This window comes from Leucopleurus acutus (genome assembly GCF_964270905.1).
Source record: "Leucopleurus acutus genome assembly, chromosome: 13".
In the NCBI taxonomy this organism is placed as follows: Eukaryota; Metazoa; Chordata; class Mammalia; order Artiodactyla; family Delphinidae; genus Leucopleurus; species Leucopleurus acutus.
In genome coordinates, this window is record NC_139155.1 from 26,049,117 (window position 1) to 26,192,476 (window position 143,360).

General features: G+C 50.4%; 1 protein-coding gene across 3 annotated transcripts; it reads left to right on the plus strand.

The window, feature by feature from the left end:
* Positions 1–1,280: 1,280 nt before the first annotated feature.
* ZBTB7C (zinc finger and BTB domain containing 7C) lies at positions 1,281–96,082 on the plus strand (the record flags this gene model as incomplete). Of its 3 annotated transcripts, none has more annotated exons than XM_082852627.1 (3): positions 1,281–1,405; positions 83,850–85,070; positions 95,431–96,082. In XM_082852627.1, the coding sequence occupies 3 exons, from the start codon at positions 1,281–1,283 to the stop codon at positions 96,080–96,082; spliced, it is 1,998 nt and encodes a 665-aa protein (XP_082708753.1). The 3 variants fall into 3 exon arrangements, with proteins under 3 accessions (XP_082708753.1, XP_082708754.1, XP_082708752.1); XM_082852628.1 differs by lacking the exon at positions 1,281–1,405 and adding an exon at positions 34,347–34,398; XM_082852626.1 differs by lacking the exon at positions 1,281–1,405 and adding an exon at positions 83,437–83,652.
* Between the last annotated feature and the right edge of the window lie 47,278 nt (positions 96,083–143,360).

The following is a 143,360-nucleotide window of genomic DNA, read 5'->3' on the forward strand; positions in this document are numbered from 1 at the left end:
GGAGACCCTTCCTGCCTTCCTGAAGCAAATCTGCCTGGCTGGCGCAGGCTCTGTGCAGGGCGTGCCCCACAAAGGAATGAATCACTAACACTGGGATTTCAGGCAGGGGGCACCTGTTGGAAGAGGTAAATTGAAGTCTGAGCCATCTTCCTGGGGTTCTGCCAACCTCAGCCCCATCCTGGGCCTTCATAGACTGATGGGCCTTTGGGATTTACCTCTGGCCCTGGGATGCTTTAATGTTTGTGGCCTGCCGGTGAAGAGTGGCGGAGGCCATGGAGGGCCAGGTCTCTCATTGGTCTCATTTGTTTTGAGCTGAGTCTCCGGGGAAGAAGGACCCTCCCTCCCTGGCTCCTCCCCCCTTTCTGAGAAGCACCAGCCCAGGTACCCAGGAGTTAGTGAAGGTTCCCGCCAGGTGAAGGGCAGTTCTGGGTAAAAGGTCTGACAGCAGCAGGAGCCTCCGAGCTCCTGTGGGCGTGGTGTGTGGTCTCAGGGAACAGCTTGGGCAAGGGCGCTCCGCCACACCTCTCTGGGATGGGTGGCTGGCCCACCCCAAATGTGGACTGTTGGGTCTCCGGTTGGCATTTCTGAGTCAGTCTTAGAATGGCGACAAAGCCAGGGACAGCCTGGTGATACTGTGTTTGTCGCTGGGGAGAACAGGGCAGTAGGTGCTCCCACTTCAGGCTTCAGGACTCCCTCTGGGCCAAGTTCCCTGGGCAACCCCGTGGAGGGAGCCACGGTTCTGTGCTTACTTCCTGCACTTCCCTCCTTTTCGTTTGCCACTTGAATGCTTGCTGTGCAGTGTTTTATTTGATAAGTTACACTCACGACCCTTTAAAGAGAAAACATATAATTCTAGTAATTTTATTGGGCTCAGGTTTCAGGCAAATGGAAATAAAATTGCCTCTAAAAATAAAAGACATGCAGAATTGGAGGAAAAAACAATAACAGTGAAAAGCCATCCCTGATTTGACATAAATGGTAAGGCATTTTGTGAAATGTTAGAGAAAAAATAAACAAACGAGAGATCCAGGAGAAAAGTGGGGGGAAAGCTCCTCCACTACCCTTGCTTTCATTTCTGCTTTACCTTTACGAAGGGGCTTACTTTTCGTATTAGAAAGTGAGGCGTAAAGCGCGGCTAGTGAAATTGGTCCTTGTCCCGCGCTGAACAGTACAGGTGGACAAAAAGGGGCTGCCTGCCAAATACTTCTGGTTGGAGGGAGGGGTGGGAGTGCTCTCTCAAAACCACTCCTGGAATGGCTTAACTCGCCCAGCACGAATCAATGACAACCTCCCGCCGGCTGCGGCAGGCTCCCCTGAGCTGCGCTGCCGCGTGGATTCCCAGCCCGGGACCCTGGCGGCGCTCAGGACACGACCCGGGCACGAGCGGCGTCCCCGGGGCGGCCAGGTGGGTCTGCGGCGGCCTCGGCCGGAGCGGGCTGGGATGGGCTCGGGGCTCCGGGCAGGCGGCCGTGGAGGCGGGGGTGGGGAGGAGGCGCCCAGCGGTTGCATCCCCTCTCCGGGCACTGCGGGGACGCCTGGCCCCGGGTGGCGGCTCGGACTGGCCCTCGCCGGGCGTGAGTGGCGGCGTCCGCGAGGAATTTCAAAGCCGCGCCTGGGCTGGAAACGAGCGTGCTGGGGAAAGCGGGGCTAGGGCCCCCGCGGTAATGCAGGGGCGCGCGGCCGCCTACCTCCCAGCGCAGCGCAGGAAAGAATCGGGGATTCGGAATACAGCAACATTGCTCGCGTTCTCAGCGCCCGCGGCCCTCGCGTCAGGTTTTGGAGTGGCAGAAAGGGGACAGCGGAGAGTGCGAGGGGCACTCTGGAAGGTAGTGGTCGATAGACATTGTTAGTTTCAAGACCCCCCCCAAAAAGCTTGCCCCCCCCCATGTCAGATGCAAAACTTGGGGGCGGGGGCAGGGAGAAAGCCAAGGTAACTTCTGGCAGAAGTCAGGACAGGGGCAGGAATGAAAGGGGGATTGGCACAAGTCGCTGGGCGAGCCGGAGGGAATCCCGTCGCCGTCCCGGGCAGAATCGCCAGCAGAACCGGGTGGGTGGGGACCCTTCCCTGTGCCCTGACCTGGGCGTGGGTGGGCGGTGGAGCCAAGCCCGGGTCCCGGAGCTCCAGAGGCGGCCGGGTTCGGGTGGGACGGGCCAGCTCCGCGCGCCCCAACCCGCGTCGCCCTCGCGACCGCCGGGTTCCCTGCAGCAGGGTACCCGCAGCGGCCGCGGGCTGGCCTGGGAGGGACTCAGGAAAGAGCCTGCACACACCCCACCCCCCCCCCCCCACACACACACACCCGGCGCTGAGGGTCGAGCGGGTGCAGTTTTCTTCCTGTCTGTGGTCAGGGCTCCGTGGGTCGTCGGGTTTGGTCGTGCTGGTTTCTGGCTTCTGTTGTCCCGGCTGTGGACGGTGGGCCGGGGACGGCTGCCCTTTTTCTTTTAACCCCTGGTACTGGGCTCTGCACAGGAGGCAGCCGCATTCCCGCGATTCATTGGGCGACGGGTGGCGTACCCCTTACAATCCCTCCAAATGCAGGAATATGAACAAGTAAAGGAAGTGGTTGAAACAATCAGGCAGTTTTCTCCAGTCATAGAAGTTTTTGTGGAAGGGGAGGGATAGGAAGGGCAAAGGTCCTGCCAGGTTCAAGTTTCAGCTCCACTCCATCACCCAGTAAAATCCTAGGAATTAGAAGGGTTCAGGGACCTCCTCTGGATAGATCTCCAGATCTCTTCTAGCAAGTCAAAAGAGTCACAAGCTACACGCTGGGCCCTTCCCTGAATCAACTTTTCCTTGAGAGACAACTGGGAGAGCCATTTTGGGATCTGAGAAGAGGCACTTTAGCAGCCAAAGGTCTACAAAGGCTTAAAATAAGAGGAGGCTTTGGGGCAGGACCCTGAGGGAGGAAGACCAAAAGAGCAAAGGCCTGAAGGTCATAGAACTCGAGGCTTATCCGGCCGTGTCAGCTGTGGGAGATAAGCCAAATAGGGTACGGGCAGGGAAGAGAGGGGTGGGACATTCAGAGACCATCTACCATGTGCCAGGTACTGTGCTTGGCATACTTTATCTCCTCTAACCCACACAACCCATCGGATATGAATCATTAGCTCCACTTTGCAGATGAGGAAACTGAAGCTCAAAGGGGTTAAGTAAGCTGCCCAGCTACTTAGCGACAGAACCAGGAATCCAAGCTACCCATTATACCACCCATCTTTTAGAATGTTTCATTTTAGTTGAGGAGACAGGACTCCATCACTCTGGTATAATTATTGTACAAAATAGTATGTGTTACATCCAGTGTTAACCTTCTTGAACCTGAGTTTCTTTCCATTCAATCAGTCAATCATTTATTCGACAACTGTCATATTGTCTAATGTGTGATTCCAAGCACCGTGCTAAGTGTTGGCATACATTAGTAAGTGAACTCTGACCTGGTCCCTGGCCTCTGTCAATGGGAATAGTAATTGTAACAGTACATCCTTCAGTGACTATTGAGTGAATGAAATGAGCCAGTGTGTGGGAAGGTGCTACAGAAGCATGGCCGTGAAGGAGGAGAGGCAGCAGGGGGGCTGGGAGAAGACGAGGGGTGGGCAGTTGGAATGGTGAGTGTCCCCATGCTGCAGTCATGAGGACTGGTCCCTGGAGTGCACACAGTGCCTAGGAAGCTGTTGGAGCCCCTGCTGTTCAGATTACTGGCTTACAGCCGTGGGTTCTAAGATGAGCCTTTAGTTTTGGGCATCGAAACTGGAGAGGACAAGACCCCATGCAGCCTCTAGGAGGACTGGTGCCTCTCTGCAGCAGTGCCAGCCAGGCTGAGAGCTGCCCCAAGAGCATCACTCCCGGCCCCCACCCTCGTTCCTCAGCGGCTGCAATGGCACCTTCCGTACTCTCAGGGCTGGAGCTGCAGCTCCAAGCCCCTCATCCTACCGTTGGGGAAGCTGGTCCGTGTTCACAGGACTTGGTAGTGAAGCCAGCACTAGAACCCAGGTCTCTTGACTGTCCATAGCTCTCAGAGCAGCTCACCCCCGCCTGCCAGGGTGTTTCAGGACTCAACTGAAAAGATGGTGTTCCATCCGCTATATCTCCACTCACAGTGCCATTCCCTGATGCTCCTGTCCATCTCTGCTTTAGCTGAACAGACATATCTGTCCTAATAAAACGGTGTCAGATGAATCTTTGACACAGAGCGGCCATAAATATTTCAGGACATTTGGCCTGTTAACTCTCCTTCCATCTTGAATGGTATAATAGGTGTAAGATAACTGCCTCTAAAATTAACTCTCACTTTTGTGAGGAAGGTGAACCGATAAATCTTGCCTTGAAGCTAAGCCCATCTGAGGGATGTTCTGCGGGCTTACTTCTTCAGAACTGACACCAACCCTTCTGGGGAGGACGATTTTCCTCTTCATTTCTTCTTTGTTTCTTTTTTTTTCTTTTCTTTCTTTTCTTTTTTTTTTAAATCTCTTGGCTTTGAGGTCACAAGATCATGTTGTATTCCATTTTGATGTCGTGGTGACAGAATAAAGGCATTTTTCTCCTAATATTGCGGTGATCGGCCTGATCAGAGTGGTGAGCCCCCGCCTGGCTGCCCCGTGTATACAGCGATTGCACAGGTGGATAATTGCATGGGGATGTCTGTTTGCTCAGCGTTTGCTCAGCCGTGCAGCCCTATAGGTTGGGCCAGGGAGAGAGCTGTTCAGTTTATTTTCCTTTGGCTGGGAACTGTGGAGATGAATAGAGGGAGGGGAATCTGGGGTTGAGAGATTGTTGCCAAGAGCAATTTGGAGTCTCCTTCATATTAGTCAGAGATTGTGTTTTTTCCTTTCTGAAGCTGCCTGCCTCCTAGTAACTTCCACCGAGGACTTTTTTCCATCTTTGTGCACGCTTGTTAGTTTTTGTTTTTGTTTTTAAGTTGCTGGACTTCTCATGACTTAGCCAAAAACAGATAACTTGAGGAATGGGGTGATGAAATGGGCCCTTTGTACTATATATTCTGCATGTCGTTGCTTCATAAATTTGAATACTGATAGACCCCGAGGTACCACGATGGAGTAAGATGAGTAATTCCTTTGAAGGGAGAGTTTATCTTCAGTGGATGACTTTCAAAATTGCAGCATAATTTAACTTTCCCTTTGTCCATCTCGAGCCTGTGTTTAGAAAGAGAAGAACGTGTGCTCTCCTGTCTCACTCCCTTTTGTTCCCTTTGGGAGGCCCCTCCATCGGGGCCTTGCTTGGAAGGGGACCAGCCAGAGTGGGCCTCCTTCCCTTTCCTCGTCACCCCCGCATCTCCTCCACCTGCAGGAGGCCAGCAGTCGAGAAGGAAGCTTCCCCCCAGGGTAAGAACTCTTCCCCAGTAGTGGCCTGGCTCGGGTCACATGAGGTGCAGAAGGGGAAAAGCTGGCACGACCGAAGCCTGCCCCTCCTGGGCCAGAACCCCGGGGCGGGATGTTCTTCATCTGTCAAGAAGTGAGTTCATCCTCTGAACAAATTGAGTAGAGCAGCACCGAGACACAGAACTGAAAAAACTGCCTAATAATAGAGTACACAGTCAGTGTCGGCTTTTTCAAATTAGATACAAACCAGAAGCAGATGTACACGTGACCTCCCCAAATAATATCACAGAGCTGAACTTGGCCTTCAGAAGGATTCTGCCTTGCCTACACACACGTGTGCACACGTACACTCAGGGCTGTTGCTTTTTTGGCTGTGGCTTCTGGCTGATAATTTTGCTCTTTCTGGAGCTACCGGGTTGATCCATTGTTTTTTGTGAGGCTACTGGTAAAAGTAAGAGGTGACAGTGACCCTAATTCCTGTTGATACGTGCCTTCTTTTAAGCCCTGGGGAAGTCTACCAGAGAACGCCTCTATTTAGCAGAACCTAAATAACAGGAACTTTTCTAAGGTTTGTTGTTGTTTTTTTTAATACCAGCTTTATTGAGATATAAGTCACATACCGTGCGAGTCACCCACTTAAAGTGTACAAGTCAGTGGTTTTTAGTATATTTACAAAGTTGTGCTACCCTCACCACCATCAATTTTAGAATATTTTCATCCCACCAAAAAGAGCCCCGTAACCATTAGCACTCACTCCCCATTTCACCCCAACTCCCCAGTTCTAGGTCACCAAAAATCTACTTTCTATCTCTAAATATATTTGCCTGTTCTGGACATTTCATATCAATGGAATCAGAGAATATGCGGCCTTTTGCGACTGCTTTCACTCCACATGTTTTTAAGGTTCATCCACACTGTAGCATGTATCGGTATTTCATTTCTTTTATTGCTGGATAATGTTCCTTTATTTTATTTATCCAATCGTCCCCTGATGGATAGCTGGGTTGTTTCCATGTTTGGCTCTTGTCAATAATACTATGAACATTCACGCACAAGATGTTGTTTGGCCATAGGTTAGTCTTTCTCTTGGCTATATCCCTAGGAGTGGAATCGCTGGGTCAGATGGTAACTCTATGTGTTACCTTTCGGGAAACTGCCGACTGCTTTTCACAGTGGCTGCACCATTTTACGTTCCCGTCAGCAGTGTGTAAGGATTCCAGTTTCTCAACATCTTTGACAACATTTATTGATGATATCTGCCTTTTTAATTGTAGCCATCCTATTTTCTAAGGGTTTATATGCTCAAGGAAGCAGCACCCAGGAAATATTCTGGAATCAGCTAAGTCACATTTGCTTGCCATACCTACAGTGAGATCCATGCGTTTCAACTTCTTGATCATCCTACCTAGCCTGGTGTTTCCTCTGCATGTCCCAGACCTCTCACCAGGTTTTCCCTATAAGTTTCTATGGGACAATGCAGGGGTCGGTGCTCTCATTCTGTTTTCCCAAGGAATGCTCCAGAGAGCCAGCAGTGGGGCCCGCTCCCTCAGCCCCACTTCATCCAGATGCAGCTGCTGATGGAAAATCAGGCCCTGGGAAAGGAAGAAATTGACCTGAAGGGAAATAAATGTGACATTCATTGGACAAGCTGTTCAATGTTTGGGACTTCGATGGAGACGACTAAGATCCTGACCTTTTTATTGTGTTAAATGACACTTTTGGGACCACGAATAAAACTGTTGGAGAGCTAACATCATAACCAGGTGGCAGCCGGGCAACACAAGGCCACCTCGTCCCGTTCCTGTTCGGGCCTTGAGCTGGTGGCAAGATCCATTGATTCAGGCAAAACTGCTAGGTGTGGCTGGGTGCTCTACTTCACACTGGTATTTCAGCTCCATGATGAAATCATTTCATCCCCTTGTCATACCTATGGGACTGACTGGAGTCACACTCTTAACAGAGGTAGATAGGAGCCGAGTGGGTCAGGGGGGACTCACCTAGTTTGAAAGACTGCCAAAGATTATGAAAAATTATCCTTTCACCCAGAACATGCTAAAATCTCAGTCAGTGGCATCAAGTTCAGTATAAGCAGACCTCAGTACCGGAAATGAATTCCAATAGCTTCTTGGATATCATTGTCAAGCAGCTGGGATCAGGCCCAGCTACCAATTTACTCTTCACTTTCAAGCAGTGCTTAATCCAGCAGTTCCTAAACCTGACTCCAGGTCGTCATCACCTATGAAACATTTTAAAGATTACATGTGCCGGGCCCCACCCACGAGGTACTGAAGCAGATGCTCAGCGGAGGGGACCAGGCGCCTGAAGGCGGTTGTGATGGAGAGTGAGAACACAGGCTGACCTCTCTGGGCTTCAGTTTCCTTTCTCAAAACGAGGCGTTGGATTAGACTGGCGTCTCCAAAGGGATTCATGGAGCTGATTCAAGCAGAACAGTTCAGGGTGAGTCTGTTTTTGCATGAAGTTTTATTTCTACAAGGGAGCTTCTGCTGCTGAAATAAAATTCAGAGAGCCCTTGAGTGGATGGTTTCTGAAGTTCAGCTATGACAGTTCTGAGTGTCACATTCTAAGAGGACAATTGTCCCAACTTCTTGGAGGAGGATTTAGCAGGAGTCATGCAAATGGAAGTTACTCGATAAGGGAGTCACGCTCTGTGAGGGTCCGAGCTGCCTGGCTGGCTGTGTGCACCACGGTGGCGGGGTAGAATATGATTCGGTAGCCCTTTCTTCTCCCACTCCCCTCAGTAGCATCCCTACCCACCTCCCTTGAAGTCCCCATAGCTTTCCTCCCCTTCCTCTACTGCTGTTTCTAAGAGTAGCCCAGAATGTCAGACATTCATTCGTTCGTTCCTCCATTTAGCCACTTCCCACACACCTCCTATAGGTGACGAATTGACTAACACTCCATTTCTGTCCTCCGATAACGTGCCACACATTGTAACCAGAGAGGCAGCCTGAGGGCCCCAGAAGTGCCGTCTCAAGGCCCCTTGGTTTGGATGGAGGGTTGTGGAGAGGCTTGAGTTCATGGCATGTCTGGAGGGCGGCCTCACCTCTAACCCTGTCTGCAAGCTCTGCTCCTCCCCCCTCCCCCACTGGGGCTGTGGCCTCAGCAGGCGGCTCAGAAAACGCTTCTGTCATCCCTGGTCTCAGCCAGAGACCATGCCCTCCTCCTCAACACGCACCTGCTGGGGAGAGGCGGGCAGAGGCGGGAAAGGGAGGGCTGGTTTATTTGGAGATCCAGCCCTTGGCTGCCACCCCATACCCCTGACTGGACAACTCGCAGGACAGCTGTGCTTGAAGGACTGAAATCATCAGTGTTTATTAAAGCTGTTGGAGGGAGGGGAAGCGGGGCGGGGTGGGGGGCAGTCACGTATCTGCCTCCCAACAAGCACGAGGCCAGGTGAGGCCCAGAGCCACTCCCTCCCTCCCTTCCTGGTGAACATGACATTAGAGCCGCTGCTTGGGGGTGTTTTGAGAGGTGTTTTTTCTAATGAAGGAAGAACCTTGAAGGTTCATTTGAATGGGGATTAATGTCTCTGTGGCCTGGACCTGCAGAGAAGGAGAAATTCTAGAAGGGGAGAAGTTTCAATAAAAGGAAACGGGCTTGATCTGCCTCCTACTGATCTGTGGGGTCTCCTCCGCTGGCAGCTTGGAAGGAAATATGTTTGAGGCAGTTTTCCGGGCATCGCTGTATCTTCTTTTGGATTCTGTGTTGGAGAGGGTGTGTGGGGGGTGTGTGTGTGTGTTTTTGGTGAACATTCCACTCTGAGTATGGACTGCCTAAACTCTGGGGTTCTAACCAGGTTATGAAGACCCCCTGCGTGTATGTTCAACCCTTAGGTTTTTTTCGGGTTTCTTTTGCGGTACGCGAGCCTCTCACTGCTGTGGCCTCTCCCGTTGCGGAGCACAGGCTCCGGACGCGCAGGCTCAGCGGCCATGGCTCACGGGCCCAGCCGCTCCGCGGCATGTGGGATCTTCCCGGAGCGGGGCACGAACCCGTGTCCCCTGCATCGGCAGGCGGACTCTCAACCACTGCGCCACCAGGGAAGCCCCAACCCTTAGTTTTGCATCACTCCCTTTTAGCAATACTTGTGCAGGGCAGCAAAACTTTTTTCCTGGTCCTTTCATGTTATTCTTTCACTGTTCAAATTCCTCCACCCGCATGGAGCCTGCCAATCCAGGAATCATTCTGTGTTCCAGAATCACCGCACCCACCCAGCCTCTTAGCACCCCTTCAGGACTCCCGCTCCATCCTCTGTTTCTGATGATCTGACCCAGTTATTAGGAGAAAGCGAATCCATTACACTAACCCACACGAAGCTACCAAAGCCTCTGGCAACCGCGTTACCCCCTTCAGGGGTGTCTGTCTTTGAGAGAGGAGACTTAAGTTTCTAACGGGGGGACTTCAGGTGTGAGGATTAAAGCACAGTAACTCGGGGCGGAGTGCGGAGGCGGTTTCTGTGGGAATGGGGACCTCCTAGAACCACTTTCATCAAGTGACATCTGTACCTGCTTGTGCGGCCTGGGCACAGACTTGGCCCCGGGGTGGTGGGGGCAGTGAGGTGAGAGGAGGGTGAGTGACCAGAATGAGGGCACGTTGGGGAGGACTGTCAGTTGGGGTGCATGGCAGGGAGAACCAGGGGCTTCTGAAAGGACAAGCTGCACTAAACAGACCGCAGGTTAATGTTTGGGCAGGTGGGGATGAGTTCCTTCTGGCCGGTGGGTTTCTTCAAGGTGACACTGGACCCCAGGAAGGTTGGGGAACAAACGGAGTGAACACAAAGATGGAGAGGAAGGCGTGCTCCGGAGGACGGGATGCTGCGCGGTGGGCCCCTGGCTGGCCTGGTGCACACCCAGCCGTGGGGTCTCTACTCCACTGCCCGCTCCTCCCTGCCTTCTCTTGTTGGGCTCCCCACTGTGGGACGCTTCCCTACACCCTCCCTCCCTCCCCTCCTCCCTTCCTCCCATGGTGCACCCTCTGAGTGAACCTGGCTTCCAGCTCTTGGAAGCCTTTCCAAAAACATGGCGGTGAGCTCTTTGCAGACCCAGGCAGAGGAGAGGGGCTGAGCGTCAGCCAATGCCGGGCCCATGCTGGGATGAACTGGCCAGACCAAGTGAGCCTCCACTGGGGGCAGCCAGGACAGGATGGGTGGGGCCTTCCCCGCAGCCAGTGGGGCCATTGCGAGTGACGCCTAGTCAGCAAGGACAGAAGCAGCGCCTACTGTGTGCCAGGCCCTGTGCTGGCCCCAGAAAGCAGGCAGATGCAGCTCCCCGGCCCCTGCCCTCCCAAGATTGTCATCCGTTTACCCAGTTAAGACAGAACTTGAAAATGCAGCAAGAGTCTGTAAAAGTGACAGACTCTGCTAACTGGTCCAGAAAGATGGTGCTATTCAGAGTCAGAGCAGGGGATGAGGGGCAGAGGGCTCAGGGGAGGCTTCGTGGAGAGGCTCTGAGCTGGGACCAGAGGCGAAGCGGCGTGCCACAGCCTCTTAGCTCACAGGCTGTGCAATCGGGGCCTGTTTCAAGACCTGGTTCTCATTTACAGGCTCTGTGGCATTGGACTAGTTACGTAATGTCTCTGTGCTGTGGTTTCCCCATTTGTAAAATGGGGATGAAACCTCATAGTGTTGCTGTGAGGACGGAATGAGAGCACCCCTCAGTGCCCGGCCTGTAAGTGCTGGCTTTCACCAGCTGGACAGGACAAACTCTGATGCAGCACAATGGCCTCTTCCAAGCAGGCATCCCCGGGTGACCTGGAGCTGGATGGGGGCATCCCTTTGGCCAGGATCTCCCTTGGGGGCTGGAACTGTCTGAAATTTTAGAAAAAAACTGAGCAGCATCCTGTGGAAAGTAGTGGAGGTGCGAGTCCACAGTCGGTTTTAGGTGACTTGATTAAAAATCCAAGGGTCTCTCTGGGCAGGACCGGGCTCTGAGGCCTGCTCTGATGGGGAGAGAGGGGGCAGCACACTAGGGCTGTCTTCAAGTCCCAGGGTGTCAAGGGGTGGGTAGATTAAAGATACAGTTATTCTGGTGTATTTAATAAGACCCAGCTGTGACAAAATTTTGGCCTGCTCTTAGACTAAGTCAGTTGACTAAGGAAAGTGAAGAATTGCCATAGAATGGGTTATTCAAAATCATTATTATCAGGTATCAATTCAGAGCAGGTAATAGTGGAGGTGGGGAGGAATCAGCATGAGAGGTAATAAAGGAAACAGAAAACATCAGTGTGTAAACTTTTTAAACACCATCCTTTGAAGAGATCAAATGTTATAAAACAATGGCCCAGCCACGTTTGTAAAGTTTCCCAGAGTACACATTGCTCCTGCAGTGGCCCTGTGCCGGCACACCCACGGCCCTGCTCTTTGCAGGACCCTGGTGGGGTTGCTTGCCCGAAACACACCAGGGAAAGGGTTCTCCACGTCACATATTCTTAGAATGCACCACTGGCTACAGCAGCACGACCGCACCATGACAGACGGACATCTGCTGGACGGTGTCTCCCGGGGCTGCCTGGCCAGGGTCAATGCCCTGGATGGCCCAGTCCACTGGGGCCACCTAATGAAGGGCCAAGCAGACAACGTCAGGGCCTCAAAAGGGCCTCCTGCTCCTGCAGATGGAGGAGGCAAAGTATGCATCTTCTTACCCCCACGACCACACTCTTGCCACAGTGCTTGACTGCGTCTCCCAACCCTTAGGCCATTATGGCCAGCACCCTCCATCTCGCTTCCCCAGCCTGCTGTGATCTGAGTACCAGGATGGAAAAGTCGGGAAACAAGTTGCTTTGAGTGGTGGTGTCCCAGGCACAGAGGGCTGTCCGTACTCATATGACCAAGAGGGCTCCCCAGTAAGGTGGCTGGCGGTCAGTGGCCCAGGGGTGCAAGAACAGATGTCTGGAAGGCAGCCAAGAAAAGACACGCCATTCAGGGCTGGGGAACCTTGCTCCTTGGGACACTACCTTGTCCAGAGTCCCATTCAGGAGGGAGGTCCCTTCCACGGCTTCCACAGTGGGAGGCACCTGCTGGGGAAGACTCACTGAGACCTGAGTTCCAGTCTCAGCTCATCCACTTTCCAGTCAGGTCACCGTGGACTTCTTGGAATCTCTGAGCCTCAGGTATTCATCTGTACAATGGGAAAGTTATAGCTGCCTCCTGACCTGGTGAAGGAATTAAAAAGATAAATTATGCACCATGTCTAACACACAGTAGCCGTAATTTTGAAAATAGCTTTCAACTCGGCACTTGTGTACAGCAAATTTCTGGGTCCCGACACACCCACCCAACCCCACCAAGAACCTCTCCTTTGTCCAGTGGCTCCTGTGTTCTGCCCGTGATCATGGTATTTTTCTGCCCGTGATCATGGTATTTTTTCACCACCACTGAGGAAATCTGAGGGCTTCCATCAGTAGCCACCACGCCTGCCTTGGCCTGGCCCTAGATTTCCTCCTGGTTGTCCCTAGATTGGCCACTGCTGTTCCTACTGGAGCAGAGGGGCTGGGAAACAGGGTGATAGCAAGGAGCTTTCTCCCCAACTAATGTTAAAACCCTTCCTGTCCATTTCCCCGAAAGGCGTGTTTGCTTTCCCATCTTCTCACTCACACTTGCTCCTTGAAGAAGTCAAGCTCCTCCAGGGCTGGCTCAGAGAGCACTTCACAGACACCAAACTAAAACTATCCCGTATCCCGTCAGGATTCCCACTGTCTCAGCCAGTGAGGGTGGGTGCCCCGGCCTCCATCCCAAGGTCCCGAGACCCACCAAACCCCTGCATCACTGTGCCCCAAAGACCCTTGTGGTCCTCACACAGTCAGGACTCCTGGTAGCTGGTCCTGTTGGCCAGGACTGCACGGGTGGGCATGCAGACTCCCTCCCACCCCCTCCCCCAGCAGCCTGTCTGTAGTAATGATTAATGTGATCAATAAGAAGATAAACAATAAGTTGGTAGCAAAAGCATCTGAAAAAGGTAATTAGCAGCAAAACACCATGGTTCTTCAAGACGGTTGGTTGCATTTTGTTTGGCTTTGGGGACTGTGGTGCAGATTCTATTCCAGCAGGTGCTATTGGCTTCTGATGAGTTAGATGCCACCCGGAGTCTCCTACATGTTCACATGAAGGGAAGCGCTCCCACCTCCTTCCCATTCCAGTGTCGCCCGAGGGTCTCAGACAGGCAGACAGACTCCAGGCTTTGCGTGGCTCTTCACTGGCTTTTCATCAAGCCTGCAAAGTTCAGCGTTACTAGGGAGAGGTCACCACGCCCCGAAGGAACAGATGCCAATTAAAGGGGCCCAGTTTGCCTGAAGAGTTGGGGAGCCGGTATCCAGCCTGTGATCCCCAGGTCGTAGGGTTAACGTGACAACTAAAATGACTCCTCACAGACGGCTTTGCCTTAATTGGCATTTTTCCTGGCTGGCTGAGCCCTGCAGGAAAGACGTCCTCCCTGTCCCCAGGCTACACCACCTCCTGTCCATCATGGACCCCAGAGCTGAGCATCATACATAAAATACAACAGAAACAGCTCTTCCTAGTAATAAACAAGACTATAATATATATGTGTTTGTGTTTTACAAGTTAATTAATAAAAACTTACATAATAATTCCTAAGAAGAACTGCATGTTAAGGATGCGTCTTGCAGCATTTATTACCATCAACACATCCACTGTTCTTACAGCACTTGGAGGCTGAACTACAGAATTAAGCCTGGATTTAGTCTGTGAGTTACTTTCGGTGTTATAGTCCCTGTTTCTCCAAGGCTGGGGGCTCTGGGCAGCTGACTAGGAAGCAGAGTTTAGTGTGAGGATGTTAGTCAGAGGTGCCCTGGGGATCCACCCCTGCAGGACGCTGAGGCAGGAAGCAGGCAGGGCAGAGACGAAGCTGGTGATGCCGCCCCTCCGCTTCAGCCGTCCCCACGGGGTCATCTGGAGCACACATGACCACCTCTGGTTTGTCCCATGCCTTTATAGAGCCCCTGGGACCTCAGGCAGTCATGGAATGTGTCCCTGGACTGGCATGCCTTTGGGTGGCTCTGCAGCCCAGGCCATCCTGACAGGGCGGTCCTAGGCTGAGGGCTGACTGCAGACCACACTCCCACCAGCTGGGCCACCAGTCCTTTTTGAGGGGGAACCTGGGTGGCTCACATCTGTGCCTTCTGCAGCCTGTATATGGCTCATCCTTCTCAATTTGTAAACTTCCTGGAGACAGGATATCCATATATCCTGTATGGCTCTCTGACCCTCACAGCCCCTAGCGTGGAGCTGAGCACAAGACAGGTGATCACAAGGCAGTCAGTGATCCGTGTCGAGGTGCAGATAGGTTTGCCAGAGGCCTCTGTGCCTGGGGACCGATCACCCACGCCACAGCTGCCAGGCGGGAGATGTTACAGCTCAGGGTGGCAGCCCCTCTGGCCCGAGCCCCAGGGAAAGGCTCCCCCGGGCCACACCCCTTCCTTCTGCAAGGACTCAGGGTCTGGGAGGGAATATTCTAACTTTCCTGGGGGTGGGACTAAGATTGTATGAGTTACATGCGTTACCATCTCATCTGTTCACTCATTCATTCATTCACTGAGCATCTCCAATGAAGCCAGCACGGTGCTGCAGAGCAACAGGATGTGGGCAGTTTTCTCCCTTGTGGGGTGGAATGTATGTACAGCTGGACAGGAATCCTGGGCTGTGAGACCTCCCCACGCTGGGACCCCCCCACCCAGGAGAATCTTGCTTGTGTTAATTTGGCCTCTGGTCCCCACAAGCCTGAAGTGGCTGGTTCTCTGCCCTCACCTGGAATGCCCTGCCCCGACCCACTCCTTGCACGGTGCTGCGCGTTTCAGATACTTCACCAGAGCAAGTTGTAACGTATGAAGTCAGCCTTCACCACCCCCGGCTGCTCTGAGCCCTCTTGGTAGAATCGGCTGGAACCACATGGCTCCGTGGATGTAACAGTACCAGCTGCTCAGAGGCCTCTCGTACAGAGGAACTTGCGCTCAGGCAGGACAGCATATGTGGTCCCTGCCCTGTACCCACCACACGCCCTGCTCCAGCAGCTATGCACCTATAAACAAAGATACAGCAACCACTACATCTTCACAAGAGAGAAAAAAAAAAAAAACACCTACTAACAATCAATGTAGTCCAAATGAGGAGAATGGTAATATCAATTGTCAGACGTCCACTCATGGAATATTGTAAACCATGAAAAGGACAAAGGCAGGCAGTGCATAGCAACATGGAAGTGGGTTTATGGAGCACCATTAAAAGAAGAAGAAACAGAACAAAAATTGTGTCCACCAGCTGTGCCTCCACTGAGCTGTGCTGGCATCACTATTGGTCCTGTAGATTCCGGTTCCCAAGCCAGATTTTTTTTTTTTATGTTTTAACTTTTTATTTTATATTGGAGTAGAACCAGTTAACAATGCTGTGATAGCTTCAGGTGCACAGCAAAGCAACTCAGCCATACATATACACGTATCCGTTCTCCCCCAGACTCCCCTCCCATCCAGGCTGCCACATAACATTGAGCAGAGTTCCCTTTGCTACACAGTAGGTCTTTGTTAGTTATCCTTTTTAAATATAGCAGTGTGTACATGTCGATCCCAAACTCCCTGACTATCCCTTCCCTCCACCCTTCCCCCCCGGTAACCATAATTTCATTGTCTAAGTCTGTGAGTCTGTTTCTGATTTGTAAATACGTTCATTTGTCTCATTTCTTTTTAGTTTCCGCATATAAGCGATATCATACGCTATTTCTCTGTCTGTCTGACTTACTTCACTCAGTACGACAATCTCTAAGTCCATCCATGTTGCTGCACATGGCATTATTTCATTCTTTTTATGGCTGAGTAATATTCCGTTGTATACATGTACCACATCTTCTTTACCCATTCCTCTGTCGCCGTCGATGTTTAGGTTGGTCTAAGCCAGATTTGATGGCTCCGAACTCAGCTTGCCTCACTGCAGGACCCTGCCACCCCCCTGGCAGGACGTTCAGGGAACGTCCCGTCAGTGCTGAGGGTCACCTAGGACCACGGTGTGCACCGGCCCAGGCACAGGGCAGCTCAGCCTCTCTGCCTCTGCATGGTGAGAACACCACCTCCCTGGGGCGACCAGGGGCCTCCGGACACCAGAGCCACCATGTGCTGGCACAGCTCTCCGCTCCTCTCTGCGTCCCTTTGGCACCAGGGCCCCATGTCCTCGGCCTCTCCTCTAAGCCCTAATTTCACGGACTGGACTTGCCTCCCAGGCCAGGTTGGGGCTCACAGCATCAGTCTTGCTGTCTCTCCTGCCTGTCCCCAGACCTGTAGGCCAAGCTCTTTCACTCAACCCAAAGCTTCCATGCGAATTACTGCCCATCAGTTCCACACACACCTAAGTCCAGAATCCCATTTGTGTAAACGGGAATGTGTAGAATGCGGCTCAGAGGGAACTAGGAAACGGAATCAGGTGTATTGAAGCGTGAGCATGGGGGTGGGGGTGGGGTCTAGTGTGTGCATTTTTTCAAATTGCCCTTTAATATACACTATATACAGTATATACACATGTTTTTAAGCTAACCTTAAAAGGAAAAAGGAAGGGATAGAGCAGTTGTAGAAGGCTATAGAAAGTTCAGGATACACAGCCAGAGCCCTGGCGTGTGCTGAGACCGGAAGGCTCTGGCGACAGTGGCAGGGTACTGGCTGTGAAAATACAAACCCGTGGGTACCTGAGAGTTGCTTATGTAATGATTTTGCCACCAGACGGGTGGTCCACCTTCTCTTTCTCCCCTAGCCATCATTCCTGGATCATGGCCCCGCCTGATGGCCTGGATCTCTGTCTCCAAGGGTTGCTCTCTCTTACCTGGAGTGGCAGATGGTAAAGCACAGTGCTCCTGGGCCTGACTCTGTAGGAGATACAGCAGCAGGAGTGGGAAGTGGCTGCCCTCCCCAGGAAGAACCTCAGGACCAGGGGCAGTTCTGCCGGCCGAGATTCCTGGCAGAGACTCCTGAGACACCCACTTATTCTCTCAGAACCTTCCAAAGCCCATCCAACATTGCAGCCGTGCTCCTTCCTTTCTGAGCTGGTGCTCCAGGACTCAAGTGTGAAAACTTACCATGTGCCTTCCCAGCAGCCTCTGCAGGCAAGCCAGGGAGGGCCTGGAACTCAAGCTGCGTGTAGCTGGTGCCAAAAGTCCCCAAGTGAATCCCTGATGGGTTGATGGGAGGGTGGGGCTCAGCACAGATTAAATCTCCTTTGCTTCCGCCTCCCCCTCCTCCCCCGGCGTCCAGTCCCACAGCCTGTCCTGCCAGACCTGGTTGCAGCACGCACACCTCCACACCTCCACTGCCACCTTCAGTGGTCCAGTGTCCTCGGTGCCCATCTGAACTCCTGCCTCTCGAGCTCTCCCACACATTCTGTCCCTCAGAATCATCTTCTGAAAACATAAATACGATCTGTTACTCTCTAGTTTCAAACTCTCAGCGGCCCCTCATTGTCATTAGGTTGAATTCCAAACCCCTTACTATGGCCTAAGGCCTTGCTACTCAGAGGGTGATCCCTGGACCAGCAGCTTGGACCCCACCCGGGAATGTGATGGAAATGCAGCATCTCCGCCCAAACCTACTGAGTCAAAATCTCTGGGCCATGAGCACGTTACCACTTGAGAAACAGCCTGAGAGCCCAGGGAGATCTGTCCTGCCCGGCCCCTTTGACCCCGCATAGGACCATCACACTGCAGACTTAGGAGGCCCTCTCTGAGTCCCCAACTAAAGGAGTGCCCCCCACCCCCGCACTTACAGTTCTATTCCCCTGTTTCATTTTCCTCAGCGTGCTCATGCCCACCAATGAGACCATTATTCATGTTTTTGTGATATTATATATATTCCCACTTGAGCGTAAGCTTCATGCGGGTAGGACCCAGCCAATCCTGCTCTCCACCGTGTCCTCCCGGCCTGTAACAGTCCTTGGAGTGAAGGAAGGACCCAGTCAGATCAACACACATTTGACGGGCCTGTGCAAGGTACCCTGAGCTCACCAGGAGTTTACAGACAAGTTGGGAGGATCCCGCCCACCACCTCCCCTACCCCCGTCACACGTGAAAGTTAATTCAAAATGTGGGAGCTAATACTAATGAGAAATGCCTTCATTCCCCAAGTTTATTTGGTTGGAAAATGAGAAGGAAAGGGAGGTGCCTGGTAGTTTCAGGGAAGGAATGCATGGAATGTAGGTCTTCCAAGAATGTGGGGCTGGCGGTGGGAATGCAGATGCTTGCCCGCCGGGCTTGTGGTGTCTGGCCCCTTTCTCTCCTGGTAGAAGCAATCAGTCTTCGAAGATTAAGAAGATCAGGTGCCAGTGTTCTTTATCTTCTCAACATAGATGAAAATTAGGCAACAGGAGGAAAAAATACCCTTTAGTACAAAGCCATGGTTCTCAAAGTGTGTTCCCTGGATTAGCAGCTCAGCGTAACCCGGGAACTTGTTAGAAATGCAGGATCTCAGGCCCCCGCTTCGGACCTCCTGAATCAGGCACTCTGCGGGTGGGACCCAGTGATTTGGGTTTTAACAAGCCTGTGAGTGAGGCATCTGGATTTTGAAAAACTGGCAGGATAAACGTAAATCTTTATTTTAAAAATACATAAAATAACACATTTATTATAGAAACTTTTGAAACTCAGCAAAGTAGGAAGATGATTAAGGCATCATTAATTCTGTCACTCAGAAATAACTCCAATGAATGCTATCCATAGTTTGGTGTCTCTTCTTGCAACCTTTGTTAAAGCATATGTATTTTTAAAAATTTACCCAAATTGGGTTATTCTGGACATTATGTTGCCCTTATTATTTAGCATTTTAGCTGTGAGCACTTCCTAATCATTCATAGAAAATCTCATTTTAGCGGCTTCATAATATTTGTTCACATTAGTGTACCCTAAGGGCTATATATCTAGGTAATTTCCAATTTTTCTTCTTATAAATAGCACTAGAATGAACATCCTGGTTCCAAAAAGTCTGATTCTTTTTTAGGATAAAATGCTAGAATAGAAATGATTAGGCAAAGACTAAATATTTTAGGTCTCTTGGTGAACATTTTACTATTTTAAAAGTTTAAAAACATATGTATGCATTTGTAAAACATATGTCAAAAAAGTTAATATATTACCCCTATAAAAAGAGCTTCTGTAAACCTTAAGAGAAATACATAACTCTCAGCAGTATAAAAGGGGAAAAAGGAACTGACAGTTCACAAATGTAGGACCACATGTGGCAAATGGCCAATTCACAAGTGAGGTAATGTTGAACCTCAATTCTAGTGAAAAAAGTCAAGGTAGGGATTCCCTGGTGGCGCAGTGGTTGGGAGTCCGCCTGCCGATGCAGGGGACGCGGGTTGGTGCCCCGGTCTGGGAAGATCCCACATGCCGCGGAGAGGCTGGACCCGTGAGCCATGGCCACTGAGCCTGCGCGTTCGGAGCCTGTGCTCCGCAACGGGAGAGGCACAACAATGAGAGGCCCACATACCGCAAAAAAAAAAAAAAAAAAAAAGTCAAGGTAAATCTCCAAGGTACCACCTTTTTTTTTTTTTTAACTCATCAATTTCACAAAGCTTTGTTAAAAAAAAAAAAAAAAAAATTAGAATAGCCGGAGCTGGCAAGCAAAGGTACAGTGAAACAGATATTTTCACCCATTCCTCCCATGTCTTCTGGAAGGAAATATGAATTGGTAGTGCCTTCCTGAGGAGCAGTTTGGTCTGTTTTACTAAGATTCATTCTACTTGGACAGCTCATTAGATGTCATAAAGGCTCCATTCACAGATAATGTTTCGTGGGGTGAAACGAGTGAGATATTTTGTTATATAGTAAGAGCCGCCTCTGACTCAGGGCAGATGATCAGAGGTCCAGGCGCTGTTCTAAGTGCTTCGTTTCTGTTAACTTGTTGAACCTTCACAACCTTCCAGTGAGGGACTATTTATTATTTCCATTCTATAGATGAAAAAAATGAGACCAGAGAGGTCAAGTAACTTGCCTACTTTCACAGCAGGAAAGTGGCTGAGCTAGGACTGGAACCCATGAACCTCCATCTGACACCTATGCCCTTACCCATCATGGCAGACTGCCTCTCGATACGGCAGAAGCTGAGGGACAGGACAGCCCTCTCTCATCTGTAGCTTGGCACTCATTACTCCCTCTCTCTTACCTTTCATCTCCTGACCTCAGCTATGGCTTCTGCTCAGTCCTGCCTCTAAGACACTCTTTTCACTTTTGAAGCATCTGCATTTCAGATAATGATGAGGAAAGACTTGGGATTTATAAAGAGCTGGAAACTTGCTTTGTCCGTGAAGAGACTGGTGTGTTCTGATATAGCCTATTCTTCTTAAAAATATTGCAGTTTCTATGGCTATTGGGACCTTGGAGTGAGGGGAGGCCGCTGGCTAGATCCATAGCTCTAACCCTCTCCAGGCCAGTTACATCACTGGGCCCTTCAGAAAGGTAAAGATGAAGTCCTTTCCTAGGTCACAGCTTTTTGCTCAGGTGCCCAGAGGTATGCTAAGTGCCGTGGGAAACGCAAAAGAATTAGAAAGTAGAGCTGCTGCCCTTGAAGAATATAAGGCCCTTTGGGGCAATTCAGACCTCCTCTCCCAACGTGACTGGGGAAGAACTGGATAGACCAAGTGATGCAGACCCTGTGCTTTCTTTGTTCAGACGTGAGCTTCTGGTAGGGTTAACCAGGAAGGCTTACTGGAGGAGGTGTCACTTGAACAGGGCCTTGAAGGATTTCAACAGCAACAGATGAGGGATGACAGAAGGAAGCGCACAGTGGTGGCAGGTTCAGGTGTCCTCAGAAAGTGAGCATTCCCATTTGGCTGGATTAGGGGAGAGGCAGGATCCACCCAGATATGTAGGAAGGGCCCCTACGGCGGAGGGCTTCGAGGGACAGGCTGAGGAGTGTGGGCCATGTTTTCCTGGTCTTCGTGTCCCTGCTCTCAGCACAGCCTGTGATTGTGCCTAGGACCAGCTCGTTGTTGTTTGTAAGTGAACCAATAGCCAAATCCAGGAGGTGATGGGGACACTGAAGGCGTTTGAGCCGGGAGTGTCATGGTTAAAGTAAAGTTTTGATGAGACAGGTGTTGCTTAGTTCTGTGGACATGAAGAGAAGTCCCAGGCAGGGTGGTAACAGACAGATAAGGTGATGCCCCGTGGGAGAGAACTTTGAGGCACTGAGACTAGAAGAAGGTGACCTGCCAGTGATGGTAGAGGCTGTGGCCCATGGGAAGCCACTGGCAGGTGCGTGTCCATCCTGTTGCATCTGCAAGGATCTCTGGGAGAATGGCCACACCCCTTTGGGACCCTGCCGTCCAGCACTCATCCAGGGACTATGGAGCTCTGATGGGTATGGTTTTATACTGAAGGCTTGGCCCTGGCTCCCGCCTGGATCTCCGAGTGCTTGCTGGGCCATCTCTGTGAGGCAGTCTCTGTATGTCCAGGGCCTGGGACCTCTGGGTGGGAAGCACAGGGACGCGGGCTGGGAGGAGAAGCGGAAGGGCTATGCGTGAGAGGATCCTTGGCCAAGAGTGGTTGGTTATGTTAGAAGAATTGGTTCCGTGTGACAGGCAGGGTGAGTGCCCTGCCTGGGGTGGACAGCAGCAGAGGGAGGGGCGGGGTAAAAGCAGACCTAGAGGCACAGAGGCCCACTGGCTCTCTGCCACCCATCCCCCAGCACTGTCAGCTTCTCACTGCGTCACAGCAATGCGGGGGCCATGCTTGTCCAGTGTCCCCCCAGCACTGCGCAGTGAGAGGTCCGTGGGCACATACGGGGCTCCCTCTTAAATATGGGCTAGGACCGAAGGTGGTACACACAGAGGACAGCTGGCAGAGGTGAGGGGGCAGAACAGGGACCCTCCGAGGCTCTGGCAAGAGGCAGGAAATTGGAGAGACTCTGGCACCGAGGAAGTAGACCATGAGCTGGGGAGGCTCAGTACGTGGCCAGCTCCAGTGAGCTGCCTTAGAGACTGGAGGGGACAGTGAGAGAGGCAGCAGACGCAGCAGAGACTGGGGCAGAGATGACTTTGGGCCTGACAACCCCTCTTTTCATGTGCCCTCAGGACTGAAGAGAGAAGGTGGCCTCAAGATCGTGTCTGGAAACATTTGGTGTGGATAGAAGGGAGGCTTTCTGAAAGCCACAGCTGTTACCTTCTGGGAAAAGGCTACTGAGAAATCTTGAAATTTTCATTTATTCATTGATCAAACGTGTAGAGCAAGCACTACTTGCCAGAGTCCAAAGATAACCTAGCCTCCATCGCTGCCCTCAGGGAGCTTGCTGTCCAGTGGGGAGGCAGCAAGAGTTGTGCTGATGCCGGACTTCTGAGCTTGACTACACCTTGAGCACAGTGGGGGACTCCCTCCCGCCAGGAGCTAGGACACCAGGGTCTATGCCGCTGTCCTATTAGGGTGCAGGATAGTGGACTCTTTTCTTTACATTTTTCTTTTGATTTAATGTTGCATTTGATACATGCAGAAAAATATCTATCATATGTATGTAGGTTGTGAAGAGGAATAAAATAAACTCCTGTGAACCCATCTCTCAGTTTCAGAAATAGAATGTGACCCAAAATATTAAAGCTCCTTGGTGTCCCTCCTCCACGGCATCCCCTTCTTTTCTCCCAGAAGTAATCATTATCCTGAATTGTGGGTTCAGCATTCTCTTGCTTTTCTGATGGTCTTACTACATATATAGGACTCCACAAATTTTTGCAGTTCCTCAGAAAGTTAAAGGTAGAATTACCATATGACCCAGCAAGTCTGCTCCTTGGTATATACTCAAAAGAATTGAAAACAGGGACTCAAACAGATACTTGTGCATAAATGGTGATAGCATTATTTCCAATAGCCAAAAGGGGGAAACAACCCAAGTGTCCATTAACAGGTGAACTGGTAATGTATACATTTCATATATATATTTCAGCCATAGAAAGAATGAAGTTCTAATACATGCTTACATGGATGAACCTTGAAGATGTTACACTAAGTGAAATAAACCAGTCATAGAACGACAAATATTGTATGAATCCGCTTATATGAAATATCTAGAACAGGCAAATTCATAAATTCAGAGAGTAGATTAGGGGTTCCCAGGGTCTGAGTGGAGGGGGGAATAGGGAGCTATTGCTTAACGGGTACAGAGTTTCCTCTTGGGCTGATGAAATAGTTGTAGAGATTGTGGTGGTGGTTGCACAACATTGTGAAATGTACCTAATGCCACTGAAGTGTATACTTAAAAATGGTTAAAGGGGCAAATTTTATGTTAATATATTTGTCCACAATTTAGAAAAAAACTTATTGGTAGTTTTGCCAGTATTTGAACTTTACATAAATGAAATCAAACTGTATGTCTTCTCCTGCGATTGCTTCTCTCACTCAATATTCTGTTTCTACGATTCATCCATGTGGAGGCAGCTGGCCATGGTTTATGCATATTCACCACCGAATAGTATTCTGTGGTGTGGATATACCACAACCTATCTATCCAGTTTGGGGTCGATGACACTAAAGATGTCTGCAGGTTTTTCTGCTATTAATAACAATGTTTCTGAGAACATGCCGTCATGTGTCTCCTGGAGCACGTGTCCAGGAGTGTCTCTGTGCTCTGCCTCTAGGGGTGGGATTGCTGGGTCAGAGGGAGTGTTCATGTTCAACTTCATAAAATGATGCCGAATTGTGTTCCAGAGAGGTTGTACCCATTATCACTCTGCCAGTCGTCCATCAGTTCCTAGTGGCCCCACGTCCTCCCCAATAGAATTGCACATTTTCTTGAGCTCCTTTCCTGCCCAATAGTCCTGCCACCTGTAAGTTTACCTCCAGACCCACCTGTATGAGATCAATCCCAGGACTGTGATGACTTCTGTCAAGGACAGAACTACTGCCTCTAGATCACCAGGTGATGGATCTCAGGATCTCAAAAGTAGAAACAGCCTTTCATGGGACAACACAACCCTCACTTTACAGACAAGTAAACAGAGACCCAGAGCCAAGCCACCCCATGCACTGGTGAGCAGCCTGCTTCCTGGTGCAGCCCCTGATGATGGGACGGGAGCACACCTTGCACAGGGAGCAGAGGAGGTGGTTCTGATATCACTGGGGCTGTGTTTACACCACCAGCAGCCAAAATGCAACTTGAGATGGAGCCTGTGTTGAGGGCTCTGTCTGAGGATAAGATGAGTTCATCATTTGCACATGCTCTGTTTCTGAGATTCTGAGAGAAATACTAGACCTGTGGATTTGCATGGCTTTCGCCTTGTATTTGACCCAAGTGAACATAGCCACACCCTAGGTCAGGAGGTAGCCCCCAATGAAGGTGAGCTGGGGCACTTCCTGCCCCTTGCCTCCTGCCAGCCCTGTGGGATAGAGTGAGTTCCAGGGAGGCACTCCAGTCCAAGCTGGTTCTGAAGCCAATTTAACCTTAATTATCCCCTGTCGACCTCATCTTCTTGCCTTGTCTCTGGCTTTCCCAATAACTACCCGTGATGGGTTTTCCTTGCATCTGGGGAGTTTTGCTTTTCCATGTCCATCACAGCCCTGGGAAGAGAGGCAGATCAGAGAGGATTACCTCCATTTAGCAGATGAGAAAATTGAGGCTTGGAGGGGATCACTGCAGTTAGTTGGTGTCACAGATGGGTCCACTGGCCAGCAGGTCCAGGACCTTTCCCGTTATGTCACACACTTCCATCCACAACAAAATGCCCGGTCCCAGGACTACAGGAAGCACACCTTCAAGGTAATCCTAAAGAAATACCACCCTGTCAGCTTCCTGGTTTTGTGGGAGCAGATTTTCCCTTGAGGGACACTCAAAGTCGGGTTCTCCACATGTATGGGCCAGGTATCATGTGCATGGACACTTCCCTAAAGCCTAAAGCTCTAAACCCACTTAGCGTTTAAGAGACCACACAGTGATTACATTCAAAACTTTTTACATTTTATGTAAAATTTTACGTTTATATTTTACATAAACAACGAAAAGATGGGGAAAGCCTTCTAAGTCCCACTACTTAGAAACCGATAAGAAACAGGATACTTAACCCTCTGTTTGGTATTCTGAATCTTTTTCTGTTTCTCTCATTGTATACAGACACACACACACAATAGATTTGCACATACATTTTGCAAACTTTTTTTCTCAACCATCTATAATGATGCTCTTTTCCTGGAAAAAGCATACATAATCTTAAACTTTTTAATTATAATAGTAACACATGTCCATTGTTGAAAGAGAGAGGGAGAAAGGAAGGAAGGAAGGAAGGAAGGAAGGAAGGAAGGAAGGAAGGGGAAAGGGAGAAAGAAAAGGAAAAAAAGAAAGAATATTAAACTATTGTAATCCTCCCACTGCATGTTATTACTATAAATTTATATCACTCCAGATATTTTTCTGTGATTATATATTTTATTAAACAAATTGGGATCTTTCTGTGCAACACTGTTTATATATGTCACCACGTAGAATATTTCCATGTCAGTAGAATACTTATCTGTACTATTTTAATGACTACAAGTCATTTCATTGTATAAATGTACAATCAGATATTTTATTTAACCTTTTTTCTTGGACATTTAAAATTTCTTCCATGGCATAACAATACTAAGATTAATATTAGGTAATAAAAACCATTGCGCATACTTAACTATTAGGATAAACACTGAGAAGTAGAATTGCTAGCTCGAAGAGAATGTATCTAATAATTTTAAGGCCCCAAATTGCTAACTTGCCTGCCAAGAAAAATTGTGTATTTGTGTTTACTCTCTTTTTTTTTTGACTGGCTATGCCTGAGTTTCTTCTGTTTTTTTTTTTATATATATATATATATACACGCGCACACACACACATATATTGTTTTCTATTTTGACAAAGTTAGTCTAAAAATGAATGAGCATTGGAAGTCCATCCACAAAAAGGCCACGTCATCATCTGTCACATCTGAGGTTAAACAGAGCACACCTCCTGTACCCGCTTCCTGCCAAGCCCCACACAGGGCTTCCCGCCTCTGCCCCCCTCCCCTGGACAATCACGACAGGATCAGAACAGTCCTGGGTAGTAGCTCGCCTTGGGTTACCAAATATTTAGAAAAGGGAAAAAATGCCATCCGAGGACTCTTTTGAAATTTCATATTGACTTTTTAATCCTTAAAATAACTGTTAATTTCACAAATATTATATAAATTTATTCCACTCCTTGGAGAAAAGTAAAGCTAAGTCCCCACTGACATTTTCTCCAATCCAAATATTCTATTTCATATCCGTGTTGGACTTTTATGATTTGATGAAGCTGGCTCGTTTTCTGTTTCACCTCAAATTTACTTATGTTCGTTGAGCACCAGGGGCTGTGAGGGGGGCTGGGGGCGGGGCGTGGACACAGGCCTGAGTCAGGCACTGTCTTGGCCTTGGGGTGGGAGTGGGGGGAGGGAGACAGTCCCAGACACCTACAATCAGTTTAGGATGGAAGGGGACACACAAGAGGGGGGCATCCTTGTGTCTCGCAGGTGGGGGTCCATGAGCTGCCAGGATGCGTCCGGCCAGCGGAGACTGGTTTCCCCCTGGACAGTTTGCGCCGACCTTAGCATAGCTCTAATTGTCAGAAAGTTGTTCTGTGAGACTCCAGTCGAACCTCACACAGCATGCTCATTGATCCTAGTTCTGTCCACGGAGCAATGGAATAGGCCTAATTTCTCTTCCGCCTGACAGCCCCATCAGATTGCTAACAATAGCTGCACTGTGCTGCTCCCCCTGCCCAGCCAACATCCCTGCCCCATCCTGGACCCCCTCCTTGGGCTTCCTGTCCAAGCACATCCTCCCCAGGACAGGACCCGCTGGCATGGGTAGACCCTGGCCTTGGCGGCCAGGCGGGTGTCTACAGGTGTTCTCAGGCTGCATGGCTAGATGTCGCCATCCCCCCCATCACCCTGGAGAAGAGAGGCATTCAGAATCGTGTATTCTAGGAGGGCCAAACGATGAAGCAAATTAAATCTCAGGGGTTCTGACAGGAAAAGGAGTGATTAAGAATTATAATTAATAATTTGACGCAGACAACGAGGCTGACAGCAAGGAGTCGCTGGCACCATTGTTTCATGGGCTTTGCCTTATTAGCAGCCTCATAACTTTAGCCTTCCTCTAGATGCACTAATTAGGCAATTAGCTCCCTAAAGAGCATGCTCTTCAAAGTGCGCTGCAGGCTGGGTAAGAGGTGCCAGCAACAGAGAGGCTTTGAGAGCTCTGCCCTTCCAACCAGGTGAAGGCGACAGGCCAGCCAGGGTGTGGGCAGCAGCGGTCAAGGAAGTTGCGGGACGTCCACCCGCTGGTCAGTGTGGTATAGGACTGGTTGGGCCCAAGGTCTGTGTGTAAAACACACACACAAGAAGGTTGCTCTCGCCCTTGTGAGCCAGTAATACTATGCCCGTGGATGATATTGATGCTGATGGTGATGATAATTATAGATTCAATAAAGCAGTATATAGAATGGAAATTAAGGATCTATGGTCGCTTCCACCAACTACTTTCCGTGGGCCTGTAGCTAAGTCACTTCATCTCTCTGTGCCTCGGTCTCCCACCCTGTGAAATGGGGCCATCCCTCCAGCCTGCGCTTTGGGGCTGAGTGATCTGTGCCCCTTCAGCACCACAGGTTTCTCTGAGGACCATCCCTGCTGCTTGTCAGGCCCATGGAACATGTGGGAAATGGGAGGAAATCGGGTTTCTGAGTCTGGGGGGAAGAGAGAGAAGTGCGTGTGGAGAGGCGGCTGCTGGTGGTTGAGTCATTCTCCGAACAAGATGGCATTCTTTTTTAAAAAATAGTATTTTTTCTTTTCTCAATAAGTGAACATTTGCATCCATGATAATAGTAACGCATGCTTGGTATAGAACGTCTAGAAAAAATACATCCACGGTCCCGGTCCTGGCTCGTCGCAGGCCCTGCCTCAGGCATCCTCATTTATCCATCTTTGGCTGTGCTGCCCCACTCTCTTCCCGTGCACGCTCTGTTTATGTGTGTATTTGTTGCAACACAGTGATGATTACACTGTTTACAATTTCATATCTGCTTTTTCACTCATTTTGATGGGCAGTTTCAAGTCACCTCTGGATCTTTCCAATTCTAGAAAGGGAAGGGGCCCTCCCTAAAGGGGCACAAGGTCCAGGTGTCCAAAACTGGGAAACTAAGGGTAGGGCTGGGCTGGCTGGCTGGGGTCCCTCTGCTCAGGGGCTGAGGCTGGTGTCCCCTCATCCCCTTGCTTTCTCCCCTGGGCCTCCGTTCAGCCTGTGACAGCCACCTCTGGCCTGGGTTCCCAGCAGTGCCCCAAGGCCATTTCCGGGACGCTACCCCTCATCGCACCCCACACTCGGAACTGTGTGGCCTTCCCTCTCCAAGCTCTTCTCCTCCAGGAAGTCTCTCTACTCCAGAACCTTTTAGGGCTTTTAGGGCTTTGTCTAGCTACAGCTCACTGTCCTCCCCCTCAGTGCTTCCCTCTCCCTACTTTTTTACACACAATTTCAGGGACATTTAACAACTCCAGTAGTTTGCTGATCCCATGGCAAGGAGCAAATGCATAGTCACTAAGAACAGAAAAAGCAGAACAGGACAAAGAGCAGGACAAAAGGGGTGGAAGGCCCTGCCCACAGAGCTCGGCCTGAACCAGGCCCCCACCGTCTGGAGCACACCATCAGGCCTCAATAAACACAGCATACAAATCCCAGAGCCTTGGTCTCCCAGCGTGCCAGGCTGGGGGCTCATTCTGGAAACTCTCCAGGAGCACCTCCTCATTTGCTGCTGCCGGCTTGCCTTCCTGCTCTTACTTCCTTTACCTTGCCAGTGCTTGTGAGCAGCTGGCCCTGGTACTGAGAAGAAAATGCACAGGGCAGTGAGCCAGGGAACCCACGGTCTGGCCCATCGGTTCCAGACTCACGGTGGACAGGTCCTCCCCTCTCTGTGCCTCAGTTTCCTCAACTATAAAATGGGTTTGTTAGGGTGGGTGAACCTTGAGGTCTGTGCAGCTCTGCCTTTCCCCAAATCTCCCCTCTCCTGGGTTCTCAGGCTGGGAAAACATCCTTCCTTATGTATGTCCTGCTCCCTTTGACCTAACGTTCCTGCGAAGCCAGGCCACCTCCTTGCACTTAAACTTCTGAAATCTGCACTGCAAGTTTCTGAAATATCAACCATTTCTTATTTCCTGCTTTCCTACTGCAGGTTTCCCCTGCATGAGATAATTCCAAACCCTAGAGTCTTGCAGTCCCTCCATATTAGCCTGCCTCTACTGTTCCGGGGTGCTTCACCCTGTAGGGCACCCCACTGCTCCCCTCAGGTGGGAAGGGCATAGACTCCAGAGTCAGACACCTGTGACCATGTGCAAGTAACTTCACTCTCCTAGCCTCAGATGTACTCAAAGCATTTGACTTTCTAATGGTGGAATTTCTTGTGGTCTAACAAATATTTGAGGCAAAGTTTTTGTCTTTATGAGGGGAGAAAGAAGAGGTGACATTGGGGCATAAAATCAAACCCTAGGAACCTCTGAACTCCTTTCAAGAGCAAACGAGGACGAAGAAATCAGCTCAACCAGTCCTATAGCTACTCTCTAGGTAATTTGCTCTTTACTGGGGGCACCTGTAGAGTTTCCTGAGGCTCCATCTCAGCACCTGAGCCAAGCTCATTCTTAAGCTCCAGGGATGAACCTAGACTCCATCCCAATTTGAAAACAACCCCCCAGGGGGAAAGGGGATGCTGTCCAGGAGGGCTCCCTTGTCAGTGTAGTGTGTGACTTGCTTCCTGGGAGCACCCGAATGGCCAGAGCCCTGCAGGCCCTGCCCAGCACCCTGGGTTCTGCCCAGCCCAGCCTCTGGGCCTGCCTCTGGCCTCAGCCCAAGCTGCACTTGTCTCCAGAAACATCTCCAGGCTCCTCTTTCCCTCCCAGCTGCCTGAAAGGTGTTGGCGACCTCCAGGAATCTTTTCAGGGAGCCTACTGTGCAAACCTCTCCTGGCCTTGCTGTGTCAGCGCCTTTTCTCCCCAGATTCCCAGCCCTCCGCCTCCCCCTTCCTTCTTTCCCCCTCCCCCACCCTTTTCCCACCTCTCCTCTCCTCCCCCTCCTCCTTGGCCTTCCCCCCCTCCTCCTCTCAACCCTTCCCCTCCCTCCTTCCCTCCTCCTTGGCCTTTCTCCCTACCTCCCCTCCTCTGTTTCCTGACCCTTCCTCCACCTTTCTCTCCAAAGCTCACTCCCCACATTCTCCACCTCTCCTCCCTCCTCCCTCCCTCTCTCCTATCCCTTTGGTAAACTTTGCATCCTGGTATTTAAATCTCCACTCATTTCCTGGTTCAGCTGAGGCTCTGATTCCAATTATATCACCTTCATCCTTGCAAACAGACAATTCCGGGCAGTCTGACTGTTTGCTGAGCCCACTTATATAACCACTTCCCCCTTCCTCTCTTGCCCCTCCCTGGACCCCTGCAATCTGCGCAGTCTGGAGGTGGGGCGACCAGAGAGGTCCTGTCGCCCCACCCCATCCCCCGACCCTGCTCCAGATCCCCTTTCCCTGGTTCTTCCTAATGCCAGGATGGTTTGTTCCAAGATGGTCGGTCTCTGGGTCGAGTCAAATACCCATCTCCACAGCTTGCCTGGGGGATGTTTAAAGTGTACAGTGTGATAGGTTTTGCTGGGGAAAGCATCCCCACAATCAGGAGAGCGAACAAAGCCATTAGCTCCCAGGAACCTCCAGCCCCTTGGTAATCCTCCCTCCTGCTCTCCTCGGGTGCCCCACCCCCAATCTGGGGACTGGTTCTCAATACATGCCTCCTTTAGGGGTTTCAGCTTCTTGCTGGTACTGTCTTCTTCCCATCCTGTTCCCATAACCCGCCCCCCCGCCCCACCATGATAACAGGGTTTCCACCCCTTGTTTCTTATTACAGCTGCTCTCTCTGCCATGCTGGCCTCGCAGGGCTGCCTTGCCCGCCTGTGTCCACATCTGGGATTCTTCGGTTTAAGTATTGCCCTCTTCCTTTTGTTGCCACTTTTGGAAACCAAGGCCCCCTGGGAGAAGGCGCACATTAAGTCTGTACCACCTGGGGACAGAGGAGCTTGTCAAGTGCTTTCTGAAGGTGAGATGCTGGGCAGAGGAGAGGATTCTGCTGGGAAAGGCTAAGGGCAGGAGTCCAGCCAGAGTCATTCAGCCCCTCAAGCTGTGGGGCTATGGGGCAGGGACTGTCACCAAAGCTGGCGATGGGCAGAGAAGCAAGCAGCGTCCTGCCACCCCGTGCCTGGCCCTGTGCTCACCTGACGTACGCGCAGCAGCCTTGCCATTCGGTAAAACATTTCTCATTTTTCCATAGCCTGGTTCAGGTCACAAGATGCTCTCAGGATTTTTATTAGTATTATTATTTGGTTCTAAAATAAGACCCTAGAAAGAGTATTCCAACTGAGTGCTTAATTCAGGGCACCTTCTAAATTAGCTGTACAGGAAGACGCACAAGGTCAGGTATGCTGGAGCCAGTGGTTAAATTTTAGGAGTTTTGTAACCAGTGGTTCAGCACAATCACTGAAATCGGCCGTGGTGGGAGTATTTACACGATGGAAATCAGCACAGTCTACACACCAGGGCCCCCCCACCCCCACATGCCTCCTTGGTTCTGGAGAGCTAGTTGTCAAAGCTTTCCTAGCACACCACTGATGGGGCTGGAAGAAACCTTGGAGATCCCAGGGACGATACCTCCTCCCCCCACGCCCTGGAGCAATACATCCTCAGGGGGCATTTGGAAAGTGTGTGCAGGGGGCTTCTTTGGGGTTGACTTGCTGGGGGGCAGTATGGTATTAAGTGGGCCAGGGCCACGGACCCTATGCGTCCTGCAAGGCCCGGCGCAATCCCACATGCCCCAATGTTGTATCGGGATGCAATAGTGCCTCTGCAGAGGCACTAAGATTCCTTGCCAGCTCCTGGCTTTGTAAAGGAGGTTCCATCAGAGTGTATCAGGCACCATGTGTGGGGTGATGAAGATGAACAGCTCTCAGCTCTGCCTTCCCGTAGGCCTGAGATCACTCGGCTATGTGAAGGTCCGCGGTGGCCACGGGAACCAAGGTTGTGCATATCCTAAATCCTATTCCAGACTCTTCCCACATCAGCAGAATTGGGAGCCAGAAGGGAGGACTTGTCTTCTGAGGAAAGACCAGAAGTGAAGAGGAAGGGGGCATACAGCCTTTGCAAACACTCTCGACACTGTTTAGGCCCGTGGGAGTGAGCCACCCAGTTGGAACACATCTCCTGCAGAGCCACAGAGACATTTATCCATGTGTTGCCAGCCACGGCAGGCACTGCGGGAGGGTGGTGTTAGCAGAAATCAAGGCTGAATTATCCCAAGACAGCTGGGTGTGGGCTCTTCTTATATAACCTCCACACCCTGCTGCCCTGAGCTGCAGGGCTTTGCCTGCCCAGGGCCTGGGAGGCACTGCGGTATGCCCCGGCATTGCACAGCACGCCCACATGCTGCCGGGCCAGCCCCTTCACTTCTGCCTGGGGAATGGGCCACACAGTGAAACCTGAAGCTTGCCTCCGATTGGAAGACAGACCCCCGAGGGCACTTAGATCCCTGTGTTGCTTGCCTCTCTTGCATCCTTATAGCAAATAACAAAGAAGAAGAAAGGATCTCCTTTACCAGGGGCCTTCTATATGACTTTTATATGCCAGGCACTGGCTGGATTTTATACATCTATATTTCACATACCATGCAATTTACCCATTAAAAGTGTACAATTCAAAATTTTTACTATATTTGCAGAATTGTACAACCATCATCACAATCATTTTTAGTACCTATTCATCGCCTTAAAAAGAAACCTTGTACCTGTTAGCGGCCACTCCCCATTTTTCCCTAGAGCCCCTGGCAACCATGGATCTACTTTCCGTCTCTGTAGATTTGCCAAGTCTGGATGTTCCGCAAATATGGAATCGTACAATATGTGGTCCATTGTGACTGGCTTCTTTCACTTAGCGTGATGTTTTCACGGTACCTCCATGTTGTAGCGTGAGCCAGTGCTTCAACCCTTTTTTACTGCCAAATAATATTCCCTTGTATGGATCTACCACGTTTTGTTATTCAGTCATCAGTTGATGGACATTTGGTTTGTTTCTTATGAACAATGCTCTTATGAACATTCACATACAGGTTTTTACCTGTGGACAAGTGTTTTCATTTCTCTTGTGTATGTACCTAGGAGTGGAGTCGCTTCATCATATGTTAACTTTACATATATTTTTATCAATTTACCCAACTTGCCAAGGCAGCTATTATTATCCGTGTTTTATAGATAAAGGAGTCAAGGCTCTGAAAGGTGAAGAAATTGCCCAAGACCACAGAGCAAGGGAGTTGTTTGGGCTGGATTCACCCCAGGTTGCGTGACTCTCTCCTGTGCCGAGATCTGCATGCTGCTGGGTCAGAATCTCCTGCATCCCACCAGCTTTCTCTTCTCTCAGCTCAGTAAACCGTGATCCTTTCCTGTTTGCCAGAGGCCTTGGTTGTTGATGGCGTCTTTGTTGTTTTTCTACGGATCTTTGCCTCCCTGGAGGGGCCAGACTAGACCTCTCATTTCTCTTTGTGGGAATGTGCTTTTGTGACCTTTGGAAGTCTTGGGCTGGTCTGTGACCCACTAGCACCCCGGCATTTTCTTCTCCTGTATATACATACAGAACTGGGTCTTCCATGTCTTACATGTGCCTTTCCTGCCTCTCTTCTTTATAAATTTAATCAGTTGACTTGGGTTCTAATATAAAACCAAACAATCATGCTGTGAATTATGTCCCCCTTTTGAAAAGCTGTCGTCCCTTCTTCACATGCCCACTTTTATGTGTTTTGCGCTGGCCTAGTGAGGAAGGCTGACTGTGTGGGATCATTGCAGTGCAGCCCTGGGCCCTGCCTGTCTTCGTCCTCCACCAGGACATCACACTCCTTGCATGCAAACCTCTGTCTGCTTAGGTCATCCTATTCTATTTTCCTGGTTTGGATAACCATTCTCAGTTGTGTCTGGAGTGAAATAGTTACCATGGATGATAACTCTTTCTATCAAGCTCTATCTACTTTTCCAAGAAGACTAGGTTAGCTAACCTTTCCAGCCAGTATTTACTGAGCATCTACTAGGCCGGAGTATGTTGTGCCTTCACTGTTCCTACATATCTTTTTGATGAGGAGGTGATAATAACCATGGAAATGTTTTCCTGTTGTCATCTTTTGCTCTCCTATGGTTTGATGGTGGATTTTAGGATGTTCTCCGGTGCTCCAACGTCAGAAGTTGTCAGTGTCAAAAGCTTTCTTTTTTTTAAAAGGCTGTCTTTTTAGCTCACCTCTTGATTTTTTTTTTTTTTCCAAAATAGAAGCTACCTGTTGGCAAGTTTCCTATTTGAGGAGGATCTCCTGGTATTAGACACGAACCCCCAGACAAGCAGCTGGTGGTTACCTGGGGCTTCCATGGCCAGGGGTGTCAGTCACACAGAGGGAGGGAACCAGCAGCTTCCAGATGGCTTGGGGTGGTGGGGAATTTGTCAGCACATTTACTGGGTCATCTAGGGCTCAGTTGCATTTAGAAAGAGCAAGGGGCCCGACAGTCAGGCTTCAAATATATGCTGAGCACATACCTACAATGTGCCCCATTTGGGCGTTAGCACTCACAAGCTCTGACTTGGAGCAAGTTGCTTCACCTCTCTCTGCCTCAATTTCCTCATCTGTAAAATGGGCATAATAGTAGCATCTACTCAATGGGGTTGTTGTGAGTGTTAAACGAATTATTACGTGTAAACTGCTTACAACAGTGCCTGGCACAGAGTAAGTGCTCAGTAACAGTTAGCTACTTGGAAAACCAAAGCTTAAACCTGTTCTGTCCAATACGGTCATCTCTACCACAGGTGGCTCTGGAGCGCTTGAGATGTGGTCCAAACTGAGATGAGCTGGAAGTGTAAGACTTAGTGTGAAAAGAAGAATGTAAAAGAGATCCTTAACCATTTGAAAAATATTGACCACATGTTGAAATGATAATATTTTGGATGTGTTGGTATTTAAATATGTCCTTAAAATGACCTGTTTATTTTTATCGTTTAAATGTGGTTACTAGGAAATTTTAAATTACCTACATCGCCTGCATCTGTGGCTCACATAGGACTGTGCTGGTCCAGATCAGTAAAAAGTAGCCAACAATGACTGTCCAAACCTTGAGCCTTCAGTCTGAGAATGCCCAGCGTGGAATTGAATTGGGTGCCGCCAGGCAGCTCTGAGAATGCCTGTTGTGAGGCCCGAGGAGGGGTGGCTCGGGGAGGCCAGGGACTGGGCGGGCCTGAAGGCTTCCTCCCTCCCCATGCAGCAAGGAGGAGGCCAAGAGCAGAGGAGCGTCCAGGCCAAGGACACTGTGCGCCAAGGTGTGGCGACAGATTAGAAAGCTCTGAAATGATGTGCATGGAGGCCAGGACGCCCCGTGACCTGCTTTCTCCCATCCTGGGCCGAAGTGGTGGCCCCAGCCCCCCGCCCCCACTGCCCTGACAGCAGGGCCCTCCTCCCGGTCAGGTTCCCAGACTTTCTCATCTGCATCCCCCTTCTCCCCCTTCCAGGGCTCAGACTTGATTTTCGACCTTGTTTTCCGAAGGCAAGCCTGCCTCCCCCTCCCCCTCCCCCAGTCCCCAGGGGGTTGCTTCAGCCTCCATTACCAAACCCTGTGACAAGAAATGCGGCCCCCTTATTAAAATAATGTAATGTCTAACTAAAATAGAAACCCCAGATAACAGTTTTTGATGTTTTAATGACTGGGCTCATTAGACAGACTTCCCACTTAAAGTGTCTGTCTAGCAATTAAGGCTAAAAAAATCATAAATGATGACCACACCTTCTGTGGCTTAATGGTTACTCTGAAGGCTGGTCTTATTATCTTGGTGATACAGTCTGTGATAAAAAAGAATTTAAGATACTCTCCCAAGATTTATTTCCCCATTAGCAAGCTGGAGGAGGAAGGTTAAGAGTACTCTTAAGGTCAGAACTGGAAAGGGAGAGGGTGAATAATAAGATGCCTTGAATTTCCCTCCTGCAGAACTAGCCTCCCCCTCACCCCGTGCGTGGGGAGGTCGTGCACACAGAGGGGTTTAACTTTTGCCTGTCACAGGCAAATCTGTGAATTGTTACTCCAAGTGACCCCAAGCAGTTTATTTAGTTAATTGTCAAAAGCATGCAGGCTGAACTGTAGGATCACCTACTTCCATGTAAATTATTTTCAATCCTAATCTGCTGACAACGAGGAAACGTAAAAAAGGGAACGCTTGATGAGAAAAACCTGGGAGAAGGCGTCCAACTCCTTCAAACCAAATGTCCCTGACGTGGGGGGCTGCTGATGGGAGAAGAGAGAAGGAAAGCACCACTGAAAAGTGTACTGTTGCCAAAGAGATGGCAGTGTGGGTGCCCCCTCCTGGGAGTGCCTGGGGGCTCAGACTTGGAAGGAGGAACCTGAGAAGGGCTGCAGCCCAGCAGCTTAAAGGAGACACAAATAGTTTTAAAGTGAGTTGCGTTAGAAGTTGGTATCGGAGTGGATGCCTTTAGCCTTTTATTAGGCTTGTCTTAGGTGATGACTGGTATTTGGGGAAAGAGGCCATTAATGGAGCCACTGTACCTGTGCTGGCGGGATGGGAAAGGCTGCCCACTGCCTGAGATTGGACACCAGAGATAACCAGGCTCCTTATCAGAGGGGCTGCCTCGATTCCCACCCTCCACCCCAGCCAGCAGGAGGGGTTGGTAGGGCTGCACTCTGCCAGTTCATTTTTAGGAATCACATTTAATCACCAAACTTGCCCAGTCCCTCTGCTGGATCTGTTGCCCTGCAACTCTCCCACCCCCCTGGTAGAACAAGTAGGCTTGGGGGTTTTCGAAGGTGTGTGTAGGGGAAGAGGGGCTGCTGGGCAGTCACAAAGTTTAAGCCAAAGCCAGAGTGAGAGTGGAGTCCATTTAAATGCTCCACAAGATGGGACTGGGGAAAGCCCGGAGGGTAGTGGTAAGACATGGGAGGGGTGTTCTTTCAAAGGCTTTGAACACGTGACCGATATTTATGAAGCATATATTCTGGGCCAGGCATCGTGCTAGGATAAGTTGTATGAAAGATGAGACAGCATTCTTCACATTTATTTTTCTTTGGAGAACACTCAACGCCCCTTCCCCAAACCATTTGTTGGAGTGGAGTGGTATTTTCATTTACCTCTAGGACCTGGCTGGTAATTACTAAAGCATTTTATAGGCACTCAGTTATTCCTGGCAGCAATCCTATACAAAGGATAGCTGTTGTTATTCCCATTTTATTGATGAGGTAACCGAGGCAGAGTGTGATAAGACGTTTTGGGTGCAAATGAGAGAAAACCCAACTCAAACTGGCTGAAGCGAAACAGGATATGCATTGGCAACAATCCCTGGGTAGGGTCAGATTCAGATACCCCCTGCACCTAGGCTCAAGAAACTCAGGACATGGGTTTCATTGTCTCCTGGCCCTGCTTCCCTCACGGTTTGGCTTCATTCTCAGGTCAGCAAGGTTGCGAGATGGCAGCAGTAGGGACAGCCTCACGGTCTCTCCAGCTCAAGTCCAGTAGAAAAAAGAAAAGACCTCTTGCCGGTTGTTAAAGACAAAGCCTTAGGATTCACTCTGATTGAGCCTGATTGGCTGTCTTAAGTCACATGCCCGTCCCTGAACCAATCGCTGTAGCCAGAGCATAGAACTCATTGATTGGCTTATGCCTGGTCACATGCTCCTCCCAGGAACCAGATATGGAATCTGTCCTCCACCACATGGACCAGAGTGGGAGCCAGTGATCCACAAAAGAAAATCAGAAGCTGTGGCTCGAAAATGGGGATGGATTCTGGGAAGCCAAAGCACAGGATTTCACTAGAGAGGGTGCGCTGGTAACAAAGTCAGGCCTGAAAACCAAGACCATCTGAGTCTTTTGGTCCTTCTCCAAGTCCCACAGGGAACTGGGAAGCAGTAGAAGAACAAGCATCCTGTCTGTGGATGAGGCCAACTTTTGGCTTTGCTTAGTATCACTTTTCTAAGCAGATCTTTCCAGAGCATCCTGAACAACAATAGTAACCAAAAAGGTATTCTGAGACCCAGAGACAGCCTGGTAAGGTGTGAATAGGAAGACACCATACAGTGACTGAGCCATAAAGGCTGCCCTTGTCATCTCTCACACTTGAAGTGTACCCAGACCATCTCTGACGCTGTACAATCACACCAAACATTCAAGTCCTTGCTCAGAAGTCCCTGTCAAAGTATTTCACTCCCTCCCATGTTCTCGTCTTGTACTCTTTTTGGTACTCTAGCCCATCGTAGAGTTTGGGTTAGCTAATAGCTTGTGGGGTTTGTTTGTGCCAGTAGATTTTTATCTCATCTACTAGCTTGGCTCAATTGGTAATGATTGTCAGATGAAGGATTCAGAGGAGGCTTACCAGGAAGATCACTGTGATCTATTAGTGATGCCTGCTGAGAGGGGCAGGGTGGTAACTGAAAGTTAGGATGCTTTCGGTTGCAAGTAAAGAAAACCGATTCAAACTAGTTTAAGCCGAAAATACCATTTATTACAAAGATAAAGGGATATGTCATGGGTCTTAAAAGCAGGGAAAACACTACAGCCAGACCTCATGAGAGACTGGAACCAGGAAAGCCATCGGCAACCAATTTCTTCCTCAATATTGTCCATCTTTCTGGGGTAATATTCTCTCTCATCTTGGCTTCTCTCTATACAACTCATTGATCCTTTCCTCTCTACAGATCAGCTCTCTTTGATTTTCCATGCACATGATAGATGGGCATACAAGATCCATATCTGTATGGCCATCAGGTCTGGCCACAGGGAGGGAAAGTCTGGGCTACTCGAGATTAAGTCAGTTATCTACCTTTGGTCCAATCAACTCTGGTCAGTGAGTAGCATTCCTTAATAACCAGGGAACCCTATGAGGTGAGAGAAGAGCCAGTTTTTAGGAAAAGAGGGTCATCAGGGACCAGACAGACACTCCCAGAGGAGGCTCCTTCCTATTTATGCTCTGTATCTGCTGACCACGCCTTGGTAGGAATGGTAGAGGCCACAATGGGAATGGTGATGGCAGTGATGGTGGTGGTGGCAGCAGGGACACAGAAATCAACAAAACTTAGGCTTCCCTGAGGGACTTGCAATCCAGCAGGGAAAAATGACGTGGATCCCACAAAGACTCTGGTAACTGCCAGAAAGCAGACCCTGGGTGGCTGGGTCACACTGAGGTGAACTGGTTCACCATATTTCCTCACTCTCTGCTCACGCATTCCTTTCAAATGCCACATAAGAGGGAGCAACATTAATTCACAAGCTTCGTGACCATGTTGAGATTTAGCCTTTCCACCTCAGGCAAAAGCCTCTCGTCAGCTTTCCCTTCTCCATTCACCCCCGTCCCTGACAACTGGAGCAGTGCCCTTGCCCCTAAACAGCCTGATATCCAGCCAGCCCCCTGCCCTCCCTCTTTGCCAGCTCCCTGTCAAACACCGTCACATCCTGATAATTATCTTAGAAGAAAAATATAAGGACAAAGTCATGCCAGAGCCCAGGAAGCAATCTGTGGCCGCCCTGATGCCATCAGGAGCCCCATTTCCTTTCCGTCTAAGTGCCCTGCCCAGAAATTGCATTTTCAGTCAGAGAACTTGGCGTTTCAGAGCTTTCATAGAAAGTCGCAGCTCAGCTTGTGAGTGTCTTTAAGAGATCAGGCCTGTGGTTCAGTCTCCTCGCTCTCTCTCTCTCTCTCTCTCTCTCTCTCTCTCTCTCTCTCTCTCTCTCTCTCGCTCCCTCCCTTCCTTGCTCTCACACGCTCTCTTAAGAATCCAAAATGCCTACTATTTTTTGATTTTCTAATCAGATATTCACAATGGGCACTTTCTCCTTTTTCTCTTTCCTACAAAAAGAATGTAAGCACCTTTACCTGCTAAATTACAAGGAACTTCTGTAAAGGGGTAGGAGGTCATTCGTGGAACCAGGGACCTGAGTCCCCAGTAAAGGCAGAGCTGCAGGTGCTATCGGACAGTGACAGAAGTTTCCAGGAGAAAGGGAAGCTTTGAGGGGAGATTGGGTGATTGCCTTCACTGCAGCCCACCCGCCCGATTGAAATACGGCTTCTGCGGTTGCTGGGTTCTGCATAATAGGTTCCCAGCTGTTTGTCAGCTGCGAGCCATGGGCTTTTCCCTGTCTGGTAGAAGACAGCCATCTGTCCCTCAGCTGTGGGCTGCAGGAGGACACCTCGGCGAGACACAGTCATTCATTCATTCCTTCACCCAGTAGTCAGTTACTGGGATCCCCAGTGGTTAACCCTACCCCAGGACTCTCCTCCCAGCTCACTTTGCTGTCTCTTGCTTTGACCACCAGACCTCCGGTTGGGATGAGGATGCAGGCTATAAATGGCTTTGCTTTCACAGACCTCTGCTCCACCTCTAGAGGACATGGCAACAAGACTACTTGCCACGAAACTGCCTCAGAGTGGCCATGGGAATTCAAGGACTCCTTATTTTTGTCCAGACCCAAGAATGCCTGAGTTCTGACGCACAGCATTTAGGGAGTATTGAGATAATCTGTTACATCGCTTAGCGCCGGAGTTCAGTTACAGTCTCTACTAAGAGGAAGTTGGGAGAGACTTTTGCACCAAAGCTACCTGCCCCAGAGTGAGAAGAATAGCCTAGACATGCCTCACCAGGTTGAAAAGTGCTGTGAAGTGTGGTTGAAAATACAATTACTGCCTCTCAGGCAGGGCAGCTAATGTCTGGGCATGGCTGGGTGATGGTTTTTCATCACCTTGACTGCTGTTTCCCCAGAGCTGTATCCAGGTGGAACCATCCTGCTCCATGCCCCCTTGTTCGTTTCAAAGTGTTCAATTTTAATGAAACAGATCTGAGGTCACGGAACAGAAGTCGCTCAGGAAGTTAACTGCGTATGCAAACCACTGTGTAACTCACTGCAATTGCAAATGCAGTAAAACTTCGATTAAGTGCACCCCAAGTAACCAGAACTCTCAATTCCTTAGAATTCTACTGTTAGGGGGAAAAAAGCATATAATAAGAGGGGAGGAGGGGAATCTCGTCTCAGGAATTTTTTTTTTTTTAACTTCTTCCAAGGTCTGCCTAGACTCAGACTACCTTCTTCCTAAAATCCCTTTCCTTCTTCACCTCCCTTTAAAAGCCCTCATGATGGAAAGAGATGTCAGAGGGATGACCCTGAAATGCATAACGTCGGTTCAACTCCCTTATTTTACAGACAAGGACCCTGAGACCCAGGGAGATGAAGGGACCTGCCCCCAAGCCACATAGCTGGTGGCTACCAGCAGCCAGTTCTCTTAAATGTGAGTCAAATGCTGCAACTAGGACCCACCACAGCCCTCACCGTCAGCTGCCTAATCTTTATAGTCACCACAATGGCTGCACGTAAACTGAAAACAAGAGGGGAAAGAATGATAGGGGCCCGGCCAGACGATAGCATGGGGTCCAGAGCATCTGACTTCAAGACAGCAGTTGGACAATGGCCAAAACAGAGTGCAATGGCCATTTAAATTAGCCGTCTTTTAGATTTGGTTAGAATCAACAAGAAGCCTATTAAACTTTAAAAGCCTTTACAAATGCTTTAAAAGTCCTAAAAATGAAAAGGCTGGGGTGCAGCCCGGCATTGCCTCTTACTGGACTTCAGCCTTCCCAGGGCACTTCGTTACCTCCTCTTCTGTGAACTCCTGTGTCTGCATCTGAAGGAATCCCTGTCCCTGTTTTTTCCCCAGAGCTGCCCTTCAGGCCAGCCTCGGAATAAGCAGTCACTTATGTAGCACAATTGTGGGGCAGCAGGAGGACAGCCCTCTCCCTGTTCCAGCCTCAAATATGCACTTTTCCATGATCAGCCTTAAAAGTGTCTTAAATTCCACTCTGAGTCATCGAGTGGGGCCTTTTTGGATTTCAGGAGATCTGGGCCAGTCCTAGGCCTGTATATCCTCAGATGCATTTCTTCCCTGCTCTGCTCTGCATGCTGGGGGCTGACCTGGAAGCTGCATTGCCTGGGCTCCCTTGCCAGTGGGTTTCTAGCTAGGTTTGGCCAATGGGAGACACTAACTCAGGGCAGGAGGGCAGGAGGAAGGGAAAGACCAGGTGTCTCCCTCTCTCCCCCACCCTTCTTTAAATCTGGTGGCATCTCTACCATGCCTGTGTCCTGTCTGTGGCTCCAGCTTCCCCCAGGTATCCTCACCGTGGTTCTGGCACCTGCAGGAAAGCTCTGAGTCAGTGCTCTGTTAATACTATCTCCTCTCCGGGTATCCTACCAGCTTCCTGCTGTTGTTACGCATGACTTCTCTCACACGTGCCCCCCGCACTAAATTCTCTGTTGAGTCACCTGGTCCTCACTGGTCCCTGACCAATACAAGATCCCCATATTAAAATGCAAGACCCCCTCACACCTTCAACAACAGTGTTCAGTGAAGATCAGCTATATATCACGGGCTTCCCCCAGAGGGCAAAAATTTGACTTAATCAGCTTTTGCCTAGAACCCACAGTTAATGAGTCAACCCCAAAAGCCAGTTAAAGCAGGCCTTGGAAACCAGAGGTAGATGAATATCTTAAGTATTTTGACTTAGGGTATATGTGGACATTTCTTCACTAATCTCTTGAGGTTGGTCAAGACCTCTTATTTGTATATGGGTTTAGTGGTTGGCGTTCCCCGCTGTTCTTCTTGCATAAACTTTACATCCTCATAAATAAGTCATCTTCTGCAGTTTCTAGAATGGATTTATTAAAGTGAAGAACTTAAAGACACATGCAAAGCATATTTGAGTACAAAATTCTTCTAGGTTTCTGGTTTGCTTTCCAATATTTTATTATCTCATTCACACCTACCTAATTAAACAGCATTTTTTTAATGACTCACCTTTGAGTCCGTCACTTTCATCTGCATGTAAATTTCAGTTTACTTTCTTTTTTTGGCTGGGTTGTGTCTTCGTTGCTGCGTGTGGGCTTTCTCTAGCTGCGGCGAGCAGGGGCTACTCTTGTGGTACGTGGGACTCTCATTGCGGTGGCTTCTCTTGTTGCAGAGCACGGGCTCTAGGCTCACGGGCTTCACTGGTTGCAGCACGTGGGCTCAGTAGTTGTGGCACGTGGTAGTAGTAGTTGTGGCGCACGGGCTTAGTTGCTCCACGGCACGTGGGATCTTCTCGGACCAGGGATCGAACCCATGTCCTCTGCACTGGCAGGCAGATTCTGAACCACTGCGCCACGAGGGAAATCCCCAGTTTACTTTCTTTTTGAATTTCTGTTTCGTCAATTGACATTATATTTAATTAAGTTGTGAAGTAACGATAACAAACACAACTGGCATAAACAGGTGTGGGTACAGCGCAGCCGCTCCTTGTAAGGCGTGCAGCTCAGCTGATAGGCTAACCCGAGAGAGGTCTAGTAGACTCCAGTGTTCAGAGTGTGGAGGGCGGGGTTGAGTAGGCTTGCAGAGGGGATGCAGAGTGTAGGAAGTGGAGGTGGTACTCCTGTAATTTCAGCTGGGGCTCTGTGGCTGGAGGTGTGGACCCAGCATGGAGAAGCAAGCACATGGCCGATTGGATGGATGGCTGCCCCATGATTATAATATTAGTGCATCAGGATTCCCGGAACGGCTTCTGCTGCCAAGAATTGTGTGATTGGCATCCGCTCCTTAACCTCTGTGTGCCTCAATAGCCTATTATAAAATGAGGCTAAGAATAGTATCTACCTCAGGAGGTTGTTGTGATGAGTAAATGAGATAATACACGTGGTGTCCTTGGAGCAGTTCAGGGCACAAACTAAGAGCTCGCTGAGTGCTCGCTGTGACTATTAGGTACGAACAGCAGCGAGGAAAAGGAAAGCCCACGAAGAAGGTGGAGGCAACGTGAATGCCAGGTTAAGGAATTGTCCGCCTTACCAAGGGCGAAGTACTAAGTACCAAGTACTTAGCACTAAGTACTAATCCCCCATCGAAGATGATTGAGCAAGAGAAAGCCATGATCCAGGTTGTTCTCCTAAATGAGTCAGCCAGCAGTGTTCAGAGCAGACTAGCGCAGGGAGAGCAAAGAGGGGACCCTGCTGCCCACGCTGCCCCTGGGATGACCAGGGGTTCCCTAGCCTCGGATGGCGGCTGGCTGAGATGAGCCAGGCACGGTCAGGGCAGCAGTAGGGATCCGGAGAAGTACCTGGCGAAGGAGCCGGAGCCCTTCAGATACCTCCCAACGGGGCCAGAGTCACTGCACCTGCCACTGGACAAAGCAGGGCCACTGGCCAGGGCAGGAAGGCGTCTCTGACGATCCCAGACATTCATAAAGGGTCCCAGAGTCTGTCCGTGACCCCCACTCCTTACAATGAGCCTAAAGTCCAGTTCTAATCAGTCCACATTCAGTTTCCTCTGAAGAGATTTACTCTTGTATACTATTAATAGCTAATGTTTATTGGGCACTTCATGAACTCTTTTGATCCTCACAAGAACCCTAGGAGGTAGGTATTATTATTACTCTCTCCACTTGACAGATGAGAAAACTGAGGCACAGAGAGGTTAAGTCACTTAGAGTCACAGCTATTAGATCTCAGAGCAGGAATCTTAATCCCGGTCTAGGGGCTGCGTTTTTACATCTTCTACTCCTTGTCAGTTCATGTTTGTTCAGGATGTACAAATTTGTGTCTAACATTTGCCTGTGACGAACTTCTTTGGTGGGGAGAATTCTGTTGGGGTAGGGGTAGGTAGTGAGCCCCCTCGGGCAGGCATCACAAGGCTAAACATACTTGGTGGGAAAATGGGTCCCTTCCCTCCCCGCTCCTCCGTCTGCTTTCCGCAGCACACTCCCAGATCTCCCTCAAAGCCTGCTGTCAGGAGCCCTGAACTAGACCGCAGCCCCTTGACAACAGGCCTATGTCTTCTCGCCTTTTCTTCCACCATAAGGCCCAGCAAAGGCCCAGACACAGGTAAGCCCTTTAGTTCAGCTGAGTTGATTTGAATGAACTCATTCATTCTAAGATGTAAGTGGCTGGTAAGATTTTAAAGACGCCACTCCCAGATATGGGCATTTTCACATGGGCTAAAGTCCAGGTGTGTCTTGCCCCAGAGGAATTTGGTTGTGGAATTATGGGCATCAGCCAGCCGAGGAGGCTTGAGGGGACAGTAGGAAAGGGGTTAGGGTGACAGAGGCCCTTCCTGAACCCACACAAGCAGCCTCAACTTCTGCCCATGTCCTTCCAGGTGCTGAAAACTGCAGACTTTCCAGGTCCTGATGCAGGGCCTGAGGCGCCTGAGAAGTGTGTGGGAGGGCTCAGCTCTGGCCGAGAGAGCCCTGGAAGCCCGTCTTGCCCACGCTGGCTCTGAAACTGCGTAAGCACGAGCCGTGAGGCCTGGGCCTGGGCGTAGTGTTGGCGGGGCCTGAGCAATTCCCCTGTGCGTGGCTCACGGCCCACTGTGGTCTCCAGGTGTTAGTTGACTACCTCGGGGAAGTGCAGATGTGCTGGCCCCAGAGGAGTCGGCCCCAGCGGAGTCAGCCCGGAGGGGTGCAGGAACACTGAGGGAAGGCTGGCTGGGACCCCAGGAGCCACCTGCCACCACTCCTAGGAGTTAAGCCAACTCTGAAGATAGAACAGCTCCTGACATGACAAGTGAAATAAAAGAAACTGTGAAGTGAAACACAGGCATATGCCCACTCGAGGCAACGTGGAGCATCACTAAAAGGCCCAGCGTGGGGAGGAGTGGCCTGTTGCGGCAGCACCTCATGCCTTGTTTGCCCCTGACCTCTGCCCCTGGCTGCCAGGGCCTCCTTTTGCCTTCTGGAAGCTGGGCCTGCCCCCAGCACCATTCACCTCCTTAGCTGCTCTGGGGCCGGGGCCACATGCCCCCTGCTTGCCTTCTCAGTGCCACACTTGAGCACACCGGGACATTCACCCAGGGGTCATAGACAAGGAACCTGGATGCAGAGGAGGCCTCATGCCCACAGAAGCTTCAGGAACACTCTGGTGTAGAGACTTTGCACAGGCACCAGCAGGAGGGGTGAGGCTTTCTTTGTAACAACCCTGGCAGACATCTCTGCTGTGTCTGAATGTCATGATTCCCCCCATTCACTGCATGGGATTAGAGCACAGCCGGCCCCTCACCCTAGGACGAGGCCGTCATTTCTTCAGAGACGAGCTAGGAGGGAAAATAAGTTCCTGATAGGGGTTGCCAAGATAAGGCTCTTTATAACCTTGTAATCAAAAGGGGCAACGGGGTTTCCTTACACTGGCACTGTTTACAATTAGGGGGACTTCACGTTCATCTTTTCCAGGGCTCTGAAATGTATTTTGCTGCTAGATTGAATGGTAAAACCCCATATAACAAATTCTATTACAGAGAAGCATTCTGTTATAATAGAGAGATTTCCACGTCCAGCAAACAGCCCTGCATGGACGGGGACCTCTTGATAGGTCCGGAGGCAGTGTTCCTACAGGCTCCTCTCGTCTGCTCTCTGATTCCAATGAGAAACATGTTAAGTTCTCTGGGCCTCATCTGTGTGAGGAGGGGCGGGGGAGAGCTGATCGGAGACCGAGGTGCTTACAGACTTTTCCTTTGACCTCAGGAACAGACCCTCAGGATGTTAGTTTTGGAGAGAAGCTTGGAAATCAATCATTTGGAGCACTGTTTTTCAAACTGTAGGTGGAAGCTTATCATGGGTCATATGATCAGTCTAGTGGGTCGCAATCCACCAGCTTAAATATATATATATATATATATGAATAGATTAGAAAATGTTAACATGCATCATATGTACTGGGCTGGTCAAAAAGTTCTTTCAGGTTTTTCCATAAGCTGTTACAGAATAAAGTAAATATTGTTCAATCAAACTTTTCTTTCAGTTTTACACACACATAGATTTAGATCCTGGACATGGAAAAAAAAATGTTATAATTGGTTATAGTTGAAAAAAGTTAAAGAAACACTGGTTTTGTCCACCAGTACCTACTTTTTTTTTTTTTTCCAAGAAAATTGAGGTTCAGGGAGAGAAAGCCACTTATCCAAGATCACCCAACTCCTGAAATTTGAATCCAGGACATGTGGCCTGATTTCTAGGCCAGGCCTAATCCCCCAGCAGTTTTATGCATCAAATCATTTCTGTGGGGGGCAGTCAGAAGCAACCTGCATTAGTACCTGGGTGAGTCAACCTTCTGAGTGTCAGTTTTCTCATCTATAAAATGGGCCTATACCCACCCAGCAGGGTTGTGGTGAGGATAGTGAGATTACATAAAACCCATGCCCAGCCCATGGAAGGGACACAGAGTATGCTGCCTGTCTATACTTCTTCTTTCTTTCCACATATCTGGTCATGGAACTCCCCTAACTAATACCTCTCCACAAGCAAACATCCCAGAAGGAAGGTGAAGAGCTGAGCCTGTTTGCACACGTCTCCTCCTTTCTTAGCCAGATTCCAGCATTTCTTTGAGATTGCTGGTCCTCTGCTGAGGGCCTGAGTGACAGCTCCTTCCATCTTGGGTCCCTACAGATCATGAACATGATTGCTAGCAACGCAGGTGGGTTGAGAAAATTCCAAGCTGCCTAACAATTTGGTCACACCTGGAGAACACTGTGAAAGAGTTTTACCTGTAGTCTCACCTGCAGAGAATAATGATGGATCAGATCCCACCTCTTGCCCCAAACATCTCATACTGTTGCCCTGCTAAAAGGCTCAGTGTGTTGGAATCTTCTCCAAGCAGGTGGTACAAGCGGATAGCAAATAATTATGTAGAAAACAAATGCCTTGTGGAGACTGTTTTAATTTCAACTCACTCAGAACTCCTCAGAGCCCCAAACCATTGTGGTGCTTCTCTTCTCTAGTATACAGACCATCACTGTCCTACAGAAATATCATGCAAGCCACATATTCACTTTAAAATTTTCCTAGTCGTCACATTAAAAAAAGAAGAAATAGGTGACATTAATCTTGGTGACATATTTTATTTAACCCAATGTATCCAAAATATTATCACTTCAACATGTAATTTGTACAAAAATTATTTGTAATTTATTCTCTAGCTTTGTTTTGTACTAAGTCTTCAAACCCCGGTGTATACTTTGCCCCCACGGTTCATCTTCATCTGACTAGCCGAATTTCACGTGCTCGGTAGCCACATGGGCTGGAGGCTTCCGTGTTGGAAAGCTCAGGCAGAGAGTCTTCTGCACATAGTAGGAGTTAAAACGTTTTGCTGAGCTGAACCTGATTATGGGCACTTGTCGATTTGCAGGCTGTACGCTGAGATCTGAGGAGAGGGACTGAGAGGGAGAAGGACCCTGATGGTGGTGTTGGAAAGAAATCCCTTAGAATGAGCCAAATCACAGCCTTTAAAACTGCCACAGAACTGCCTCCCTTTCAGAGGCTACATCAGACTTTTTGGTCATGACGTGGACAGTTCCAGAGGTGCTGACAGTCAGAAAACCTGCATTAGAAGTGCAGACGGATGCCCCTGTGCTGTGTGTCTTTGTGGGACCAGTCGCAGGATGGTGGGCCATGCCAAGCGTCACCAGAAGTGTGGCTGTTTAGCTGGCTTGGAGTTGAGAGCTGGCCCCTGAGGTCTCATTTTCATCGCAAGAGCGGTTTCTACTCCCCATCTGGAACATTTGCGTCAAGAAGGACGTTAATTTTAGTTTTTGTGGTTCATGCATTTCAAGGGATTTACCCTAAGTAAAATGAGACACTCTGTGATATCTCTGGAGAGGGCTAGTTCTTGGGGGAAGCTGGAATTCGGCTGCCCCTGTTGACACTGTGTGCTCGTGTATGGAAGGACCACCTGCTGTAGGAAGGACAGCCGCCTGGGGCACCGTTTGCCTGGCAGCTGTGTCACTGTGATGAATAGATGAACCCTGAATCATTTGGGGGAACGTGCCCCATGCCCACCCCTGATTCTGGAAGGCACTGGAGAAATCAGGAATACGAGATGAGGCCCAGGGTCTTGTAGGGTTTGTCTCAGAGGACAAACCACCAGCATCAGAGGTGATGAAATGCTGATTGTGGGGGTCAGGCTTTGGATCTGTAGAGACTGGAAGGGGAGGGTCGCAGTGAACCAGGGAGATGGGAGGCTGCCTGGAACTGGGTTGGGAGATGCGGGTGCAGGGGGCCTGCAGTTTCTTACCTGCAGTTCAGGTCTCTAGCCAGTTGCTCGGGGCCGCTGGGCTTTGGTCCTCCTCTCTGTCCCCCCCAGGGGCTAGTTCAAGGGCCACTTCCTCCAAGGTGGTTTCAGTCCTCCTTTCAGCCCCACCCAGCAGGCTTGACGCCTCGTTTCTGCTGCCCCACTGTTCCCGGTACACATCTTTATCCTCAAATATTATCCGAGAGAGAGCGTGTTTATTTGCGCGTGAGGCTGCCTGGCCTTCTCAGCTGTGGCTCCTCCAGGGACAGCTGTACATCCGCCCGGGGTCTGGCTCCCAGGAAGACTGCAATAATGCTTGATGAGAGGCTAAACAGAGGATGAGTGCGTGGAAGGATGCACGAATTCCAAATGGGGGAAGAGGCGGGAAGGAGCCCTTGGGCTTGCCCACGCTCCCTGGAGTGGCGGAGGCAAAGGAGGATGGTGGGAGGAGCGCGGGCTCTGTGGATTCTGATGGCTCCCACACACCTAGCTGTGTGCAGCCAAGATAGCGACTGGCAGAGCCCACAGCAGCTTGTGTGTCGGAACAGCTCAAGCCACGTCCCACGATGCCATGTCAGCCACAGCCTGGTGTCACATCTCCAATGTGACGTACACGTGTGCGCGTGTACAGAGATTACTTCAGAGCTTGAAGGGATGGTACAGAGGCCTTTCCTTCCTTGACAGACGCAGAAACTGAGTGCTGCAGAGGTAAAATGACTTGCCAAGGCCAGGTAGGGATAGAATGGGGGGCGGAACGATACCTAGGAATTGTGAATTTCAAGGCCTTGCTCCTTCCTTTCCTGTGCATTAAGTTGAGTCCTGTTTGTGGCTCCCTTCACTTACTGATGCACGTCAATACCTGCAGTGTATGGACTGTCACTGGGGTCTACAGAGGACTATAAAGAAGTGTCCTCCATGGAAGGACAAGGTAAATCCCCGGCTGCGCTGTCATTTACCGGCAGCACCAATAACTTCAATGGACACTCAGGTACCTGAGAGTCACACATCTGTGCCTGTTCAGGACTAGAGCTGTTGGGCACAAGACTCAGGACACTGTCCCCCGAGGTGCCTGAAGTGTTCAGGTTGACAGCACACGGGCACAGAAGCCCTTGTACTCCATGCAGGGCTGATCTGATCCGAGGCTGTCACCTCGCAGCCAATGGAGACGTTGAGACGCCTCAACACCACGTGGGTTCCAGAGAAACTATTAGAATCTCAGTGGGCTTTGCACCTGTGTGGTGACAGCTCCCTGTTTCTGGAGGAACAGTTGTGTCATTAGGATAGCCTCACTGTGTGGCTGACAGAAGTTTCCATGGTCCTGCAGATGGTGGAGGAGGCGGAAAGGTGAGAGAGAAGCTTGCCCGTGCCCCATAACCCCTGGGCATTCATCCACTGGCCAGCAGACCAGGCTTTCTTGCCGGCAGAGGTGCCTTCGTTCGGTCTCCTTGGAAGTAGAACCACAGACCCCAAGCAGAAGTCCTGGGGGCTGCATCGTGCCCCACAAAATAGAACCACTTGGTACCATGAGAACCCAATGGTACAGCTGGCCTATCACACAGGCTCGAGCCCATCGCCTTCTCCCAGAGTGAGGGCATGCCATCATGTGTATGGGCCCTGAGAGTTTCTGGGGTGGGCTGTCTGCCTTCTCCTTGGGCCACTGTGGTTCAGTAAGGCCCAGCCAGCTTCACCCACCTTACTCTGGGAGGTACTGAGGAGAAGTTGAACCAGTCAGGGAGGAAAAGGTTAGGAAGTGGAGTGACAGGCAACCCCCCAGTCCCACTCCGGTGGAGTTTATCTCCTCCATGGGCACATTTATTCTGACCCTTGTAGAATCGTTCCCCAAGATGCTTTGAACCTCCAAGATGGGATAATGGGCACTTCCCTTTTCATAGTGGGTAATGCTTTAAAAAACTGGGTGTAGATGTTTGTTTTCATTCGTTCACTCCACAAATACTTGGTGCCTATCATGCTGGACTCCACGGAACCTCCACAACATGGAACCCACACAACAGGCAATGAGTCTTGACTTAGGTGTGGTGAACTTAGAAGAGCCTTTGACTTGGCTTCTGGCCACGCCCCACATCCTGACACATATGTGACCCCCAGCAGGGCAGATAATCTCCTCAGGTATCAGTTTCCTGATCTGTAAAATTGGAATAACTGACCTTTAAGTTCATCCCAGCTCTAAAAACTCTCATTCCCCTAGCAATTCCACTCCTGGGAAAAGACCCAAAAGAAATGAAAACAGACTCAAATTCTTGTTGAACGAACACACATGTTCATGTAGCACTATTCACAACAGCCAAAAGGCTGAAACGATGCAAAAGTCCATCCACAGATAAATGAATAAACAAATTGCGGCAGAGCCATACAACAGAGTATTGTTCAGCCATCAAAAGGAACGAAGTGCTAGTGCAGGCTGCAAGTCAGACGAACCATGGGAACATTATGCCAAGTGAAAGAAGCAGACGCAGCAGGTCACATATTATATGATCACAGTTATATGAAATATCCAGAATGAGTAAATACATAGAGACCGAAGGCGGATTGGTTGTTGCCGGGATCTGGGGGAGGGGCAGGTGGGAATGACTGCTAAATGGCTATGAGGTCTCCTTTTAGGAGGAGGAATGTGTTTGAGACCTAGACAGAGGTGATGGCTGCACAATATTGTGAACCTACACATGCCACTGAATTGTTTACTTTAAAATGGTTAGTTTTCTGTTATGTGACTTTAAACTCAATTCGCAAAAAAAAAACCCTCTATAATTCCTAATAACCATAGCGTAAGTACAGCCTGCATCTCCTATGCCATACTCCCTGGGTATAAACTAGGGTCGCAGTGGAAGTAATAAACAATAGCATTTCTCTGGCTCTTTCTGCCACTCTGGGTTTCCTACAGCTGAGCTTTCAGCGGGTCTGGGGCTGCACTCACCACAGCCCTCCGTGTGCCCCAGGGTGTCTCATGACTCCTCCTCTGTGCACCTGCCAACTTGCTGTCCTCGTGCTGGGGCCTGCTGCCCTGATCCTGCATGGCCGGCCTGCTGCCGCCTGTGGAGTGTGGGCCAGGGTACAGACCCAAGGTCCAGGGGGCCCTGCCCACCCTGAGGGAACACCACTAGGGGCCCGCACTATGTTCTCTGCAGAGGCGGGAAGACGCACTTTCCCACCTTTGTGCTGGCACCTGTAGCATAGGCCCCCAGGGGCCTGCGTTCCCATCTCAGAGATGTTAGAGACACAGGCCCTTTAGAATGCACTCTCCCTTTAGGCCTCCTTTCCTAGTGCAGAACCTGGTACATTGTAGGTACTCAATAGCTATTTGTTAAGTGAATGAACAAACAGGTGAGAAGGGATATTGGAATCTTGGGAGATGCCCTAGAGGGCCGTCTTAGCAGCAAGAGCCAGCTGCACCCAAATCTCCCATCACCTCCAAGCCTGAGGGAAGCCTGTGAGGGTCCAGCTTGTGGCCTTCAGCTCCGTCTGCCTTAGGGAGAGTCACGTTTGGTGGGCAGCTTGCTCCTTCAGACGACAGAGGCTTGGCTGCCTTGTCCCCAGGCCCTCCCGGATGGGCCCTGGCCTGCTCTGATCCTGGGGGGATGCAGCTTAAGTTCAGGCTGGATCTGCCATGTGAGCTGGCGAAGGTAGGGGATGGAAAGAGCCTGATGATGGGTCCTACCCAAGCTCTTACCTCAGCACCCGGGGAGGCAGCGGGGCATCAGGCAGGGCCCGAGTGCTGGTCCTGCCTGCTGGGACCGTCGGTGAGGATGGAGGACACGGTGTGACCTAGTGCCTGGGCACTTACAGGTGCTCAGTAAACGTGGTCATTGCTGCCACAGTTAGCGCTTGTAACTTCAGCAGCTCATCTCCCACCACTTTCACACATGCCTCTGTTGCTGAAAGCAGCTGAACTCTTTGGTATCCTGTACATATGCCCTGACTGTACTTTCTCTGCTCGTTCATTCATTCATTCAGCAACTCATCTTAAGCAGCTACTCCATGCCAGGCCCTCTACTAGGCTCGGGTTTGCTGGGTCTGTGGGTGTGCCCCACACACCCTTTCTCATTCCCCAGTTTTGTGTGTTTATTGCAGGGACCCTCAGTCAGAGGAAGGAGGTTTGAAGTGGATTAGGGGCACGCCATATCAGAGTCACCAATAGGATGTTTTCAAGTACCACCCATCTCATTCTGCTAATTGTCACCCCCATGAAGAGAAGGGAATTGGGAACAGATTTTCTGCACTGAAATGCTCGTGGGCACGTGCCCAAGAGGGCTCTGGGATGCTGCAAAGCACTTTTGGAACTTTTGTGACTTTTGACCTTCTGCTTTGTTTGCACCATGCTCAGCTGTGGGAGGCTCACGCTCTGTAGGTGGGCAGGCCTGACGGTTACCCGGTTAATTCAGCCACACTAAATAGTGCAGGTCCAAAACATTTACCTCCAGGTGGGCCTGAAGTGTGACCATCCACTTTGTCTCAACTGACTGGATAATTATCAGTTTCTCCTTTAATTATAAGTTTTGGGAACACAGCCTTCAGCAGTGGGTCCCTGGTGCGCAGGACACAGATCTCAGGGAGTCCTAGGGAGACAAGGACTTGCATCCACCTACTCACTGGGCAGGAGTTCCTCCCCACTCAGAGGAGACGGGTGCTAGAATCCCGGAGGATGGAGGGAGAATTCTTCAAACATTTTTTCTGGAAAAAAATTTTTGCCAGTGTGCAACCATAGACTCTCTTTTTTTCCTCCCCACTCTCTTTTTTCTCTCCAACCGTTTTCCAATTAGATTAAATCAAAGGCTAGACTTCAACTAAGTACTAACCTGGCTTTAACACCCAAGGTGTATATGACAGCCTGTAACCAAGAGACCAGCTAAACTCCTTTCTAGCAAAGACAATGGGGACAGTGTGGAAAAAAATGTATGAATATTGTTAAGTGAAAAAAAGCAGATTACAAGGCAGTTTACAGTGTATATTCCCATTTTTAAAACACCAGTATGCATAAAAATACAGATATCAGAAGGTGTGAATGAGGGGGACCCCGAATAGCCGGACGGACAGTGACCTTTATTTTCTTCCTTTGCTTCTTCTGTATTTTCTAATATTTTTAGGAATGAGCCTTTATAATAAGAAAAAAACAAAAGAGGAGGAAATTTTTTTCCCTTTTTTCCCCTATGTAATATATTACAAATTTCTTTCCTTTCTGTTCCCATTGCCTTTGCTAGAAGGGACTGTCTTGATTAGAGGCTCTCAGACACACACACACACACACACACACACACACACACACACACACACACGTAGGATGCTAAGGAGAGGTACTAAGCCAGGTTAGTACTTAGTTGAAGCTTCCTCCTTGATTTAATTAGATTAATGGAAAAAGTGAGCGTGGTCAGGGCTGGGGGCTGGGGAAAGGTGGTGTAGGCTCTGCGTGCCCCTGGGCTCCTGTGGGTTCTCAGTGGAGCGGCGCATTATGGGACTCCTGGCTCTGACCTGCAAGTCCAGGGGATTCCCCGTGGAACCATCACATTGTAGGAGTCCCATCGCAAGGGCTCAGTGGATCAGTGAGGACACAAGTCCATCAGTAATTTGAACGAGGCTCCTGCCAAGCCCAGAGCCCTCACCTGCCCCTGGGGTTCTTGTGTCTCCTCTGCTTGGGAAATCAGCCACTCGGGCAACCAGTATTTCCTGAGCATCGACAATGCTCTCAGCGGCCGGAGGTGCTCGTAAAGCAGGGAGCATTTGGCGTTAGTGTCCTGGATAGAGAAAAACTGCTGGTGGCCCGTCCCCCAGGGTAAATCCCCACCTGCACCTGCCTTCCTCTGGGCATCCAAGCACTCTCTGCTTTTCTTTCCCAGGTCTTTACCACATTGAACTGTACCGTTTTTTTGTTTTTGTTTTTTAAAGAACCCATTGCAGCTACTAGATTGTCAGTTCTTTCATTCACTCTTGGAGCCTCAGTCTGTCTCCTCGTAAGAAAATTAGGACACTAATAGTTACATCGCAGAATTGTGAATATTAAGTCAAATCGGGTCATGGGAGTAAAGTACCTCACAAAGTACCTGTGACACAGAAGCGGCTCATTCAGTGGAGTCCTGACCCCCACCACCCTCCTGCAGCATGACATGCTTGCCTTCCATTCCTGCAGCGCCCAGCCCAGGGCCTGCCTGTTGCATAGAAGGGGCTCAGTGGGCATCTGCTGGATTTGCCTGAACCTGCCCTGGGGAGAATGGAGGAGGGGAGGGAGGAGAGAGGGAGCAAACATCCCCCTAGCACCAAGTGCTAGAGTCAGGCACTGTCTTAAGTACACGTAGATGGGTTATGTGTTTAGTCTGCAGAGGACAGCTGGGGTCCCGTGCTTAGGAGCTGGGGGATTAGCCAGCCAAGCAGGTGGGGTTGCTCCAGGCACCTCTGTTTAACCTGAACACTCTCCCATTCAGATGCAGGGAGGAGAAAACCGACACTGGGAAAAAGCCCGAGAGATTTCTCTGCCTCTCTCCCCGAGAAGGAGGGGAAGCACGCCTGTGATTCTTACTCTCCCAGAAGCTACAGGTGAAGCCCTCAGATCCCGTCCTGGGAGTGGGGAGGTGGGAGGTAGAATAAATCAACTCAGAACTGCATGATCTTCACCCACCCCAGCCAAGCCCGCAGGAGGCGAAGAAGGGCCACTATTGGGCTTCCCGGAACCCTGGGCCCCAAACAAGTCCCTGGAGGTTCCAGTACGTACCTCCTCTCCCCGGCTGGCTGTTGCCACTTCGATCTTGCTCCTGTCTTCTTGTCCAGGCACTGGGCTAGAAGCCCTTCCACACTGCCACCCCACCCCAGACAAGAATGCAAGGAACTGCAGCTACGACCATAAAAGGGTCCCTTTTATGTCCCTTGTCACCCATAGAACCAGGTGGGCATTTGAGCGGGGAGAGAATGAAAAGGTAGAAACCAAAACTCTGTTGAATGGGCTGTTTAACTGTAGCACTGTGGGTGGGAGAAACAATGCTTGAGAAAAAGCACAGAGGCTTGTATGCTGGGAACATTGTAAAACACCTTTTTTCTCTTCTCCCTCTTCTCTGTGCACTCTGAGAGATGACCTATTTTGATGCTGGCAAAGATGTGAGTTTAATTAACTAGAGGGGTCAAAGGGTCAAGGAAAATTTGAGAATTAAAAAAAAAAATGGTGTCAGTATGTTAATAACTATGTGACTCATCACAAAAACATCACTGAATGGGAAGGACTTTGGACAGCAGGAGACCAAGGTCTCCATTGCTTTGATGAGCAGGTGTCCTTGACTGAGCCATTTCCTGGCTCTACTTCCCAGGCTGCAGTGCTCTGAGATCCTCCTGCTAAGAGATGCTTTGATTCTTTTTTCTATGTTGGGCCATAGAGAGCATCTTTGAGGGCAGGCTCTCAACCTTCTCTCCATTCTATCGCTGGGAGGTTTGGGGGGCTGGGAAAACCGGGTCACTCTGTCCCAGACCAAGTTCTATCTTTACTTGAGTTCAGGATGTCATGCAAACCCTCCTCTTTATACAAGGATGTCACCTCAGTGGGTGCTTATCCACAAAGGGTGCTGGGATGTTCTAAGCCCCTGTGCTGTCCTGGTGGTGGGCGGGCGGCGGTGGGGGGGAGTCTCTGGATGCCCAGCGGTACTCATCCTTTCATATGACAGACACTCACCCCTGAGCCAGGCCCATGTTGGAGGGCTAGAGGGCCACCAAGATAGTGGAGGTCCCGGTTCCTGAGAGCTCGCATTCCAGGGGGCATTGTCACCAGGCTACTCACTGCAGGCTGAGCTGGGGCCCTAAGAGGCAGGGACAGGGCCTTCATCCCAGGAGCTCATGTTTCCATTGGGAACTACAGGAAATGAATTCAAGTGAAGAGAGAAAAGGGAAAACCTAGGAGAGGGGATGGAACACCATCCAGGGACAGGGTGCCGAGCAGAGAGGGAGTCCAGGCAGGGGATGAACCACCTACGCCAGCAGCAGGAGGGCCTGGCTCTTAAAGAAAGTGGGTGGGAAAGCCGGGGCGGGACCAGCTGGCCAGCCACAGCCAGACTTAGCCCTGCAAAAAGGGAATTGCAAGGTCTTGTTGGGTGGGGAGGGGAGGAGAGCCAGGGGTGGAGAGGGGAGGAGAGGCCTTCTCCCTGTTCAAATTCAGGGCCTGTCTGAATTCTCTGACCCGGAAGAGCGGCCTGCTGGAAGCCTGTCTGTTCCTGCCTGCAACACTGTGCCTGTTCCAGCCCCAAGGCCTCCTCTGTTCCCATTGTTGCCTGCACCCCACACCCCAGCCCAAGAATAAAGATAAACACCCCTTGCCCATCACCGCCTGCCCTCCCCACCCGGGTGACTCAGGCTGGTGGCCCGGTGGCAGCAGCCCTGCTCAGCCTGGCTCTGCTCAGCTGCCTACATCTGCTGCTGATTTGCGCTCCCAACCAGTAGCCCTTTATGTCTCTGCGACCTAAATTAGGGTGTTTTTTTTTTCCTGGATTAAAAACAAATGGTACCTTTCTCCCCCTGTGGTGTGCAGATTATTACAGTGTCTGCTTGCTTAGAGGGGACAAGAAAGAACATGAACTCGGACAAGTCCAGTTTAATTGTGATGTACGACTGCCCGAGGTCTCCTGTCCACTCTGGCCAGTTCTGAGCCAAACCGGTTTGCCATGGCCAGACTGGGCCCGGTTTCCACAGCGTTTCCTGTCAGGAAGTTCCCCCGCCCAGTGTGCGCTGTTAAATGTATCCTTTTCATTCCTTTTCCTCTTATAAACTTCCCTTTCAGGTCATCCTGAAGGGAGAGTGGGGATGTGGCCAGGCAGGGGGAAGGGAACCCAAGGCTCCACTCCCCAAAAGGAGGAGGCCAGGAGGGCACTGGCCAGGGTCAAACACCTGGGGTCCCAGCCCCAGGGCGAAGCATAGGGTGACTTCCTCCTCTGCAGGGCTGCTCTGCCTCACCCCCCCAAAGGAGGCTGTTAGGTGCCCCCTCTCCTCCCTTCCCCCCAGGCGAGGTGGTTACCAGTGAAGTGGGATTTCAGGAGGAATGGGAAGAGTACCCCATTCTAAAAATACCTCCCTCCCTCTCCCATCCTAAAAATACCTCTGCCACAAACTTCCCACGGAGAGTGAAATTCTACCTTTCCCATTTCAGTCTTTGCTTGTTTGCTTGTTGCAAGCGCCCCGAGGAGGCATTAATAAGGCTTGGCCGGCTTGCCCCCTGCATCCAGCTACTGAGTGTGGGAAGCTGGCGGCCGCCCTTCAGGAGTGGGACGTGGGAAGGCTGCGCATCCCTAGGAGAGGTGAGCCAGAGTTGGGCGCCAAGGCGAACCTGGCCAACTGGGGTGATTGTCCAGGGACTGGCTGGGGACGAGGAAGGATGGGGAGGTCAGGGGAGAGGTAACTTCTCCTGACCCTGTGCTGCAGGCTTCATATATCATCTTACTTAACCCTTGGATCCATTTTGTAACACGAGTACTTTTTTCCTTGTTTTGGGTATTCTTACCCATTTTACAGATGAGGGACTTGAAATTCAGAGAAGCAAAGGGTCATGTGAGCTCACACAGCCGGGACTAGAAATTATAAGTGTCTAATTCCAAAGATCAAACGCCTTCCTCATACCCCAGCCTGCCTCTAAGGGGCATCCCTGCTTCATTCATTCAGTCATTGTAAAATATATGTAACATAAAATTCCATTTAAGTGTATTATTCAGTGGCATCAAGCACATTCATCTGTGTGCAGCTGTTACCACTCTTCATCTCCAGAACTTTTTTATCACCCCAAACTGCAACTCCGTAACCATTAAGCAATAGCTCCCGTTCTCCTCCCCTCAGGCCCTGGCAGCCACCTTTCTGCTTTCTGTCTCTATGAATTTGTCTATTTCAAGTAGCTCACATAAGTAAAATCATAATAATATTTGTCCTTTTGTGACTGACTTATTTCACTTAGCATAATATTTTCAAGGTTCATTCATGATGAAGCATGTTTCAAAACGTCATTCCTTTTTAAGGCGTTTGTGTGGATATGTTACATTTTATTTATCCAGTCACCTGTTGATGGATTTTGGGTTGTTTCCACCTCTTGGCTATTGTGAATAATGCTATTGTGAACATGGGTGTAAAAATATCTGAGTCCTTGTTTTTAATTCTTTTGGGTATATACCCAGAAGTGGGATTGCTGATCATATGACAATTCTGTGTTTAATTTTTTGAGGAACTGCCGTACTGTTTTCCATAGCAGCTGCGGCATTTTACATTCCAATCAGCAATGCACAAGCATTCCAATTTCTCCACATTCTCACCAACACTTTCTTGTTTTTTGATAGTAGTCAGCCTAATGGGTATGAGGTAATATTTCATTGTGGTTTTGATTTGCATTTCCCTAATAATTAGTGTTATTGATCATCTTTTCATGTGCTTATTGGTCATTTGAATATCTTTGGAGAAATGTCTAGTCAAGTCTTTTGCCCATTTTGCGGGGGGGGGGGGGGCGGGGGGTTGGGTTGTTTGCGTGTGTTTTTTTGTTTTGTTTCTTTTTCGGTTGCTGTTGAGTCATCTATGCATCGTTACTCAAAATTATAGATAATCAGGAATTTTTCAGAGAATCTAAAGTCATCATTTATGTTCGTAACAAGAAACCCTGGGTTAGCTGCAGTGCTTTCTGGATCTGCTAAACAGTACATGCGGTGCTTTTGTGTAAAGTGTGCTTTATTGCATTTGAAATATCTTAAAATCCATAGTTCTTAGGAAATTTTCATTCATTAATCGTGCATGTACATTACCACGTACCAGGTACTGTGCTGCAGACATTAAAGGAATATGACGTGATCCCTGCCCTTAAGGATCTAGAGCCTGCTGGGGAGAAGCAGTTACAACACGAAATGGCATGTGCGCGTTTTCTGAACCAGAAATCTCGGTGTATAATCTGATGGGAAAATTTTGGTGCATGAGGCTGGGCTATGAGACAAGCTGGGAAAGGGGAGAACGTAGGCTCAGAAGGAAGAAAAGGAAAGGATCAGCACAGAAACATCAGGAAAGATGAGGGTCGGGGAGTGGGGTGGGGTTTCTGGTCTCTAGACCTCTCTTCTCATGCAGAAGCTTCCACGATGGCATGTTTGCATCCCTCCCTCCATCATGTGCAGATGCCTGTCCCCTTTTGTAACTGCTCTGGGCTTCTAGTCTGGTGCAGACTTTTAAGGGAGCAATGGGATGTAGGGATGCAAAGTAGGACTCGGGGGGAATCTCTGACCTCTTGGTGCTGTTTCAGGGGGGGATTTCCCTTCTGCAGGAGAACACTGCATGGGAAGAGGTGTGGCCCCACGCTGGGATGGGGCGGGTTCTTTCCGGCTTTGCTGGGCTCCTGCCCGGCATCCCCTGGGATCTGCAGCCTTCCTCCTGCTGCCTCTGGACCTTGATCAGCAAGGTAGCACCGATTCTTTTCTCAGGTGGCGCCATCCAATGACAGTGTCTTCATGACTTTCACAGCTGGAGGCCAGGTACCAGTCTGCAGTCAGGGGTTTGTTGTACCAGGTCCTGGTGGAGATAATTCTAGAACCAAGCAGGCAGGACCAACTTTGTTAACTTCCAGGATGCCAGGGCCTAAAAGTATTCCGTCCCTCACTCACTAGACTGGAAACTCATTGTGGACTTTGGTTCCCTGCTATATGCCTCCTAATGCCTGGCACATCGTACATGTTTAACATGTACTTGTTGAGTGGGTGAAGGAATGAGTCCCTGTCTGCCTCTTGACATTGCCTTGAAGTCGCACAGACCTGGGTGTGGGTCCTGGCTCTGCCACGTGCCTTGGGTAAGTGAACTCATCTCTGAGAGCCTCAGTTGCCTCTCCTGTGAAATGGAGCAGTGATTCTAGTAGCCTCATCCAGAGCCTGACTTATCACTTCCCTCTTCTTCTCCCCCAGGGGCCAGACCTGACTCTCCTGAAGCACTTTCCCAACCACTAACTCCCTAAGCCTTTTATCACATTTTTTCCCTTATCTCCCACCGTGGCTCAAATCTCACCCCTCCTTCTTGCCTTTCTCAGGGACAGTCAGCTCCCCTTTTTTGCTCCACTCACAGGGCAGTGGCGAGGCCTTTTGGTTAAGAGCACAGGCCTGGAATTGGAAGGACTGGGGTCCAAGATAAGCCACGTACAGCTCAAAGCCTTGCTCCTGATAATAGAGGCTCCCAGGAGATGGGGGGCGGGGCGTGAGAGAGGTTGGAGCAGCCCGACCTGCTTCCTTGGGCTTCCATTGACCACAAAGCGGGCATTTCTTCGGCATGTGCCGTGAGCTCTCCCAGTTGCCTGCCGTGTGCCGGCCCTGGGTAGACCCTGGAGGGTGGCCTGTTTTCACAGTCTGGGGAGGACACGGGGGCCAGGTGGGCGAGCTATCTTGAGGGTGTTGTGGCAGTCCCCTGTCATCCCATCAGATGCAGTGGCGGGGGTGGGGATGGGGGAGAAGAGTCAGGGAGGACCTGTCATGGGGAGTGGGGACAAGCTGGGCCCTGGAGAATGGCTCAGAGCAGACAGGACAAGGAAGGGAAGGACCTTTTCAGATTGGAGCAGGGAGGACAGGAACGGGGAGGGGCATGCCACCCACAGAAACACCTGGACAGGTGAGCTCGGTGGTGAGGAGACAGTGTGTTCATTTGTTCAATCAGTGAAGCAACAACAACGTGTGAGCCCTTGTCTGCACCAGGCCCTGAAGGGGGTGGGGATACAAAGGCGGGTGGGGCACTGTGAGTGCCTCGGGGAACGTGGTGACCTCGAGGTGGGTGCTGCATGCCCTTGGGGGAGGAGGGTAGGATGCAGAGCTTGTCCCCTCCTCAAACACAGTGCCCTGCTGGTCTCTCCCGCTGCGATGTCCTTGGCCTCCACCTGAGAGGGAGCTGGGTACTCCAGCCCCAAAACTCAGACCTCAGGGTAGATTGCTAAAGTGAAGAGGGCCCTGAGAGGCGCTCCATGCCCAGAGATCTCAAATTTTAGAGAGCAGCTAGTTAAATCTAAAGATGCCACGAGCCCACCCGAGAGGCTCTGTGTCCTCGGTGGAGCTGGGGGATACGCATTTTTAATAAGCTTCAAAGTGACTCTACCGTGGTGCTCAGCCTTGGGTGCACGTGGGGAGGCCCTGGGGAGTTTACAAAACACCGATGCCCAGGCCCCATCCTTGGAGAGTCTGGTTCAACTGGTCTGAGGTTGGGGTCTGGACATGGGTGGTTTTAAGAGCTCCTGCAATGGTGTAACGTGCAGCCTGGGTTAATACCCACAGGACTCATGTTTGAGGACCGCTAACTCATCCAACTACCTTGCATTTGTCAAGGTTCTCCAGAGAAGCAGAACCAATAGTGTGTGTGTGTGTGTGTGTGTGTGTGTGTGTGTGTGTGTGTATGTGTGTGTGTACATACAGAGAGCAAGAGGGGGAGATTTATTTAAGGAATTGGCTCATGTCATGGTGAGAGCTGGCAAGTTCGAAATCTGCAGATAGGCCAGGAGGCTGGAGACCCAGGATAGAGCTGATGTTGCAGTTCAGGTCTGAAGGCGGGATTCCCTCCTCCTCTGGGGACCGCAGCCTCTTTTGTCTTGGGGTCTTCAACTGATTGGATGAGTCCCACACGTATTATGGAGGGTGAGCCGCTTTGTTCAAAATCTACTGATGTTAATGTTAATCTCATCTAAAAAAGACTTTGCAGATCCATCTAGATTGGTATTTGAACAAATATCTGGAAACTGTAGCCTAGACAAGTTGACACACCTCGACTTAACCATCACACACCTCATTTTGCACATAAGGGAACTAAGACCCAGAGAAATAGAATAACTCATCCAGGGCCCCCATACCTGGTTCTTCCTGGTTTATTTGTCATACACTCATAGACTGTAAAATCATAAAAGACTGTAAAGTTAGTCCGACTGGTTCACTTACAGGGGAAGCTATGGGTCAAGGGGGCTGACCCCCCTTTCCGGGTCACGCGTTTTGGCAGAGAGGGGAGCCGGGTCTTAAACCCAAGGGTTCTAATGTCCAGGGGCTGCTCCTTCCTCTCCTCCTAATGGCAATGTAGTGAGATCTCAAAGAGAAGGACGTTTCTGTGCTCACGTGGACGAGCCCTGCCTCTCTCCCCAGCCCCCAGCCCGCAGACTTACTCTTCAAGATCTTGGAAACAGGGCAGGGGACGCTGTACATTGACGCCGCCTCTCAGTAGAGGGGAGGGATGGGAGGCCTCCCAGTGGCTGCCAGCGCCCTGCATGTGTACTCAGGCCCCACTGGTCTCTATAATTTTGTGGCTGCTTCATGTGTCCTTGGGTTTGCACACTTAATGCCATCATCCAGAGACAGTCTCCGCACACCCACCTCTTGTTCAGCATTAAATATGGCTTGTGAGATAGAATTTGCTTTCAGTCAAAGCCCAGTTACAGTGGCTGATCTTGTTAGTAGCACACCTCCCCCACCCCTGCCCCCCAAGGGCTTCAGAGCACAATGGGGTGTGCGGACCCTCTGAAATATGCATGTGATGTTGGCCAGAGATTGTGATCCAAACTGAGTCTGGATGAAGCAGGCTGTGGGCAGACGGAGGACTCCAGAGACAGGGCCGAAAACCAGGGCTGGCAGAGCCAAGGTTGGCACTGGGTCGGGCCCCAGGGACACCCTGTAATAATTGTGGGGCCTCAGAAGGTGTGTGGCATTGAAGCCAAAGGTTCAGCTGGCCTGGCTGGCAGATGCAGGAGAGAGCAGACATCACCTGCCGGAGACAGGAGATCTCCAAAGGCAGGGCTGCCTCACACAGGAAGCTTCCATGCTGGGGCTAGATCCAGGCACTGGTTGCAGAGAAAGGGAGGGGACAGGGGAAGAGCTGGCAAGTCCTGGTGCTGAGCTAACTCTGAGGGTGAGGGGTGCATTAGAAGGTGGGGCCCTCCTCTTCTGATGACAGAACTCAGGTGTCCTCAAACAAGAACACTTCTCCGGGCAGGAAGCTGTGTGGTGTGATAGGAGGAGGCCCCAGGCTGGGGGTCCAGGCACATAGGCCAGGCCACAGCTACCTGTGTGACCTCGGGGAGACTAGCTCGAGTTGGAGCCAGGGCAGGAGGTCAGGCCTCCAGGCTCCTATTCCAGAGGGCTCTGTCCTGTGTTCCAGAGCTTTCCAATCAGTAGCCTAGATGCTGACTCCTCAGCCCCCATCAGCTGAGCAGCCAGCCGCCTCTCAAGAGCCCTTATCCTCCTGTGTACCATCAAAGTGGTATTTCTCTCTGGATCCCAGGACTGAAAACTTGGGAAAGCACAGCTCCATGCCAGCGCTCCCTTCCAGGGTTCCTGCCGGGGTCATACCAGTTCTGCAGGCTATTAAAGATGTTTAGCAGAGCAGAAAGTTTGAACAGGTTTGGGGGATGCAGAGTTAAACGAAGGTAAACAGGTTGTGTTCATAGGGGCTTTCTCAGAGGGGCGTGTGTGTGTGTGTGTAGCATCTGTTGCGAATCTTGAACAGGGCTCTGGTGTTCAGGTTCCCAAACATATTTGTGTCATCTTTGAAGTTCGTAGTTGCAAAAAGAGACACGAACCACCTCTGCTGCTAGCTGTCACTCACTTAAGATTCAAAGTCCCGGCAGCAGTGTCCAGGCCGGGCCTGGGTTAAGTGCCCATTAGCCTGTTGCCAGGGGTGGGAGTAAAGGGAGCCCCCTCTTCCCCAACGGGAAGTCAGACCCTGCTTCCCCGCAAGGCTTCCACAGTGGGGGCCGCTCCCAGATCAAAAAGACATGTCAGATATTGGCAGCGGACATCTTTGAACAGGGAGTCCTTTTCTTGGACGGGGGAGCCAGGAGTATGAGGCACCCACTGTGGGCTGTGCTGCTCTCTAAAGTAAGCCATCCCTGCCCTTTCCCTCTCGAGCTCCTGCTTCTGTTCATTTCCCCTCCCGGAGAGCACCCCCCTTCAGTCCCCCTTCCTCTCCCAGTTTCTATCACTGTCCTTCCCCTTCCCACACCTCGCATGGCCAGTGGTGTAGACAGTAGGCCCAAGGCCCGAGGGGCAGGTGCCCTGGATCTTCCAAGGGGGCAAGCAGTTGCCCTCAGGAGCTCACATGTACTTCTCTCAGGCTAATCCAGAAATCCTTGAAGACTTTGGTGCAGGATAAAAATGGCTTTGGTTGTTCCCACCAACAGAGTTCCTCATTAAAACCTCCCCTGGAGGGCTTCCCTGGTGGCGCAGTGGTTGAGAGTCCGCCTGCCGGTGCAGGGGACACGGGTTCGTGCCCCAGTCCGGGAAGATCCCACATGCAGCGGAGCAGCTGGGCCCGTGAGCCATGGCCGCTGAGCCTGCGCGTCTGGAGCCTGTGCTCCGCAACGGGAGAGGCCACAACGGTGAGAGGCCCGCGTACACGCAAAAAACAAACAAACAAAAAACCTCCCCTGGTGGGAATTCCCAGTGGAGGGAATGGCAAGCTGGATGGCATCATTTCAGTCTGGGAGAAGAGAGGTGCGTTGGGGTGTTGAGAGCTTAGGGAGGTGCCCTCCAATTACCCCATCCAGCAGCCGCCCACGTGGGGGGCCAGCCCTGCTCCTGCTTCCCAGTGGACTGGAGCCACCTTCTCATCCTTCATGGCCATGTTGCTCAAATTTCCAAGGTAATTGTCCAACCTTGTGTTGACGGTGACTCGGAAAGACCTGCTGAAGAGGACTGGATTGCCAGAGATAAATATCACTATTGTCACCGTCCTTATTAGTGAACATTTAAGAACCTGCCACTCACAAGATACCATGAAAGTTCTGGGTTGGGTACAAAAAATAGTTTGACATGATTGTACTCTGGAGGTTCTTACCTTCCCGTCCTATAGGCTATAGTTTTCTCAAAATCTGCAAAAAGAAGGCGTTAAACCAGCTAGACTCCACAGCCCCATGTAACTCTAAATCCATCTCTGCCTGGTGGGTATTCATTGAAACCTGGACCACAGCTGGCCACAGCAGTCGGCCGTTTCCTTATTTATATGACCCACGTTGCAGCCTCTCCCTCTTTCTCTCCTTTCTCCACACTTCCCTTATCCCTGCATCCCTTGGCCCCCTTTTCTCCCTGTCTCAATTTCATTAACTTGCCTCCCTCCCTTCTTCCCGTCTCCATCATGTCTGTCTCCTGCACCTCTGCCCCTCCCTGCCCTTTCCGAGCCCAGAGGCGGAGGGCTGTTCCCTCACACATAAAGCAGAAAGGTGCCAGGGTTGAGCAGTCCACAGGGACAACAGGAATTCTTTCTCCGCACTGACGGGCAGGGCAGCACCTCAAGGGTGTGGGCTGGGGCCATAAGCCCTGCACTGTGTGTCTAGTGAAGCTGGGTCACATAATCACGGAAGGCAGCGGAGGCGGGAGGTTAATACAGGGAGGCAGAGAGAGTCTAGATGGCCAGCCCTCCCACTCTGCCCAGGCCCAGGGCGTTCCCAGAATGTGGGACTTTTCAGTGCTTAAACCAGGAAAGTCCTGGGAAAACCAAGATGAGTTGGTCTCACCTTGGGCTTGGGTGATGGGAAGAAGGGAGAGTAAACTTTGGGTGAGAATGGTATATTATAATTCTTTACGGGGTGCTGGCACAGTCACCACAGTGGAGAGCTCAGCAGGGGAGGCAAAACGACGGTGCCCTTTGGCCACTGTGGTTCCCCGTGCCCGAACGAGCACCCTGGCGTCGCTAAGAGTGCATTTTCTACCGAGGAAGACAAATCTTTCCCTCTGTGGGCTTCAGCATCCTCAGGTATAAAAGATCCCATCCGGCCCTGACATCCTAGGAGCCTTCTTCAGATGTATGCAGACCAAATTCCCAGCTCCTTCCACCAATATCCCAGTTGTCGGCTGTTGGATGCTCTCAAATGGAGCCCCTAGAATGGAGCAGACCACTGACTCACTGCACGTCCTGGGACATGTGACTTTACGACTCACTCCCGACTCAGTCTCCTCATAGGAAAATGGGGGTAGAAATAACCAGCTCACAGGGTTATTGTCAGGATTAAACGAGGTAATACACATATAAGAGCCCACTCGTGACCTGGAAACTAGTAGGTGCTCAGGAAGTAGTGCATGAAATTAAAACTGCTCCAATGTGTCTGACTCGCTCAGGGCTCAGTGGATCTGTGAGTGAGGTGAGGTGCGATATTGAGACATCGTGGACCAGAGTAGAACCCACTGTGACGGATGCTCCCAGCTCCCCCAGCTCCTCCTGGGAGAGGAGGGGAGGGAACTGCTCTCCTCTCCTCTCTCAGGGATCGAACCCCTTCAAAAGCACTGACCAGACACTCCCTTCACCTCTCAAACTGTGAATACTCAGGAAGAAAAATGGGTCTCTCACAGTGGCTGTGTTCATTATGTTTTGAGGTTATAGCAATCGTGAAGGACTATTGGGCTGAAGGCTCTTAGGGGAAATGCTTTTTATCCCAATTCATCAACTGTTTAATCAGAAGAAATAAGCCTCTCCTATGTTTTCCCTTGGGAGACTTAACTCTTGCACGTTTTCTGGTTTAGCATTTTGCTCTCCTTGGCTTCATATAAGCACAGGTGCACAGCGTGTGGCCGGCGCAGCGCTGCTAGAAGGGCAAAGCATAACCATCATTTGCTGCTTACGGAGGGCTTTGTTATTCTCTATTACTTGTGCTCCCAGGTCATTTCCTCCTCAGGAAAATCAAGGTGATACTGACCACTTCAAGATAAGCAGGCCCACACGTGCTCAATGAGTCACTCAACAAACATGTCACATGCCTGCTGGTGTGAAGCTCCGTGCTCCATCCTATGTTGGGTATGGAAGAAAGGAACTTACAAGTTACTGTCACGAAGCTTACGTTCCAGCCCAGGGGCCCTGATCCTCTTGAAGATGAGGATCCTTTTTGAATCTCAAAACATTTCATGAACCTCTGCCTGGCTATACCTGGCTCGTATGATTCAGTAATGTTTTTTTGTTGTTGTTGTTTTTTTTTTTTTTTTTTTTTTTGCGTTACGCGGGCCTCTCAGTGTTGTGGCCTCTCCCGCTGCGGGGCTCAGGCTCCGGACGCGCAGGCTCAGCGGCCATGGCTCACGGGCCCAGCCGCTCCGCGGCATGTGGGATCTTCCCGGACCGGTGCACGAACCCGTGTCCCCTGCATCGGCAGGCGGACTCTCAACCACTGCGCCACCAAGGAAGCCCCAGTAATGTTTTTGTGTGCCTTTGTGTTGAATCTGTCACAATCCCATCTGCTCACATTTGAAAACTAGCCATATGTGTATGTGTGAGAAATTGTTTGCTCAGCATACTAATGGAGTTGGGGGTTCTTATGTGTCTGAAGACCCTCTGCCCTCATCTCCAATAGCCTGAGGAGCTTAATGAGTGTTCAGGACTGTTGGAGGCTCAGACTACTGGAGCAGGCGAGAGAGTCCCCGACAAAGGAAAGGAGGAGGCCGCAAGCTCCCAGGTGGGAAGGCATGAGCTGTGGCCCTCAGTTGCAGACCATGGTGAATGTTGGGGCAAAGAAAAAAGGAAGGAATGACACTTCCTGGGGGATATAAATAATCTAACTTTTGTCTAATCCTACTGTTGTCTGTTTTAGGAAGTCTTCATCACTACCCATCTTTCCGATGAGCTTTGCATTGGGATACACATCGTCCTTTTACAATTTCAGTAACTGAAGCTTTGTAAATTGCCTATAGCCATTTCCAAGGTGTCCTGCCCTCCTCCCTGAATGGACAGTCCCTTGGTCTGTAGAGATCAGAGCAGGGTCACCCTCCTGGCCCTGTCTCTGTCCCATCCCGCCCCAGCCCCTAACACCACGCCTGCTCTGTCACCACCTTTCAGGCACCTGGGATTGGACTGGAACACGCTTCTGTCCACCCCTGGCAGCCCCTCTCACCCCACGGGTTATGGGGATTCCTGACACTCCAGTGCTCATCCTGCAGCACCCACTGTGGTCTGTCTACCCCTGTCCTGACCCCCCCCCCCCGGCACCTCACATCCCAGAATTACTTCTCCCTCCTCTCCCACAGGTTGATCACAGTCACACCCACTTTCCAGTTACATCTCTATGTGGTGAGGGCTGGGAGAGAGGGAAGGAAACGAACATGGAGGGCAGGCACCTAATTCAGGAAAGCTTCCTGGAGGAGGTGGTGCCTGGGTCAAGTCTTAAAGGATGAGCAAGAGTTAGCCCGCTAAATGTGGGCTAGGATGAGGACGCTGGCAGGCCCGCAGCCTTCAGCAGAGGGGACAGAAGAGAAAGGCCGAGGTGGTGGGAGCTGGGCATGCTGGTAACACCCTCCAATCGTTGGAGTCAGGCAGGCGGACAAGGTTGGCAGGACCCACGTGGTGGAGCCCGGCATACGTGCTGGGAGTCGGTGGTGAGAACAGATTCACTTCTGAACGAGCGGCAGCAGGAATGGAGGGAAAGGCACAGGTAGCCAAGATGGTGCAGGGACAACACGTTGACGTCTGGAGCAGAGGAGCGAGAGAGAGGGAGGTGCGGTCCCAGCCGAGGCTGGGACCAGGACAGCTAGCCGTGGCAGGAGCAGACTCCCGGATCCCTGCTCAGTAGGCTCTGACTTTTCCTTCTTCCAATGACTGTAGCTTATTTGTTTGTTTCTTCCCCCTTCTGCTTCCCCCGCTGGCACAGACTCCCCAGAAAAGCTAAAAATGCATCTCATCTGATCCACATCAGAGGGTGGATGAGCCGGGCTTTATTACACGCTGGTTAAAGCGGTCTTGTGGGAGAGGATGGGCTACGTTATAATTGTATCTTTGGTCACCTCCACCCACCCGGCCAAAAACCTGGGGGAGCTGCCTCTGTTTAGACACCGTTTTACAGAAGGGCTCCCCTCCGCCCTTTAGCTTTTTTGGATTAGTCTTGAAGACTCAGCCTGCTGGCTTGGGAAAGAGATGGGAGGAGGGAGGGAGCGGAGGAAGGGTCGTGTCCTCCCACCCGCTGCCTGTAGGGAGAATAGCCTGGGTGGGTTTGGAGACGTGTCTCTGGGGATGGGCAGGCAGCTCTGGAGAGGCTGGGGGTGGGGTGGAGCTGTTTTAGGAGCAGCAGCAGCTCCCTCGGCAGGATTTCTCTTTATGATTCTTAAACTTCTTAAACTTCTACACTGTTCTTTGGGCTTAAGCATACCATCTATTTAGAATTGAGCATCAGAAGGTGGGGGCTGTCACTCCGGCTTTGAAAGAAACATTTTTGGAAACGAGCCAGCATCCAGTGTCATTAGTAAGAAGTAAGGGCCCTTTCCAGGGCTTCCTTCCCCTCCATCCCTCTGGGAGGCCCCTGGGGGTGAATCACGACTGTGACTCACCGTGGAACACTTGGGAATGCTCACAAGGGAGTGCTCCGGTGTGAGGGCGGAGCTGTAGGTCTTAGGTGGTGGGTTTGCAGGTATTCTGTGTGAGCTGTTTGCACGCTTGTAAGGCTACTAGTCAAGAGGAAGCATCGTGCATTCATGTGCTGTAGCCTTTCAGTTACACACTCACCTTCTCTTCACAAACAGGAGGCCAGAAAATGATTGTGGATCTCACCCTCTGTTCCCAGCCCCCCATTAGGCATGATGGGAGATATAGGGGAATTATAAACCACACATGTTTCTTGTTTCATTGGGGAAACAAGATTATACATGTGAAAAGCTAGGCAAGACAGTAAATGGGCAAGGGCCAAGGGATAATATCCTAACTCTTGAAAGGGGGTGAAAGTGTGTGTTAGTCAGCTATTGCTGTATAACAAAAATGCCCCCAAACCTTAGCTGCTTAAAACAACACGAAACATTTATTATTCTCATGATTTTTATACCCAGAAATTCAGGAGCAGCTTAGCTGGGCAGTTCTGGCTCAGGGTTTCCCATGAGTTTATAGTCAAGATGTTGACTGACTGGGGTCATCTTAAGCTTGATTAGGACTAAAAGACATGCTTCCAAGATGGCTCACTCAGTAGCTAGCAACTTGGTTCTGGTTGTTGGTGAGGTCTCAGTTCCTGCCCATTTGGACCTCTCCATAGGCTGCTTGCATATCTCCCAACATGATAAGAGGTTTCTTCCACAGCATGGGCACCCAGAGAAAGCAAGGCAAAAGTGGCAATGTCTCTTATCACCTAGCTTTGGCAGTCTCACACCATCACTTCCCTGGCCACACAGACCAACCCTGATACAACGTGGGAAGAAATTCACAAAGTGTGAATACCAGGAAGTGAAGATCATTGGGGGCCATCCTGGAACCTGGCTGACACTGATGAAACATCACCTTGGGTTAGAGGGGGAGGGTGTTAGGGAAGAAATGAGACTGGAGCTCAGTCTCTTTCTCTTCGGTCTCTTCGAGAGAGAGAGGTGGGCCTGGAGGTGTGACCGCTTAGAGCAACAGGCACAAGGCTGAAATGAGCATGGTGTGTTTGGAGGGCAGTGCACAAGCCAGCTTTAAAGAGAGATTCCTGGTCGGAGAGCACTGGGAAGTAAGGTCAAGACCAGACTATGGAGGACTGTGATGGGCAGACTGGAATGGTGGGATCCCCTAAAGGGAGTCATCAAAATTCTGTAGTAAAGAAATGACTAGATCCAGGTGGGGAGGCTCAGCCTCTTACTATCTGGGTGCCTTGAATGGGTCGCTTTAATCCTTTGGGGCTCAGTAGCCACATCTGTAAAATGGGTGTAACAAATGAGTTGATGCATGTGAAATAGGTGTTGACTAGAAAGCAGTAAAGTTTTGATTATCAGCAAGATCATCATTTGCAGCCAGACCCTGCCAGGGTTCTTGAAGTTCAGATGGCACCAAAACAACCTTCTGGCTTCCTCTCTTCCCTGTGTTCTCTGTTGCTATATGATAAATGTTGGACTAACCAATGGCCTCCTGAGGCTGAAATCATGGGTTCTTCCACTATTGGAGACTCCAGCTCCCGTGCATAGCCTGCCTTTCTAGCCACAGGAATATTACTATGTCGTAGGCAGGTTCTGGTCAGACCATGGGCCACTCCTAATATCCTACAGTTGTATCCTGAAGGACTTGACGGTTCTCATCCAGTTCTCATCTGATCCTCACCACCACCTAGGAGATAGACAGCCCAGTGTTGTTAACTCCATTTTACAGACAGAAAAACTGAGATAGAGTTGCTGAAAAGCCCCAGAACAAATCAGCAGTGATCGGACATTACAGTAAATCCCAAAGAGTTTGGGAGTTTTGTGAAAGAGGGGAGAGAATTCGAATCACTCAACATTTTTAATAGTAATGACTTTAAAAGTCAAATATCACCAAAGGGTGCATATAGAAAAATAAATTACCTTCTACCCCTCACTGGCAGCTCTCCAACACCATCTCGGAAAGAACCAGTACCCAGTTTTTAGTGTATCTTTCCTAAGTTAGCCTTTGCATCTACCAAAAAATATGTGCATGTGGTCATCTTTTTCTTTCCAAACGTGGTAACAAACCACTCTCTATGTAGCATGCTTTGCAGTTGAATCTTAGAGCTATTCTCCATATATCCGTACACAGATATGCCTCATTCTTTTTAATGGTTGCATAGTACTCCATGGTGTACCCAGCTAGCCCTCCATTGATGAACATACTGTTTGCTTCCAGTCTTTGGTTATAGAAACAATGCTGCAGGGATGAGCTTTGTACCTAAGTTGGATACATTTGATAATGAATATAATATCCATAAGGGAAATTTCTAGGTCATCAGAATTAAAATCTCTTTGTATTTAATCTTTATGTCTTTAATCCTGAGTGATGCTGGGCATTTTTCACATATTTAAAAGTTTTTTATATTTCTTTTTCTGTGATCTTCTTGTTCATGTTTTTTTTTAAGCTAAAACAGTTTTTGCAATTTTCTAACAAGCTATAGATCTTTTCCTGATTTAATATAAGCTCTCTCTATAAAGGAGATTAGCCCTTCGTCATATGTTTTGCAAATATTTTTCCCAGCTTATTTGTTTCTTACTTAGAAGAACATTTCCCTTTGAGATTATAAAACAATTCTCCAATTTCTTTTCATAATTCTTTTTTTTTAACCTTTTAAACCTTTACTGTACCCATCATTTACTTTGGTGTAAGGAGTGGGGAAGGGGACCACATTTTGTTTTGTTTTGTTTCCTACATGATTGGCCAGTTTTCCCAATCCCATTTACTGAAAAATCCATCTTAAAATAAAAATTGAAATCTCACCTTTACTATTTGCTAAATTCATATGCATATGAATTTATGTGAGTTTGTTTATGGACTGCCAGTGACATTTTATTGATCTGTTTCTCTGTTCATGATCCATTACAAAATATTTTATTTTTATGACTTTATGTTTTCATATCTGGTAAGGCTGCTCCCCTTACTCCCATTAGTCACCTGCTTCAGAAATCTCTTGGCTATTCTTTTTTTGTGTGTGTGGTACGCGGGCCTCTCACTGTTGTGGCCTCTCCCGTTGTGGAGCACAGGCTCCGGACGCGCAGGCTCAGCGGCCATGGCTCACGGGCCCAGCCGCTCCACGGCATGTGGGATCTTCCCGGACCGGGGCACGAACCCGTGTCCCCTGCATCGGCAGGCGGACTCTCAACCACTGCGCCACCAGGGAAGCCCTCATTTAAGTCTTTTTAAAGAATGCTTCAGTCGTGATTTAAAACTTTCTTTGTATGGATCATGCACATTTCTTATGAGCGTGTTCCTAGGTGTTATATCTATTTTCGTTGCCAAGTAAATGGGATCCTCTAATATATTTTTGAACTTGTCCACTGTGAGTGTAGGAAAGTATCCAGTCATATCCTCTGCAAATAATGATGTTTTTTCACCAGCTCATTTCTAACTCTTTAACCTTGTATTTCTTCAACATTTTTGATCTTGAGACTTCAAAGGGGGACCAGACTTCCTAGGTACCGGGAACCTGCTGAACCCATTCTGGCTCATCAGTGCATCAGCCAGGCTTTTATGGGCTGGGGGATGCTTGTCCCTTGAGAATATTTTCACTGTAATTTTTGATCCTCTGGAGACCAGAACTCTCAGTGCAGATAAATGATGAATGGTGGTGGGCGGGGTGGAGGGGGTGGGGAGAGTTACTTGGAAGGTGCTGACTGGTCAGGCACCCTCCCCAGAGGCTGTGAAAGCGTCCTGGCCTTGGTGCTGCCCGCTGAGGCCGGGGGCAAGTGTGGCAGAGGGAGGGAAAGCTCCCGTCCCCGGAGATGTGCACTGGAGAAACCAAACATACAGGGGTGGCTGGACTCTGGGCTGTGCTCCAAAGGGGGTGTTTGCTGTACACCCTCAGCAGTCTCTCCGTCACAGCTGCCTAGCTCTGGGGTCCTGCCCAGACAGCTGTGTAGCCCAGACGCCCACCTACTGGCTCCCACACCCTTGACTGCAGGACCCAGCTCCCACGGGATTCCTTCTGGGTTCCTGTTTCTCCCTACTATTTTGCTGTGGGTTAGTGTTACTGCTCAGGAAAGTCAGAAGCTCCTCCAAAGCAGGTGCAGGGTCTTGTTTGGAGCCCCACACAGCATGAAGCCCCAGTCGAGACGTGGTGAGCGATCAATAACGTTTGCGAACTGACTGTATTCCATGAGGAAACCGCTCGTGACAAATGAGTTTCCACTCACATCCTAATTGTCCTTTCTTTGGAGAGGGCTCCTGGAACCAAACAGCCATCAGTTCTACAGCGGGCAAGAGAGAAAATTATAGCCGAGGAGGGACAGGGCTCAAGTGTAAATAAGAAAAGGAAATGCTTGGACTTTCTCGATGCAATAAAAGTTCTATATAATAATATTATATGGAACTAACTGTGCAATTAAGCCCGAAAATTGCAAGCTTCCAGTTGGTCCTTCCAGCCAAATGCCAGGCGGTTCTCATGGTGGATGGCGTCTGCTTAGAAGAAAAGTGCAAGTTTTGAGGCAAATCTGAGGTTTCACTTCCTTTGGAAAACACAGGCTGGGGTGGGATCCTTGAGGCCATCCGGCTGGGCCGCTGATCCAGGCCTTATCTCCGAATCGAAGTGGACAGCAGCAGGGAGACCAACGTGTTTTTCAAGAGCTGAGGCGTAACTAGGACATCTTATACCTGGATGAGGCCTGGGAGTGTGATCCTGCCCTCCTTCCTCCCTCGGCCCCTTCCGCCCCCACCCCAACCCCCAGCTTTTCCCTACCCCTTCTGACCCCAGGGGTCCAGAGCAGGGGTGTGGCTGTGAGTAACAGGTCAGAGGGTACACTATCCTAGCTGGTTTCCAGGACAGCCTGTTGCCGACACCTCCTCAAATGCAGCTCCAAGCAGATTCCTCTCCCATCCAGAAGCTTCCCTGACTTCCTTCCCATGGCCTCTTACACAGTCCGAGTGCATCTGAGGCCTCCTCTCCCTGCCAGCGCTTCCCCAGTGGAGTTCCCCAACCCCACCCCAATGGAGTCCCTGCCCCTCGGCCTGCCCCCAAGGGACCCTGTCCTCACCTCTGGCCTAGCTCTTAGCACTGCTGTCTTTATCTCCCATTTTTCTGTGAGTCCTTAAGGAATTCCATCCCTTTCATCCCTGTTTCTCCAGCCGCAGATGGGTAAACTCCGCTTAGGAAACCTGGAGCCCGACAGCTTGGGTTCAAGTCCCAACTCTGCCTCAGTTTCTCCACTTGAAAAATGGGTTTTGGAGAGGATTAAGTAAGAGAATCTACATAAAATATTTAGGTCAGCAACTCACACCGAACACTCAGTACATCTCAGCTGATAGTTTCATTCTGTCTCTATCAGCTGGAGGAATACAACATATGTTGTATCTCTGTCAAGCTGGGTGCCTGTCTCTTCCTCATGCTCCCCACACAGGGCCTGTAGGATTGTTTGTAATGAATTAGGGCACATTCTGGAGAAGCAATTTCCAGACCCCAATGTGTGTTCACACTTATTTCCCTGTGTAACCTGGCAGCATCCCTGAGACACCTGGGTTGGGGTAGAGGACAGAATCAGGAAGTCCACAGTCGGGCACAGCAGCCCCAAGACAGCAGAGGCTGAGCTGCTCGTGACCTCAGAATCCAAAGGTCCACCCTGGAACCAGAATATTTAAGTGGATCAGCTAGAGGACACCATAGCACCATCGAGTGTGTGGGCAGCAAGGGACCTTCACAGCCTCCTGGTCTCACATAAAAGAAGAAGCCGAAGCTCAGAAAGGGAACGTGGCCAGTCCAAGGTCACCAGTAACTCAGCTGCAGAGCACAGAGGAATTGTCAGTGCAGACTTTAATTGTACCTTCTCCCCAGAAGCGTCGTAGCCCCCTCTGTGGACTGCACACCTGGGCATTTCTCAGCCCCGCCTCTTCATGCCCTTTCCCAAAACAGCCCTCGGCCTTTTTCCGCTCCAGCTCTGGCCCTCTCACCTGGCAGTGCTTTCCCTTCCCCCACCATCAAGCCCCCTGGCCCAGCGGCAATAGGAGTTGCACAGGGGTCCCTGGGCTCACAGGTCAAGGTGGCTGGACGGCAGAGCGCACTCAGGCCGGCCAGCTGTGTAAGCACCTTGGTGCCTTCTAGAAGAAACACTAAACTACATCCCCAGGAAGGGTTGAAATAAGTGCTGCCTCTTAACCCACTCGGAACACAACTCCTCAAATAACTCACAAAATCTAAACCATTCCCGCCCCTCTGCAGGAGGCGGCTGCTTTGGGCAGAAACGCTAAAAGAATAGTGCTCCCGGGGGCTCCCCACCCTCCCGTGAGCTCGTGGCCGTGGGGAGTGTAGCCCACCAGCCCACCGGCCGGGACACCTCCTGCAAAGGCAGCCAGAGGCAGCTGCGATTCTGAAGCTCAGTAACCCGGGGCCTAGTGCTCTTTATGGGAAACAAGTGATTTATTTTATTATCTAAATTTTCGGTGGTTTAATAAGGTTTAATAAGCCTCCCAAGGAGTCTTGTGGCTCGGGAAGTCGCCTGTAATAAACACAAGTAGTAAATCCTTTATTTGGAACATAAAGAGGTGTGCAATTTCTCTTAAAAGGAAACAAGTCTTCCCCCCTCCCCCGCCTCGCCCTCTAATAAATAAAGGATGAATACATAATTAAAGAACCACAGTCTGAAGGGATACCACTTATGTGTCTGGCTCAGACTCCCAGGGCCAGCCCAGGAGGCAGGTAGGTGCTATCTAGCCTCATTCCCAAATCTGGAAAAGAATCCGCATCCCTTCTCTGCCCCTGTGCAACTCCACCCTCGCCCTCACTAATTCTGCCAGGTGTCTTTGAAGCTCCAGGCCCAGGCAGGGGAGGAACTGGAGGCTGGAGAGGGGACCACTCCCAGGGCAGTGGGAGCCTGCCAACTGGAGCCAGTCTGCCGTGGGGATTTGGCAGATGGAAGCATCATCCTGGGCCCCAGATTTGCTGACCTGAGCATGACTCAAGGAGGCACTGGACTTGTGGACCAAGGCAATAGAATTGTCCTGAAAGTCACATCACTGAGGTCGCCATGGAGGACAGGAAAGGGATGGGACTGGAGCAGAAATCAAATCCCTGACCTGCTATTTTCTAGCCATGTGACTTGGGGCAAAGGACTTAGCCTCTCTGGTCCCCATCAAATGAGACTCATAATAGGATGAAATGAATAGATATAAGCACTTTACGAATGATAGGGCTCTGTTCAAATGTCAGATGTCCCCAGTGCAGAGGGCTGGGGCCACCCACTGCCTTTTGTGACTTCAAGGCTCTCTCCACTGTGTATTTGAACAGACCTCATTCATTCAGCATCTCCCATGTTCCTGCCTAATGGCATCCTGGGAATGATACAGACGTAGAAGAGACAATCCTGGAGCAAGTGAGATCCATGCAGTTACTTCCCCATTTCCCACATAAGCAAACTGAGGGCAGCAGGAGTATACACATAATTTGCCAATCCCTGCACTTCACATTCCTAGTAAAACCAGTCCTAGAACATGGGGTGCCTACTAGCCAGACGACCCCACACCCGGCTGGGGTCACAGGCTTAGGCGTCAGAATACCTGGTTCTAGTTCCAGCCCTGACACTAATGTGCTGTGTGACCTTGGGCATCAGCTACTCACTGTGCCTTATTTTCCTCATTTGTAAAGTAGGCGTAAAGTTTCTACCAGCCTTGCCTGCCTCTTTGGGTTAGGAGTACATGAGACAGGAGGTATGAAAGGACCTTGGAAGACAACAATGTCCTCCACATGCTGGGGTGGCCCTGGGAATGTCTTTGGGAGAGGTGATTAAATAGTATGGTCTCTGCAAAACTATACAGAAGGGAAATTAGTTCCTGGTACGACGCCACCTCCCTCTGTCAAGACCCCTGTTGGGTGTCTTTGTCCCTCCCGGACTTCCTAATTGCCAGCAGTGTTTGAGTACCTCCTCTGTCCCAGGAGCACTTCCTGTGCCTTCCCTCATTTGATCCGCCCAGCAGCTCTTACCAGCCCCACTGAACAGATGAAGAAACTGAGCTCAGGAGGGTGAAACCTAGTCCCCGAGGCCAGGATGTGGACCCGGGAGGTCCTAAAGCAGGGCCCTCGCTCTCCACCTCCCAGCATAATCCCCCTGTTGTCAGATGGCTGTCAGCCAACTTCAGGCACACGCTGGCTGAGAACAGCTTCCTGTGTGATCTCGCTCAGGATCCAGGTTAAACACACACCTTCAGGCGGGACTCTAGAAATCCAAAGCTTTCCAGATCCAAATGATACGGGGCAGGTCCTTCCTGCCCCTCTGCCCAGTGAGACCTTCTTTATCCTTCACAGATCAGACAGGGCGCCTCCTCCTGGAAGTCTGCTCCGATCCCCCAGCCCGCAGGGGTCTGTTGCCTCCGTGTCCGTACCTCTGTCACTGGTGCTCAGTCCTGAGCCCCCCTGGCCTGCTTGGGTCTTAGGTCCCTAGTGTACAACCCTCAGCCCTCTGATTAAATCTCTAAACCTTTGGGGGCTAGGGCCCAAATCCCCCTACCCACAAGTCGGACTTTGTAAGGGGCAGTGTTATAAGGGGAATGAACGTGAGCTTTGGCACCAAATGCAGCCGGGTTCAGACCCTGGTTCGGACACTTGTGTGTGGCATTGGGCAAGACACTTACCCTCTCCATACTCTTTCTTTATCTCTAGATTGCAGGTGATGATAAAAATATGTACCTTTCACGGTCGTGTTGATTGAAGAAGGCTTAGAGGTGCAATGACCGACACGTTACAGGCACTTGATAGATGGTAGCTGGTATTGATTGTTATTATAAACGCTGGCTTCCCTGCTTGATTGATTTGGCGATTAGAACAGGACACAAATAAAAACAAAAATTCAAGTCACACTCAAGAAATTAGTTCGGAGGACTTCTAGAGCCAGGTTTCTACAGTGCAATTCTCTAAGTCCAAGGCCCCCTCTCTCCTTCCAAAGGCTCCAGCCCCACCTCTTCTCTGATCCTCTCATAGAAACACCCCCTCCTCCTCTTTAGCTGGTAAGCTGAAGGGCATGACCCATCTCCCTATAGTGAGAGGGGGGAGGCAGGTAGAGTACCTGAGGCAGGTAGAGTACCTGAGGCTAGTGACGTTCTCGTGTTACAGTTGAATTAACCTAGGCCGGAGATGAGAAGTGCTGCCTTTGCCAGAAGGCTACTTGGACGTACCTGGGCTCTAGAACCTTCCACAGAAGGCACAGGCCCAGGGGAGGCTGTGGTGAGCCTCATGTCCTCTAGAATGGGGACCACACCTGAAAAGGTTTCACCTGCCCTGCATTCTGGCTCTTTAACCTCCTTCTTCCATTTGCAAGCTCCTCTTTCCCCCTTTTCCTCCTCCGCCATTAGTTCTTGGCTCTACATTTTTTCTATCACCTTCATACCAGAGGTTCATATTTTGCGTCAAGCCTCTCCTAGCTGTCGAGCGGTTTGGTTTTGTGTTTGTGTGTGTGTGTGTGTGTGTGTGTAATTTTCTTTCCTGAGCGTGTTATTCTTGGAGAAGGAGTGCCCTGGCTTGGGCGATGGGAGGGATGGAAGGGAGGGGATGGAGGGCCTGGGTGCAAAGGTGGGGGCTGGACATGGCATCCCCTCTGGAACACTGCTGTCTGCGGGCCCGCCAGGCATGGGGATCTTAGGGTCACCAGGGAAGCTTCCAGAGTGTAGGCAGGGTGGGGGCACGTCTTCCCAAAGAGTTAATAAAAACAGCAAACCACAGCCCCCCTCCCCCTGCTACCTCCTGCCAGGAAAAACAGCCCCGAGCTCTGTGGTTACATCTGTTCCTCCAGGAATGGTACAAAGACTCCAAACCATGCCATGGTGAGAAGTCGCTGCTGGACAGACCAGCCTTCAAGTCCAGGGTCACCCAGGCCTGTCACCCCCTCCCCACGCCAGATCCACTTTGTGCTTTCTCATGGTCATGACGCCGGTTATAAGATTTCCCGTCCATCCAATGACAAGATGAGGAAAGAGAAGCCCAGAGAGGTGGTGGGGCCTCCCGGAGTCACACAGCTGTGGTTTCTGACCCCCAGGCCCAAGCAGACCAGCTCCAAAGCATAGGAAGCAGGACATTTAGCACAGCGTTCGTGCTGTCCATCCCTCAGAGGGCTCGGGTGAGACAGGGATCACCTACACCCCATCCAATGGGTTCCAGCTCCTCTATTTAAGAAGGTGGGGATAAGTTTAAGGAATTGCGGGAACTTTTCCTGAAAAACATTTTAAAACATTTTTGTCTTTATAAGAATAAGCCCTCGGCAAGCAAGAAAACTTGCATGCAAGAACTAATTTCCTGAGGTTTTAATGATTTGGGCTTTTAATAGTTGATGGGGCATTTCATTCACGAACAGTCTTTTCAAGTGAGAAGGTTCCTCTGAGGGTCAGAACCCTGCTACCATTAGGGTAGCTTCGTGGGAATTAGAAAAAGGTGTCATTTCCTCGATACATCTACTTCCATCTATCAAACCAGTGTCGTAATATACTGATTTTGTCCGAAGACAGCATTTAATGCCATCTGCCAGAAATGATAGCTATCACAAACCCATAATGTCTATGAAGTGAATATTGCCTCTGTGTTGCCTGTTGTATTATCTGTTATCTTCCTGTGTTATCTATTATGTTATCTATTGCTGTATAACAAATTACTCTGAAACTGAGTAACTTAAAGCAAGAATAAACGTTTACTATCTCCCGGTGTCTATGAGTCAGGAATTCCGAAGCAGCTTTGCTAAGTGGTTCTGATTCGGTGTCTTTCACGAAGCCGCACTCAGGCTGTCAGCAGGGGTGCTGTCCTCTGAATGCCTGACTGGGACTGAATGACCCGCTCTCCTGGTGGCTCACTCACACAGCGGGTAACTTGGACCTGCTCGGTCCCTTGCCACGTGGACCTCGCCAAAGAACTGTCCTGATGACATGGCAGCTGGCTTCCCCCAGAGTGAGCGAACCCAGAGAGAGCCAGGCGGACACAGCGATGTGTTGTCACTTGTTGTTACTTTAGCCATTCTGATAGGTGTTTGGTGATATCTTATTCCTCTTGGGTGGGTATTGCTGCATCTTTATCACAGCTGTTATGTCCCCGTGAGCTCCGTTAGAGCAAGGGCCTGCTTGGTTTGCCTTCTGTGCATCCCCAGAGCCCAGAGCAGGGCAGGGCACAGGAGGAAACCCAAAGTCTATTTAGAGAATGAATGCACGGCCTGCGGGGTCTCTGGCCCTTTTTAAGCAGGCAGGAAAGCAGCAAGGCCTTTGCTCTGGGAAACCTCTTGAATACCTTCCCCGGGCGAGATTGCTGGGGGAAGGCTAAGGCCCTCCACCACCCACGGAGGAGCAGGGACGAGGGGGGCAGAGCACCCAGCACCCTGACACCCCTCCGGGTCCCTGGGGCCTCCAGGCCACTTGGGGCACATATTGTGGGCCTGGCGCTTCTCCCTTCTCCCCTTCCACTGCCTCTGCCTTCTCAGGGCAGAGACATCCCGAGGATAAGTATGTGGGGATCCCCAAAGCTCTTGCCACTGGGCCGTGGGTCTTCCAGACTTTGTTTTTCTTTTCTCTCCACTGTAATTGCAGCGGGGGAAGGGCCAGGCCTTTGCTAGGATTTATCCATGGGCCACAGCCAAGCTTTGCCCCGAGTAGCAGGGCCGTCAGTGCCCTGCAATAAAAATTGAGGTGGCTTGTGGTCCAGGTTGAATCTGTTGACTTGGGTTGTGAATTCTGCTCCCTGAAGGGAGGGGGTGCCTGCTGTCCTCTGCGCCCCCCTCCCCGACCGCTGGGGGCTATGACCGGCCACACTTCATGTCTTGTGTATAGATAATGCTGAGGTGTCTTAGAAGAGGCTTCTCCCCGTAGGGATATGTCTCCCGAAGAGTAACAGAATACAGACATGATAAATTAGCTAACAATGAGCTCGAATTTAATATTGAATATAAATATTTATAAGTCAAATGGCTCACAGATATACACATATAGGAGGTCAGTATTTTCTAAAAAATCAAGAATTGCAAATGAAGGGAAACCTCATCAGCTAAGATGAAGCCAGAAATAGGTCAGAAAGCAGAACACCTGCCATAAGGCCCCCATTCCCTTGCTGAAAATGGGCCACGAGATCGGTTTGAAGATTCCTAGAAGCTATTATCTGTTTGCTAGGGCTGCGATAACAAAGTACCACAGACTGGAGCTTAAACAGCAGAGATTTATTTTCTCACAGTTCGAGAGGCTGGAAGTCCAAGATCAGGGTGTCGGCAGGGTCGGTTTCCTCTGAGGCCTCTCTCTTCGACTTGTAGGTGGCTGTCTTCCACCCTGTGTCCTCACGTGGTCTTCCGTCTGTGTGTCTGTGCCCTGCTCTCCTCTTGTAAGGGTACCGGTCATACTGGATGAGAGCCCTCTCATAGGACCCCGTTTTAACCTTAATTCCCCTTTTAAAGAGCCTACCTCGAAATACAGGAACACTGACATACTGGGGGGTTAAGACTGCCACATATGAAGTTGGGCTGGGGAACAGCTCAGCTACCGTTAGTAGCCCCCTCCGTTAGTACAGCCTGCATCAGTAGCCAAAAGTAGCAAAATCTGAATCTGTTAGAGGAGTCAGAGGATTTGTGAAATAAACCAAAGCATTCTCCCAGAGGGAGCCCTGAGTCATGAGAGAAAATTCCTCCTTTGGCGCTTGACCCACAGACGTGTGAGTCCGTAGCGGCCACCATTCCCGTAGCATACAGAGCAATGGAGTTTCACATGGCTGTCCATCCCCGCGTTCAGGAATTGCACATTCCCAAAGTGGAATTCAGTGAAATCGGGCCTGCGAGAAGATTCCACAGCCTTAAAGGCAGACGCCAGCTGCCCAATGACAAGCCCAACTCCAAGGGCCTTTGGGGTCCCGGGAAGAGCCCAGTGGTTCACTGAGAAGCCCCAGCTTCTGAGTGGGGCTCTGAGTTCCAGGTGAGATTGGGAAAAGCTGAGGAAGAGGGGCCGGGTTTCTAGCAGAGGGGAAGGGAGGGGAGCCCCAAGCAAAGGCAGGGGTGGGGTGGGCAAGCACGCCCACTGGCCTGGCCTCCCTGGGCCAGGGTCCCGGAGCTGGCATCCCCTCCTGGGGCCACGTCCTCTGACCCGGTCTCTCCTTGTGTGTGTCCCCACAGGGCTCTGGCTGAGAACATGGCCAATGGCATTGACGAGCTGATCGGCATTCCCTTCCCCAACCACAGCAGCGAGGTCCTGTGCAGCCTGAACGAGCAGCGGCATGACGGGCTGCTCTGCGACGTGCTCCTGGTGGTGCAAGAGCAGGAGTACCGCACCCACCGCTCCGTCCTGGCCGCCTGCAGCAAGTACTTCAAGAAGCTCTTCACAGCCGGCACCTTAGCCAGCCAGCCCTACGTCTACGAGATCGACTTCGTCCAGCCCGAGGCGCTGGCCGCCATCCTGGAGTTCGCCTACACCTCCACGCTCACCATCACGGCCTCCAACGTCAAGCACATCCTCAACGCCGCCAGGATGCTGGAGATCCAGTGCATCGTGAACGTGTGCCTGGAGATCATGGAGCCCGGGGGGGACGGGGAGGAGGAGGATGACAAAGAGGACGACGACGATGACGAAGATGACGACGACGAGGAGGATGAAGAGGAGGAGGAGGAGGAAGAGGAGGAGGAGGACGACGACACGGAGGACTTTGCTGATCAAGACAACTTGCCTGACCCCCAGGACATCAGCTGCCACCAAAGCCCCTCCAGGATGGACCACCTCTCGGAGGCCTGTTCAGACGCTCCCAGGGACTTCCCTGATTCCTTCCGGGCCGGCAGCCCTGGCCACCTGGGCGTGATCCGGGACTTCTCCATTGAATCTCTGCTGAGGGAGAACCTGTACCCCAAAGCCAGCATCCCCGACAGGAGACCCTCCTTATCTCCGTTCGCCCCGGACTTCTTTCCACACCTCTGGTCGGGGGACTTCGGTGCCTTTGCCCAGCTGCCCGAGCAGCCCATGGACAGCGGGCCCCTGGACCTGGTCATCAAGAACCGCAAGATCAAGGAGGAGGAGAGGGGGGAGCTGCCCCCACCTCCGCCGCCGCCCTTCCCCAGCGACTTCTTCAAGGCCATGTTCCCGGACCTTCCCGGGGGGCCGCTGGGCCCCATCAAGGCAGAGAATGACTACGGTGCCTATCTCAACTTCCTGAGCGCCACCCACCTAGGGGGCCTCTTCCCGCCCTGGCCGCTGGTGGAGGAGCGCAAGCTCAAGCCCAAGGCCTCTCAGCAGTGCCCCATCTGCCACAAAGTCATCATGGGGGCCGGGAAGCTGCCACGGCACATGAGGACCCACACCGGGGAGAAGCCATACATGTGCAACATCTGCGAGGTCCGCTTCACCAGGTGCGAACGGAGGCCTGTGGGTGTGAGGGGCAGGGCGGGGAGGGCCGGGGGCCTCAGGGATGGAGAGGGACCCAGGTCAGGGGAGGTCCAGCTGGATCCTAGATGCACAGCAAGCTCATCGCCAGAACAGGTGCTAGGCATTAGCTGGGGCAGTGATTTTCAGATATTTTCCCATATATGCTATTAGGTATAAGGCCAAGATGCAAAAGAGATCAGAGCGGAGCTGTTCTGGTTAAGGCAGAAGCGGGAGGGGGGATCTCAGCACCCGCTGTAGATCCAGGAAAGCCGCTTTGAAGCTCCCCAATGGAGTGCAGCCCCTCCTTTATTTTATTTGGAGCCCAGACAGCATGCCAGGGCCTGTCTTGAATGGATTACATATACTACCGCCCCCGCCACGTCCTGGAAGTCAGGGAGGGCCATGGGCTTTGTCCACAGATAGGTGATCTGTCTCCCAGTGGCTAGTCAGCCACTCGTAAGCCCAGCTGGGAAACGGCAGAGCTGGGACTTGAACCCCAGTGAGACCCCTGTAGGCCCTTTCAGTCCTATTTTGGGTCAGACCTAAAGGCTGGGCCTCCTTTTACGTTCTCCTCCTTGACTGTCCATGTTGGGAAGAGGGTTAACTCTATGCCGTTATAAAAGCTGAACTTTGAAATCAATACACGATAAGCCTTTCATCTTTCCCGGACTCCATCCCACTGAGCACGCGTGTGTTGTGTACCTTCTCTGCACAGCAACTTCTGTGGTCAAAACTGGTGGGATGATGTGGGGTCCGATTTGTCCAGTGCTAGGTTTTGATGGGCCTCATTTGGGGGAGATAAGGTCTGTTGGTGCCGATTGTGGTCACTGATGTGAGGCTGACCTTCCCAGCCGTGTCCACACTGCGGAAGGTTCTGGTGAGTGCCCTGCATCAGGGCTTGGTCACTTCAGTGTGTCGGATGTGGTTTACCTGCCCTGGGACTGTGACTTCCTAGACCAGGTCCTTTCCCCACATTGCCCCTGTCCCCATCAGAGAGCCCGCCTTGAGAAACCCACGCTTATTCCAGTGGTGCTGCTGCCACCCCGTAGCCCCCTAGCAGTTCATCTTTGGGAATGGCTGGGGGCTCATTCTTTCGATTGGCCCCAGTGGGCCCAAAGCTTTGGTTTTTGAGGAGAGTGCAATGTTTGGCATCAGGTTGATTATCAAATCAGGGGCAGTGCTTTTGGGGGAAAAACAAGATGAGTTCTGCTAAGTAACGAGACGCACTCTCTTTGGCGGCTTGAAAACTCGATTTGAGGTTGCCAGAGAGGGCACAGGAACGTGTTCAGCTGACAGTTGTGAAAACAGCTCTGCAGGGTCTTCCGGTGACCGCTTCGAAAGACAACGCGGATTGTTTCCAAGGTGGCCTTGGGTCCCCTCACAGCTGCTTCTGTGAAGGAAACCCCAGCAGAATCTCCCAGCTGCTCCGAGCTGACAGTGAAGGGAGAATTCCCGGGTGCAGAGGGGCAGGGCCCCCCATACCCCGGGTGTGTCCCCTTCCACCCAGCAGTGCTGACCTCAAGTGCTAGCTTCTCTCACCGCTGCGGAGCAGCTGGCCCCAAAGTCCCCGAGATTCACCCCCTCTCGGGTGCCCCCCACTACTGGCCCTGCCACTCTTATGTCGCCTCCTCCTCCCTCCCTCCTCTTCTCCTGAATTCACCTTAGAGCCATAGAACCCCTGTAAAGGCTTGACAAAAGCACAGGGGTAGCGGAAGATAAACCAGAGCCCAGTCCAGATTCAAGCACAGGTCATGCATCTGGAGCCAGTGCCTCTCCGCAGCCCCCTGGGAATGACTTCAAGACGTGGACACCCTTCACAGGCCTGATCCAGAAAAGCCAGCCCCCGAGTCCTGCCATCTGGGCTCCACCTCCTTTGCTTGTCCCCTGCGCAGATGGCTGACACTTGGGGACACCCCTCCGTCCAGGGGAGACCCTGGTCTGTGGCTTCAAGGGGATGTGCTGCATCTCAGGGTACCTCAGAGCGAGCCTGCCCTGCCCCCCCACCAAGTCCCCATGTCCCTTCCGTTCCCCACTTCCCTCCGGGCCTTTCCCACACTCCGCTGTGAGGGCCATGGCGGTCTGTGTCCCTGCCTTCCCTAGGGAAAGTTTTAAACTCGGTCAGTCGAGACAGACTACTCGCCCTCTTGACACCAGAACATCCTCTGCGTGGGCCTCCTGGTTTGGGCCTCAATGCTGTGTTGTATAGGAGGGTCGCATTCCAGAACCCTCCCTCCCAGCACATTCCTGCTGATCACTCAGGGTGGTCGCTGTGCCTGCCGGCTCACCACCCCTCCAGGCCAGATCAGCTGTGGGGCGGGTTCCAGCCACCCGGGCCCCCGGCCTGTCTCCAGCTGGCGCAGCTTCGTTCCCGCCTCCATCCACATCTCCCCTCACTCGGTGCCCACTGGGCACTGGCCCTCCTGAGACAGATCAGAAGAGCTCTGGGGTCCCCTTCCCAGGAGCAGAGATACCCGGAGTGGGGAGAGGGTGGAGGAGAGTTTCTTGGCCTCCTCCCCTAGGGACTTTATTTCTCACCGTGGGCTGTGGCTGCCAGTGATGGACACCCCTCGACACCCCTCCCCATCACATTCTTCGGAATCGCTGGTTCCTTGCTGCCCTTCTGTAGCCTCCCCGGAGCTGCCTGCAGGATTCTTTTCAGCCTTCAGAGAGCCTCAACCCTGGCCTGTCCAGGTCCGGGTGGCCTGTAACTCTCTGTATAGCCAAGTCCTCTCTCAGCCTTTCCACGGGGAACCCCCCCCACCTTTGTGGCTGACTTCCTGCCGCCAACATCTGTAACACTGCCCTCCTCAGCTGGAGGCGTCTTCAGCAGCCACTTAGAGCAGCAGCTGCTGCCTCTTTGACTCGGAATTCCCAGACTCCCTTGCAATGCAAAGCCACTACCTGGGACTGGACCCCCCGCGAGGCTGAGGGACCCCTGACCTGCTGCCCTCACGTCCTCCTCGTGGACACTATTTTCCTTTCTGGAGCCCGAGTCTTTGCTTAATTATAGCTGAGCTTCTGCTCTCCGGTCAGGCCTCCTTTCCTCTCTTCTTGATGTTGATCCCACTTCCCCTCCCTCCTGGGGGACGTTGGAGTGACCCACCCTCCCCCGGCAAGGTGGCCCTGGCTCTGAGTTATGGCCTCCGATGCCAGCTCCCAGCATGTCCACGCCCCGTGGGAACATCATTCTTCATGGCTTCAGCAGCACAACACGGCGGAGGGGCCTTGGGCGTCCTTCCAACAGAGCCCCTTCTGCCCCTGAGGCCCCACTTACTGCTCTCATTCTGTGGGTGTCCAAGAAGGGACTGCAGCCCCACCATCATGTGTCTATTCCTTGGTGTCGGGAATCTCACCTCCGAGCCAGCTCTAGATTTCAGCCAGTCCCACAGTTGTCCCACCACTGATCTTTCCAGCTATGAGACACCCCTGGAGCCACAGGAAAGGCCTCAAAGGCTTCAACCAGATGGTGTATCTCTGGCCCCATGCTGTCCCCTCCTAGCTCTGGCCATTCCGTGATCACCTGGACTCCAAGTTCCTCTGTCTATGCCTGAGTCTATGTGTCCACTCCCCTAGCCTGCTCCAAGGTCACCGTTTTCTTCCTGAGGACGGCTGCAGTCTGTGCTGGCTGCAGAGACAGCTCGTGATGAAACTGGTCCTGTGGCTCTGACTTGGGAGAGAGAAACAGTTCCAGGACTTAGGGCAGAGGTAGCCTGGACCAAGATTCCCCCAGACCCTCCTCGTCAGGAGTCCTTTACTTCTATTCCCAGAAAGTCTGGAAGCCTGGGCCAAAGGTCAGGACTACAGGGTTCGTGGGCCAGAGGTGGCCCCTAGGATGGGCCTTGAAGAACGGGGAGCATGTGGGCCAGGGAGGACAAGAAGGTATTCATCCTCTCTGCGTGCAGAGGGACGCTGCTGCCCTTGGTGGGACTTTTCCCTGCCCACCCACCTCACAGGGCCCTCCCCCTCCTCGTTGCCCCAACCCCTGTCATCACCACCAACTAGGCCTGGCCTGGGCCTGTGAAGGCCTCAGAAGACTCTTAATTGCTCCTGTCCTGCCACGTGGGTCCTTGAGTACCGGCCGCCTGTCAGGGGAGCCCCTAGAGCGCATGCTTGGGCCGTCTTCCCTCCTGGAGCCCCTGCATCCCACCCGCAGCCTGGCTCTCACAGGCGCTCCAGTCAGGTCTGGCAGACACGTGGTGAAGTCAAGAAACTGCCACACGTGAGAAGAGACCAGCTCCTGAGACAACAGTGGTCCCGTGGAGGAGAAGGATGGGCAACCCAAGCTCTGTACCCCGAGAAATCAATCTCTGATGAGCCACGATTTCCCCAGTCTCCACTGAATCCCCTACCGACATCCCGTGAAGGCTGCAACTTTTAGCCCCCAACCCCTGGCCCCCAGAGCAAGCCAAATGCTGGTTGCTCCGTGGCGCCCCACGGTTCCCTCTCCAAACAAGGCCGGGAGCCTGGCAGATGATGCTTTTTTTTCTTAGTTCTCCCACTCCTGGCAGCTCTGGGGACCTTATTAAGATAATGTAGTATCGTTAGCAGTGGCAGCAGGAAGATAATTTGTCTCAGACCATCAGGTTACCAAGAAGTCTGAGTGGATGGTGTTGGGAAAGCGTTATCCTCACTTGGGAGCCTCCACCGAGGCCCAGGACCCGGGGCCCTTTCCTTTCACTCAGGGGAATGATATCACCAGGACTGGCTCATCTTTCTTGACGATGAGCTCTCCGAGCTGGAAGGGGGAATACCGGTCAAGGCTTGCACGCATGTGACCTGGCCTGGGTCCCAGGTGCAGAGTAAAGGGATGAGACGGCAGACAAGGGGACAGGGCGAGGGAGGAGCACGTCAGGTTTGGACTGGGCAGTTCTGAGAAGTGGCCCCGCACCAGCGGGCCGCGGCCATGACCACCCACTGTACAGTGAGGAGCACCGGGCAGAACTCCAAAGCATCTGCTGGGTTCTTATCCGAGCAGGTTCCAGTACCATCCGGGCCACATGCTGAACAAGTGCGGAGGGAGCAGGGCCAGCACGTGGGGACACAGAAGGCAGTGTCTCCTGGGGACTGCAGCCCCTTGGAAAGGGCACTGCCGTGGTGATCAGGAACCCCAGCTTGAGGGCTTGCATCTGCCTCTAACTAGCTGTGTGACTTTAGTCGAGTCACCTCCCCTCTCTGGGCCTCGGTTTCCCCATGTGTAACACGAGGGGGTTGGAGCAGGTGCTCCCTAAGTTCACGCCCAGATTTATGACCCCATATATTGCCCAAGATCAGGAAAGCTCTGGACACATGACAGCACTTCTCTTTGCCTCCTCTTCCTCACGAGAATGATGGAAGGGCCAATTTCACAGGCTTTACTGAAGCCCTTATAACCAACCACCTGCGCAGTTAGGTCCTGACCCGCGCTCACGATTAGCACTGACGGGAACGTCCCTGAGCCTGGGCTCCTTTTTTGCAGCTCACTGTCCATGAATTTGCTGCTTCCTGCATCATCTTGCTGTCTAGGCGCCTAACAAGACAGGGCCCCAGGAGCCAGGGACAGGGCGGTGGCTCCGCAGGCATGAGGGGCAGCTAAGGGAAACAGCACATGTGACGGCCCTGCCCTGGGAATAGCATGCATGGGAAATAAAGGCAGGAAAGACAGCCTCTAAACAGGTGTTCCCATCTGCCAGGAGCACCTGTGTGGTTGAATTGGGGCCACAGAGCGCAGACAGGGGGACTGGGCCCCCAGGGCTCGGGACTTGCTGGGAGGGCAATGCTGATACGTATGGGGCCTTTAGGGGACAGAAGAGGATGATGCTGACACATCGTCCTCTGTTGCGCCCTCCCTGCCCCTCAAGTGACCTGCCTTGGGCTGCAGTGTTCAAGTGCTCTGGAAGGTCAGGGCAAAGGATAAGACCTGGGTGGACAGAGAAGGGTTTATGAAAGACCGCACGTGAGTTTGACCACTGAAGAGTCAGGGGGATTGGGAGTGGTAGACATTTCAGGCAGGGCAGTTTGCAAGGGTAAACTCAGAGAGGAAGGATGTGGGTGCAGGGAAGAGGAGGGCTCACGGCTGGGAAGGAAAGAGCACACGTGCCGGCATCTACGCTTGGACATCTGGTGGGAACCTAAGGGATGGAGCGTGGTGTCCAAACACAAGATACGCACAGAAGGGGAAGGAGCCAGGGCTTACCAGCATCCATCCCATAATATGGCAGGCTCTGAGCCAGGGGGGCTGGTGGTCCAGCTCATGCCAACGGAGATTCAAAGATGCAAAGCTGACCAGAGCATGGCCTGCTAGGGGAACAGTGTGTCCATGTGGTGCAGTACTGTGGGGAGGGACGGGGGCTGGCAAAGGATATGGGGTGATTCTTTTTTCCAGCTTTATTGAGATATATCTGACGTATAACACTGTATAACTTTAAGGTGTACACCAGTGATGATTTGATATGCACATATATTGTGAAACGATTACCACAATCGCATTAGTTAACACACCCATCACCTCACTTAGTTACCTTTTTTGTGTGTGTGGTGAGAACATCTAAGATCTACTCTCTTAGTAACTTTCAAATATATAATACAGTTCACTATAGTCCCCAAGGGCCCCCAGATCTTATCCCTTTATAACTGGAAGGCGTGAGCTTGTAAGGAGACTTCAAAGCCATGCTAAGGGGTGAGTTAGCACAGAGGCCTTTGGACAGGGTTAGGGGGCTTGGAAGATTTTAAGGGGGCACCGGACCCCCAGTCCTGAAGGAAAGTGACCAAGAGCTCAGCTGCTGAGAGTCAGACTGGAACATTCCAACTCACTCATGATGCTTCTGCCGGCAGATCAGATGCGTAAAGGAGCAAGGGTAGAAGAGCGGTAATGCATGAAGCCAGCCAGCCAGAAAGAGATTCAGTATGAGCCCATTGCCCAGATGCAAACACTCTCAGAACACCAAAGGTCAAAATGGTGCAGCACAGCCTCCCATTTTAGAGGTCAGGAAACTGAGGCCCAGGGCAGCAAAGGACCTGGTCCGGTTCTTAGAGTGTGCCGAGCCCGGGCCCTGCTCTGCCAGTGCACACGCGCATTACATCTACATGGAAAGGTCATTACAGAAATAAGGAGGCTGTGTGACCTTAAGAAAGCCATTCCCTCCCTGGGAATGGGCTGGGTTAGATCAGTATTTTCAAGGTCCTGGGAAGCATACCGCTAGGGATGCAGGTTACTGGGCCCACTGATTCAGACGTGCTCTCAGTAAACTAAATGCTCTCTAAATTTTTTCCAGGGCTAACTTACGAGGTTTGTCCACCCTCCTCCCCCGCTGCTCCCATGAAAAGTCTCCACTGGGGACAGTGGCTCCTGCCCAGGCTGAGCTGCTCCCACAGCTTGGCCCAGTCTCCTGACCCCAGAGACGGAAGGCTGGCTGCAGATGCCCTGGTATGATTGTTTGGGCTGTACTTCCTGAGGCAGCCCCTACAGGCTTCAGGCTGGGAACACTCAGTATGAAAATCCTCAGAAGAGCTTGCCAACAAACCATGCCCAGATAGCCCTCCATGCCCCTCTGCCCCTCACCGGCTGGTACCTTTGGGAAAGCTGTTTGACTTCGCTGAGCCCCCAGCGATTCCGCAGTCCAAGTGAGGAAATTAATCCAGGTGTGTTGAATCGAGCTCCTGCAAACGGAGATTCCTCGCCAATAGGAACTGATGTCTAGCCCTAGGTTCAACTCTGCATGGAGAGGTTAAATAACTTGCCTAAAGGTCACCCAGCAAGTTAGTGGGGGGTCTGAAGCTGGAGCAGGGGCTCCCACACCCCTAATGGGGATACCTTTCCTGCACTGTACCTTGCCTGTGAATAATGACTTTCCAGGGTCATTGAAACGGTGTACTTGCCTGCTCACAGCAGGTGCTCAATGAGAGGAAATTGTAGTCACCTTCTCAGCACGTCTCCCACACTTGGGCCAGTCGCCTCTGAAGTGTGATTTACTTTAGATGCCCTAACAGGAAGCTCAGGAGAAGCAGTGCATATTTAAAGAGGCCCTTGACATTTGAAGATTTACCATTTGCATTGTCCGTTATTTGAGGGTGTCAGTACTATTAAATATATGTAATAGTAATTTTTAAAAAAAATCTCCCTTATAAGGTTGTAGTGAGGATTGAATGAGATGATGTATTTAAAGCCCCACTGGTGACTCTCAGCTGACCCTCCACTGGGCCCTGGTGAGGATGAGTCCCTCAGCCAGTGAGGCTAGCCAACCACCTAGCATAGCCAACACCTAGCATCAGTGTTTCATCAGAGCCTGAGCAAACGTGTGGAGTCCCGAGACATATTCCCCAGGACGGTACAGCGTCACTCTAGGGCTACAGATAGCACTTTGCACCCCACCCCTACATTTTTACACAGGTCACAGTGCAGTGCTGAGGAAAGAGGCCTAGCCTGTTCTAGTCCCAGCTCTGCCATTACCCTTGCGGTGACCTTAGGGACTTCACCTCCCTGGTCCTAACCCTAACCCTCCCTGGGCCTCAGTTTGCCCACCAGCCAACTGAAGGATTAACCTAGGCCAGTGGTTCTCAGACCACCAGCAGCAGCAACATCCAGCAACATATTCAAAATGCAAACTCTCTGCTCTCTCCCCCGCAGACCTACTGACTCAGGCAGTCTGGGAGGGAGGCCTGGCACTCGGTGTTTCATCAGACCCTGATAATGGCTCATCAAGTTTGAGATCCACTAGCCAGATGCTCAAAAATCCAATCACCTGGATGAAATGTGGGTTACAAAGACCATAAGAGCAGCATGCTGGTGGCAGAAGGGCACATGAGATGTCACAGTGGGGTACTTAACTGTGCAGCCTGGGGGCAGCTGGTGGGACGGGGATGGCGGTGTCTGGTGTGTGAAGGATACCAACTCTCCCTTCCTCTGCCCTGCCTACCCCACTCTCCACCCCCACCCCCCCCCCCCCCGTGCCCTCCAGCCTTCCAGGGAGCACAGGTGGGGGAAACGGATCTGTCCTTTTGGTCCTTCTCCCCTGGTTCCTGCCAGTGTACTCATGAATGTCCTTTTCTCTCCTGCCCCACCCCTGGGGAACTAGCCGGAAAATGAGAGCCAGTGAGACCTCTAGCGGCCAGGGGACGCCAGGAGACCAGGACCCGCTCCTGCTGTGCTGGAGTTATGTTGAGTGTGGTTTAAATCTGGCCATTTTAGGGCGGATGCCTGGGCTCCACATCTGCTCCAACCTCAAAACCAAGCCAAAAATTACAGGCAGACGCTCCACCCAAGCCACACCTGCAGGGAGGAGGTGGGAGGCTGGACACAGCTTCCTGGCCTGCCCGGCCTGGTCAAGGAAGGCTGCAGAAGGATCCTGAGAGTTCTCGAAGCTCACCTGCCTCCACTTCTGCGTGGCTGAAAGGCTCCTTTAGCTGGTTTATGCAGCATTCAGTCTTTACAAAAACAGGCTTGAGATGTCTGTTTTCCTTTCAAGACCGCCAGGAGGTGTGTTGAATCTAGCTCAACACAACCCGAATTTCTCTCCATCAGCTCTGGACGACAGGCATTGACGTCTCGTTCTAGGTTCGGCTCAGTGCAGAGAGGTTAAGTAACTCACCTAAGGTCACCCATCACGTTAGCAGTGGGTTTGCAGCTGGAGCAGAGGCTCCCACACCTGCTGATGGGAGCCGCAGCCCCACGTCATCTCTTACCTCTGAATAATACTGCTTAAACCCTGAAAAGCTCTGCCCTAGCTTAGGCTGCATTCTTGTTGCACCTGGCTGTTTTGTAAACCCTGGAATTGTCTGCAGACAAAGAGGAGAGCCAAGGGCTGGGGCTCAGAAACCACAGTGCAGGAGTGACTTGAACAAGGTGTGCCTGATCCCTGTAGCCTCCCGGATTAGTGCTGAGGACTGACAGGTCTCGACAGCCCAGGGGCTGGGATGGGATCAGGGTGAACCTCGAGGAAAGACCCTGTTGCCTGGAGAGAGTGGAGCTGAAGGTGCCATCCAGTATGAGAAGTGGCTGCCCCACTGGAGGACTAATGAAAGGTTGCTGGCTTTCGGGGCCTCTGTCCCCAGCAAGTCTATTCTGCAGTCTATGAGACAGGCCCCGACAGAGTGGGCGCTCCATCCTCCTGAGCTTATGCGTAACAGGCGTTCTGGAACGACAGCAGCCTCCCTGGGCCCAGCTCCTGATCCACTCTCTAATCCAGGGGAGGAGCCACACCTGTTTGGGGTGGCGCAGTAGTTGAAGGTAAATTCCAGCAGGGGTCCCATTCCTGAGGGTTGACACCACAGCAGTCGGGAGCCGTAGCAGGTTCTGGAGGAAGGGGAGCAGAGGGTGAGGAGTGGCTCCTGGGGTTCTGGGCAGGGACTGACTCTGGCTCTGCCTTGCAGGCAGGACAAGCTGAAGATCCACATGAGGAAGCACACGGGGGAGCGGCCCTACCTGTGCATCCACTGCAACGCCAAGTTCGTGCACAACTACGACCTCAAGAACCACATGCGCATCCACACGGGCGTGCGGCCCTACCAGTGCGAGTTCTGCTACAAGAGCTTCACGCGCTCCGACCACCTGCACCGCCACATCAAGCGCCAGAGCTGCCGTATGGCCCGGCCCCGGCGCGGCCGCAAGCCCGCCGCCTGGAGGGCCGCCAGCCTGCTCTTTGGGCCCGGCGGCCCGGCCCCGGAGAAGGCGGCCTTCGTGATGCCCCCCGCGCTGGGTGACGTGGGCGGCCACCTGGGCGGGGCCGCCGTGTGCCTCCCGGGCCCCAGCCCCGCCAAGCACTTCCTGGCGGCGCCTAAGGGCGCGCTGAGCCTGCAGGAGCTGGAGCGGCAGTTCGAGGAGACGCAGATGAAGCTGTTCGGGCGCGCGCAGCTCGAGGCCGAGCGGAACGCGGGGGGCCTCTTGGCCTTCGCGCTGGCCGAGAACGTGGCCGCCGCGCGTCCCTACTTCCCGCTGCCTGACCCGTGGGCCGCGGGCCTGGCCGGCCTCCCCGGGCTCGCCGGCCTCAACCACGTGGCCTCCATGTCTGAAGCCAACAACTAGGCTGGCCTCATCTCCCCCAGTCCTGCTTCCCTGTCCCCTCCCAGGCCCACCTGCCCCATCCAATGGGTCTGAACTTTTTATTTCAAAAGAAAAAAGGAAAACAAGTAGCAGCCGCAGTGGTATTTTCTGGGCCTCCCGAGGCAGCTGCCTCCCCTGTGCTGGGGTCTGAGGTGGGCATCTCCTCCCCGAAGGCCTGGCCTCTCTCTGGCTGTCTCTCTGCTCTCACACAGAAACTCACAGGGGCCCGTGCCAAAGAGGAGGCCCCAGACCAGGTGTCCAGAAGCACTTTGGAGCTGTGTGGGGCTAGACGGAGGGAGGTGGCTTGGCCAGAGGCAGACCGGATGGAGCAGGGCTGAAGGTAGGGTCCCGAGATACACATCCTGAGCCCCGCCACTCTAAGGCAGAGTCCCTGCTGACACTGTTCCGATGGGTCATTTTTCCCATCTCCAGTGGCCCTGGGATCCTTAGGGGATCCTTAGGGGCAGGGAGAGGGTCTCCTGGGGTCCGGGCCCATTTTTCCCTCCCTGTCCTATGACCGCGGACAGGTCAGCCATCTGTACCCCAGTTTCACCCTGCTGTGAAAGGGGGCTGGAAATTTTGTTTCCCCCTCCCATCCACCCACCGACACACTCGAACATGCCCATCCCTCCAGAGAGACGCCTTGAGAGAGCAGGGGCTTTGCGGTCTTAACGTCCCTGGTGACACTGTTTCACTGGACTTAGTTTTATCACGTCCACCCCTACGTTGGCACAGGTGAGAAATGTGGCCAAACTAGACAGGCTAACAGAGGAAGAGGGCTGGGGTGGGCTTGTCCACAGCCCCCAGGCAGCTTTGGGGAACTCTAAATCCTACCCTCCCCTCTGGGCAGACCACTGTGCGCATCCGGGGGCTACCATCTCGCATTGTCCCCACCTCTGCGTGGTCCCTCCAATGCCATAAGGAGTCTTTCAGGACTCCGAGGGCCAACACGGAAGGAATGGGGTCCTCCTCTTAACACCTGGCAGCTGCCCCTCTCCACCTGATTCCCGGAAACAGACAAAATGCCCAGTTACCCAGGTGTATGTTTGCTTTTCAGTTGGGGGCTTCTCAGGACTTTGGCATCGCTGTGTTTGAACACCCTCAACCCCTCCGTGGTCCCCCAGGGAGGAAGCCAGCTGTCCAGTGTGGGAAGTCAGAGGCTTGGCTCCAACATGGGCTTGGAGGGCTCTGTGAGTGAGGGCTGTCCACGCATTCTCCCTGGCTCTCTGGTTTGTAGCCGGTCCTGAGAAGGAAGACAGCTCTGCTGGCCCAGTGCCTTCCAGATCTTCTCTCCCCTTTCCTGTCCTTCCCTCCCTTTTCTTGCTGAGTTTGCTTTTGTTTCTCAGTAGCCCAGAGAAGGGAGGAGAGTTCTCCTGTGCAGATGGCCCAGGGCTGGTGTCCCCAATCCAGGAGCTGTGGGCACAGAGACTTCGGCTCTTCCTATTGCCTTGGCTTCTTCCTGAGCAAACGCAAAAAAACAAAAAGGCCAGAGAAGACCACAGACTCTGTCACTCTCCCAGCTCCCCCGCGAAGAGACCCGTGACTCCACACACCACCAGCTGCCCTTTCAGCCAGAGGGAACTGTTGCTGACACCCTCTCGTCCTCAGACGTCATCTGCTGGGCAGCTGCCTCTCACACTCCTGTCTCCATTTCTGACCCTCGCTTCTGGGACCCACCAGCCAACATGCCTGTGTTCCCCCCGCAGCCAAGGGAGTGGGGCTGAGCCAAACTTTAAGAGAAAACGAGGAGAAACGAACAAATTAGAAACCAGTGGTGTTGGGGCTTTTGTTTTTATTTTGTAAAAGTAATGACTTCTCATAAACTCAATTTTTCAGATGACTGGTTAGTTCTTTTTGTTTTCTCTTGGCTACAGTTCGGAGTTGTACACTGTAACATATCCAAAGATGTCGAGTACTGTATAATCAAGAACTTGAAGCAAATGGGTCGTGGAGGTAGGGATGGTAGTGTTTGGTTTTGTTTCCCTTTTTTTTGGTGGGGGGGGACATTTCAGTTTCCCTGTCTGTGGGAGAACTTTGGAATTTTTTTCTATTTATAACTTTTTTTTTATGTGATTGCTTTATGTAAAATGACACTCAACTAGGTTTGCCTTAGTGATTCAAGGGACAATCTTCCATAACTTTGGTCGCACGCTGCATCCCGCCGAGAAAAACTCTCAGCTAATTTTCTGGCCTATTTATTAAACAGTAGTAATTGACCTGATTAAATGATATTGAGAGTTGCACTTCTGTGAGAGGTGACAGCCACAAGACTATCTGTAGACATCCGTGGCTTAAGAGGTTGACAATTGGGTGTCACAAACTTATAAAAATGTTGAAGATGCCTTTATAAAAAACACAAATCTTTGACCCTTATTTAATAACGTGAGGGACAGCATTTTAAGTAAAAGAAAGCCACACTTACTCAATTCCCTGGTTCAGGTTGACTCCCTTTTGCATTGTCACTGCAGGTGACAGTGGGTGGTTGTGTGGTGGCGAGGTCAGATCGTCAGTGGTCCCCTGCATTGTGTGAGGCTCTGCTTGACCATAAGCTTTTGGGTATCTATGACTCCGAGTGTGAGGTGTGTGTGTGTGTGTGTTTTACACGTGCAGGTACAGCCTATTGTGTGTAAGCAAGTGAGAGTCGAAGGGTTGCTGACCATTTTAACACATCAGTCCTACCAGTTCCCTGGCTTGGATTCCAGAACAACCTCTGGCTGGCCCTGCTACCGTCTCGGCCTTCTTCCCTCTATTCCTTGGCACTGGAGTTGGACTTCTCTTCCTCGTTCACCTGATCCTTCCCAAACAGAATGCTAGGCCCTGAAGGAGGTAAGAAAATATATTGCTGTCATTGAATGGTGTCAACTCTACTCAGAACCTGGAGCACAGACTCTCTGAGTAAAATTGGTCTTTGCACTGCGTTTTCTGTATAACCAAGGGTTAAGCCCAAGACACTTTTCTGTGATCAGATCCCCTTTCTCGCCATGGTAAGCATTCTTATAAACCCAATGCAACATTTCTCAGTCCAGGCGAAAGAACAGATCTGGGTTCCAAGTCTGGACTCCAAGCCGTGTGTCCTCAGGCTAATCGCTTCCCTACCTTGGTCCTCCGTTGCCTCATTCTAATAGCAAAGGAGACTGAGTTTCTCCAAGAAACTCAGGAACTTAGAGCCTCTCCGAGTTTTCTACCCAACTTAAACATCCCTCCGCCAAGGGAGCCAGCCCTCTGGGGGACTGGGAACTGAATTCTAAAGAAATAGCCTGAAGCAACCTTCCCGGAGTGTGATACTCCTCTGAAATCTCAGGTAGTGGCTTTGAAATTCATGCTTCTACATTCTATCACATGATAGACGTGCATTTGTCTTAATATAAAAATATCATCTTGAACATCACTTGCCTTTTCCGCAGGATCTAGTAAAGTCAGTGTCCCTTGGCTACCCTACAGCTTGGAGAGGCTCGAGCTCACGGTTGACTCAGGGCATGAGGGGATGGCCCAGTGCAAGGAATACGAGACCAGCTGCCTGTCAGGGTTCCCTTCAGCACATGTATTCTAGCATCATCGGGTCCTCATTCTGGGGCTCGGTGTCCACTGAGGGCCAGAGGTGAACATGGTGAAGAGGTAGGGAAGTGGGCCCGCTGGGCCCTGACCTCTGGGGGCTCCTGAGTTTCTCATGGGAGTCAAGTCGCCTCTAGTCCTGGCCAGGCAGGTGTTTCACAGCCACGCAGGACACGGTCTGCTCCTCAGACCCCAGCATTGGGGTGCTGATAGCAAAGGGGTCTTTGGTAGAGGGGGAGGGACAGGAAGGAGGATGAAGTTACTGAGGACAGGCCAGAGAAGCAGGTGCATCTTACCCTGGAGGAGAAGCCTTAAGATACATCAGAACAGGCCTTGGAACTTCTAAAGATCTGTCAGAGACAGGAAGGATCTTACCAAAAGTTTGGCCAACTCAGACCAACAGGAGAGAGATTCCAGGAGACAGCTGGATGTCCAAAGGAAGGAAGATGACTTCCTAACAAGTGGAGTTGTCCTAAAGGGGAAGGAGGTCCCTCGTGAGGGAGGGAGCTCTCCGTCATTGGAAGGGTTTAATATCAGCTTTCAAGAATGAGGAGATTCCTGCATGGAAGGAGGGCTTTCTAGATGACCCGTCCCTTGGGTCACTTCCATCTGATTTGTGAAAAGACTATATTATATATCTTCATATGACCACGGAAGAAGGACTGTGCCAGGGGACTGGGGGACAAGTGAAACAGATGAGTTGGGACACCTTCACAAAACCCAGCCTGGTGGCATATGACTGCCTGCTGCCCGCCCAGCCCCCCACCCGATGACCTACAGCAACTTGGGGCCAGAGAAACAGGACTCTATGTAGAAAAGGCCCTGATTTATTTCGAAACCCTGGAGATGTGACAGGAGATCACTAATGAACCGACAGGAAGTCAGACTGTCTCTCGTCTCAGGCCTCTTCACCTAAGCCCAGGGCCCGCACTTCCCGAGGGGCGCAAAGGTCTCCACTTGCAGTCCCACAGAGGTCCCTGCCCTGTGTTCCGGCACAGCGCTCCGCGACCCCATCCCCCTGTCCTGGGAGCCTCCCCAGCCCTTCCGCCTGAGGCTCCTCGGAGCAGTTCCAGAAACAGGCACGACTGCGTTTCCCCTGTGTGTGCAGTTTCCCTTCTGAGAGCCGGGTGGAGTGAGGGCTTCTGAAGGGAAAGTGAGAGCAAGACAGGGAGGCCTCCTCGGCCAGTTCCCCTCGTCTGAAAAGTCTGTCACTCAGACAGGAGCAGGGAGTCAGAGGTTCCTGCAGGAGGGACATGCAGCCTCCCTGCAGAGGGTCAGAAGCCCCTAGAGACCAGGGACAGATTCTGGAATCCAGGATGTTTGTATGCAGGTGCCCTACCTCCCAACCCCTCCAGTGCTCCTCCTCCCCTTCTCCTGGTGCCTCTTCCCCCCACCACTGCCCTTCAGGATGCGAACGCCCTCTCTTCCCTCTGCCCTCCCCTCCGTCCAAACCCTGATAGGAGCCACCAGGGGCAAACACGACTCACAGGCTCCCTCTTCCGGCCTCTGAAGCCCTTGCTCCTTGCTTGAGGTGGAAAGAAAGTCCCCAGCAAAACGATGTCAGGCCCCAGGCACCAAACAAGGGTGGCTGATTTGGACAGAGGGCCGCAAAATCAGACCGGTGGGCAGCTGCCCCAACCTCCCAGTCCGCCCTCCTCTCCCCTCCCTGCTTCGGGCACCAGAGGGGAAGGGGATGTGGGAAACAAGCAAACAGCTTCTTTCCTCCTTTCAGGTTTGAAGTACTGAGGATTGAGTCAAACGCACATTTCCAGCTATTGATGGGGAGAGAATTCCCTGGGGAGGCCCTGCTCATTTTTCCCTCCTCATTACACCCTGGGCAGGGGCGGCTGTGACCTTAAAGGGCAGCCCCACAGGGCCTAACCAAAAAACATGGGCCCAGAAATAGCCTAATACATGAGGACAAGACATCTCAAATATGGACAATTCCGGAAAACCTCAAAACTGATCACTTTATCTGCACCAGACATACACACACACACACACACACACACACACTCACTCACTCACTCTCATCAGACTAATGATGTCATTAGTGCACCAATAAGACCCAGCAAAGCCATTTTTCCCACAAGTCTCCCCACTGGAATATTTATAACACACACTCTCATTTCCATCCTTGTGATTCCTCTATTTAACCATGAACTGTGACCCTGACAACTAGAACAAAAGAATAAACAAATAGGTTTCTGGAATAAGGAAGGAAGACAGGGTGAATCAGATCCCGTTTCCCATGTTCCTCTAAAAATGAATAAATTAAGCACAAAGCTGCAGAGTAACAGAAGTCTTTATGCCCCTGGGAGACTCTTACCTCGATTGGTCAGCTGGCACCTATGAGGCACGTGTCATTATCCCTATTTGTACCAATCGGGTTCTTAGTCAAACACCAGACCCCATCTCAGGTAGCTTAAGTAGAAAAAGCAATTACTAAAGGAAATTAAGTCCCTAACAGAATCTCCACAAAGCCCAAAGAGTCAGGCTCGAAGGGCCACCAAGTTCAGTTGCGCAGGTTGCATACCGCACAACACGGCCTTTGAAGGGGTGCCATTCACATCCTAGACAGGTTTGTATATTTGTTATACCATGTACTAGATTTCCATAGCATAGCAGTCTCCCAGCAGATGTCAGTAAAATGTCTGGAAGGGGTGCCCTCGGCTCATTTGCAGAGTCCATGGCCTGGAAGCCAGGAACCCAGAAGCACCCCCAAACCACGCTGTGGCCAGTTGCTCCAGCAGAGATTTGATTGCTGCTGCTGCTGCTAATGATGATGGTGATGATGATGACAGGCCCAGACCTCACAGCTCACCCCACTAACACCAGGCCCTGGACCCTGGGACTCTGCCCCGTGGCCCACTCTCTACCACCATGCTCCCCAGAAAACGGCTTCTACACATTTGCACTTGCTCCCATTGCTCTAGTCCTTCCTGATTGGAAGAGCTCAGGCCCCATGCCTCAGCCCAACTGCAGGCCGACTGGGCAAGTAAGCTTCTGGCTTCTACCGTGAGAAGGAAGGGTTCAGGATGCAAATTCTCCAAACAGAGGAAGAGCTCCAGTAATGTTGGGTGGCCTCAGAACATGTCACGTATCCATGCAGTATCTGGCAGATGAAGGGCCCAAAGCTCAGTGGCAAAACCGTGAGGACAAGGCTACAGGATGAGCTCTGGCAGAGTCAGGGCTGGAAGCCTGGTCTGCTGACTCCTGGCCAGCTGCCCTGCACTGTCCCCTTAGAAGCTGAGGCCCAGAACGAGGCAAAGGCCACTGGGAGCAGAAGTCTGTTTAGATAGAGCTCCTACTGGCAGTTCCCTCCAGGCACCACAGCCCTCTGCAGCTCTGGTAATCATCATTCACAGTTTCACCCTCCCCAAGCCTATGAAACATTCGGAGCTGCCTTTCCAGCCAGTAAGCTTCGGCAGCACGGCTCGTTTGTCCCCCCTCTCACTCGCAGTGAATACAGCCATCTCTGCTTTCTTGTGACATCCGGGGACCCGGAACTTTAACCCACACTTCTCTGCTAATTTGCTGAGAAGTCTGCTCCACGCTGAGCCTCCCTCGTCAAAATGGTTTTCCTAATTTAATCCGCACAGCAGAGCCTGAATGTGTGTTTTAATGAAAACGGTCTTCTGTTTTGCCATTTCTACATCACTCCTATAGGAGCTGCACTCTGAAATGCAAAAGTGCATTTTCATTTTCTGATGACTGGGCTGTCCTACAGAGGTGGGCCTTTGTGGGAGAGGGTGGTATAGCAGTTGGGGGGAAGAGAGAGTGACACAGCAAGAAAGAACATAGCAAAATGTGCCAGTATGGACACCCCGGGGGATACAGGGGCTCACTACCTTGCTTCCTCCTCCAGAGGGAGCTCCTGGAGAGCATTCAGAAGGATTCAGACGGCTCCCTTCTGGTCTGCGCTTAGGCGGGGCCCTCTGCCCGGTACGGGGGCAGGGGGCCTGTTACTGAGCACCCTCTTCAGCCTCATTTTTTGGTTCACAGAAAGGAGGAGATAACATCTACTTGGGGGAATCCGATGGGGCCGGAGGGGCCATGGGAAACACCAGCTCCACCTGCCACTTAATAGATGCTCAATCAATGTTGATTTTCTTTCTTCTTTCTTCTGTGATCCGTCAATAGCATTTTAAATAATTGTGCTTAGTTATGTTTCCTTACCTTTTTCCTGTTGCTTATTCTTCCAACGGAAAAGGAAGGAAGGAGGGAGGAGAGAGGGGAGGGGCAGAGAGAGGGAAGGAGGGAAGGAGAAGCAGAGCCGCACACATTACTTATCCCAGTGATTATCTGAGTTGTTTTGGATAATCTGATAACGATAAACCAATTGCCAGTGATTCGTGTGGGATGCTGGGAGGAGGAAGTGACAAGGACATCCTCTTTTTAAGTCAGAATGATTGAGCTGGTAATTTCTCGGGGTTTGCCTAGCACATAACGCTGTTTGATGACACCCAGGGAGAACCACTCAACTGCAGAAGCGTGATTACATGTGGCCGGGCCTCCTTCCAGATGCTGCCCGATTACAGCCCAACCTCCCTCAGCTCCCAGGGCACAAGCAGGGACCACTCTGGGGCTGACAGCGACTGGCACACCGCTTTGCGGGGCCGACGGGAGCCGGTATCTTGAACGAAGAGTATGCAGACTGTGGCCTGCAGGATGAGGAGGCCAAAGCCACCCACACGGGGGCGCCAGGGAGCTCCCTGGGATCATTTTGATTGGAGGTGCAGTTTTGAAACACCCACACAAAGAAAGTAAAGTCACAAGATTTACTACTTACAAATTCCGGAAATGGGGCGGGGCAGGGGTGGAGATGAGCGGGGGGAAGGGCAGTCCTCCATCCCAGGTCCTGAGCGAGCGGGAGATGGAGAGACGGGAGCAACACCTACTGCTTATAAGGTGCTTAGGGTGGAGGTCACTAAATTTTCACGACCTTAACTCTAACCCCAGGAAAAGCAAAGCAGGAACTTGGAGTGGGACTCTTAAACTGAGGTCCGCATCTAAATGTCCAGACTTGGTGCAGCAAGGTTGTCATGCTGTAAAATGCCTAGGCAGCAACTCAGAAGAGCTGTGTTCTCATCACACACACACACACACACACACACACACACACACACACACACACACACACAGGTGTGGGGCAGGGAGCAGAGCAGAGGCCACTGTGCCAGGGCCACGTGCCAGGAAAGGAGTCGTGATTTCAGAATCAGATGCTGAAGAGTTAGGTTTGGAAAGGTAGGAAGCGTCATCAGTCCTACCCTTTGGCCTAGAAGCCAGGCGGCTGCCCTGGCCCCAGGTTTTAAAGGGCTCTCCCTAGGGGACGGAATCTAAGGAGCTGATGGGGGTGTGCTCTCCAGGAGCCTGTGCCCCTTCTAGATAGTTCATGCACAGGGGACAAAGGACCCCTCAATTCCCTGTCCCAACAGCCTCAAGCCTGCTCCCAGCTCCTCTGTGGACCTCTCCCCAGGTCTTTCTTTCTGGGGACAGGTGGCTGCTCCCCTGAGGACAGCAGGGGTGGCTGTTTGTTGGGGAGGATGGACAGAGCTTAAATGTCTGGACTGGGGGTTCACATGCAAGACCTTTCAGGGTGCAGGATGGAGTCAGAGGTGGGAAGAGAGGCCTGACTCTGCCCCACCAGAACCCCGAGGAATCTGAGGCTCTAACTGGAACCTGGCTTCCCAGGTCTTTATGAAGTTATGCTTGTCGGGGCAGAAGGATGTAACGTAGTTTATTTAACAATTTGTTATCTTGACTTCTATGTTTAAATATTTAGACACATGACATGTGGCCCTCTATTTGTACTCTCACCCAGGCCCTGTGAATGTTAGGGAAAGACTGAGGTTGGGGCCCCAGCCGTGGTGGTCCCTTAAGTTCTGAAAAGGAAGGACGTGGGGTGTGAAGTCTGGCAGGAGGCAGGGGCCCTGCACTGCTTGTGCGTTTTGACTTCACATGAAGTTGCCTGCACTTTACTGAAGGAGCCGGACATGGTGGGGTACCAACAAGGTGGGCTTCATTTCCCCACCACTTCCTTCACCCCAGCTCTGATGAATCTCCCTTCTCTGACTCCACATTTCCAGAAGGTCCCATATGTTTTCTAGTCACAATCAGGTATAAGAAAAGTCTTACTTTCAGTTAGCTAAACAGTCCAGCCCAACCCAACATCAAACGTCCATGTCTCTCCCATCTCCCATCACTGCATCCCCCTCAGGCCTGAAGCAGGCTCAGGCTCCTGCAGTGGGGACTGGACAGGGACTCTCGTAGTCCATTTGGGTGGCTGTAACCAAATACCACAGACTGGGGGTGCTCAGAGACACGAGAAATGTGCTTCCCACAGTTCTGGAGGCTGGAAGTCTGAGATCAGGATGCCAGGATGCTGGGGTTCTGGCGAAGGCTCTCTTCTGGGTTGCAGATGGCTGTCTTCTTGCTGTGTCCTCACGCGCCAGCGAGCGGAGAGGGGGAGCAAGCTCACTCATGACTCTTCGAAGGCCACTGATCCCACGCACAGGGGTTCTACCCTCACGACCGCATCTAATACTAGTATTTTAGGACCTCCCGAAGGCCCCACCTCCTAGTACTATCACATGTGACTAGGGTTTCAACATGTGAGTTGGGGTGAGGGGAGCATATGCATTTAGTCCCTAACAGCCTCATTCCGCTCTTTGCACCATGTCCTCTCATGCCCACTGGCTACTGTTTCCGGTTCCTCTGGGAGGCAGCAGAGGGGAGGGATGCAGGAGAAGGGCAAGGTCGCACTGCAGGTGAACAGTGGCCTCGGAGGAGGGATTTGTTCTCTCCCCAGCTGGGACTTCCAACCCTCCACTGTCCAGTGATGGAGAAGAGGCCCCTCTGGCTGATTTCCTACAACACCTGTGGTACCCCACAAACCAGCTGAGTCCAGATGGAAATTCTAGAGGAGAGGATGGCTTCCACCCCTCTCACATGCCACTTGGAGCTGCACTAAATATTCCTCTGCCTGAAGGTGGGTCTCTTTAATTGTATAAGCAGTCCTGGGTCCCAGCACTGGTCACTCCATGAATGGGGCAGACAAGAGAAGGCTTCTACACATTTCTGCAGGCTCTACTTGTTGACCAGCTGGACACTGAGACGTTGTGACCTTTAAAGTTCCCTTCCCTGAAGGCCCTGGTGAAATTTAATTACAGCCTCCCACTTTATTTTGTTTGAACATCATGCCTCTCTAATTTTTATAGTGAGATACATAACAGAGCGCCAACTCTGTTGGCAGGGACTTGTGTAGGCTATTCATTCTCCTTCCAATGCGTTGGTCAGGGTGCTTGCAAACAAGCCCGGGGAGACCAGCAGTGAAGCAGAAGGGGGATTTGTTTAAAGGATATTGTAGCTCAGAGGAATGACAGGAAGTTGGAGAGCCGGCCTCAGAAAATGGGGAAGATCCAAAAGAGGCAGGACATCGGCAGCACCACCACCACTAGCCCGAGGAGCTGCCACTCCATGAATATTGCCCCATCTGGGCATCACTCTCCCCAGATGCAAAGTCCCAGGCAGGAGTAGCTTGTAGCCAAGCTGCAACACAGGTCCCACACGCTTGTCTGCCAAGACACAGGAAAAGGGAAGTTCCTGGTCCTCTTCGCTTCTGCTCATTCTGCTAATCATTTGTGGAGGTGTCTCCCCCACTGGAAGAGTGACTGAATGCAGGATCCCCAAGTGTCAGAGGTCCTCTGAGAGTCCCCTGTGTTTGGCCTGAGAGCAACAGTCGTACTCCACTACTCTCATCCATTCACATGAGACAGAAGCATCACTGTGGCTTCTGATTTCAACAGCAGGTCCAACCACTGGTTTAGAGTTTTGTGTTTCAGAGTCACTTATTTATGATTTGGGGATTTTTGAAAGTTTCCTTCATCATTTATTATTTCCAATCCCATTTTACCACTGCTAAGGACAGCCTGATGGGGTTACCAGAAATTAGGAGACTGATTTCCAAGCCTTCTTCTGCCAACTGATTCTCTGTGCAACCTTGAGAAGGTTACCTCTACTCTCTAAATCTGTATTTTATGAAAATGAGGGAGTAGATGAAATGATCCCCAAGATTTCTTTCCACTCTCACTGCAAGATTCCATGCTTCTGTTCCAAGGAGCATTTGGAAAGGGCCTAATTTCCCAATCAAAGGGCATTCCCATCTCTTTCCAGTGTTGAAGTTGACCAATATGCAGGGTGTGCAGAATCCAGGGATGTAGGAAGTAAATATTATTGAGAATGACTCCACTCTGAGACCAAAATAACCCACTTGGGATGCCATTCAAGTCAAATTACCAAACAACACACAGAATTGTTTCCATTCTTGCCTCTGCTGTATGGCAAAATTTGCTAACTAGTCTTTTCTCAGACATACGTGCAGGCACATACACACACGTGCCTGTGTTATCATCACTGTGGCTTAGAGCTGCATATGTGGTTATCTCTGTAAAAAGCTTTCTTTTTCCTGAGTGTTGCCTTAATAGAAGACACAGGACAAGTACTTGGGCTTTCTTTCTGGTCACACTCCATTTTTCACTTTTATTCTCTATGTTGGCTAGATTGTCTGTCTGTAGATGTGCCAGTTGACATCTGTATACAGAATAGGATCTGGCCAGGAATGTCCAGACCCCAGACAATTGGTTTTCTCTAGGGAGACCATCCTCTGTCTCTACCCCCAGACTCCATGCTGTGGAGAGGTGGGAAAGGGGAACTCAGGGCAGGATGGAGTGTGATGAAAAGTGCCTTTGAAGTGACATGTGAGGAAGCCTGAGTAGACATATGTATCTACTTCCAAGTTTTGTCTAAAGATAAATTAAATTTCCATAACCAGAGTCAATGCTGTATCTTGATTTATGAAGGGAGGCCAACTTTCCAGAAGCCCTGAGGGTGCTGTGGAGACAGTGCTGCTGAGAAGGCAATGAGGGGGCAAAGGAGGCAGGAATGTGTCTCCTCTCAGGTCCATAAACAGAATTCTTAGCAATGAAAAGTATACTCACAAACCACACATATGATTCTCTATAAAATACACAGGTCTTTATCACATTAGTGATCAGAAAGTCTGTGTTACGAGCATTTAAAAAATCAATCCCTGGGCTTCCCTGGTGGCGCAGTGGTTAAGAATCCACCTACCAATGCAGGGGACACGGGTTTGAGCCCTGGTCCGGGAAGATCCCACATGCTGTGGAGCAACTAAGCCTGTGCGCCACAACTACTGAGCCTGCGCTCTAGAGCCCACGAGCCACAACCACTGAGCCCGTGCGCCACAACTACTGAAGCCCATGTGCCTAGAGCCCCCGCTCTGCAACAAGAGAAGCCACCGCAATGAGAAGCCCGTGCACCACAATGAAGAGTAACCCCTGCTCGCCACAACTAGAGAAAGCCCGCATGCAGCAACAAAGACCCAACGCAGCCAAAAATAAATAAATAAATAAATAGGGAAAAAAAATCAATCTCCAGCCATGGTTTTCTGAGGTTCTCTGTGACGCTCTCAGACCAGCCCTCATAGCAGCTGGAAGGTGAAGATACTGCACCCCCAGGTGCAGTCCCGTGCCCTTCCAGACTACCTGGAGTTAGTCCAGAAGAGAAGGATCAAGCAAAAAGTGTGGCTGTGGTGGCAGGGGCAAGGGACAGAGAGATAAGGAATAGCAACACAATTCAGTCACTCCCAAGTGAAGGGAAACAGAAACAACCAGTCAGCTTGCTGAGTTGGTATGTACATTTCAACAGCTCAGAAAAGAAAAATGCATGACTTACTTTCCAGCAAGAATTCAGCAGCGATCTTTCCTTATGCAGAATTTCATGGAAGTTTTGCCTTTGTATGTCCCCAGCTTTTGACCTATTTGGGATCACTCATATACAATAGGGCTAAAGATTCCACTTTCACTAATGGCCAACTGGGATATCTTAGACCATCATTTCCAACTGAGCTCATTTAGAAGACCTGGAAAAATATTTTTTAAAAAAGCAAAACTGCTTGAAGGTATCAGAAAGCAACAGAGGCAGCAAGAACTTGGGGGAGTTTAGAAGCCACTTAAGAGGAAGGGTCTTGGTAAAAGCCCCAGACTTTGGCTGAAATCTCAAAGGGCTACACCCTAGGGGTTGAGTGAATGAAAAATAGACCAGCATTCACAATGACTAAAGTCATACTGAATCCCTGAATGGATTAGCATGAATTGCTCTTAGCCTAATGTCTAAAAGAAGTAAAAGCAAATTCTCTCCAAAGGAAAACATTGTTCAGAATCTCAAATTAACTTCTGCTGTTTTTCATATAAGATGTTGAACAGGAAAAACAAGACTCACAAGAAGACAAAATCTGATAAAGAGAGAGAGAGAGAGAGAGAGAAACAGACAATAAAAATAAACTCACAAAATCTCCAGATTTGGTAATGACTAGAAAAAGACTATAAAATAAGCATAGTCAATATGCCCATAGAATTAAATAACAAGATAGGTAATTTTGGTAAAAACCAGAAAAAAAGACTCAGTTGTTAAATCTGTAACTGAAACTATAATATATGAAATTAAGAATGTGTGTGATGGAAAGGTTTAATGGCATATTGAAAAGAAGATTAGTGAACAGGAAGATAGATAGAAGAAAATGTCCAGTTGAAGGCCCGAATCAAAAGGATAGAAAATATAGAAAAGAGCAGAAGAGACAAATGGGATGTATAAAAAAATCCAACTTATATCTAACATCTCAGCATGTGAGGAGAAAGAGAATAGGTCAGAGTAAATTTTAAGAGATAATTATTAAGAATTGTCCAAAACTGATTAAAGAAGTTAAGCTACAGATTCAGGGAGCTCGGGGTAACCCAAGAAGGGTAAGAAGGGTAAGTACACACACGTATACACCTAGGCACAGCAGTTGCCTATCTTAGATAAATCTTAAAAACATCCAGAGGGGGTGGAAAAAAAGACATACCTTTAAAGAAGTAACAATAAGACAGACAGTTGACTTCTTAACAGAAACAAAGTAGCCAGAAGTCAGCAGACTAGTATCTTCAACATAACAACCAACTTTGAATTCTATACTCAATAAGATATCCTCCAAAAAGGAAGCTGAGATAAATTCATTTTCAGACCCTAAAGTGAGAGAAAATTTTTCATCTGCAGAACCACACTAAGGGGAATCAAAGGGAATTATTCAAGGAGAAGAAAATGATCCCAGATGGAATCACAGAAATGCAGGAAAAAACAGGAGGACCAGAAAGGTTAAATTTGTAAGTAAACCTAAATATAAAATAAAACATACAATAATATGCAAAAAAACAAGAGGAAAATAATCGGAATTAAGGCGTTCTAAGATCATTGCATTGCTTGGGGATAGAAAAAAATGCCAATTTATGTTAGACTTGTGGATGCACATTTTTATCTCTAAGGAAATCAGTAAGAATCATAAAATATTACATAACAACAAGCTACTAGGGGAGAAAATGGAATAACAAAAAATAACTAATTAGAAAACAGCAACAGACTTACAGTAGAAATGGAGAGCTTTAAAATAAGGTCAGTTATAGAAAAATTTTAAAGTTAAGATTTTTGCACATTTGAATCTTGACTGTCCTCTTCCATACCAGTAAACATGGGATTGCATTAAAGTGTGGTAAGTACAGTGTGGGCAAATTTAGGAAGACTCGCTCTAGCAACTATCAAGATTTACAAAGCTTCAGTAATTGTCAGTGGTGCAAAATTGGTGCAAAAATTGACAAATAGACCAATGGAACAGAATAGAGATTCCAGAAACAGCCATATATGCATACGTGATTGATAACAAACGTACACTGCAGAGGAGTGAGCAAAGTATAGTCTTTCTAACATAGGGGGTTGGTTGAATTGGATATTCATAAAAAATAAAAAAGAAACTTGACCCAACCTAAAAACTCATTTCCAGGTGAATTGTAGATCTACATGTAAAAGACAAAACAAAGTTTCTATAAGATAAACATAGGAGAATACCATTATGACCTTGAAGTAGAGAAAGAGTTTTTTTAAACATTCCACTAAATGCACTAACCATATAGGAAAAGATAGATTAATTGGACTGTATTAAAATGAGGAACTCCTGTTATCCAAAGACAATATTAAGAGAGTGAAGAGAAGCCATAGAATAGAAGCTATTTGCTACACATATAAGAGACAAAGGGCTTATATCCAGAATATAAAAAGCTCAGAAAAATAAACTTAAACAGGCACCTCACAAGAGACAATATCACAATGGCCCAAAACACAGGAAAAGGTGCTCAACCTCTTTAGCCATCAGAGTAACACAAATTAAAACCACAATGAAATACCACTATATAAACCAGAATAGCTAAATTTTTTTAAACTGACAATCCCAAGTGCTGACGAGGGTGTGAAGCGACTGCACTCATACAATGCTGGTGCAAATGTAAACTGGCACAATCACTTTAGAAAACTGGTAATAACAACTGAAATCAAAAGCATGCAAACCTTGTGACCCAGCACTTCCACTCCTAGCTGTATGCCCAGCAGAACGCACCCACGTGTTCAGGAAACACACGGACATTCATAGACAGCACTTCATAGTTGACGGAAACTGGAAACAACCCAATGGCAGAATGGATAGATAGATTGTGATAAATACAGCAGAGGTAGACAGAAGGAGGAGAAGAAGAAGGAGGAGAAAGAGAAGGAGAAGAAGAAGGGAAGAAGAAGAAGAACACAACAAAGGTAAACTCTGGCCTAGAAAATACAATATTTCTGGAGGCATAAAAGAACAACTGAGACTCAAAAACAATTAAAAACAAGCAAACAGAAGCACTTCAGTAGACCCCGAGGTCAGTGGAGTGGGAAACAGGAATTGTCAGTATCCAGAGGAGGGAAGGCTTCTGTGGATAGGCTGTCAGAGATGAGCTCTGACAGGAAGGGGCTCTGGAGGGCACAGAGGCAGAAGGATGTCAGAAGGCAATTCCAACTCCAGCATGATAGAAGCTTCCCCTCCTCTCCACGCCCACTGCTGTTGCTTCCACTGAGGCCCTCTGTTTGCTCACCTGGGTCACAGAACAACTGCCCTCTAGTCTCCCTGCCTCCTACCCATTGTGCACCTCTAAACCCTGACTTCAGGGGAAACCCTAGGGATCTTTCTGAACTGCACATGGATGCTGTCACCTTCCCTGCTTCCTCCCTACCTAGAGGTAGCAAGTCAGCCGTGGGGTCTAGGGGCTCTGTGCTGAGGTGTCTGCTCTCCTCTGGCAGCTCCTGCCCAGCCTTCCTCTGGGCCTCTGCCTCCCCTTCTGCCCACCGGGCTGTGATGCCCTTCTTTCCCCTGCTCCATCCGGCAACATGCCTCCACCATGAGGACTCAGTCCAGCACCACCTCCTTCATAAGCCATTCCCGACCTCCCGCGAACAGGGACCACCCCCTCCTCAGCTCCCCTTGGGGTACCCCGTGCACACTTATTTTACCTGGTCCCAAGCCTTCCCCGCCAGACCTAGGCTCCTTGAGAAGCTTCCAACTTCTTCTCAGATTGACGCAGGGCCTGGCCCCAAGGAAGGGCTCCGTACACACTGAATTAGTAAAGAATGCCATCTTGTACTTACAAAGCACTGCGTTTGCAAGTTGCTTTTATGTGTGATTTCATTTGATGCTCCCAATAAACCCACAAAGTTATCTCCACTCAGGTGAGGAAGCTGAGGTAGAAAGAGACTGAGGACGTGGTCCCGGCCGCCTGGGGAGGGGGCTAAGAGAGCTCCTGCCTCTCAGGCCTTGTCCGGGATGCTGCCCTGAGGACAATGGCTTCTTTCTTCCAGGAAGCCCCTTTCCAAGCCACTAGGGACCAGAACTTAGCTTCCCAAATGCTGCGGTCAGCCCTCCAGGAATCGTTCTGGAACGTTTCCCTTGGCCTCTCTACCATGCCCAGTGTCTTCTCCCTCTGACGACTGCTCCTCTCACCTCCCTGAGAGATCACACAGCGAGTGGACCCAGGCCCAGGCCATGGGCACTGACACCAAGCCAGCAGGAAGGCTCCCCTCTGCCCTCCTCACGGGCTGTCTGCCCAGTTTCTCTCGAGGCCTGCCTGATTTCCGTCACAACCTGGCCCAGGGTGCTAACTGTGGTGAAAGGGACATTTCAGCTGGAAAGCAGGCCACACAGCCACAGGTCAGGGATCTGTGAGTTTCCTCTCCTCTCCTCCCTAATGCTCCTTGGAACTTCCCTCCCCCTGCCCTCTGACCTTCTCCCCCCTTCTTGGAGGGACAGTGAGGTGGTCATGGCTGCAAGCTCATTCCTCTCTCCCCAGCCCACCTCCCCTCATCATCTGCCCCTTCCCTACCCTCCGCCCAACACACATGCATTCCGGTGACCTTAATGGTAAATTTTATCGTCAAGCCACACTGGCTTCCTACTGGGCAGAGGTTGATCTTGTCTCCAGCATCCCCAGAACCCGGGACCCTGCAGCCAGTACAGCCTTAGCTTAGGTGACCAAGGCCCCATGTTTCAGGGGGTCTATCTCTGGCCTATCTCCTGCTGCAACTCTCTCCATGAGTCGGGAGTCCATTGGTCAGGGTCAGCATCATGTCCATTGGTCAGTACACCCAATTAAATTTGAATTTCAGGTAAACAATAATTTTTCAGCTTAAGTGTGTGTTGGGGACATACTATAGTAAAAAAATTATCGTTTGTTTTTCCGAAATTCAAATTTAACTAGGTATCCTATATTTTAATTTGATGAATCTGGTAACCCTACCACATGGTCAAGGGGATGTGCCCACCTGGAGCATGCTCTGGGTACCTGGGGCCCTGAATAAAGGGCCCAGAACCCACTCCTAGGGTCTCTGCAAGTTCCCCTTCCTGTCTGGTCCCCCAGCCTGTGTACTCCTAGGCCTGAGGAGTGGCCTGGAGGCAGCTGGCTCTGTGCTAGGGATGGAGCTGGGACCACAGGCTGGGTGTCCACACATGCAAGTCCCTCACGGGTAGGTGGGGAAAGAAGGGGCAGACCACAGGCCAGGGGCCTCCATTTGTACTTCTGTGTCAACCCACCAATGCTAGGGGTAAGCCTGCCAGCCACCCAACAAAGCTGTGCTGTCTGCACCTGAATTCTTCTCCATTTCCTGCTACAGAAACATCCAGGTAGGACAGCGGGGTCCCCTGAATGGGGTCCCTTGCAAGGGAGCCTGTTCCCTGGCCAGGGTGAGGCTTGCTGTGGTGATGGGCTTCCTCAGGCTCTGCTGTCAGGCCATCCCTGGCTGGCTTGTTCAGGAGTGTGTCCCAGACCAGGGACAAAGAGAGCCTGGGAATTTAGTGGCCCTCCTGACAGGAAGCCCAGTAGGCTCTGGTAACATCTCTGAGCCTCAGTTTCTTCAACGGTGAAACAGGAAGAGTTCCTACCTCTTGTGAAAATTAAGTATGACTGGGGAAAACTAGAGATAGTAAAGAGATGAGTGGTTCCCAGGGGTGGGGGAAAGACAGGGATGATTAGGCCGAGCACAGAGGATTTTTCGGGTAGTTTAACTACTCTGTACAATCCTAAAATTGTGGAGACATGTCATTATGTACTTGTCAAATCCTGTAGAATAAACAACCCCCGGAGTGATGCCTGGTGTAAACTATGGACTTCGGGTGACAAGGACGTGTCAGTGTAGGTTCATCCACTGTGACAGGTAAACCACTGTGCTGTGGGGTGACAACAGAGGGGAGGCTGAGCGGGTGTAGGGGCCTTGAGGTACGTACTAACCCTCTGCACTTTCCGCTCAATTTTGCTGTGAACCTAAAACCGCTCTAAAAAATAAAGTTTATTAGTTTTAAAGTATAAGGTATGATCACGAATGCACCAGTGCTTAACATATTCACACTCGTCTATCAACAGTCGTGTATTGAGCGCCTATTATGCGTCTGTACTTACAGGTAACCAAAAGGAATGAGTAACGGAGGTATTTCTTGCCGGCGTAGAGTGAGAGTTGGGAGAAGTCTCCCCCAGGAGAAGAAAAGCGCCCGCGCTGGCCACAGAGACACCGAGTGGCGGCGCTGGGGGTCGCCGCAGTGTGGCCGGTGATGGGGAGCCGGCGCCGCCCCAGTCTGTCCCCGACCCGGGAGCGGAGGCAGGAGCCGGCGAGCGGGACACGGGGAGCTGGGCTCGAGGCGGGGTCCTGGGGAGGAGGCTGCTCTGTCAAACCGGGGGGACGTTCAGAACGAGAAGTAACCCCCTACGCGCCCACGCCGCGGAGCCCGGGTAGGCGGGGGCAGGGCCAGGGCGGGGCGCGGCGGGGACGGCGGTGAGGGGAGGGACGGGGGAAGGGGAGGGGCTAGGACGAGGGAGGAGGCCCGTTCCCGCCGGCAGTCAGCAGCCGCCAGCCCCGCCGCGCCCCCGTGTGGCCGCCGCCTGCAGCTGCGCCTCAAGGGGAACAAAGCCCGCGGCCCGGAGCGGGGCGGGGCCGGGGGAGCGCTGGAGCTCTGGCTCGGCAGCTCCGGCCCTGGGGCTGGCTGGGGGAACCCCCTGGAGGACAGACGTCCCAAATAAAAGGAGGTGTGACTCCAGACACGGCTGTTGCAGATTACTCCTAGGGGACCAAGCAGGGAGAGGAGGAGGCGCTGTGACTGCCCCCCCACTGGGAAAGATCACCCCCACAGAAGCTCCAACCCAATCGCTGAGCAGCTGGCCGAGATCCGACTCCGGACAGTTTGAGGGGGAGAGAGGGAAGGACGCACTGCCTGAGAAGAGATGCTCGCGTTCGTTTATCGAGATCCAGCAGCGCCATGCTTGGGTAGAGCAAAGAGTGGTGGCCCCGGACGCCCCACCCTCCGAGGCCTGGGATAAGTACCGAAGTCAGCGGAGATGCAGAGAAGCACATGGAACTGGTCCCCCACCCAAGGCTCGCGTGCACACAGTGAACCAGGAGACCTCCCACACCTTCACCATCCCCAGAGCAAGGGGACCCTCTCCTGCTCTGGACCCGTCACCACTCGGCCACACTGCTCTTTGACCCTTGGTCCTTGCCATTTCCTGCCCTCAGAGGCCCTTGCCTAGCATCTCCTCAGGAGGAGGAAATGCCACTTTCAAAACCCAGATGCCTACAAAACAAAACCCAGAGTTGCCAAAGTTGGCGAGGGCAGAAGACACTGCGGGGCACATGCCATGGGTGCTGCCACTCCTCTTCTGTGCTGTGGCCCCAAACTGGGCGTGGGACCCCTCCCTTCACCTTTGTGCTCGGCTGAGACCACGCTGGAGCATCCACTAAGGCCTGACTGGGGTCAAGGACCATGGAAGAGAAGCGGATGCAGACCCTTCCGAATCTAGACCCTCCACCTTCCAAGACACAGCTGCCTGGTCAGTTTCCTGGGCCAGTTCATCTTTGCTCCATGACCCACATCCCAGTGGGGGGGCCACAGCAAGTCCCCTTCCACCTCCCAAGGCCAATCCTAAGAGAGGGATCCAGAGAACCTCCTGGATCCCAGGGGACACACACACACGCACACACACACACACGCAGGCACACACGCATGCACGCATGCGCACACACACATGCGCGCGCGCACACACACACACACGCACGCACACACACACGCAGGCACACACGCATGCACGCACGCACACACACACACATGCGTGCGCGCACACACACACACATACACACACGCACGCACACACACACGCAGGCACACACGCATGCACGCACGCACACACACACACATGCGCGCGCGCACACGCACACACACGCACTGAGCTGGGCCCCAGCAATCAATTGGTGCCCGGGTTATTGCTCACAGGGTGGCCCGTGGCCATCATTTCCAAAGAGGATGCTGATGGCGCACCCACTGTGTGCACGACCCTGTGTGTGCACTTTATACCATCCCATCCCGCCCAGGGGCTTCCTTTCCGAGCTGGAACAGAAGAGTCAGCTTTCACTCCAGCCTAGGTCAGTTTCCCTTCAAATCTGCCCCCCACCCCTACTCCCCAGCTTCTAGCCTCAAACACAGCCCGCTTCCCCTGGTGGTTGTTTCCTCACAATTACCACCCACATCTCAGTAATGGCTGCTGAGGCTGCTTGAGAGCTTTGGAAGAAGCATGTGCCCGGACTCATTGTCACTTGACTAAACACAAGTGCTTGTGGTCCTTTTCATTGCTTCTGTGGACTCAGACATCAGGCCTTGGGTTAAGAAGTAACTTCCCTGATGACCTGATTTCTTGGGAAAATCCATCTTGATTTATATATTCCAGACCAACGCAAACTTTTTCTATAAAGGGCCAGATAGTAAATATTTCGGGCTTTGCTGGCTGTACAGTCTCTGCCACAACCACTCAACTCTTCGATTGGAGTGAAAGAAGTACAGACAATATGTAATGAGTAGGTGCAGAAGTGTTCCAATAAAACTTTACTTACAAAAACAAGCAGGCAGCTGGATTTAGCTCCCAGGCTGTAGATTGCCCCCCCACACCGTTTTAGACCCGTGATATGTATTTTGGCATCATGGCTTAACAGAGTAGTTGAAGTGGGTGAAAAAGACCTCTTCACCTTGGCCTCAGAACAGCTGGGTGGCAGGGTCAGGCCTGAACCTCACAGCTGGGTGACCTCTGAATCTCAGTTTTCTCACCTAAAAAGAGCAATGTGGGGATAAGAGAGATGAGATGTGGGATAAGAGAGATGGGATGTGGGATAAGAGAGATCACTCCCGACACCCCATTCTCAGAGGCCTCTGATGTGGGCTGAAATTAGCCGTGAGAGTTAAACACCTGTGAGCACTTTTATAAACTCTGAAGTGCTCTGAGCATATAAATTGCCCACCGTGAGTTTGAGGACCATCTGAGGGTCAAATTATATGGAGGGAGGGCAAAGCGTTGTGCTGTGACCGGCCCGGGAGCCTGTGATTGACTTGGTAGGTTCACACAGAAGCTGAAAATGTTGGAATATTATCACCTGCTCTTTTGCATTCTTTGAAATATTGGTCAGCAAGCTGATGATTTTGCAAAGCTCTTTAGTTGCTCTGTGACTTCAGTTTCTACTGTTTCAGCTCCATCTGGGCTGACTGGAGCTGCAGGGCAGAAATTCTTTCCAGAGCCATAGCAAAAGTGGGCGACGCAAGATCACCTTGTGACGTGGACAACCAACCTTCTGGCGGGACACAACCTCCTCTTGCCGGGTCCTACATCCTGTCATGCCTGGAGGCTTTAATGGGAGGACGGAAGTGAGCGGCCTCTTTGTCCCATTCCTCCTCTTGCCCAGGACTGGGTCAGGCACTTCAAAGGCTCTCTGTCCACACTAGCTCTTCTGAGAAGCATGCTGGTGGCCTCGCTGCCCTGGGGCTGGGCTCCAGAGCCTCAGGGTTTAGGCTGTATGGGCATCTGGGCGCCACTCCAGGGACCTCTGTGTCATTTCCTGGCGACCTTCAAGCACACAGAGGTTGTTAGGTGGAGCAGGTCCTGAAAGGCCCGGCCTCGCTGGGAGCCCAGTGTTCTCACTGTTCCACCTCCAACCTCCGAGGGAGCTGCACTCCTAGCGGATGAAGACCCTCAGTTCTGGGACAGCACCTTCACTTTACAGGGGGAAACTGAGACCCAGAGAAGGGAGTGCGAGCCATTCCAATAAGCATCGCCAGTTCTAGACTCTGCATCTCTGCCAGTCCTCCAGGGCAGGCAGCTTCTTACATCAATGTTAATTACTTGATTTATTGCTTTCCCTACCCTACTCTTCCACACCCTCCTGTATCAGCAGAAGAGCTGCTTAGAGCCCCTGGAGGTGGGGTCCCCGAAGGGCAGGGGTTTGGGGAGCCAGAGCCACCCAGCGGGAAGGTGAGGTGCTGTCCTCCCAGGGGGCCAGGGAAGGCGCCACAGTGAAGGGAAGGAGAGGTTAGGGCAAGAAGAGTCATCTGCCCGGCCTGGGCCTGTTTGCTTGGCCTCCCCAAAGGGAGGTGGCAGGATATGTCAGCCACGGAGGGAGCCCGTGGGGTCCAGCCCTCAGGGCCTGGGTGCAGTGACCTCATCAGGCATTTCCAGCTTTTATGATCTGCCAACCAGGCCCCCGAGTGACGCAGGCCAACCTCCCCTTGCTGCCTGTTCTCTGGGCGCGACCTGTTCTCAGCCCCGTTGGAATGCCACTGCCACCCACATGCCCCTGCCCAGGCCACAGGCCACAAGGCACAGGCCGGGTCACTGAGCAGGGGCTGAAGGGAGTGGGGTGGCCCAGAAGAGGAGAGCCAAGGATGTCACCCAGGAGGCCGGAAACGGGAGCAGAGAGGCAGAGCGAGCACAGCCCTGGGGAGACAAGAGAGTGGGCTTAGAGAAGTCGCAGGACAGCTGCTCGGTGATCCCCCAGCCTTGGAGCCCCCAGAATGGCCCACCAGGGCACCTTCCGCCTGCTTCTCCCTCTCTGCATGCCTTCCTCAGCCCGGAGTCTCACAGAACCTGTCTTCCTCCACACACACTCACAGACATGACTCATGCATCCGGGAGACAGATCACTAGTGTTAAGTTCAAATCCTGGATCAGACACGTCATGACAGAATGACCTTGGGCAAGTTGCTTGCCCTCTCGGAGCCTTGGATTCTTGGAAAAATGTGAATAACGCTAAGAGCATCTTCTTCATTCGTGAACCAATAAATGAGGCAGTGCACAGTGCCTGGCCCAGAGTTTAGGAACAGTTTAGGAAAGAGTGGTTATTATCGCTACTGAGCAATGGGAACAGGCTAGAGCATGTTCAGGCCTCCCCACCCCCACCCTTGCCCCCCAAGTCAGTAAGCAGAGATTCCTGCCGAAACCAGCAACCTCAGAGGCAGATTTGGAAGTGCTGGAGCCCCGCACCAAGGGACTCCAAGCCTGACTGTTGGAAAGGGCAGCAACATGGAATCTGAGTTATTATCTGTCTAGCCCACTGGACCTCGGACACTTCAAGAAATTTTTATCCCTGTTTTAACAAATGACACAGTTGAGGCTCAGAGACCATAAACTGCTACTCAGAGTGACACAGCCAGTGGATGACAGAATCAAGGTTTAAACACAGTACTTCACTGCCCAAAGCCCCATGGTTTATTGACCTCTACTTTTCTAGTGTTCTGGACTCAGCTATACAGATTTGTATTAATTCAGCACATGTTCAGAACACCTGCTCCCTATATGACCCTGATCCAGGTATTGTCTACATGCAAGAGAGGAACAGACAGTGGGAAGAATAAATAACACAAAACTATTTACATAAATGTATAAAACAGGAGACATACGAGTCATTTTCTCCCTGGATGCAGTAGTCAGGGTATAGCCAAGCTGCTGTAACAAGACCCACCCTTACAATGCCTTAAATATGATACATTTCTCTCTCTCCCGTGATCGTCTAGAGGTGAGTGGCCCTTACTGGCAGGCTGCTCTGATCCACATGGACATTTGGGGATTCAAGTTCTGTCCATCTTCTGCTCTGACATCTTCTAAGGCAGGGCGTCAATAGATATTGACTCAGTAACCTGGAGTCAATAGATAGAACTCAAGAGATTTGTGAACTGGGACGAAAAAAAATTACATCTGTATTTTCACAAACTTCTAAATGAAATGTAGATTATGATTATGAATGAGGCAATAAATCACTGTAATAATAGGATTGGGGACTTAGTTGCTGATAAAAATCACATAGATGTTCATATCATATTACAGTGTTATAGATGCCTCAAACCATCACTTCATGTTCATTACCGTTTCAAAGTTACAGTTGCTATCAGTCCTGCCACTAGATTTTATTAATGTTAGTAAAGAAGTACATTTTTACTATACCACACATCTGTAGGTGTGTGGGTTTTTTACTTTGACACCCACATTTCAATACAATTGGTTTCTTCTGTAATCTTCGTTATTTTACTTTATGCATAATTTTAAGAATTATCCAGGGGCTTCCCTGGTGGCGCAGTGGTTGAGAGTCCGCCTGCCAATGCAGGGGACGCGGGTTCGTGCCCCGGTCTGGGAAGATCCCACATGCCGCGGAGCGGCTGGGCCCGTGAGCCATGGCCGCTGAGCCTGCGTGTCCGGAGCCTGTGCTCTGCAATGGGAGAGGCCACCACAGTGAGAGGCCCACATATCGCAAAAAAAAAAAAAAAAAAAAAAAAAAAAAGAATTATCCAGATAAAGTCCATAGGCTTCAGCAGGCTGCCAAAGAGCTCATGGCACAGAAAGCTTAGGGGGTTGTCCTCACACGTGTGATCCAACCTGAGTCACTGTGCATTTGTGAGCCAGCACTTGGAAATACAGAAAGAGAAGAAGCAGTTTCCTTCTAGGTGAGTGATGCAAGAGCTGCCCGTACCACTCAGCTCACATTCTATTAATGAGAACGGGGTCACGTGGCCGCTCAGAGCCACTGCAAGGAGAGTGGGAGAATAAGGTCTCTAGTTTGGGGACCATTTACTGAAACTCTATTGTATGGAAGGAAGGAAGGAAAATTTGGGAGGTGTATCATTGGGGTTTTCTTATCTGTAAAAGCAGGAGGTGGAAATAGAGAACAGTAGCTGCTTTTTTTTTTTTTTTTTAACCAGTTATTATTTGTTTTCAAAAGAAATCACATAATACAGACAAAAGCTGGGTATTTTTGGTTAAGTAGGGCAGGGGACTCAGGGCCCTGCCAGCCTGGCCTGCCCCTCCATGCCCCTTTCCCTAAGGGGGCTCCCTGAGGCACCTCCCGGGAACTCCCAGGCCAGAACAGTCTGCCACTCACGTTCTGAGTATCTGAGCCCCTTCCAGCCTTGCCTTCCCCAGTGATGCTGCAGTCCTGAGCACAGACTGTATCAGACACACAGCGAGGGCTCTGGGATCTTCTAAAACAGAGACCCATCTCTGTGGGTGAGGCAGGAAGGGCAGGGAAGGCTTGGGGGAAAGGATACTTCTTGAAGAAAAGGTAGGATTGAGAGCAGCCGAAAGTGAGGCAGAGAATGGCACATGGGAGCCTGGGGTGGGAGTGCAGAAGGCCTGTGGGTGAGGGGTGAGGGGACTAGGTGCAGAGAGGCTGTGTGCTAAGGAGGGGTCGACCTGGAGGGACCAGCACAGCCAGAGCCTGCAGCCTCGCTCCCAATAGCCCTGGCTCCTTGGGCTCAGGCCTCTTAAATAGAGGCAGCAGCAGAAATGGAACTTCTCTCTGGAAAGCCTGGAATGGTCATTAAGTGGGGCAAATATTTGAACCGAAGGTAATACTCATTTTTTTCTTCCACTCTTACCAAACTCCTGCTTTGTATCAGGCACTAGGAGAGATTTTCTGGTGAGGAGAGATCTTCAAGATAGAAGCAAACACGCAATAAATATATTTAAGAGCAAGCAATTATTAATGACTTTGCTATGGATATGAAAAATAATGATAATTAGCATTCAATAGTGCTAAAACATCCCAGCAGTTGGGCTGAGGAGTACCAGTGAACACAAGAAGAATGTAATGTGTATTAGGATTAATAAACACTCTTTTAAAAGGCAGAATTTTAGGGTCAGTCACACATTTCAAATTTTAACTCTACCATTGCCTGCTGTGTAACCTTGTGCCAGGCACACCTCTGACTCAGCATCTTCATCTGTGAAGAGTACTGACCTAGTAAAATTTCTGTGAACATTCATGAGCTAAAGCACATAAACATTTAATATAGAATCTAATATATTAAGTACCCGATAAATGTTTTCATTATTACTATTACTATGATGAACTAAAGCTGGGAATCTTCAGCTAAACAAAGATTCTGCAGAGAAAGTTTGCAGAACTTCTTGCAAACCACTCTGACAAGGGCAGTGGTTTGAAGAGCACAGGCACTTTTAGTTCCATGGCCCCTTATCGCTGTCTGCCATTGCCGTCTTTCTGTGTTCCCATTACAAAAAATAAACAAACTCCTCAATTCCATTTATATGAAATATCCAGAAGAGATAAATCCATAGAGACAGAAGTAGATTGGAGGTTGCCAGGGTGCTGGGGAGAGCGAGGACTGGGGAGAAACTGCTTAATGGGTATGGGGTTTTATTCTGGATGGAAATGTTTTGGAACTGGCTAGAGGTGGCATTTGCACAATATTGTGGATGTACTAAGTGCCGCTGAATTGTTCACTCTAAAATGATTAATTTTATGTTATGTGAATTTCACCTCACTAAATTATCAAAAACTCTTTGTCAGTTTTGTATAATATATTTAATTCAGAACTGTTGAGGACGTCAACTAGGAGTGCTCTGCATGTGTTTGTAAATATGTTTCAGTGCGGGGAGCTTCCCTGGTGGTGCAGGGGTTAAGAATCTGCCTGCCAATGCAGGGGACACGGGTTCGAACCCTGGTCTGGAAAGATCCCACATGCCGCGGAACAGCTAAGCCCACGTGCCACAACTACTGAGCCTGAGCTCTAGAGCCCGCAAGCCACAACTACTGAGCCCACGAGCCTAGAGCCCGTGCTCTACAACAAGAGAAACCACCACAATGAGAAGCCCATGCACCACAATGAAGAGTAACCCCCGCTCGCTGCAACTAGAGAAAGCCCGTGAGCAGCAATGAAGACCCAATGCAGCCAAAACTAAAAATAAATAAATTTATTTTAAAAAATATGTTTGGGGGATAGATTAGTAATAGATTAGTAACCTGTATGACCAGCTTTGGGTGCAAGTAAGGACGCTTTTATGCTTCAAAATAATTAAATGTGCAATTACTGCCCAGAGTAACAGAAAATCCAGCACATCCCCAGGGCTCCCTTATTCTGTAAGACTCCTTCCAGGTTGCAAATACCGGAAGAGGGAAGCGCCAACTGCTTCCGTGGCTGCCACTCGGAAAGTTGGTGGTCACTCTTCCTGCCCTGCCCAGTGGATGCTTGGCCAATGTTGTAACAGTAGCCATGCTAATAGTATTACTAACAGTCAACAGTACCAACAGGCACCAACACCCCAAGTCCAGGGCTCCACTCCAAGAGTGCCACTCTTACTGCTTACACTCCTCTGCACTCAGCACTGTGTTTACAGCAAAATCTCGAAGCTGGGTCAGGAGGGGTTTCCAGACACAGCCTTCCCTACAGTCTCTAGGCCCAGGTGATGGGTGGGTATGCAGTCTCCCCTTTCCTCCTGCCTGATAACCTTAACTCCTATGCAAACTTGCCACCTCCTCACCAGCCACCAACAAGCACCTTAGGAAGTAGTAAGATGGTGGGCAGCACTGATGCAGCCACAAACGGTCTTACTATACTCTTTCTCCCAGGGCACTTAGTACCTTTGCAACTCTAGATATTCACAAGTAAAGAATATGCCCTGCAACACTATTCACAATAGCCAAGACACGGAAGCAACCTAAATGTCCATCGACAGATGAATGGATAAAGAAGATGTGCCATATATATATATATATATATATATATATATATATATATATATATATATAGTGGAATACTACTCAGCCATAAAAAAGAATGAAATAAGGCCATTTGCAGCAACATGGATGGAACTAGAGATTATCATATTCAGTGAAGTAAGTCAGAAAGAGAAAGACCATATGATATCACTTACATGTAGACTCTAAAATATGACAAAAATGAACTTATCTATGAAACAGAAACATTCACAGACATAGAGAACAGACTTGTAGTTGCCAAGGGGGAGGGTGGGTGGGGGAGGGATGGACTGGGAGTTTGGGGTTAGCAGATGCAAACTACTACATATAGAATGGATACACGACAAGGTCCTACTGTACAGCACAAGGAACAATATTCAATGTCCTGAGATAAACCATAATGGAAAAGAATATAAAAAAAGAATGTATATGTATGTATAACTGAATCACTTTGCCGTACAGCAAAAATTAACACAACGTTATAAATCAACTATACTTCAATAAATATTTTTTTGAAAAAAGAATATCCTCTGCAAGAAAACTGCTGCTTCAACTTAGTCCAAGAAGCAACTGGCACTCTCTCAGTTTGTAATAATACTAATAATTTTAAAATAGCTAATATCTGTTGAGTACTATGTGCCAAGCTCTCTGCAATTTCACCACCACCTGTGACCCACCTATTATTGACCCTGTCCTACAGATGAGGAAATGGGACTTTATCATTCATTCATCTTGGTCGCACACACCCGGGTAGAGCTATTTGATTCATATGCACCTGTCCGTGGAATACTCCTCCCGGGGAAGAGAATTTAGTGAAATTATATATCTTACATTTTTAGTCTTGTCACCCATATTAATTCTTTCTGTTACTCTCCATTAAGTTTAGAAAACACGTGAGTTTAGAAAACACTAGAGTAAACAAATGGTTACAAGCTTGTAGGAATGTACTGGACTAAAAGTTGGAGACCTGAGTTTTAGTCCCAGCTCTACCGATATTTTGACGTGTGAATTCAAGAGAAATCATATGGCCTCTCTGAGCTTCAGTTTTCTCATCTGTAAAATGGCAAGTGGACTAAATATTGTGTAGATCCTTTCTAACTCTAAAATTCTAGGGGAAGGAAGGCTTGGGAGTTTGGGATTAGCAGATGCAAACTATTACATATAGGATGGGTAAACAACAAGGTCCTACTGTATAGCACAGAGAACTATATTCAATATCCTGTGATAAACCATAATGGAAAAGAATATGAAAAAGAATATATATATATATATATATATGTATGTATAACTGAGTCACCTTGCTGTACAGCAGAAATTAAATCAACATTGTAAATCAACTATACTTCAATAAAATTTAAAAAAAATTAAGGAATAAAATTCTGTAATTCTGCCAACCAACCACGCTTGAAATCCCGAATCTCCAAGGCAGGACACCGTGTGTGCGCGCCCATGTATAAAACATTGCAGGAGCAGCCATTTGTCTAAGCATCCATTTATTCATTCCTTCCAGACGGCTTGAAGGGAACCTCTCAGAAAAGATTAGCAGCTTGAAGCAAATGACTGTGAAATCCCCGCGTGAGCCAGATGCAATTAATCCAGGGCTGGTTATTGGATCACTTCTGATTCATCTCTCTTGTCTGGTCTTAATTTGCTTGTTCATGGCTTGTCCTCTTTCCCCCTGCTTCCTGCTATTGTCCATTCTTGTTCCTTTCAGGAATCGTGACCACCAAATGTCACTCTTCTGTCCGGAGAGATGGCTCCTGCTTGAGGAGCCCCCAGCCCCTCACGCTTTCCTGGCTTCAATCCAGACACAGGGATTGTGGAAGGCATAGCTGGCTACAGCTGCTGACACTTCACCATCTCCTCGGGAGCCAAATATCGGATTATTTAGCGGAACTTCAAAGTTTAGTCAATGGTATCTGCAGTGACTGCCGATCAGTCTCTCACGATGTGACTCTTTCACTGTGGTGGAAAAAACAAAAGCAAACATTTCAGAGTTTAAAAAACTTGTAAAACCCAGTGTTGATGAAAGAATGATGAAACGGGAACTATTAAACGCCACTGATGGGAATGTAAACAGGTATGACTTCTCTGGAATGCAATCTGACACAATGAACCAGAAGTTTTAAAATGTGCACACCTTAGTGTGAGCCCCTGTTTCCTGTAAGGAAGCTGAATTCCAAGAAATAATCATAGATGCCAACATTTAGATATGAGGCTGTTCATCAAAGCATGTTTGTCATTGAAAAATTGTTAGACACAAAGCAAATTTCCAAGAACAGGGGGTTCAAAAAATAAATTATGGTACGTCCATTACAAATCATTTTTTTAAATTAATTAATTTATTTTTGGCTGCATTGGGTCTTAGTTGCTGTGCACAGGCTTTCTTTAGTTGCGTTGAGCGGGGGCCACTCTTGGTTGCGATGTGCGGGCTTCTCATTGCTGTGGCTTCTCTTGTTGCGGAGCATGGGCTCTAGGCATGCAGGCTTCAGTAGCTGTGGCACGTGGGCTCAGTAGTTACAGCTCGCGGGCTCTAGAGCGCAGGCTTAGTAGTTGTGGTGCACGGGCTTAGCTGCTCCACGGCATGTGGGATCTTCCCAGACCAGGGATGGAACCCGTGTCCCCTGCATTGGCAGGTGGATTCTTAACCACTGCGCCACCGGGGAAGCCCACATGTCATTTTTTACAAGAACATTTAATGATGTGAGAAAAAGCTCATGAAAATGCTGTGTGAAAAAATTGGGTTACAAAACGGTATGTGTATGTATGTGTAAATAAAATCTGTATGCATGTGAGAGTGTGTTGTTTAAAAACAAAACAAAGCAAAACAAAACTAGAATATACACCCAAATGTCATAGTGTTTATTTCTGCATGGTGAAATAATACATGATGTTTATTTTCTTTTTTACAACTTTTTAAAATTTAACTTTGTGAAACAGGAAAAAGATATTTATATATACATATATAACTTCTTTTAAAAAGCACACACACATAACAAATCTTTGTGTCCCAGGTCAGCAGGTGAGAGAAGGGCAAGCCAGATGTAAGTATCCTCTCTCTTCTAAGAACATCCAATTATTTCCTCTGGCCCCTCCTCGCTCATACTTTCTGCTCCTCATTCTTCTACTGGGAAGCCTCAGGAATCCTGCCTGGTGGTGGCTGGACCTATGAGTCCTTCTAGCAGAATCTTCAGCTACAGATCTGTTCCCCACCAGTAAATCAACCCTCGGCTGGGGTCCTGGAAGACCTGAACATGCACATCTTTTCCTATCATGCTGATAACTTGAAACTGGCCACGATAGAAATATTTACACCACAGAAATTGGCAAAAGCTACAATCAGGGCTTTTTTTCTGGACACTCTGGGGTGGAGCCTGGTGACCTGTGTTGTAACAAGCCCCGCAGGTGATTTAGACACACACTCGAGCGTGCTGTGGGCAGGACATCCCTAGGCCCCAGGAAAGGCCCCAGGAAAGACCATTCATATCCACAGGGAGGTGGGCCATGTTCTGGGTTACTTCTCTCTAGATCTGGCTTTGCCAAATAAAGAACTCCAACCTTCCTTGTGCCAACCAGAAGGTAAAATTCTTACACAAGTCACCAATGCCCCACCCCCTCCCATTCTCCACCTTTCTGTAGGGAAGAGGGTGTCTAAGAGCATTAGAGCCCTAAATCTTGAAAAGATTGTATGCTGCAGCCCACACCCACACATACATCTAAATTAAAATGATACAAAAGCAAGTCTACCAGTGTTCAGATTTTTCAACACTGAGGGAATTATCAAATACCAAAAGTTTAATAAGTCTCCTCTTTTTTTTCACCCTGCTTTGCTGTCTCCCTACGTAAATGCTTTGTTGTTCTCTTAGCTAATCAACCCAGCATGGAACTACCACAAAGAAGTGGCAGAAATGTTCATTTGAGGCTTCCCAAGCAAACTTTGGCAGCTCCTGTGTCCCAGTCACATCCTTTCTGCATATTCCAAGGAGTGGTGAGGACAAAGGGTCCATTGTGACACCATTCACTTGCCCTGGGGAACCACTGAGGGCTCTCAAGAATGAGAGAGATAGTTCTGGCCTTGATCTGACATGTCACAGGATGGATGGAACTTTGGGACATGCATTTGACCAATACCCTGGATGGGTGGGCAGTCACAGAGCAAACCCAGGCCCTGGCCAATCAGGATGAAGGCATTTTCTTCCCCTCTCTCCCCTCCAAAGCTTAGGTACAGCCAGACCATCTTGGGATTTATTTAGCCTCCAGCAGTCACCTCCTGGCCGGTTGGCCATCACCCATCACCTCTTATTTCAAAGGCAGTCTTCCTTCCATCCACACTCGCAGAAGAGAGCAGTCCCATGAATAACTCACATACGAATAAAATCACTTACATTTGGCTCTGTTATGCGTGGCATGTTTCAGGAATAGCAGATTTGCTCTTCTAATTTGCTTTGGCTGCAATTAATATTAAAACGAGGTGGCAGGGAGCAGGGACAGAGCCTGGCTTGAATGATTTGTCACCAGCAGAAAACTGAGAGCAGTCAGCAACTGGAATTGTGCCCTGTGACTGTAAATGGCTGGCTCAGCTGAAGCAGGACATTACGGTCTGCGGCGGCCTCCCTATAACTGCCACCCTGCACACAGCCCAGGACCAGAGCGCCACCCTTCTCCTGACAGTTCTCGGAGATCACTGCTCTCAGCGAGCCTGGTGTGAGGGGAGGCCAGAGCTCACGAAGATCAGCCTGTCGCCCACAGCTGCAGCAGTTCTCAGATGGTGCACACGGCCATGCCACACAGTCATGGGCAGGGACTTGGGAGTTTCAGCCCATTGGTGCCTCTTTCCATGGCTCAAGGAAAAAGTTCAGTGCAGAAGTAAGGGAGAGGGGCATTATTTTGAGAAAATGTGCTGTAGTTTATTTTTAAAAAGAAAACGATCTTCACACTTCCGAATTGTATTGTTAATAACAAACTATTTGCAAGATGCTTCCTCTTTGCCAATGAAATATCAGAGGGTCACCATGCCAAGGTGAGGGAACTAACTCCAAAAGGACAGAGACCATGTCCTGTGTCTTTGGAGCCCCCTGGGCGGGGCACAAGGTAGTTGCTCAATTCACATTGGGAAGATAATGACCCAAAGGCCCAATGGGCTGGAGGAGTGTCTTCCTTCTCACCGTGTCCCCATGTCCCCAGGGTGAGGATCCTGCGGCAGACAAGGCTGGTGCTCCGCCCAGGTGCCCTGGCATCCCTCCTTACGGTTCGTGTACCACCCCTCTTTTGCATGCTTTTGGCTTTAACAGCCCTCACCCCTGGCTCTTTCTCTGAGAGCTGCCCTTACCTTTTTTTCTTTTTTTTTTTTTTTTGGCCACACGGCAAGTCATGCAGGATCTTAGTTCCCTGACCAGGGATCAAACCCGCGCCCCCAGCAGTGGAAACGTGGAGTCTTAACCACTGGACCGCCAGGGAAATCCCTGCCCTTACCTTAAGAGTCCGCTCTGCCCACACTCAAGAGTGGGTACTGCATGAAAACTCCTTGTGGCAGCTTCTAACCAATGACTGCCAGATGGATGAGGGTCTATAAAGACCCCAGACTTCCGGCCTCAGTGGGGACACCCCTGAGACACCCCTTCAGCTGGTTCAGACTGAAGCTTGGGAGTCCAACAAGTCAGTTCAATGCTGACGCTAGCTGCCGGCAGTTAGCACAGACCCCACAGGTTAAGGGTTCAGTCTCACAAGACTGAACCAGTTGCAAGTAGTGGGTCCCCAAGTGACCCACACTTCTGCCCGGCAGACTGCAAAGTCAGGGATTCTCATAACCACCCCCCTCCCCAGGTTCAGTAATTCATTAGAACAACTCAAATAACTGTATTTATGATTATAGTTTATTAGAGAGGATACAAGTGAACAGCTAGATAAAGAGGCACGTAAGGCAAGGTCTTGAAGGGTCCAGAGAGCATTAGCCTCTGTCCCCGTGGAGTCAGGGTACAACACTCTCTCAGTACATTTGTATGGTTACCAACCAGGAACCTCATTGTTCAAAGGGTTTCATCCAAGTTTCATTACCTAGACATGATTGATTAAATCATTGGCCATCTGTGACTGAACCCAATCTCCAGCCCCTCTCCCTTCTCTGGAGGCAGGGGATGAGGCTGGAAATTCTAACCACGTGGCTGGTTCCTCAGGTGACCAGCCCCCAAACTGACAGCTAACTAGGGGCTCTCCAAGACTCCCTTCGTTAGCCTAAAGTCAGGTGTGGCTGAAAGCAGTTCCTTATAAATAACAAAACACACTCTGGTCACTCAGGAAATTCCATGAGTTTTAGGAGTTCTGTGCTGGTGTGATGGGGGGCAGGGCAGACAAAGACAAAACATATTTTTATTCTACCCACGCTTGACTCCCCTCAACTCCCTTACCAGTTTCCCACGGGTGTCCTTCCTGAGTAAGCCATGTATACACAAATCCTCTTTCCAGGGATCCAATGGCAAAAAAAACCACACCTAGAATAGATACTAAATACACCACTGCTGGACGAAAATCTCAAGGCTGCACATGGGCATTCCCTCAACCACTTATTCACTCATTCAACAAAAACGTATTGACGTGCCAGGCCCTGGACTTGGAGTGGTAACCAAGTCTGCCACGGTCAGGGCTTTGCAGGGCTTATAATCTATCTGGGAAGACTAGGTAACTAGTGCCACATTCGCTTGGCTATCATGAGATCCTGGAGGGCTTGTGCAAAGTCACTGAAGGCTTTGGGGGTGGGGGCAGGGTGGGTGAGGTTGAGATCATCAGTGCTGCTTTTTGAAGAGAGCCCTCTGTCCTGGTGAACGGGTTGTGAGCAGATGCAGCAAGACATTTAGAAGGTTTCTGCAGGGGCCCAGGGCCCAGAGGATGGTGACTGGGACCAGGTTAACGGCAGGTTAAAGGCAGGGATGAGAATAAAAAGACCCCTGAGGCTTGCTCACTAGCTCAGAAGACCAGAGCCCCCTGTGTGGAAGAGAATCAAACGGCATGTGTATATAACCATATCCTAAACTGGATACCTCTGGGGAGCTAGGAGTCAGAGGAGAGACTGATGGGTCAGAGCTGGAGTGGTCAGGTAAGGCTGCATGGAGGAGGGGGACTTGAACATCTTTGAAGATTTGGAAAGTATTTGGCTTGGCCTAAGGACTTGTTTGCACACTCGGAACAGTGCACTGGTCAGGGTCCAGATAGGCAGAGAAGCGGGACTTCGGGTGAGGTGTAGTTGAAGGTAGAGCCCAGTGTGTCCCTGGTTAGACAGCTTTATGTTGGGGAGGAGAGAGTCCTGCCCATGCAGAGGCCATGAGCAGGATGAGAGCAGACCAGCCAGGAGTCTTTCCAAGGGCCTGGAACCTCTCTCCTTGAAATGTGGGACTCCCCCAGCCCGGCCACACTGGGAAGTCTATGGTTCCCAAGTCCTGGGACCAGAGGACTTGGTCTGGGAGCAGTTGTCCCCACTGCCTGATGAGTGCTAATTGCAGTGCTACATACCTACCCCAGAGTCCTTTTCATCTCCAAGGAATCTGACAACGATCTGGAGGGTTTTAATTTCCCTCCAGATCTCAGTATTTCAAAGAAGGATGGAGAAAGGTCTCTGTGACTCGCAGAGTGGAGGGCTGCTGTGCCCTAGGGACCAGCCCCTTGTCCCCTGACCGATCGGGGCCCGCAGGCCTCTCCCTGGGGCAGAGGATGGCATTTGTGGGCTATGTGCTCTGCTGCTGGGGCACCTCTCGCTCACACTTTCAGCTCTTAGTTTATTCAACTCAAGGGGGATTTTCCTTGGCAAGTGCTGGAAATCCAACTCACCTGGGGACTGGGCTTCATGGAATTCAGTTGCACAGTTATTTATCGAGCACTTACTCTAGGCTTAACTCTGGGGAACTCATTCGATTAGAGCCCACTTAGAGGCTCTTAGATTAGAGCCCAGCTCATTCGATTAGAGCCCACTGTTTTTCCCAGTGCTCACAACAACCCTGCAGGGTGGGTGTTGCAAAAAGGTGAGAGGAAAATGGAGCCCTGAGAGGTCAACAGCTTGCCCAAGGTCACAGTCACTGAGTGGGGGCACCACGATTTCTCCCACTCTGATTCCCAGACCCCTCTCTTTCTGCTCTCCCCCATTGTGCCCATTCCCTGCTCTCAGATGCTTCCAGCTAATTAAAGAGAAAAAATTACAGATGCAAAACAGTGACTAACACCATGAAAAGTGCCAAGCTAGAAACGCCTAAGATGAAGAAAGAGAGAAAGAAAGAAAGAAAGAAAGAAAGAAAGAAAGAAAGAAAGAAAGAAAGAAAGAAAGAAAGAGGAAATGGAGGGAGGGAGGGAGGAAAGAAGGAAATAACCAAGTAACTTCTTACTTATTCTCATATTTAATTCTCCTGCAAACTTACGAGAAAGGATAAATAATATTCTTTTTACCAACATCACTTATTACAATAGCATATGAATATAAATTGGCATTAATATTGATACTGTGTAGTAACGTTAAGTTCAATTTTGAATTATTTTTTGGAACCCATTCTAAAGCCCATGCTCTTTCCTCTGGCATACAACTTGTAGAGAAGAAAAAGAACCATACACATCAGGATGCTTGCTCATTTCCTTGGCCGTATCTCCAAGACAACCCCCACTACCCTCACCGACCACACTTCTCTGATGCTCCTGTGGTCCCCAAACTGCCCAACTCTATCTCTGTGGGCGCCATACTTCTTCCTTCTTCAGGGGAATTGTACGTACCCTTGTCAGTCTTGATTCCCTCATCCTGCCCCCTGACTTTCACCACTCATTGGCCCTGTTAGTCCCACTACAGTCCCTTTCTCAAAACTCAGACATCCTTAACCAACTTCTTCCTCCCCATTCTCTTTTCCCTTTTTCTCAGAAAACATCTGTCCTGTCTCTTCTCCCCTCTCCCTTCTTTCTTCACTCTCTCCCCATCCTCCGCTCCACCCTTTCCACTTCTTCTTGCTGTCTTTCTTAGTTCATTGCATGTGTAACCTCCAAAGAGCATTCAGGTCAAGGTTGATAAAGTTAAGTGCTTACTAATAATGCTCTACCTCTAGGGCAAGTGAGATTAGACATGATAAAAAACCAGAGCCATCAACCGTGGAAGCCTTGGACGGTACCCTGAAGTTTCCTCCAACATATCTGCTCAGTCGCATCCTCTTCCATCTAAAATTAAGCCTGTTTGCCCTTCGTCACCTTTCTGGTATGTACCAGAGTGCAGGAATGAACAACGTACAATCTACTTCGCTTCTCTAACAGGTAAGATATTAGAAAGCTACTTCCTCTCATGTATGCCCAGATATGACATTTTAGTGACTAGAAAGCAGAGGCAATTTCCCATTGGTAAGTTGGATAATTATATTTTAAAATACATTTTTCCCCATGAGATTCAATCAGGTTATCTTCCTTCGAGATGACAATATGCAGCCTATAAACATTTTAATTTTTCTTGGATTGGTTCTCATGCAAAAATAAATAAATACATAAAGTTTGCTCACCACTAGTATTTGGGGTCAGAACGACTTCGATTTAACTCCTGCCTCTGCTGCTTACCAGGTGTGCAACTTCAAACAGGGTGCTTACATGCTCTGTGCAAAATGGGGTTCAAAATAACCAGCTCATGAGGCTGTGTGAGGAGTAAACCAGGTAACATGTGACACTCACCGTGATAGTTAATTTTATGTGTCAACTTGGCTGGGTCATGGTGCCCAGACGTTTGTCAAACATTATATGGGTGTTCCTATGAGGGTTTTTTAAAAGATGTGATTAACATCTTTTTTTAAACATTGGAGGTTTTTAAAAAACTTTTTATAAATTTATTTATTTTTGGCTGCGTTAGGTCTTCGTTGCTGCACGCGGGCTTTCTCCAGTTGCGGCGAGCGGGGCTGCTCTTCGTTGTGGTGTGCGGGCTTCTTATTGTGGTGGCTTCTCTTGTTGCGGAGCACAGGCTCTAAGTGTGTGAGCTTCAGTAGTTGTGACACACGGGCTCAGTAGTTGTGGTGCATGGGCCTAGTTGCTCCGCGGCATGTGGGATCTTCCTGGACCAGGGCTCGAGCCCCTGTCCCCTGCATTGGTAGGCAGATTCCTAACCACTGCACCACCAGGGAAGTCCCTGTGATTAACATTTAAATCAGTGGACTTGGAGTAAAGCGATTGCCCTCAGAATGTGGGTGGGCCTCATCCAGTCAGGTGAAAGCCTGAATAAAACAAAAGGACTGGCCTCCGCCAAGCAAGAGGGGATTCTCCAGCAGACGCCTTTGAACATCATCTGTGACATCTTCTCTTCCTAGTTCTACAGCAGACGGCCTTCGGACTCAAACAGGAACATCGGCTCTTCTGGGTCTCCAGGCTGCCAGCCTGCCCTATAGATTTTGGACTTGCCAACCTCCATAATCACGAGAGCCAATTCCTTATAATAAATCTCTTTCTATGTGTATATGCGTCCTACTGTCTCTGTTCCGCTGGTGAACCCTAATACGCCCACCTAGATAGATGCCTATTATAGAGCAAATACCTAGCAGGACTCTGCAGCTTGCAGACTTTGAAGTCCCCATCCTCAATTTATCTGCTGGTTGGATGAATTTCAGTTAAGCTTAACTGGCAAACTCAGAGGCAAACGATGAAACGATAAATCAGGAAGCTTATAATTGGCAAATGGAATAGAATTTGTAAAGCCTGAATTCCTCCTCGATTCAGTATATGCAGCAATTATTTTGACCCCTTTACATTGTCAAAAGCATACATTTGTGTGCTAAAGTAGACACATACACACCTACCTTCAGGTCAAGAAATGACATTGCCAGTGGCCTAGAGGCTCCCGAGTCTGTCCCCGTGACTCCCACGGTAATCTCTTGCTCAGGTTGCTTCTGGCTTTCCCACACAAGAAGGCATCACTAGATCCTTACCATTACTGACTTCCTTTCACTCGACATTATATTTGTGAGGTTCGTCTACATTGTCAAGTGCAGCCGCGGTTTGGTCCTTTTTGTTGTACACTATTCTGTTACATGAGTCAACCGCACTTGATTTATTCATTCTACTGTTAATAAACTTTCAGCATGAAAAAGATGACCTAAATTCAGAAAACATGGTGTGCCACTGACCTATGTTCACTTTTTAAGTAGACACAAAAATCGGGGAGGCTGTTCAAAGGTTATACACGCATCTGAAAATACTGGTATAAAACCAATAGAAAAGAAGATAAACTCTGATCTATCAACACATGGATCAGTTGAGTGTGAAATACTTCTGTTGACCTGAACCAGGTTTAAAACTAACCAAAAACATGTGAAAAAATTAGAGACAGCTTATTCGGAAGTAAGCCACAAATGAACAAACGCAAAACCATGATACGTTCTGGTAGAGAAGCAATTCAGCAGCCAGTGCAGTAGTACTATAGATCATGCAGCTTTTAAACCGTAATCTTTATGCACCAGGCCCAGCATGGTGGGCACTCATGAGGAATTCTCTGAGCAGGGGCTCTCACAGGTGCACAAGCAGATATAAGGGAACCATTCACAGTCACGCTAAGCTGTAGTGACTCCTAGCACTCCTAACAGCAAACCCTGACAGTCAATCTGTAAGAGGCAGAAAGACGCAGGCGATGGAGTCCAAGGCTGGAATTCACATTTGTGATCAGTTCCCTTCCCTGCTTCAGAACAGCCAGCAACATTTGCCCCCAAAGTAGGCAATATCTGAGGTTTCCTCAAGCTCGAGGTCAAAGCTAGTATAGCCCTTCCTCATCACCCCACCCCCTGTAAGTTGATGCTATTACTGAGATAAATCAAAACCTCCCTCTTACTCTGTTTAGTTATCAATATTATTTTCTACTAAAAACTTTATTCCTGTAAATATGTACAGGGTTTCTGGTGCATTATGGTCCAAGCAAGTTTTTATGGGCTAGCCTGGCAAGGTTATTTATAAGTTAGGACTTGAGGTTTCAAGATTTCAAACAGTGTTTGTTTGAAACACCGGGGAGGAGACTGGGAGATTGTTTCTACTTCATACCAAGAAAAAGGGAACCAGTATTTCATGAGCAATTGCTCAGTGCCCAGCCCATGTGTGAACTACCTCATTTAATCTTCATAAACCACCATCCGCAGGCCCTTCTGTATTTTTCTCTGCAATTCATAGTTGAGAGAAGGAGTCCTAGAGAAAAATACTTGCTCGTGGTCATGTAACTCATATAACTAGTAAGCTATTGTTAGAATCTGGACTCTGTACTCCAGGCTTGGGGGGTGATCCAGATCTGTCACTTACCAGGTGCGGACCTTGACAAATCACTTAACTCCTCGTGGGATGGGGATAATCATGGTACCCTCTCCATGAGATAATACGTGTAAGGTACTTAGCACAAAGCCCGTTGCCAGAGAGCACTTCCTACAAGCAAGCAGTTCTTGTTAAACAGCAGAGCCAGGATTCAGTCCAAAGTGAGAGCTGACTGCAAACACCCAAAACAGCAGCCATTCATTTGCTCTTGACTCTGCAAAGTAGACAGGTCTCGGCCGGAAGGCTTGTCCCTGCTCCACCCATGTCAGTTGGGGCAGCTTGACTGGGGCTAGAGGATCCAATTGACTTTGTAGCTGGAGTGGCTGGGTCTCTCTCTCCAGCAGGGTAGTCAGGCTTCTCTACGTGATTTTTCACGGCTCTAAGACTCTGAAAGCAGAAGCGCCAGGTCTCTTAAGGCCTAATCCTGGATTGTCACAGGATTGCTTCTGTTGGGTTCTATTGGCCAAAGCAAGTCACGAGGCCACCTCGGTTCCTAGTGGAGGGAAAATAGGCTACAGCTTTTTTTTTTTTTAATGCATTTCCCAGGAGCACTTGCAGCTTGAAGAGGGTACATGACATAGTTCTGGCCAGTGAGATGTAAGTGGAAACCACCAAATTGTTACCAAACCAAACTAGGGTCAACTCACCCACTCACAGTAAAGCCAATCTATTGACACTGGCTTGTGGTGAAGGAAAGGGCAATGTTCATTGTAAGGCACCAGACAAGGAGTCCAAGGCAGCTAATGTTCGAAAACCCCAAATGCTTAGGCTACAGCTTTTGATGGGGGCAGCAGCACATCCATGCAGGACAGGGCACCTGTGGGCGTCCTTCTGCAGACAACCTACCACACAAAGGCTATAGAAATGTAGACAGGGCAAGCCCAATGTGGCCAGACATCATAAGAAGGGACATTTTGGAGGCTCTGAGAAGAAAGGGTAGAATTGGACAGGCCCAGAAAAGGAGTGAGGTTTTAACAAAGACGCAAAGCAAGGTCCCATGAGATACCTCGGGGCACGCCCTCTTGACTGGCTCTAAGGCTTGCAGAAAGGAAGCTAAACTGGTGGGGTGGGGGGCAAAGGGAGCGGATGGAGTGTAAAGGGCTTTGAAAGCTAATCTGAGGCGTGCAGATCTTATCCCGTGGGCAGTGGGTAGACACTAATGTCCTCTAGTTGGAGAGTGACACGCGGGAAGTGGTGTTTCGGGAAGAGTCATGTACAGCCTGTCTGGAAGGGTGGGGGAGGCGGGGTAATAGAGTCAGCAGTAATGCAGGGCTGAGGAGAAGGGAACGAGGGCGTTTTCTAGAGGGAGCAGGGAACGGGGGAGCACCTCCTGCTCAGGTTTCTTTGTGAGTGTTCTTACATTTTTTCTATGGTTGCCTTGGAGGAGAGGAAGGAAGAGACCGGGCCCGCCCAGGCCTCCAACTCCCTGTGTGACTGAGCAAACCTCCAGATCAAGAACCCACATCCTTCAGGGAGGTGATGTTCTCAGCCATCAGAGGAAGTTTGGCCCAATCTGTTTTCTCCCCAGAAAAACCAGTTTGCTGGGAACCATCCATCTGCCCAGAGACCAGAGCACTAACTCCTCATCACTGAGGAAGATCCCCAGACCCCAGCTCCTCCTTCCTTGTGCAAGCCTTCCCTCCAGAAAAGCATTCCCTCTCGGACTCCCAAGTACACCCCAGGTCTCCCTGCCTCAGACTATGGCCTCCTGGGACATCTCTTCCGTCTCCTTTCACCTGCTGTGACTCTTTACCCATTCAGAGCCTGGCTGTAGCCCTTCCTCTGGGAAGTCTGCCTGGTAACCCCCCAACTCTGTGCAATCCTTCCTCTGCACTCCTGACCCCCCACCCCCTCAGCAAGCCCCAGCTTGCGCTCTTCTAAGATGTTGCCTGTGAAACTGTCTTATCAACACAGCTACACAGGAAGGCAGGGCCTGTGTCTCACTCATTTCTCTTTCCATCACAGAGCTTAGGGCAGTGTTGACTACACTGTAAGTACCTAACATAAAAGTAGAGAAAGAGGAATTGTTCCCAGCCTCAAGCCCTCTGCTTTCTGTGCAACTAAGGCATAAATTCTTTGACAACTAGCTAGAATTGAGGGGCATCAGAGTAAAGCTAAGAGATCCCCTGGCAATCAATAATAATAACTATTATTATTATTATTATGACTGTCCTGAGCCTTCCTTATCACCACAACCATCAGAAGTGCTGAAGAATACCCTTCTCATTTGAGTTTGTTTACAGTGGCAATGGGTGGGGAAGATGGATGTCTAGGCTGGGTTCACTAGAAGCAGAGCCTGAGACAAGGATTTGGTGTGCACGATTGACTGATTGGGGGAGTGCTCTCGGGAGTGAGGGAAGCAAGACTGCGAAGGAGCTCAGCAAGGAAGGATGGAGTCTCCAGTGGAGTCTAGTCCCAGCCTGGTCAGAGGGTGAGCCCTGGAGCACATGCAGGGCAAAATTAGCTCTGACTGAAGTAAAGTTAGGGTGACCAACTATTGTGTTGCTTGGGACTGTTTCAGTATTAGCAATGAAAGTCGTTCATCCTAGGAAACCCTTCAGTTTTGAGCAAACACTCACCATAAGAGTCCCGCTTTAATATTCCAAATCAGTAAGTCCTGGGCTCTGGGCTGCTACGGAGCAGGAGAGGAGCAAAGCTCCTGGGCAGGGTGGCACTCACCCTAGGGGCCAGGCTCTAGAGAAGGGGGGATGGTACATCAGCAGAGGAAAGGGGTGGGGGTTCACTAACAGTGTCCCAACCCAGACAAGCCCCTTCAGCATCTCCCTGCCCTGCCCTGCACAGTGGGAAGCAGCCCTGGGGCCCCCACAGAGCCAGCCTCCCTCCGGACCAGCCTTGTGCTGATCTGAGAACACCTAATAGGTTTCAGACACACCCTGTTGGCTTCCTGGTTGTTTGCAACTCAATTAAATTAACAAATTGGTCTCTTTGCCCAGAGTCTTTCCACCGCCTGTATTTTAGCATATGTCAGTCAGGGCGGCCCAGCGTCTCCAGATGGCTGCGAGCTCACTCTACAAATCCGATGCCAACTCATCACTGAGGAAGTGTGTGTGCGCGCGCACGTGTGTGCTTGTGTGTGTGTGTGTGTGTGTGTGTGCACGTGCGCAGAGGCCCAGAGATGGAGACACAAAGCCATAGTCAGGAGAGACAGTAAATGAGGGGGAAAAGACAGAAAAACAATTAGAGATTGGGGGGAAGGGACGGGAGGCAAGACAGCCGAGGTTCTCCCTTGTGGATTAGCCAGCAGCTACCAAGGACCCTGACCTCCCTGCAGGGAAGCCCTCTCCTCCACAGGGTGGGCAGTCCCTGAAGAAGACCCCCGCAGCCTCGAATTCTTCTGCAGGACAATGAGAGTGTTGGTTCTCAAAGTGTGGTCCCTGGACCAACAGCATCAACATGGCTTGGGAACTTGTTAGAAATGCATATTCTCAGGCTCCACCCCAGACCCCCTGGACTCAAAAGCTCTGCAGGTGGGACCCAGGCATCTGTGTTTTCACAAGCCCTCCAGGTGTGCGCACTCAGCTTTGAGGCCCACGCTCCTGAGGTTGCAGTTTTGTGCCCTCCTCACAGCAGAGCTGAGAGGGTTCCAGCGCAGTAAACCACTCTCGGTCACGGCCATGGCTGCTGCCTTCCAAGAGGAGGGAAGTGGGTGGTCTTGAGAGCTGGCAGCATCTTCAGAGTCATTGGAACGATACCTCTCTAGCCTTCGATTAGATGTAGGAATTGGGGAAACAGGAGGAGGAGTCGGGGAACAGCCCAGAGGAAGAAAAAAGGCAACCTGGGGAAAGAGGTGCCGAAAAGGGCCAAAGCTCCAGCTGGTCTGTGACAGCTCTGAAATAGAAGCTCTCAGCTCCTATCAGGCAGGACCATGATGGAGAGGAGGCATTCATGGAAACGCAGCCTGACCCCAGCTTCAGGCCCATTAGATGGAAGGTCAATTTGGGGATTCATTGTGATGTGCTGTCTGGATTCTGCTGGGAGAGGGGCAGAGGAGGACAGGAAGGGGAGCTGGGGAGAGAGATGCTGGGAAATATGGGGTCCAGGCCTGGAGTTTTCAGAAGACCGTCATCCTTGTCCAGTGGGGACAATGCTCTTCTGGCTTCTGAGGCTGGAGTCCAGAGGTGAAAGGCTTGGTGTGGCCCTCGGTGAGAGGCCTGTCTCATTTCAGCAGGTGTGGGTGTTGAGTTTGGTCCATGTGCCTGGCAGGGGGTAGGATGATCAGTGACTGCAAACTCAAAGGTCTTGAGGGTTCGAGCAGATAACCTAAAAGAGGAGCACAGGCTGAGTGGAGACAAGAGTGCAGACGTCGTCTCCCGGGGATTGTGTGAACTGGAGATGCAGGTCCTGTCTAGACCACACAGCAGCCATCCAACTCCAGCCTATTGTTAGTACCCAGGAGCGTAGCCAGCTGCCACCAGGCTGGCCGACGTTTCAAGAAAAGCTCCAAACCTAAATGGAGGTACAAACAGCAGGTCCTGGAAGAGAAGCTATAAGAAGCTCACGTATTGCCTGAGTGTCTAGGGGAGATCTGTCTGGATTAACAGTGGGGAAGGAGCTGTAAAGGGTGCAAGATTCCATCCTGCAGCGACAGGGGGCAGCGAGGCATTTTACAGCAAGGAGCAGTGTCATCAGATCCCTCTAAGAATAGGTCTTGAATTTCCTCTGCATTCTGACGCCTGTTTCCTTCTCTTCTCTCTCAAGGGCCAGCATAAGGCTGGGACCCTTGCGTGCATTCTTACCATAAGTCCCCTGCCTGCAGGAATATAAAATATTTATCCTCTCTACTTGGCACAGTGAAGCTGAGGACCAAAAAGTGAAATACCCTGTGCTGAGTCTCCAGCCAGAAGGTACGGGTTTGGAGGCAAGACAAGAAGGCATTGTCTGGGTGGTAGGGAGGTTCCCACAGCTGGGTAGATGGGGAGGGCGGAGTGGGGAGCTTGAGTGAGAGAACTCTTCACAGTCTGTATTTATCAAGAAACTCCTTGGCTTTGGCCTTGAATAGCAGCTGCAGCTGTCCTCACCTTTGCCTCCTCCAGATGTCTTCAAAAACCCTGATATTTATTTCTACTTGGAAACAGCAACAAATGTATGAAGGAATGTCAGGGACGCTGCTCACCTTCCTCCACGAGGCTCAAAGCCCTGTTTCTCACTTTCCAATCCGTGCGTCTGCGCATCAGCAGGAGTCCGCTGCAGTTTGAAAACCAGGGGTCTCAGTATACCTGTACACTACAAAAAGCGGCTGCATTTTTAATTTTTTAAATTTTCAATTGAAAAACTATGGTTACTTTTTACTTATACTTTTTTTTGTATGATTGAGGTTTTTTTTTAAACAAAGACCAGGTGCATCATTTTAACGTTTTAAAAACAAGAAAAAATAAACAAAAGAAATAATTTGTAAAGAGAAATAATTGTTTGTACCAAGCTGTTTGCTCTTTTGCTTATTTTCATTTTGTTTCTGTCGGTGATGCTACACTCTGAATCCATCAGAAGCAAATGAATTCAACGTTGGGCCTGTTTGGAACCCCCTTCTCGGCCAATTAACCCTCCCCAGGAAGACTGAAGTGCCTCTTAGGATTGACCTATGAGCTGTAGTCCTAATGGACTTTTCCATTTCAGCAGCCAAATGAGGTGGGTGGGGGTGGAGGTTAAGGGAGATTAAAGGATTACATTTAGGAATACTTAATCGAATGCCTACCATCTAACAGAATTGAATTTGGGATTGGGGTTAATCAATTAATGTTCCTGTGAAGTCGTCATTATTTTAGTGAGTACCCGCTTAATTCAGTGGGACAGCAGCTTCTGATTTACTAAGTACTTGTATGTGTCAATATATTTGAATGCAGAATTGACAGGGATTGCTTTAGTAAAGACCTTGGGTGGGTTTGTTTTTTTTCTAACTGTATTGATTAACTTGTTTCCAGCAATGTTTTCCTGTCTTTTCTAAAGTTGGAAACAGGAAATGATACTCTGAAATATATTTCCCTGGCGCACAGCCATTCACTGAAAGAAAGAGAAAGAGAAAGCGAGGAAAACCAAAACACTTCGTTCAAATATAGGTAAGGGAGATGCAAAACCCTGTGGTGATATGCAAAATATAGAGAGGTTATAAGGAGGAACGTGGCAAGGAATTGGAACTCCCCCAAACGCTTTGATA